This window comes from Balaenoptera musculus, chromosome 4 (assembly GCF_009873245.2).
Source record: "Balaenoptera musculus isolate JJ_BM4_2016_0621 chromosome 4, mBalMus1.pri.v3, whole genome shotgun sequence".
Taxonomy (NCBI): domain Eukaryota; kingdom Metazoa; phylum Chordata; class Mammalia; order Artiodactyla; family Balaenopteridae; genus Balaenoptera; species Balaenoptera musculus.
The window spans coordinates 140,476,089-140,605,235 of NC_045788.1; the positions used below are offsets into that span (position 1 = coordinate 140,476,089).

At 44.0% G+C, this 129,147-nt stretch overlaps 1 protein-coding gene across 2 annotated transcripts; it reads left to right on the plus strand.

Annotated features, from left to right (window-relative positions):
• The first annotated feature begins 18,062 nt into the window (after positions 1-18,062).
• BACE2 (beta-secretase 2) lies at positions 18,063-105,029 on the plus strand. 2 transcript variants are annotated; one of them, XM_036851565.1, is made up of 9 exons: positions 18,063-18,775; positions 53,652-53,740; positions 69,603-69,819; positions 73,065-73,193; positions 74,543-74,677; positions 76,680-76,781; positions 81,475-81,624; positions 85,544-85,712; positions 104,538-105,029. In XM_036851565.1, the coding sequence occupies exons 1-9, from the start codon at positions 18,476-18,478 to the stop codon at positions 104,789-104,791; spliced, it is 1,545 nt and encodes a 514-aa protein (XP_036707460.1). In that variant the 5' UTR covers positions 18,063-18,475; the 3' UTR covers positions 104,792-105,029. The 2 variants fall into 2 exon arrangements, with proteins under 2 accessions (XP_036707460.1, XP_036707461.1); XM_036851566.1 differs by lacking the exon at positions 81,475-81,624.
• Positions 105,030-129,147: the final 24,118 nt, after the last annotated feature.

Consider the following 129,147-nt stretch of genomic DNA (forward strand, 5'->3'; position numbering starts at 1 on the left):
CCTCTTTTCTTTGTTCTAGAGGACTCTGTGCTGGGCAGGCCCAGGAGAAACCTTCGCCCACGAGAGCAGATGCCCAGGCGCTTGTGGCTTATGAGCCATCAATAGGTGGTCTGTTTGCTGGTGTGTGTGTGTTGGTGTGTGTGTGTGTGTGTGTGTGTGTGTGTGTGTGTGTGTAGGGTGTGTGTGTGTGTGTGTAGAGAGAGGGTGTGTGTGTGCGTGTGTGCCGTATGCGGTGTGTGTGATGGCAGAGGGCAGGGGTCACTGTGGACTGGGGTGGTCGGGGAGCCTTCCAAGTGCGTTAGGACTTGTTGGCGCTCCCCAAACAGGAGGATGGGCAGAGCGCTGTTCGAACTGCTGTCAGGAAAGCCCACCCAGATCACTCTGGGCAACCAGATGCAGGGAGGTGAGTACTGGTTGGTGGGTAACTGACCCTGGATCCCAGATCTCCTCACCATAAGACACGATGATGTGAGAGTTAGGATGTGTGTAAAGCTCCTGTCAGGCAGCCAGAGCTCCAAAGAGTTGCAGAGAAGCCCTTAATGATATTGTTAACTGTGCCCTGCAATATTCTTATTTTAATATTGTAAAATATTCTTGCAGTAAAATATTGTATTCAGGCATTGGAATAATCTATCCTTCCTCTCCTCTAGAGACGTACAAGTAACAAAGCCCTGAGGCTTCCTTTAGGTTTGTATAGGGTTTTACGTTTTGCAAAATACCCTCAAATGAAAAATCATCTCATCCCAGTTACCTACCCACCACTTACTCTCCAGACTCCTGCCCTAACCGTTTTGCACCCTAGTTTCTTCTTCTGTGAAACAGGGTTGATTGTTTATAAACAACTTAATAAAAGTAAAGCGTCTATACCTGTGTACACAGTGAGTTCCCAATAAATGTTAACCAGCCTCCCAAGCTGGTCTCCTGGGCAGGTTCTCTGCTCTACTTCAGATGCTTGGTCCTGAGGTTCCAGGGTCAGTCGGCCTGGTTGATAGAAGATACCCATGAAAGTGAACCTCAGAAAGCGACAAGTTCAAAAGGAAGAAGGAAGGGAGGGAGGAAGAGAGAGAGACAAAGAGAGAAAGGGAGGGAGGAAGATAGAGAAAGAGAGAAAGAGAGAAAGGAAGGAAGGGAGGGGGGGAAGGGGGGGAGGGGGGGAGGGAGGAAGGAAGAGAGAAAAAGAAAGAGAGAAGGAAAGAAGGAAAGAGAGCGGACCAGCCAGACCACGTATGGGAAAGGTAACCAGACCACGCATGGCTCCAAGTACAATGTAACATGTTTCCATTTTCCTCTTTGATTTCCTCCCCAGCAGAATTTCCCAGCATATAGAGTTGGGGCCAAATCCAACATCTTACTGTGTTGTCTCTGGCTAGAAGTATAATTGAAAACCATTTACTATGTCCATATCCAGATCTACTCACATTAACATATTTCAGAGTTTATGAATCTGAACTCCAAAACAACACAGTGACTTTTTTTTTTTACTGAAGTATAATTGACTTACAATATTATATTAGTTTCACATGTACAACATAGTGATTCAAAGTCTTTAAAGATTATACTCCATTTAAAGTTGTTATCAAATATTGGCTATGTTCCCTGTGCTGTACAACATACACTTGTAGTTTATTTATTTTACACATAGTATTTTGTACCTCTTAATCCCCTACCCCTATCTTGCCCCTCCTCTCTTCCCTCTCTCCACTGGGAGCCACCAGTTTGTTCTCTATATCTGTGTCTGCCTCTGTTTTGTTATATTCATTTGTTTGTGTTTTTTTTTTTAGATTCCATATGTGGTAACATAAGGTATTTGTCTTTCTCTGTCTGACTTATTTTACTAAGTATAATACCCTCTAGGTCCATCCATGTTGTTGTAAATGGCAGAATTTCATTCATTTTTATGGCTGAGTTATATTCCATTGTATATATATATATTTATTCCAGGGATGCAAAGATGGTTCAATATCTGCAAATCAATCAATGTGATACACCACGTTAACAAAAGGAAGGATAAAAACCACATGATCATTTCAATGGACATGGAAAAAGCATTTGACAAAATTCAACATCCATTCATGATAAAAACTCTCATTAAAGCTGGTATAGAGGGAACATATCACAATGACTTTTTTAAAGGCATTTTAGCACAGAACTATATAACATGGGAAATAGGTGTAGTAAGAAATAAATGGAGTTAAAAGAATCATGCCTTAGAAAAGTGTTTAACATACATATATTCTGGGAATCAACTGGGTTTACATGACATGTGTAAGATAAGTTATATATATCCTAAATATTTAGTGACAGAAATGATGAAAAATTATCTCATCAATCTTTTGCCAAAAATTAGAAGCTTCAGTGCCCACTCACTTGAAAATGACTTAAACCCCCATGACATCATTTTTAATCAAAGTTTTATTTACTAGGATATTCTTGTTAATATCAGCAGAAACCAAACAAGAATTTTGATGTCCTCAGCTTGTTCTTCTAGCCTTTCCTTTAATATTTATTTTTATTGAAGTCTAGTTGATTTACAGTGTTGTGTTAGTTTCTGGTGTGCCGCAAAGTGATTGTTATACATAGTTTCCATTATAGTTTATTACAAGATATTGAATATAGTTCCCTGTGCCATACAGTAGGACTTTGTTATTTACTTCTAGCCTTTCCTTGATAGATGTTTCTTTTGGTCTGCACCCGGAGCGTCTCCCGCCCAGGAGAAGATGAAGAGTGGGTTACGACCACATGTCTTGGGCCCAAGGCACCGCCATTTTCATAGCTTAGTAGACAATTCAGTTCAACTAAGAATTAACACAGCCTCCCACTCACGAGAGCAATATCACTGGAGAGTGGTCAGCAGAGGTGACCCCAGCAGTGCCCCGAGTGCAGCCCACGGTGGCAGGAACCACATCAGCCAGGAGAATTTTTAAGGGCTACCCAGGCTGTAGGACATGCTGGGACTCTAGGAAGGAAGAGGGGCCCTGGGGGCAATTGTGGGACTCCTTCAATTCTTTCCTTCCCTCCTTTCTTCCTTCCCTCCTTCCTGCCTTCCCTCCTTCCTTCCTTCCTTCCTCCCTCCCTCCTCCCCTCCCTTCCTTCCTTCCTTCCTCCCGCAAATATGCACTGAGTACTTACAGCATGCGAACCTCTGTCCTAGGCATTTGAGATGTGTTAACAAACAAAATAGGCAAAGATTGCTGCCCATGTGGAGTTTATGAGCGGTGGGAGGGGGGTACGCAGGGAGATAGACAGTGAGCAGTAAAGAGCAAACAGAATGAGTGATTCATTTGTCTGGTTTGTTATAAAGTGGCAAGTGCTATGGGAAGAGAGAAAGAAGGAGGAAGGCAGGAAGGAAAGAAAGGAGGGAGGGAGGAAGGAAAGGAGGGAAGGAGGGAGGAAGGAAGGAAGGAAGGAACTGAAGGAGGGATGGAGGGGAGGGAGAGAGGAAGGGGAGGGGAGGGAGGGAAAAGATAGGAAGGCTGGAAGACAAAAAAGCAGAGGCAGGCAAGGGTCAGGGAGCACCTGGGCCAGTCTGGGGAGAAGGGGCTGGTTGTGACTGGGAATAGAGAGGTAGCCTCTGAGCAAGGGCTTGAAGGAAGTGAGGGCGTGCAGTGTGAAGCTGTCCAGAGGGAGAACACTCCAGAAGGAACAGGCAACAAAGAGCCCTAAGTGTGCAGCACATCTGAGCATTCCCTGGAATAGCAATGAGGCTGGATGCCCTGAGGTTTCCAGGAGGAGGGGCCTCCCCAGAGGGCCTCCCAAGTCAACTGCAAGACGTGAGCCCCTGGGAACCATTGCAGAGGTTTAAACAGAGGAGTGACACGATGTGACATATTTTAACAAGGTCACTGTGGCAGCTGGGCAGAGAACAGACTACGAGGACAGGTGTGACAGCCAGGAGACCAGCTGGGAGGCTAGGGCAGGTGGGAGATGATGGTGGCCCAGACCAGGGAGAAGTGGAGGAATGCGAAGTGGGTGGTCAGTTTCTCATAAATTTGGAAGGTGGAGTCAGATGATTCCTGATGCGTGCACGTGGGGTGTGAGGGAAAGAAAAATCAAGGGTGTCTCCTGAATTTGTGTTCTGAACAACTAGAAGAACGGGTGGGGTATTAACTGAGGTGGAGAACACAGCATGTAGACGGTTTGGGGGAGGGGTGGAGGGGAAGGGTAATACAGCAGAAGTTCGTTTTGATCATGTTGAACTTGGGATGTCTATTAAAAATCCCAGTGGACTGTCAAGGAGGCAGAGGCTCTAGGACCCTAGTGTTGGGAGTCGAGGAGAGGGCTGAGCTGGTATTGAAAACTGACGTGATATTTCAAGCCACGATCTGGGTGAGACCCCAAGGGCACAGGAGTGGACCAAGGACGGTACCCCGGGATCTCCAACACTAAAGGGTTGGGGAGGGAGGAACCAGAACCTGAGAAGGAGAGAACAGGGAGAATAGAGGAAAAGCAGGGGAGAGATGGCAGAGACATCAGTAGAAAAAAGAGTGAAGGTGGAAAGGTCAGCCCTGAATCCAACGCTTCTGAGGGCCCAGGTCAGATGGGACCTGAGAACTCACCAACTCCCTGCTGGGTCTCAGAGCCAAAGATCATTTTCATACCCTTGATTGTCCTTCCTGGGTTGTGCAAGATCGTCCCTAGGGTTCATGCTTGGTTTTCATCAAGGGACTCCATGAAGTTCAATGTCCAATGTGGTGAAAACAAGACTCAAGGATAGGAGCTTATTTATTTAGCCTTGAGCTTCGAGTACAAAATGCCCCAGCCCAAGGTTATCGCAAAGAGCTCGAAAAAGAAAACCGTTGCAGCCATCACATCCCCAAGCAGAAAGGCAAGTTCACCACCCTCATTCGTAAATAGAAAGCCACCAGCCTTCAAGACCTGATAAGGCAAGGGTGCCTCCATTTCACGGGGTGGAGGTGGGGAGAGCTTGGCGCCACGACACCCTGATAAACTGCAGATGCGTTAAGAGTAGTTTCTTTCAAAACCAAATAAAAGCTTCACTCAGATGGAACTAATCTACAGGTATTGATGAAAGAAAAGCCTAAGGAAATATATTGCCCTCAAATTCTTCCTGAAGCTATGCAGTGAATCTGTTACTCCAGCCCGGGGGCCAACATCCTCTCCACCTGCCATGTGGTGAGTTCCTTAACTTGTCGGGGTCTCCATTGCCTCACCTGTAAACTGGGGGTGATAATGTTCACTGCCCACTGTTGCTTAAGGATTCAATGAGATAAAGTGTGTAAAAGCCTGGCATATGGCGGCTGATGAATAGTAACTATTATAATGGTGATTGTCTGGCTTTAAACACTTCCCAAGAAGACAAGTTTTGCCAGAGGTCCTCATCCCCCAAGCCCCCAGGAAGCCCCGAAGTCCAGTACTGACAGCTGTGGATCCACCCTCCCTGACCTAAACCCCTGAGTGACTCTTATGGGAGGGTAACCCAGGTGAGAACACCTGGCCCCCAGGTGTGTGGGAGAGGTCACTCTTGACCTTTTCTCCTCTTCATGCAGGGAAGTAAGGCCCTTTGCAGGAGTTTGGCTGGCTGAAGGGAGCTCCTGAGTGCACTGTTGGCTTGTGATTCAAATCCTATTCTTGTGGTTGAAAAACGAATAGTTACCATCTCACTCTGTACACAGGTCCACATCCTGCTTTTTGCCCGGAGGCAGAAGTGTCTTGTGACTTTTTTTTTCAGGTGCTTTCTTGTTGGCTGTAGGCTTGGCCGCCAGCCACCTGAGGGGGAGAGGCCCCAACTTCCCAGAAAAAAGCAAACAAACTCCATCCTCCAGACCCAACCCAAGCCAGTCAGCCTGGCCAGGTCCACCTGCCTGGCTCACTCAGGGACAGGGCACTACACCCGCCTGCCCCAGGTCTTTAGAAAGGGATTTCCTCCACAGGACACCATGGGGCACAGGTTTGTCACCAGGGCAGGACTGTCAATATTCCAAACCCAGAGTATACGTTGAAAGGGTTTCTGGTAAGTTTTTATAATGGCATAAATGAAGTTCTACGTTTTTAAATTAAAAAAAAAAAGTTTAAACATGGTTGAACCTGTATTTTTCTATCACAGCAATAATAATAATCATTGTTATTCATTAAAATAAAAGCTAGTGACTATCAAGCAATTAAAATGTGCTAGCTCGGATGAAGTGATTGGCATTTGTTATGTACTAATTTCATCGTCTCCAGTGAAGTGGGTTTTCTCTCCCATTTTACAGATAAGGAAGGTAAGGCAGTGTGAAGATGGGACACAGTAGTGGATCCAGGATTCAGTCCTTGTTGTGGGACCCAGGGCATCTCCCCTCTCTCCTCAAGTAACCCTTCCCACACCCCCTCCCACCATCCCCACCCTAACCCAGGCTAGACCCCTTCCCGCTCATCCCCGCCCTACCCCTCCCCGCCTAAATGAAAGAGCTTGGCGAAATAATCAGGACACTGGGTTCTTGGTTTCTGAGCGGTTTTATTTTTTCACATCCTGCCTCCTCTGCTTCAAGAATCCTTCCTCAACAATTGCATTAAGCCTTTCAGTCCTATTCTCAACAGCTGTTCAGATTCAGCTCTGAGTTTTACTGTATCACTGGTCACTGTCTCTTATACGCTGCGCCTTCCTTTTCTTGAATTCCTCCTTCTAATTCATTTTTTCCGTTTGGTTGATGTATTTCACGAGTAAGATCTTTTTCAGAAATGGCACAGGAAGGCACACCGCACTCCCCGCTCCCTCCCAAAGGAAAGAGAATCCTGGTGTTACCAACAGGTCCCGCTGCTTACCGCTCAAACATCAATCCTCGAGAGAGGCAAAGGTAGGTAGAAAGGGAGGTTGCTTTTAATCAGAAAGACAGCAATCTGGGGGGACGGTAGACTCAGTGTCTCCCAAAAAGCACCCCTGAAGATTCTGCTTGGCCATGAAAGCTTTTAAAGGGAAACAAGGGGGGACTTCCCTGGTGGTCCAGTGGTTAAGACTTTGCCTTCCAATGCAGGGGGTGCGGGTTTGACCCCTGGTCAGGGAGCTAAGATCCCACATGCCTCGTGGCCAAAACACCAAAACATAAACCAGAAGCAGTATTGTAACAAATTCAATAAAGACTTTAAAGAATGGTCCACATCAGAAAAAAATCTTTAAAAAAAGCGGGGCCGGGTGGGGGGTGCTGCCCTGGTGGTGCAGTGGTTAAGAATCTGCCTGCCAGTGCAGGGGACACGGGTTCGAGCCCTGGTCCGGGAAGATCCCACATGCCGCGGAGCAACTAAGCCCGTGCGCCACAACTACTGAGCCCGCATGCCACGACTACTGAAGCCCACGTGCCTAGAGCCCGTGCTCCGCAACAAGACAAGCCACCGCAATGAGAAGCCAGCGCACCTCAATGAAGAGTAGACCCCGCTCACCGCAACTAGAGAAAAGCCTGCGCGCAGCAACGAAGACCCAACACAGCCAAAAATAAATAAATAAATAAATAAATTAATTAATTAATTAATTAAAAAGCGGGGGAAACAGAAGGAATCTCAGTTAATCATTGAGATGGGGGGTCAGAGCGATCGCCATCCCCCACTGTGCGCAGGCTTGTTGACTCCTTGTGGTCTTTCTTTAGATGCTATCTTGTTCCTACAGTTTGTTCGTGAGACTACTGAAGGGGCAGCTAGGGAAGAGATCTGGCCTTCTGTTAATTACTTATTCTTCGTTTCTACTTCTCTGATGTACAGAAAGAATCCAAAAGTTAGGCAAAGTATTGCGTGAGCAAAAGATCTGAAAAGTGCGCTCCAGTCTAAGATGAGTAGAGTATGGGGGTGCCTAGTTTAAGGTTAGTGACAAGACAGAGGGGCCTGGAGCAGAGAGCTCTTTCCTGCCAAAAGCTGCTCACACTGGGACCAGCCCCGTGCACCTCGGATTGGTTGTTCTACCGCCATTCAGTCTTCGGGAGACACTCCCCTGCCAGCCAGACACACAGTTTAAACAATTTCCTCTTTATCATTGAAATTCCTGAGTGTCCTTTTCAATAATTGCACCCAGTATTTGGTGAGGATTTTTGATCTGATGTCTTTAGCTCAAGGAATGTTTGTATCTTTGGTCTTTGCTTCTCCTCCATCATTTCAGTTCTACCTTCCTGAAACTTGTGACATGACAGTGAAAGCCCCCTAGATCCCCTTCCCCATAAATCTATCCTTTCGTGGTCCCCACCTCTTCATCTCTTTACTCTGGGGCTGCCAACCATTCCCTGACCTACATTGAGCCGCTCATTTACACCTCAGATTTCAGCTCTGCCCCTTTTGCCATGTACTGCCTCTCTGAGTTTTTCTTTTATTCTCAAAAATTATGTTTTTATCTCCAAGAATTCTTTTTTGAGCTCCACTTGCATTTTTTTTTTTTTAACAGTAAAAGCTCTTATTTCCGTCTTAGAATAGCTCCTGAAATTTCCCTCAGGAAGAAAGCCTGAGAATTCTGTGTTAAGTTCTCCACTGCCCCCTCCGATCAGTGGCTCCCCTTCAGTTGCTGGCTCTCCTCGTGTGTCTGGGAACTTCTCACTGTCTGCACGTATTGGGAAGTAAAAGCTAAGACTGATGAATCTTGGTAGTAGTGCAGGCTCTCTGTAGCCAGTTTAGTGGGAGTCCTTGGAAGAGGAGAGAATGGGATGGGGGCCGGGTGTCAGCTGATGTGCTTCCTCTTGGGGATGGAGCAGGGGCAGGATGGGCGCAGGTGCCCAGGCCTAAGAACCAGGGTGCAGGGGGTGGTGCCATTTTGAGCCGGGGATGGGGGATGGGCAGTGCCGAGGGGGTCCTTGAGTCTGCAGGACACAGCTGGACAGTCACCCTATATGTGACGCTCTGGTGGAATTTCTGAGATTTTTAATGAGTTCTCCCATAACTGCTCTGGGTTTGCCCACCCCATTTCCAGCGTCTCTGCTGGTGGGATTTTATTGGTGTCTCTGCAATGTCAAGACAAGGGCCCAGGAGCTCAGGGCAGGGGCCGGGCATGCTTGGGCATTCCACTGCTGCCTGGAGCCCTGCTCCCACCTTTGACAATGGCATCCTACAAGGAAATGCAGCACTGCCCTCCAGGTCCCCACTGTCTGCTAGGACCTTGCCAGACCAGGTGTCCCACATCACACAGCAGGCCACCCATGGGGGCAATCTGAGGTCAAGTGCCAGGGTTAGCTGCTTTTTGGAGACGAAGGGCCTTTCTGATTATTTGCCTCTTGGGGTCCTTTGCCTTCACTCCTCCAGCCCCACCCCAATGTCTCACATGGGCTGCTGCACCCTGGGCTTGCGGGGGAGGGCAGTAGGGAGGGCATTCTGTGCCCCGAGCTTGAGAGAGAGGGTGGTTTCTGGGGCCCATGTTGCTTTTTTCTCCCGTGCGAGATGAAGCTGATCTGATTTAAACTGGACCAGCCAGGGGCTCTGAAACTCCACTGGGCACGGGAATCTGCTGGGAGGGGGAGGGGTAGATGATGCGGTTTCCCAGCCGTTCCCCACACCCACTGCAGTCTGACTCACATTTTCTCCTGCCCTTTCTTCCTTATTCTTTCTCCTTCACTCCCTCCCTTCTTCATGCTTTTACTTTTTTCCTCCCACAAACTCATAAATCCACATAAAAGACAGCCCCATTCTCTAAATGGCCCCTGTCAAAACAGATGCTTTTGCAGGCGCTAGCTTGAATTTGTCTTCCTCCAGACTTCTACCAGGAAAGGGAAGCGATTAAGTCTTTCAGACGGTGACCGAAGTAAAAACAGCACATTAAAGAAGACATTCGTGCAGAGAATGAGTCGGTTTGTGGCCGGCAACCCACTTCTGATTTCACCACTCAAGGACTCTGCCTGCATTGGCACGAATATTAATTAATTACGATGATGTAAAAGTCACCGAACTTGAAGGACCTCTGAACTCCAGAGCTTCGCTGAATGCGGCGAAGATTCCACCCTCTCACCTGTGCCATCATAACCAAATGAGTCCCGGTCTCTTGAATGAGAAATGGAAACCGTTCCTAGTGCAATGGGAAAGAGCAGCGAAGTTGCAGAGGGGGAGAAAGGGCATCCCAACCACACCCTAGAGCCGACTGACAGTAAGGATGACAGTGAAGATGGGCACTCCCCCAAATCCCAGATATACACAGCCAAGGGGACCCAGTCTTAAAATCCAAGACAATATTTTCCGGAAAGGTACAGCATCTCTTGAGTGGCTACTATGTAGCAAAGACTTCCACAAGTGTTGTCAATTTCACCAAGTCTAATCATAGTAAGATGCACACCTCAGCGGAAAGAACCACTATTTCATGCACCACTGAGAAAAAAAAAAAATGTTACAGTTAAATCATTATACGATACTTTCTTAGCACTTAGGTATTTTGTTTAATGCCTAGAAAAGAGGTTTTTGGCCCAATTTAGGTATTGCTGTATAGACAAAAAATATAGGTGAAATAAGTTGGTAAGTTATTCTTAAAATTTTTCATACTCCAGCCAAATCTCCTGAATCCTTTTTGGACTCACAGTCATCAATATCTGCGTTTTTCCCTACAATATCAATCTCTGTGCCATTAAAGTATGAAGTGATACAGTTTCCTAAGAGTGGTGTGTTGGTTTCCTATTGCTGCTGTAACAAATGACCACAAACTTGGTGGCTTAAAACAGCATGAATTTTATTATCTTAAATTTCTAAAGGTCACAGAGTCTGACTTGGATCTCACTGGGCTAAAATCAAAGTGCCAACAGGGCTGCTTTCCTTTCTGGTGCCTCTGAAGGAGAATATTTCCTTGCCTTTACAACTTTCTCAAGTCACCTGAATTCCTTGGCTTGTGCCCCCCCCCCCCCACTCTTTGAAGCTAGCAACATTGCATCTTTCTGACAGTTCTTCTGTAATCATGGCTCCCTCTGACCACAGCTAGGAAATTGGGATAATCCAGGCTGTTCCCCCAAGCTCAAGGGCCTTAATTTAATCAGGTTTGCAAAGTCCCTTCTGTCATATAAGGTAACTTATTCACAGGTTCCAGGGACAAGGACATGGACATCTTTAGGGGACCATTATCCTGCCACCACAGGGGTTTCCTACTGTGGTCCCCAGGAACCCCCCAGCCCCTGACACCTTTTTGCAAGCACTTATGCTGGGCTTTCTGGACGTTAACAGCAGAAAGTTTTAGACAATCCCAAGACTCATACACCTTTCTCAAATGATCCTTAAGTGGTTTGGCAACTGAAATGCCAAGGACAGTGGTTTCCACTCATGGCACAGGAATCATAACCAAATGCGTGCCTTTTCAGGTGACTAGCATCTGCATCCTGGCTTTGGAGCAGTTACAATGTGAACAAAGAGAATCAAGGGAGCCTAATAAAGCAAGCAAAACCACACTGATACACAACTCCAAGGGGCGCCATTCATGCTGATTTGATGAAAACACGCCCCTGGAGGAGGGTGTTTCCTTAGAAACCAAGGCTCAGAGAGCAGAAGAAAGTTGTCTGAGGACGTTCCAGTGGTCTGTGGCAGAAGTTGATCCCAGGTCTCTGGGCTCAGAGTCTTTGTGCCTTCCTTTGGCTGTTACCTCTGCACTCATTCAAAGAGCAGGGCTGGTGGTGGACAAACATTTGGAATCCTCCACGAGTCTGGCAGCCTACTTTTCTAGGTAGAGCCTTGCCTAGGCGGAACTCAGCTGATGTAATATAATACTGATGGGCCTTATTTATCCAAGTGATGTGTTCCTGAAAGTGTACATGGCTTTCTGTAAAGCCATGACCTGTTTTAAATGCATGAGGGAAGGTTGGTATAAGGAAGTCGGAAGTGAGCCCTTACTTCCCTGTGTCCCAAGATCTGCCTGATGAGTCATTTTAAGAAGACAATGTATAAAATAATGACATTTGCAGCAACATGGATGGACCTAGAGATTATCATGCTAAGCGAAGTAAGTCAGAAAGAGAAAAACAAATACCGTATGATATCACTTATATGTGGAATCTAAAATATGACACAAATGAGCATATCTACAAAACAGAAACAGACTCACAGACATAGAGAACAGACTTGTGGTTGCCAAGGGGTGGGGAGGGGGAGGGAAGGATTGGGAGTTTGGGATCAGCAGATGCAAACTAGTATATATAGAATGGATAAACAACAAGGGCCTACTGTAGAGCACAGGGAACTATATTCAATATCCTGTGATAAACCATAATGGAAAAGAATATTTTTTAAAAATGTATATATATGTATAACTGAATCACTTTGCTGTATGGCAGAAATTAACACAACCTTGTAAATCAATTATACTTCAATAAAATTTAAAAAAATAAAGAAGGCAACATGGTTTAGGAAAAAGAACACAGGCTTGGGCAGTTTATGGACCGGATTCATATCAGGTTGGCTATTTACTGGCCGTGATCTCAGGCTGACCTTCGACTCTGCCTGGGTGCCCTCCTCCATGGCCTGAGCACAGGATGCCCACCTCGGAGAATAAGTCAGAGGATGTGAATTAGAGCTAAGAGCGTCCAGGATGTGGTGGGAGCTCAGTGCTCCTGTCCCTCAACGTCCCCTCATAAACAGGGACATCCGCCACCCCCGCCTCCCACTGTTTGAGGATCAAGGTGAGATGGGATTTGTGGCTCAGCTCTGAAAGTTGACGGGCACCAGCCGCGGGCAGACAGAAGCAATGATAACACAGATGTCTGTATACTGTGTCCTAACGTGAGCCCTATCATCCTTCTTCCCTATGTTGCGCAGGTTTAACTTCTCAACATGAAACGCTAAACCCTCCTTTTCAGCGCCCATTGCCATCTTCCTCATGGACTCCTGCCATGACCTCCAAATTGGTCTCCGTCTCCAGGCTCGCCACCCCCAACTCTCCTCCACCCAGAAGCTGGAGTGGTGTCTCCAAAAAAGAAGTATACTTACAGTCTGTCTGTGGTCTCTGATGGAAGGGGCTGTCTGGTCTTATTGGTCCATGTGGCTCTGGCTGTAATGTGGCATCTGACACAGAGGGGCACTCAACATATGTCTTTTAAAGGAGCCATGTGGATCCGTGGACGCTGTTGGTAGGCTCTCCCCAGCAGGTATTCCTCTGGAGGTCCTTCCCAGCTCGACCATCCTGTGATCTTCAGAAAATCCACATCAAAGGGGTGGCCCAAGCCCCGTGACGAACAGCACAGGATCTGAAATCAGAGCTCAGATTTTGAATCTGTACCTCGGTTGTCATCTGTAGAATGGGAATAATAATGATGCCTGTGGATAGGGTTAGTTATTAGGATTATCTATTTCACTGAGAACCCTGCCTGGTACTTTCCCCACCAACCCATATTATTTTGAAACAAACCTCATTTCATTCGTAAACACTGCAGCATATGCCCCCACTAGATGAGAACTCTCCATACACACACACATACACACACACACACACACACACACACACACGCCATTATTACATCTAAAATGTTAATAATTCCACAACATCATCCAACTAGTGTTCAAATGTCTCTGTCTCATAAGTAACTTTTTCAATATGTTCAAATCAGGATCCAAATAAAGTCCCTAAATTGCAGTTGATTGATAAGGGTCTTGGGACTCTTGTGATCTAGAACAGGGTTGGCAGACTTTGTCTATAAAGGGTTAGGCAGTAAATATTTTAGGTTTTAAGGGCCATACAGTCTCTGTTGCAACTACTTCAGCAAATAGGTGTGGCTGTGTTTCAACAAAGCCTTATTTACCAAAACAGGCAGCAGGCCAGATCTGGCTCCCAGGATATGGTTTGCCAACCTGTGGTCTGGAGGCTTAATCAGATTCAGGTTTGATGTTTTGACCAGAACATTTCACAGGCAGCATGGTGGCCTTCCATCAGGAGGCACGGAATGCTGTGTGGTGTTACCAGCTGTGTATGCTCAGTGCCTCGATCCATTAATTCTTTAGGGGCTGCAGAATGACAACAGTCTAATTCAATCATTCCTTCACTTATTAGCTGCAATATTTCTATAAAGAGAAATTTCCCTTCATCAGTTATTTGGTTCCACTGAGGCATGGTTTGTACAAGAAAGTCAAGATAATAAATGCTTGATTCTTCTCCTTTCTCTGCCAGTTTTTAAAAACAATGAATTGGGTTCCTTAGCATTCTTCAAAGATAAACAATGGACTTTTTAAAAGAACATTATGAACGAATAAGTTTCAACATAATTGAAGTGTTCTGAGCCATTGCAATTACTACTTTTAATGATGTTTAAATTGTTGCAGCTCTGCCCCAGCTCTTGATAGGACCTCAGGAATCTTTGATAACATCCTTACTTTCTGGTATGACAAAATGTCCCAGGGTCATGTTGTTGGGTTTCTGTTCCAAGCCTGGAGTCAGCCTTCTCCAAGGAGGCCTGGTGTAGAGGGAAATGATATTTAGAAACCCTAATTCAGGCACTGGGGATGCTCACTTTTTCTAGGTCTTTTCAGTCAACACAGCAAGGAATCGTTTTTTTTAAATATGAAAGACCTCAGGGATGCATACTGAAATTTCCAAATCAATTCAGGATTATGAGGGCACTGAGCCTCTTCAATCTGACATTTTATCTCATTTCTCCCAGGCTCAAATTCCAGATTCTCCTGGAAGCTTTGAAAACTAGCAATTCTGGAGCCCTGCCTCAAGGCGCAGGCAGAAAGAGTCAGGCTTGAAAATGCCAGGCGTGGATGAAGAGCCCAGTGTGCAATGCTGCCAAGGGGGTGGGTAGGGATAAGGATGGAGAATTATCCACAGGGACAGAGCCTGTCAATGTGTGGGCAGAGAGTTGTAGGTGAGGAGTGAGTGGGGGAGGGGAGGAAGTTGGGATGAGGGGTGCAGGCAGCATTTTCAGTGGGAGGGGCGTCAGAAGCAGTAGCCGCAGAAGGGCAGGATCAGGACAGGTTTAAAAAGCGAGAGAAGAGGAGCCTTTAACTTAAACTTTCATAAGTTGCTGAGAAGGAGCCTGGGGGCAGGTGGGAAATGAAGCTGCAGGAGAATGAAGAGATAAATCCACAAGCTTCCTCTGGGCTGCAGGTGGCCTGGGTCCCCCTCCTGCTAAGTCTCGGGGCGGGGGGCTGTCGCTAGGATAAAAGAAAAGTGCCCCTCGATCTAGTGTGCAAACTTAAGGACCAGCTCTTATTTTGCCTTTTCCTCCCAGTTGACACAGTGCCTGGTACAAAGGACTCTTTGTATGTTGAAAAGGACTTAAGATGCAAACATAGAAACCAAAGAAAGCTAGTGCAAAACAACAGTTCTCAAAGTGTGGTCTGACCCTTCAGGGGGTCCTTTAGCTCAAAACTCTTTTTATGATAATACAAAAATGTTATTTGCCTTGTTCACGCTCATTCTCTCCTGCCTGTTGGTAGAATTTTCTAGAGACTTCGTAATAGACTGAATGTACCGTAGAAGCGGATATGAGAATCCAGCTGCCTCCTATTAAGGCAGAGAGAAATTTGCAAAAGTGCAAAATAATGTCACTCCTAATTTTTCTCAGAAGTTAGTTGTCATTAAAATGTTATTGATGTTGCTGTGTGATGGGTTTGTTATTATGATTTTTACATGAATTACTACATATTGTTAAAATGTCTCAGTTGTTTCCTCATTTGCTGACTATTGATAGATATGATCCACATAAACAAAAGCTCTTTGGGGGTCCTCACTTTTTAAGAGTGTAAAGGGGGTCTGAGACCAAAAAGTCTGAGAACTGCTGGTATAAAAGGAACTCAGAGCTAGTCGTCAGAGCCAGGGAACATCAACATAAGCATCAATGACAAGCTTTCTGGCCAAGCGTGCCACGTATTCCTGGAAGGAATCCCTGGTGAGCTCCTTGGGCTGGAGGGTGAGACCCTTCCTCACCTCCTGCTGTCCAGGGACACGATGATGGTGTTTGCTCTTTGCAAGGAGGGAGGGCCCATCTCACTGTAGGGCTTTGGTTTTCCTGAATGGACCAAGGGAGTGTATGGCTGAAAATGGAGGTGCTCAGGCTGGAGGGAGGAAGGGGAGGAGGAGGAGAAGGGGGGAGAAGGAGGGGGAGGGGAGGAGGGGGGTAGGCTATGGGTGCGGTGAGGGAGCATGGGCCAGTCTGGAGAGGATGCGGGGCTGCTATCAAGGAGTGAGGGGGTCACCTCCTCCCTCCCCACTGCATTGGTCACCAACACCATGGAAAGTGGCTTCTTTCTTGGAGAAGCCCTTCAAGGGTGCTGTAAAAGAAACCCGAAGCCGGCCAACGGGAAGACTGCCACATATGATTTCAGTTAAAACACCTGGGAGGTTAAATGATTGTTTCCCAAATCCAGCCAGCACCATAGTTCTGAGTAGGGATCAAGAACTCTAAGACCATTCATAAAAACAGAGACCACAAAGGGTACGGCCATCAGATGCTGTCCCTTCTGCCTGCATCATTTTCGGACGCGGCAGCTCTGCCCTCCATTAATACTGCACAAGTTTCTCTGTGACTATACCTTACTGCACTTGTTTACTCACAAACCTAAACTAGCCCTCTTAAAATGAAAAGCTTATGAACACTCATACTAGATGGAGTCAGGAGTTTCCTGAAGGACAAACCTTAATTAGACTGGATTTTTAAAAACTTCTCTTGTGCCGTTTAATTACTAGAGCAAATGTCTCTAATGTTGCAACTTATATGTCATGTAGCCCATATGTCAATGTCCTTAATAAATTTCATGGGCTTTTTACAAGGTTACAATCTTCTGAGAGCTGTCGGATGTCTTTGGAAACCCCTCAAGACTGGACACTGAGGAGTATAAATAACCATTTTTTAAAAAAATTACACTTCTTCTACAACCTTGAATTCGAAATGTGAATATATGAATGTAATAGTTCTGGCATAACTATGCAGATTTATGGGGAATATCAGCTGAGGTTATATCACAGGACCCAACCAGGCCTTCCTCTGTGTGGCTGGGGATTTGTTAAAGTTGGGATATAGTTTGGGGAAATGTGATTTATAGTTAAAGCCATCTGAAAATCAATACAGCTGAAGATCTCTGACATAAGGGTCCCTTGCAGAGCTAGACCTGATTCTAAAATTGGGAAGACAGCAATAAAAATCAAATCTTGAGTAGAAGTAACTGGAAACTGCAAGGAGGAGGGGAGCTTTCCTCCAACCTCCCCGCTGTTTGAAGATGGGCTTGTTTTTTTTTTTTAAACAGCCAACGCAATTCAGCTGGAGGAGGTAGAGTTTTCTACTCCTTGTTTCCGTAGAAATCGATGGACTTTAGCTTATGGAATTGTCCCCCCTGCGTTTCGTATCTAAAATAAAATAATAACCCTCATGGCTCGCATTACTGAATGCATTTCTGGGTCTTGGTGTCTGTGGCTAAACAAGTATTAATTAGATAATCCGCGGAGAGCCCGGGGGAAGCGGGAAGGGGTGGGGGGAATGGAGGCAGAGCTGTAAATTCTATGGCCCTGATTTTGGATGATGACTGCAACTTGCTGGGTGGACTGAGGGAGTCCTGGGGCAGGTGAAGGAGCAGCTACTGGCAGCATCGCATCTGCATTACGATCGAGCAGGGGGCGGAGAAGCCCAGGCTCAATGCCAGCTGCGGATGCCACCTCCCCGGCTCAAACGGTGGGCGCAAAGGGAGAACCGAGGCTGGTGCAGCTACAGCAGCCAAGCCCCCTACCTCCCCCAGATTTCTAGAGAGAAGTCTCCAAGGCTCTCGCGTCCTCCCCGGGCTTCCCGCAACCCTTGCCTCTCCCAGCCTCCACTCAGACCTCTTCAAAATCACTCAGGGGCCCCCGAAGTGGGGACGGGGAATGGGCAGGAACGGGGGTGGAGGGGGTGGGCACAGGAGAGGCCCCGAGAAGCAGAAGGACTCCAGCGGGGGGTGGGGGCTGCAGGGCTGCAGGGACGTACTTGGCGAGGGGAGGCGCAGACTCTTTCACTCCTAGAGATGCTCGCGGCTTTTCTGCGTTTCCCTACGCTTCCCGCTGACCCCCACGTCACCCCTGGAAGTCCCCGCCACTAGGGGGCCAGGGAGCACCGGCGGGGCAGCCGGGCGCGCGCGGCCAGGGAGCCGGTTCAGGCCCTCGCTGCCCCTTTAAGGGTTCCCGAAACTTTCCCCCCTGGTATCCGATGAGTCTCGTCACATCCGTTGGCCGTGGCAGCCGGGGCGCGTTCCGAGGAAACTGGGGACTCGAGTTTCCCGGGGAAGAGGTGCGGCCCGAGACGAGCGAGGGTGAACAGGGGAGGCCTGGGTGGACCCGGGCGGACCCCGCGCCTCGCTTTGACCTTGGCCGGGGAGGGGGGAGGGGCCCGGCCCTTGCGGGGCAGCCGCTGCCCGCCAGAGGGGGCAGCGGCGACCAACTTGCTTAACTTGGCGCGGGCTGGAGCGGCTCCGGCGCCTCCTCCTCCTGCCGCACCTCCTCCCCGGTCCTCCTCCCGCCCGCCGCCGCCGTCGGCGGCCCCGCTGCGCGCCCAGCCCGACCCCGCAGCCCAGAGCGCCGCAGAGTCGCTGAGCCGCTGTCGCCGGACGGGACGGGCCCGGCCAGGCGCGCCCCCCGAGCCCCGCCGCGGGCATGGGCGCGCTGGCCCGGGCGCTGCTGCTGCCGCTGCTGGCCCAGTGGCTGCTGCGCGCGGCCCCGGCGCCGGCCCCCGCGCCCTTCACGCTGCCTCTCCGGGTGGCATCGGCCAGCAGCCGCGGGGCGGCGCCCACCCCTGGGCCCGGACCCCCCGCCGAGCCCCGCGCGGACGGCCTGGCGCTCGCCCTGGAGCCCGCCGGGGGTGCAGCCAACTTCTTGGCCATGGTGGATAACCTGCAGGGGGACTCTGGCCGCGGCTACTACCTGGAGATGCTGATCGGGACGCCCCCGCAGAAGGTAGGTCGGTGCGCGCTCGCCAGCCCGCTCGGACCGGGCGCCCTGCAGCCGGGGGCTCTTGGGGTCACCCAGCTGTGCCTCCACGCAGCTTAGCGTCGCCCCCAAAACAGCAGCTGTCCCCGGAGAGCAGATCTTGGGGACGCAGAGGGGCTCCGGGCCGGGAGCCGGGGCGCGCGCACTCGGGGCGCGGAGCGGTGTCAGTCCTGCCCCGGGCGCAGCCGGGGGTGTGTGCAAGCGCTTCGGAACTTGTTAAGCTCTCCCTCTCCGTGTGGCTGCGAGGCGAGAGACCTGTAACTTGCCTCTAATGGGATTGCCTTCTGGCGAGCGACGCGTCTTTTCAGCGAGGAGACCTGGCGGTGGGCCCAGGGAGCGATACTGCTGTTACCGGGGGAATCACTTAGCGTTAATACTCCCGCCCCTACCCCCGCGCTGTCTCGTCGCTAAGGAGGCTCGTGGACGGCCTCCACAGGCGTAGTACCCTTTCAAAGGGATTCTTGCTTTATCTCAGCTCAAAGCAACCCTGTCCAAGGAGGCTCGCTCGCCGGCCGCCCGCGGAGGGAGCAGCGTTTCCCCAGCTCCACTTTCCTCTCTCGGAGTTGGCTGGTCAGCTTCCTCCGGGCTGGCCCTGCTGCTCAGCCCCTCTGCGCCGATCAAAGAGTCTACACACGTGTGGCGAACGTGTTAAATGCAGTAAAAGGACTGGGAAAAAAAAAAAAAAGCGCGGAGCCAGGCTTCCGGGGACCAAGAGGTCTCCCAGTGACAAAATAAAAATAAAATCAGCGATCTTATCCTCATTTTCAATTATTAGCACTTTTTGTAGCAAGAAACAAATGTGCCCAGGCCCGGTCATCTTAAGAAAAACAAAATCCCAGGAGTTGGTTTGGCCTCCCTTCTCCTTACAAACTGCCTAATCTGTGAGTTGAAGTCAAGTTTCTCTTATCCGTTGAATACGGGGTCTGAAGATACTTTATTTTTAACATTGTCATTTGGGTTTTAATTCAGCCATGATTCCCCCATAAATAGCACATACTCATGACTTTGGTGTAATTCTAATTAAATTATTCAAGACTTTCTTAAGAGGAAAGACATGCCATGCTAATCTCTTTAAAAAAAGAAACTCTACTGACTAACTTCTATACTTGTTTAATTAGTTTAAAAAAGAAAAGCCTTCAAAAATGTATTTCGGCTCAAAACTTTGATTCTGGTTGCCTTTCATCTAAGCGCTGTCTTTGGCATCTCCTCGGGTGGATAGTGGCTGGAGAGCAGGGGGAGGGCCGGGCGGAGAGAGTCAGCTGAGGAAGCTTAACTTGACAAGAGGTTGGAGCTGGTAAAAGCCACCACGTGAGAACACGCGCTGGTGGTGAGAACCTGGTGCATTTCACTTTTCACAAGATTTCATGAGATAGTATGAACCTCTTTTTGTGGCCTAAGGATAATCTTTTGGAACAGGCCTTAAATCATTCACCACTTGGGAAATGTGTGCCTGGATGTTTTGAGTCGAAGGGAATTCTCTCAACTAAAGTAAAGTAAATTTGGGCAGTTTGGGTCCTGACGCCTGTCTTCCTCCAGAGAAGAGGGGAAGGGAAAAAAGCATCTAGAAGAACGAGAAAATATTTCTCTTGGGCTTGCAAAAAAACAAACAACTTTCCTAAATAATAGTTTGTCTTTATTAATTAATCCAATGACCTTTACTCTAAAATAATGAAGTTTAATGAATTAACAAGAATGTATTGAGTATCTTATGCTGATATCTTTACCTTGGCCAAGGAAATAGTTCATTCAAGGTTAGTTCTCAGTTACACATTCGCATGTTTCCAGGGAGGGCTGTTTTTAACAATCCAGATTTAATTTTTACAGTTGACGGGAAGTGAAATATTCTGTGCCTCCTTCTTGACCTGATTTAGTAATAAGCTGCTTTATAGCAGAATTCATGTGTGCGCTTTCCAAATGCCTACTGTAAACTCTCAGGTGTTAATGACGAGTGCATCAGGATTCATTTCTTGCCTACCTCCCCCTGAAACATCTCCGACCACCGGCCAGGTATTTGCAGCAGGCAAGAGGGGGCAGTCATAGGGTGACTTCTGAACTTGAAGGAAGTTTTTTCCTGCTCTGTTAATCGCCAAGAGTCATGCATATGTTCTCTGCTGATTCTCTGAAGCCTAAAATAAAACTTGCTTAGGTGGAGAGAAAAATGGAATTGTACATTCAAGCAGTAAATAATCAAGAATCTTTTGAAAATTAAATAATAGTCATAGCTAGTGTGGAGGGCGCCCCTTTTGGCTAGCACTGTGCCGTGTGCCTTGCATGTGCCATTGCAGGAAATCCTCACAACAGCTCCAAGTTCTTACCCTGATTTAGGGGATGGGACAACTGAAACTTGGAGAGGTTGAATGACTTTCCCAGGGCAACGGGACAAGAAAAAAGGAAAGCACCAGAAGTTGAACCCAGGCAGCTGGACTCCAAAACACAAGTTCTCAATGACCTGGCAGATACCTGGTCCCTTCCCTTCCTCCCTTCTGACTTCTTTTCTTTGGTTTTTGGCCTCCTATCACCCTTTTCAGCCAGAGATCCCTGAACCGTACACCCCAAGGTATTAGGAACTTAACACGTGACACAAACTGGACTCTCCCAGCCCCTGCCGTTCCCTCCATTGAGTCCCCTTCCTTCCAGGTAAAGCTGAAGGCTCAGCATCATGAATAATTGGATCAGAGTCCCACCATCCCTGCTCTCCCATGGGAAAGGCAACTGTTGGAAATGTGCTCATTCCCTGAATGCTTTAATCAAGAACGGGAGTCCCTCGTTCTGCCTGACACCCTTCAAGACATCACAGTCATGCGCCTGGAAGGCTGTGTGTGAGCTGCCTCACGTTGGCATGGAGATGAGTGCCGAGGCTCTGATACCATTATGTGACTTCTCTCTAACAGTGGAGAACCAGCAGCTGCTTGAACCATGTAATTTGGTCTTATTAATAATAATAATGGTGTTCTAAAGTGATTATAATTACAGCAATTTCCATTATTTTTTTTTAAAAAAGACTTCCACGCTAACACAATAAATCCAACTGAAGAAGAAGATGAAGGTCCGAGGCTATATACCTGGTAATGGCTTCAAAAAGTCTTTTGGGGTTTCTGTTGAAAGATTTTCTGTCATCTCCACTAATAGAGATAAAACAGACAGCAAAATGAGTCTCGGATTTAAACATTGGAACGTATGTAAAGAGCTAACGAATTATTTGGGGGGCTCACATTTTAATCATGGCACGTGGGCTTACTTGCTTCTTAGTACACAGTTATCTGGAAGATTTTGGATTGAAGATATGTATCTGTCATATACAATTTAAAAGTTTGTCTTTTTCAGAATAAGCCACCCAGTGTCCTCAAATTACATTAAGCTCACTGCAGGGGAGGCTGAAAAAGGGTCAGCAAGAAGACATTTGATGGAAAAAATTGAGATGGTAAACGACTAAAGACAATGAAGAAAGAATGGATCACTGGGATGGAAAGAGCCAGAAAGTCAAAGCTCGGTTCCCACTAGCTCCTTTCGGGGGAAAGGTGCCCTTCCTGAGCTTTGGAGCAATAATCCAACATCAAAGGCTTTATTATGGAGGACTGTGAAAGGCCAAGCCAAGGAATCCGCTCCAAACAACTTGGAGAGACAGAGTCTGAGAAATCGTTAACAACTGTGTATTAATAGCTATAACCTTGATTTCAGGCTTATCGGGTTCTGGACACCATGCTAAGCATTTTGCCTGGATCACTTCATTTTCTCTTCACAACAGCATGTACATGCTGAAGTACGTACGGTTATTTGACTTAGTTTTCAGATGGGGAAACAGAGGCTCAGAGAGGCCAAGTCGTTTGTCCCAAGTCACACTGTGAGCGGGCTTATCCGTCAGGTCTGCCCCAGTCCACAGTCTAAGCACTTCACCGCTCTGCATGCTGCTATTTGAGTCGCAGTGACTTTTTTTCTTAAAGAACCATCTTTATTTATCTGTGAATGACTTGGGGGTAGTGGGAAGCGTCCTGGACCCACTGCAGGGTCCCAGATCCTAGTGGCATTACATACTTGACGATGGGCAGGTGACAACCTCCCCATGCTTCCTTTTCCCCATTGGTTGAAGATCTTTTAAGTTCTTCTTAGTTTCCTGCAGCTGATGTAATGAATGACCACAAACTAGGTGACTTAAAACAATAGAAACATACTCTGTCACAGTTCTGGAGGCCAGGAGTCCAAAGCCAAGGTGTCTGTGGGGCTGCGCTCCCTCTGAAGGCTCTCGTATCAAGACAGGAACTGGGGTTTAGGACTTCAGCATCCCTTTTTTTTTGGCAGGGTTCGGGGGGACACAATTAACCCATAACAAGTTCATTCTAAGTTTATCATTCTGTGGATTTTTTTTCTTTCATTCTATCCCATCTTTTACTTGCCGATAATTTTAATTTGGAATTCAAGTGTAATTTTCATCAAAGGCAGCAGCACATGGTGGTTTTGGTGTTGTGTGACACAGAGTCTGTGACAAGATATTGTGCTGGGGACAGGGCCGGGGGTCGGGGAGGGGAGGGTTTGGGTTATTTTCTGTATTTCGGTAACAGTTTCCTCACTAGAGAATAATCACTTAAATTTTTAAAATGTCTTTTGTCCTGTTGCCTTCATTCTAGAATTGCTGTAATTATTGCATAACTTGGGAAAAGCCCACTTAGACAAGCTCAGATCACTGGTATTTAAATACCTATGACTCACAAATACTCATGTTGAAAGCTTGTTTCATGTTTTAAAGACTTTGTAAGGCATCTGTCACCCCTTTTCAATGGAATCTGTTTGATATGAAACACACGCCTTTTCCCCTCAAGAATCTCCAGCATTTTCTTGACTTCTGCCTGACTTCCTTTGTTGTCGGTAGGTGGCTTGACCTCCTCTGGGCTTCCTGTTTCCTCCTAGAATGATTGCTGACCCCGTTCTAACTAAAACCAAAAGGGAAAGGTCAAGGTGAGCCATTGCGAGAGGGATTTCTCCTCCAGGGTGGGCTGTGTCAGAGCTGAGGAGAGGAATTTAGAGGCGGCATTTTCCCTTCCTCGGGGTGTGGGATAGCACGCCCTGGGGTTTATTTTATATCCCAGACACTGAATGGAGCAGGTCAAGCCTCTGGCCCTGGATTCAGGGTCCACCTGGGCTGAGGACCGGGGTTGGTGGCTTCGGACTCTCGCCCCAGCCCCAAGCAGAGGGCAGCAGGGGTAGGCGTTGGGTCCCGTCTGATGGTGAGCAAGGCACTTCTCCCTCGAGCCTAAGAGCCTCCTTTTAGGACTAACAAAGGGCCTTCTCCTTACACTTGGCTCCCCTGCCATCTGTCACAGGTTCCTCCTTGCACTCACTCTGTTCTGCTTGCCCAGCCCAGGCTGAATGTTGACAGAGGACCTCATTGTTTGTTAGTGACAACGGATACCACCTGGAAAACAGAACCCACCCGTGAGGCAGGTAGACGGCCCACCTCGGCTTCTGTGCCTCGTGCATGGATACTGAGGGGTACGGTGTGAGTTAGGGTGTGTGTCCCATATTCTGGGCCAGTTTCCCGGGCTGTGGAGAATGTGTGTGTGATGCCTGGTTGGACCGGCTTTCATGGGGCTCCCCTTCATCCTCTCCTGGCCCAGATGGACTATTTGATTTTTTTTGCCTACCGTACTCAATAAAAAAGTCGCTTTTTTGCTCTTGGAATTCTCAAAGAGGTAAAGCGACTCTTGGAGAGCCGACACATCACCACAGGAAGGAAACAAAACTCGTAGGTTTGTTTCTGAGTTAATGCTTGCTACCCCGCACAGGTCTCAGGTTGGACGTTTCCTAGTTTTATTATACGGCGCATCATATATCACTACCTAGAAACACACAGTCTCAGCCCTGCCATTTTAGGAAGATGAAGAGGACTGCCTTCAGTGTAAAGGCGTGATGCCCTGGGACGGCTTCATCGTGCCCGCGAGCCGTAAAGGGCAGTGGAAAACCTCTCCCTACATTTCACACTAGACTGAGGACACACGGGGGGAGGATTTATACCCGGCCCTCCCAAGGACCCTGCGCACCTCCAGCCCTCCCCAGCCCCGTGCCGGATAAATGCACTTCTTGGCAGTGGGCTGAGAACTACTTCAGTTTGTCTGCCCTGCAAACCCCCTGCCAGAAACCCAAGAGAACTACCCACAAGGCAGCCCCCTCAGAAAGGGGCACCGTGGGGAAAAAGGGTGGAAAGCACTGAATCAAAAGGTTTTCCAGGTAGCCTAGGGAGGGCGGGATAATCAGGTCTGACCCCCTTTCAAGGCAGGATACACTGCCAGAAGGGAAGCTGCTGCTTTGTGAAGGGGGGCGTGGACTCCAAGCCCCAGAGGGGCATCCAGAGCCCTTTTCGCTACATCAAGCTGCCTCCTGGGGAAATTCATTAGCTTTCCCCAATCAGACAAGCCACCAAGGAGCAGGCAGGTCTGCGCGTTTGTCACAGCCTTTGGGAATTAGGCATTTCTGGTGCTGATCCCAGATGGGCTGCTTGCCAGATATTGATGTGGGCGAGCAAGTTCTTCAGCCTTTCGGGGCCTCAGTTTCCTCATCTGTAAACTGGGGATTTCACCGGGTAACCTGAGATGCTTCCTAGAAGCTCTGACACTCAGTGATTATAATCCATTTTGTTGGTGAGAGCTCCCGATAGCCCTAATTTTCAGCAGCTGCATGCAGGTGCGTCACCCGGGGGTCTATTAAGATGCAGAATCTGGTTCAGGCCCTGGGGAGCCGGGGGGGGGGGGGGGGGGGGGTTGGGTGAGGCTGGATGCTGCCGGCTCTGAGGGCAGAACTGGAGTCCTTGCTCCGCAAACCAGCTGGCTGCAGGGAGGACTGAGAACACCTTGTAGGGTTGGTTAAAAACACAGATTCCCAAGACCCAGGCCAGACTGACAGGGCGAGAGAGCCTGCACCGGGGCCTGAGAATCTGCATTTTATCACGTCTCTCAGCTCCCTCCCCCACGTAAGCAGCAAGCCTGGCCCCGTCCCTTGGACACTATTTGAGGCCACGAAGAGGCCAGAGTCTCCTCTGCTGGGTGGTTTCCTGAACGCAATCGGTAGGTTCTTTCATCTTCCTAAAGGCTGTTGTCTGATTAAGTGTTAACTCTGCCCGTTTAGGAAATCCCTACCTCGAGCAGATTGGGTTCCAGAAGCTTCCTTGCACTTGGCAGGTTGGAAAGGTGGAGTGCGCATTCTCCAGAGCAAGAGCTCTAGGGCCGTGCTGTTCAAAGTCTCTGTGCTGACTGTGTCCTTTTGAAATTTCCAGTCTGTCCCGATCAGTCGTTTGTAAATCAATGAAAATGAATTACTAGGAAAAGCAAAGTTTAAAAGACATACACGTACAAGAGCCATATTTTAAATTATGAGCTTCAGCGGACGTCCCGTTTTCTGTTTGCGCTGATCTCAAAGTTTCCAGGGCTTCCTCCCCCATCCTGTGGTTACCTTATTGCTGACACGTAACCATTTGTTTGTGGATGGGTGCCACCAGCGGGGCATTCATGGAGTGCAAGTTAGAAGTTGTTACAAATGGTTCCAGTTACATTTGTTTTGCCACCTCCTGTCTTTAGCGGGACAGTGGTCATTTTCACTAAAGCAAAAAGGAAATGTGAGTGTTGGGTTCTCGGCTTTCAGCCCTCTCAAGGGGGGGTGGGTATAGAGCTTTATCCTACGGGTAGCAAGTAAGTCTAACTCAGCGGTTCCCGATCCAGGGAAATTGTATCCTCCAGGGGACATTGGGCACTCTCTGGAGACATTTTTGGTGTCACAGTTTGGGTGGTACCACTGGCATCTGGTGGGTGGATGTCCAGGGACATCCTACAATGCACAGGACAGAGCCCCTCACCCAACAAAAGATTACCTGCTCCCAAATGTCAGCAGTACCAGGGATCTGAAATCCTGCCCAGAGCAGGGAGGGAGGCTGTCCGTCACAAGCATCTGTGTGGGCACCAGTGGGGAGTGGCAGCAGGCCCACACCTGTGGGTCTCCGGATCTTTGCAATCCTGTGTTGTTCCAGTGCCGTGGTTCTTCTTGCCAGATGCAGTAAGGCACTTCTAACTCGAGTGATTGGGGATGAAAGAGGTGAAAGAATTTTGAACTAGACTCAAAGGATGAGCATGCTTTACTCCTTCATTCTGTGTATTTATTAAGCACCTGCTGTATGCTAGGCCCTATCCTAAGCCCAGGGATGCAACAGTCAACTAGACGAAGATGGCCCTTGCTTTTCTAGAACCTGCGTGTTTGTTGGGAAGACAGATTGTAAAGAAAGTAAACAGAAGTTTTGATGGGTACCAAGAGACAGTACAGCCTGGTGATGGGCGTGGGTAAAGACCCCTTTAGAAAGGGGGACCCATGTTCCAGGATGAAGCCAGGCAGGCAAAGCCTATACCAGGAGGGCATACAGCACCAGCACAGTGGGCCACGGGGAGCCGCTGTGACATGCCCGGCTTTTGGAGCAGTTCCTTATTCATCTGCTTTAAAATTGTGCTTTGAGGTTCGATTTTATTAGAACCAAGGCCTTGCAAAGTGTGAAAACATTATGCTACATGCTTCTAGGTCACGTGTGTGCAGGGTGTGAGGAGTTGGGGGAGGGGAGTTAAGTATGGTTGTCAGGGGGAGTTTCTGAATAAGGAAGGAAAGTTAAACTCGGGGTGCCGGGGCAGGTGGGGTGCAGGAGACCACTTAGACTTGTGTCTTGGTTTGGGTTTCCCCAGAAACAGACTGAGACGAGGATGTGAGTTGGACAGTTCACTTGGAAGGGGATGGGGAAGTGTGGGTAAGGAAGAGGTTGCAGGCGTGGGCAGTGGGCTCAGTCCCCTGGGATCTCTGAGAGGGAATGTCACCTAGACTCATCTGTCCCAGCTGAAGGGCAGAGGAGCTGGACATTTACCATCCACTCCGGTTGGTCCTGGGTGAGGGCTAACGGGGGCAGGTTTGTGGTCCTGCAGCTGCTGGCAAGAGAAGCCTGCAGGCAGAGTCCCAGGAGACTTTAGGGTCAGGGGCACAGAATTATTGGCATCAGCACAATGTACTGCGGCCACGGCACCCCTCCTGCCTGGAGCCATGGCTGGCGCAGGCTGGGCTAATATTTGAGGAATAAAAGAATGATTACTCTCTGCCACTGAATGTATTTGAGAGCATCATTTTGGCCCACGAGTCACAAAGCAGAGTTTTAAAGCTCTGCTTTAAAATCCTAACTTCCTGGAGTGTTCTAGAATCTAACTCACGAAAGCCTCTGTGAGTCAGTCCGGAGCGAGCCTCTCATTGCTGCGTGTACTTTGAACTTTTTTCTGGAAAAGGAAGATGTGATGTGTAAGCACTGGGAGAAAATGGTTGGGGGGCAAAGAGAGATTTCGTTTGAGGTTAAAAACAACCACAAAACCTCCTTTGAAAATCGAATGCTCTGAACATAAGGATTTTCAAAACCTTTTGAGTGGCTGGCGCCTTGTGATGTGGAAGAGCAGGCATGCAAAGGTCACAAAACTGCCAAGTTCCTGATCCAGGGACACTGACATGTCATCTAATCCATAACCACATTCACCCAAGTGTGGCTCCCCTGTGTGCGTAAGAATTTACTACCTAATAGTTTGCTTATAGTCTCCATAACATCAATTCTTCAGTATACACAAATTTCAAAAATATATAAAATACTTTTTGTTGTCCTTTGATCAGTAAGTGTATGTACATTTTGGCTCATTCACCCTGTAGGACGTGGGTGACTTCCATTTCCCCACCTCCTTGGTTGCTTCACCCAGATAGGAGATGCTGCAGTGCCCATTCAGGCTGGGCTGGCGGTGGGGGTGGAGTCCTCACCTTCCTCTCCACGTCTGAGCAGGTCGTTCACTTGGAGCCTGTTCACCTCTGCGTCTTAGAACGCACGCCTTGTTGTCCTGGGTTTATGAACCGTGAGGCTGGCCGGAGAACTGAGAAATCCCAGTATTTGTGTTCAGGCTTCCGGCGGAGGCAGGGACCTGCTGAACCTCAAATCCGAGCCTCATGCCCCAGCCCGGCTTCACCAGAGCTCCGTGGGGGGGGCTTCTGGGGGTCAGTGGTGCCCTCTTCCCGTTTCCTGCCGGTCCTTCAGTCAGCACCACCTCCGATCCCCACCCAAGAGTGAGTGGAGACACAGGAGCCGGGCGGTCCCGGCTCCTCTGGCCAACAGCACCTTGATGTATATCCCTCAGAGACTTTTTTCTTTATTATTGAAGTATAGTTGATTTACAATACTGTATTAGTTTCAGGTGTACAGCATAGTGATTCGGTAGTTTTATAGATTACACTCCGTTAAAAGTTACTACAAGAGAATGGCTGTAATTCCCGGCGCTGTACAATATGTCCTGTTGCTTATCTATTTTATGCATAGTAGTTTGTATCTCTTAATCCCCTCGCCCGATCTTGCCCCTCCCCCTTTCCTCTCTCCAACTGTATATACGCTTACTGCATCTTCTTTATCCATTACTACTGATGGACAGTTGGATTGCTTCCACATCTTGGCTATTGTAAATAGGGCTGCTGTGAACATTGGGGTGCATGTGTTTTCTTATTCTTTGGCTATATACTCAGGAGTGGGATTGCTGGATCATATGGCAATTCTATTTTTAGTTTTCTGAGGAACCTCCATACTGTTCTCCATAGTGACTTCACCAATTTACATTTCCACCAACAGTGTAGGAACCTCAAAGCACAATTTTAAAGCAGATGAATAAGGAACTGCTCCAAAAGCCGGGCATGTCAGAGCAGCTCCTTTTCTCCTCATCCTCACCAGTGTTTGTTATTTGTAGACTTTTTGATAATGGCCATTCTAGCAGGTATGAGTTGATATCTCATTGTGGTTTTGATTTGTGTTTCTCTGATGATTAATGATGTTGAGCATCTTTTCATGTGCCTATTGGCCATCTATATCACTTCTTTGGAAAAATTTCTATTCAAGTCTTCTTCCAATTTTTTGATTGGGTTGTTTTTTTTGATATTGTGTTGTATGAGCTGTTTATGTATTTTGGATATTACCCCTTGTCAGTCATATCATTTGCAAACATTTTCTCCTATTCCAAGGGTTGTCTTTTCATTTTCTCAGTGGTTTCCTTTGCTGTGCAAAAGCTTTTAAGTTTAATTAGGCCCCATTTGTTTATTTTTTTGCCTTAGGAAACAGCCAAAAAAATATTGCTACGATTTATGTCAAAGAGTGTTTTGCCTATGTTCTCTTCTAGGAGTTTTATGGTTTTAGGTCTTACATTTAAGTCTTTAAACCATTTTGACTTTATTTTTGTATATGGTAGGAGAAAATGTTCTAATTTCATTGTTTTACATGTAGCTGTCCAGTTTTCCCAACACCACTTGTTAGAGGCTGTCTTTCCTCCATTGTATTTTCTTGCCTCCTTTGTTATAGATTAATTGACCATAGGTGTGTGGGTTTATTTCTGGCTCTCTATTCTGTTCCATTGATCTATGTGTCTGTTTTTGTGTCAGTACCATGCTGTTTTTATTCCTGTAGCTTTGTAGTATAGTCTGAAGTCTGGGAGGGTGATACCTCCAGCTTTGTTCTTCTTTCTCAAGATTGCTTTGGCAATTCAGGGTCTTTTCTGGTTCCATATGAACTTTAGGATTATTTGTCCTAGTTTTGTGAAAAATGCCATGGGTATTTTGAGAGATTGCATTAAATCTGTAGATTGCTTTGGGTAGTATGGCCATTTTAACAATATTAATTCTTCCACTCCAAGAGCACAAGATATCTTTATATTTCTTAGTATCATCTTCAGTATCCTTCATCAATATTTATAGTTTTCAGAGTATTAAGTCTGAAAGGTGAGGTTAAGTTTGTTCCTAAGTATTTTATTCTTTTTAATGTGATTTAAAAACTTTCTCTTTCTGATAGTTCATTATTAGTATATAAAAGAGCAACAGATAACCAAATATTAATCCTGTATCCTGCAACTTTGCTGAATTTATTTATTAGTTCTAATAGATTTTTGGTGGAGACTTTAGGGTTTTCTATGTAGAGTACCCTCAGTCTTGAAGCTAGTTTTACATTGTCATCTGCCTTCATGCTGTTGATAAGCCCAATGCCATTGTGATTTCTGATTTTTGTCTATGAACTGTATATGAACTATACATGAGATATTGTAAATGTGTTATTATTAGACCTGGTATTCTGAAACTTCATGATGATGTCTTTTTTTTTTTTTTTTATGCTGGTTGCTTGGTGAGTCTTTTCAGTCTAGAATTTCAAGACATTCAGTTCTGAGAAATTTTTTAGTAACTGTTCTCTCCTTTGGACCTCCTATTATCCAGATGCTGGGGCCATCCTGTGTGGTCTCTCCTATTTCCCATCTCTTTGTCTTTTGGTTCTACTTTCCATATTCATTTCTGCTATCTTAATTCTAATTTTCAAGAACACTTCTCTGAATGTTTCTCTTTTGATTGTGCCTTATTCTTGTTTCAAAGTTGCATACCTTCTATTACTCTGAGAAAATTATGACTGTTTTTTGAAGTTTTCTTTCAGCTTCCTGCCTTATCTTCTGAGTTCCTTTCCTCAGGGTGTTTGTCATGGTCTCTGTGTCTCACCTAGAGGCTTTTCTCAAATAGCTGGTGATTGTGGCTGTCTTTTTGTATTTAAAAGAGAAACATTACAAGGCTGATTGGAAGTTCAAGGCTGTATGTACACAGGGTATGGAGTATGTTCTCATTATGTGTGTCCATGTCTAGTTTTTGAAACATGGCAATGGTAATGATTCTGTTACCTGACCTGTGGCAGCTATTTTCAGTTGAGTGACCAAACTAAAACACCTTCCCCAGTCTCTTCTCTCCAGCCTGAATCTGTTCACTGGAGCATCCTTTGCGACTAAGGACGTAGCTGTGGACAATGGGATCTAAATGGGATCTCCTGAGGGATTTCAGGGAAAGTGTATGTTTTCCTGATAAAGGTGGCAGGTGTGGCTGGGATTATAATTTCTCCTCCCTCCTGTGTTTGATGCAAATGCAAGGCCTTCCACAGGGGCAACCAACTTCTGACCTTGAACAAGAGGTCAGGGGGAACAGCAGAGATCTGACACTGACTTTCCCTGAGATGTTTATCTAATACCAACTTTCTCAAGAGACTTCTTGATATGGAGAAAAATAAACCCCTACTTGTTTGGGCTACTCTAAATCTATAGTTTTCTGTTTACTTGCAGCCAAAAGCATTCCAAATGATGCATCATCATATCTTTGGGGGGAAATAATAGCTTAATAATAATTAAAAAATAGTTTAGGGCAATTAGTCCTTCTTTTCCTCTCCTTGAACTCTCCAAAGAAGAGAAGAACACGTCTAAAAATCTTGTCACTATTGTCTTTGTTGCTGTTATGGACAAGGCGCTTATTTCCAGTGATCAAGGTGTGTCCCTGTTACAGGAATCTAGGCTTTGGTCACCACAGAAGGAACCCCACAAGAGAGGACCACCAGAGGGAGTTTGTATGGGGTAGACCAGAGATCAGCCAACTAAGGCCTGTGGGCCACGTCTGCCGGTTTCCTTAATAAGGTTTTATTGGAACACAGCCATATGATTTGTTCACATGTCATGTGGGGCTGCTTTCGTGCTACAGTGGCGGAGTTGAGTGCATGAGACAGACACCATTTGCCAAAGTCTAAGATACTGACTATCTGGCTTTATACGAAAAAGTTGGCTGACCTCTGGGTTGGACTGTCAGGCACTAGAGACTAAGGAGGGAGTAGAAAGGGCCAACTGACTAGCAGTGGGTTTCTGCCCACCGCAGGAAGCTGCAGGTGGGAGCCATCCGTGGTGGGGATGGGGAGGAGGAGACAGTGGTTCTAAGGAGCCCCCTGCATGTAGACATCAGCCACATCCAGAATCTACCATCCGTGAAGTCAAATAACAACGTTCCTGCCCCTTACCTTTCCACTCCCCCTGTTTCAGTCCTGGAGAAATCTGGGGCATCATTGTGATCAAGGTGGGGAAATAGAAATAAATCCAACCACACCTCCCCTTCCCCTCTGTATCTCTGAGCCTCAGGCAGGCCCATTATATTGGATGCCAGAAAGAAGCTTCGACGTTAAAGAGGACGGGACTTATAATACCTAAAAATAAATTTATTGCCAAAAAGCTATTAGAAAAATATAGCTTTGGCCAAGATTTCATTAAAGCATGGGGAAGAGCAATTTGCAGAGCTTGTTTGAAGGCATTTGTATGACAAGAGAAATTTCTATTAAAATGTTATCCCATCCTACAAAGGCTATGGAGGGGAGTTTAGAAATGTCTGGGCAAATTCATATGCATTTATCCTTTGGCTCAGAAAGCCACTCCTAGGAAATTACACAAAAGTTACATTGGGCAAAAATAGGAAAAGTAATTCACAAGACTAGTCTTTGGAATGTTACTTGTAATACCAAACGATTGGAAACAACCCAAATGCTCATGGGAAGGGGACTGGGGGTGTGAACCACGGCACATCTGTCCCGTGGAATGGGAGGCAGCTGCAAAGAAACGAGGATGCTCTTCAAAAGCTTCAAGTGAGGACAGCAAGGTGGAGAAAAGGGAGGACAGTGTGCATCTAAGAAAGTGGATTCAGCGCGTGCAGGTGCCTCTCTCTCGAGATTGTCCAGGGCAGAAGTCGCCAACATTGCGCGGATTCTGCAGCCATGTGAGCCCAGCCTCTGTGCCCGCGCACGCTCCCCTTCTTACAGAGGCTGCCGTAGTTTTCAGGCTTCAGCACATCATTGGTCTGGTTTGTTTTTAAAGACAAGACCTCTGAAGATGAGTTACATGCCTTTATTTCCCAGAAAGCCACAGTTCCAGATTTGCTGACCTTTATTGCAATTGTAAGTGGCCGTCAGCAGCATGCTACTTCATAGGCATTGAAAAAAAATAACAAATATAATTAAAACATGTCCTTTAAGGTGATATTTTATTTTATTTTTTTAAATATTTTAAAAAATTTATCTTGTTTATTATTATTATTATTTTTTTTTTGGCTGTGTTAGGTCTTCGTTGCTGCAAGCGGGCTTTCTGTAGTTGAGGCGAGCAGAGGCTACTCTTCGTTGTGGTGTGCGGGCTTCTCACTGTGGTGGCTTCTCTTGTTGCAGAGCTCGGGCTCTAGGCGCACGGGCTTCAGTAGTTGTGGCACGCAGGCTCAGCACTTGTGGCTCATGGGCTCTAGAGCGCAGGCTCAGTAGTTGTGGTGCACAGACTTAGTTGCTCCGGGGCATGTGGGATCTTCCCGGACCAGGGCTCGAACCCATGTACCCTGCATTGGCAGGTGGATTCTTAACCACTGTGCCACCAGGGAAGTCTTTAAGGTGATATTTTAACCCTGAGCTGGAAACAGCTTTTCAACAGAAACTCCTGCTATGGAGAGTCTTTTGAAGATGATATCTTTAAATGTCTCCATCATGATTTGGTTTCTACAACCAAAAATGATATAAGTTTGCTACCTATGAAAATAGTTTTGAACCCTTGACCTGGAAACTGAATTTTCTACCTGGATAAAAATCTTCCAGAGAATTTCAGCTGTTCAAGAAAAATAACAACCTAGAGATAAGTTGTACCTTATGGTTGGTTTGCTGGAGCTACTTATTGACATTTGGGAAGATGAAAGGTTACCATCCACTGTCCCCATTTTACAGATGAGTAAGCAGAGGCGCAGACAGTCACAGTGTTGAGGCAACACACTGCATGAGGCCAGAGCCAGGATTTCAAAATGAGTGAGCTGGTCCCAGACCGTGTGCTCTGAACCACTTCGCCAAGCTGCCTCTTAGCACATAAGTTATGGATAGACACACGTATAGGGGTTGAATACTCAGATATATTTTCCTTGATGGAGCAGTTTAAACAAAAATTTCACTAGTCTATGAGAATTCAGGAGCCTTGTAAGGGAGGGTGGACCTGGTTTGATTCAAGAGAAACTGCCCATTGCTGAACTGAGCCAATGTGTCTGGTCCTCAGGCCAGTCCTTGGAAAAGCACAGATGCTCAGAAAATAGCCATTCATTTGTTCACTCTCCGGTCTGTCCCTGACACTTGGCCTTCTGGAGAATGGACCGGCTGCCTTCTTTAATAAGCTCCTCCGCCAGAGCAGTCCCAGAATAGAATTAGACAATTGAAAGCTTTATCTAAACCATAAATATCAACTCCCAGCGGTGGTTGCCAGGCGGTGCCTGTGTGTGCGTACTTACCCCTCTTTCCAACTAGCCTCTAGGAGTTACACGCCTTGAGTTTTAGCAGTGCCCACTTTTTTACGAGGCAGTCTCAGAAGTCAAGGTGGCATGTGCTCCGCTTTTTCCGCCTGTGTGTGTCGGGGGGAGGTGGGTTGGCTTCCAGTGGGAAGCAGAGGCAGAAGGAGGCCGGAGGAGGCTGGCGAGGGGCAAGGTGCTGGAGACGCCTCTGTGGGTGGCGGGGGCCCTGCCGAGTGCACAGCAGGAAGCATCTGATCTGGGTGCCCGGATGAAAGCGGCATCACCCAGGGACTCGAGGGGTAGGGAGTTTTCCTGGGACGGCCCTTCTGTCCTCCATCAGGGTGGCCAGCTGCCGTAACTGGACCGCTCAAGCTCCCTTCTCTTCTGGCTTGGGATCCTGACCTGCCCTTCAAGCCAGGATGGGAAGGTTCCCACGGCTGCTGTTGGGTCCGGTGCAGGCCCATGCTGACCCTCGCCCCTGCCCCCCACTCCACGAGGGCCCTGCGTCCAGCCTCCTCCCATGGAGCCTGGAGCAGTGTCCCCTCTCCTGCTGGGCTCTGGTGGCGAGGACATCAGCGCAGCTGGTGATGACAGTGAGAGTGACACTTGTTTATGAGTCTGTCCTAATCTGTTGAGCCTTTATATTCAGGCCTCAGTGTATTTGGTTTGTACAGTTTATTTGAATAGACTGAGCTGCACACACTTAGCCAAGTGTCCAATCCGTCTTCACCGCCATCTCCTCCTGCTCTGGATTTGGACATCAGTGTTCCCGTGCCCACAGGGTCTCGGATCGAAACTGCGTGGTCTGCAGGGTCTCAGGGCCTCATCCCCGCACTGTGCCGGCCTGGCCCCTGTTATGAGCTGAATTGTGCCCCCGAGATCCATGCGTTGAAGCCCTGACCCCCAGTAACCTCAGAATGTGACTGCATTTGGGGGTACAGGGCCTCTGAAGAGTAATACAATGAGGCTGTCAGGGTGGCCCTAATCCCGTCTGACTGGTGTCCTTTCAAAAAGGAGAGATGAGGATACACAGAGAGACCCTGGGGAGCCTGTGCACAGAGGGATGAGCGCATGAAGGGGCAGCAAGAGGGCTGACGTCTGCAAGCCAAGGAGAGAGGCTGCAGGAGAAACCAGCCCTGCTGACACCTTGATCTTGGACTTCCAGCCTCCAGGGCTGTGAGACGATGAATTTCCGTCGTTTCAGCGCCCAAGCCTGTCGTATTTTGTTCTGGCCGTCCCAGCAAACGAACACCTCCTGCTTATGTGCAGCTCCTCATGGGGGCGGAATGCACACGGCCGTTCCAGCTCTGGCCCCCGACCCCTCACTCAGATTCCACAGGTTTCCAGTGTCCCAGGCCCCCCACCCTTCCCGTCCCAACATCTCGGATCATTTTACGTTGGCAGGAATGAGGAGGGGAGGACCTTCCGGGCAAGAATCGTCCCTATGCTGTAAGATCCCATCTGGACCATAAAAAATACTTGTCCTATTAAGTCTTTTGTTCTTCAGTAAATGAACGTTAATATGACAGAAACACACTGAACACCCACTGTGTGCCGGGCACTGTTCAGCTCTCTTCTTGCACTGAAGGTAGACCTATGAGAAACACATTTCATAGAGTTAAGTTTATTTGTTTTTCACAAATCAAGACACATCCAGTTGGGGCAAAATCGTGACATTCGGGTGAATCAGAAAATTGTGGCTTCTTTTATAGCCAGTTTTCCAAAGGCTAAGACCATCTCGCTGCCTGTCTTCTGAGCACTTGAAACCAAAAGGATTGGGATGTTTTGTACAAAACCTGGCACTTAAGCGTCTGAAGCTTTCAGCTGTGACTCTTATGGTCTCATCTCCATCTGGGCAGTTCATTGATCTCCAAACCTGGCAGCCTCCTCTGGGGAGAGAAGATTTAAGACTGAGCAGCTCCAATCTCCCTTTTGTCCAGAAACCAAGAGGTGTGGCGGGCGCACTCGTTAGGCGCATGTTAACGTTCGGTGGTAAGACTGCGAGACTCTTCTTGTAAATCAGAGTTCAGGAAATGGCGTGGGGAGATTTCTTTCCAAGGTCTGCACTCACACTCATTTCTGCAGGAAATCTATTCTGTCAGTGAAGGAGATAAAGTTTGAGGTAATTTTGGCAGTTTCAGACAGTAATCTATATTTTCCAAACTTGCAAGCCCAGCCTTTTTTAGGATTGTTGTCAAGGATTAAAACTTGATTGTTTTAAAACTTCAGTTGGCTGCTAACAGAGGCCCTGATTGGACAGAGCAGGGTGTATTGGAGCTCTAAAAGAATCTTTATCAAGTTCACATCCCACCTTTGTCCGATGTCGGCTTTTCTGTAGTTTTTAATGTATTAGGGAACTGTGAAATCATGTAATACAAGTTTTCCTATGAATTATTTTCACAGGTCTTTGTGCTAAGTGGGCAGGTGTGACTGCAATTCAGTGTTTGTTGTGTGTATCACGGCGTGGGTAATGTTGAGTTGACATGTACGGAAATTGATCATTAGATGATTGATTAGTGGATTGTTGGAAGTTCGTATGGAGGCTGGATGTTAGCTTTCAACGGGACCCTGAGAAGCTACCATGGTGGGGAAGGGGCAGGGAGTCAGGTCATGTGACCAAGGCTTGGAGGATTCCAGGGAGGTTTACCTCCTGCCCACCCACCATCCCAGAGGAGGGGCGCCATGGGCTCTATGTAGGGCACACTCCGCCGCACTTCAGATATTCAACAAGCTGCTTCATGGAAGAGGGCATTGCTGCAGAGGGCAGGCTAGGTCTCCTGGGAAGCAGTGGGGACCGTGAACTATTTAGCTGACTGGAAACTCCCTGAGGACAGGCACCGAGTCCCTCTTGATACCCCTTCATCCCAGGATGGGGTATCATGCCTGGCACAGGGTAGGGCCTTAAAAAAATATTTGCTGAATTAAACTGAGCAAGGAAGAGCGTTCCAAAATGAATACCCTGAACCTGTGACAAGTTAGAGCATAAGGTAATGAGCTTCCCATCTCTGAGGCATCCGGCAGAAACCTGACCACCTGTCAGGGTGGTTCTAGACAGCAGTGCTACGTTACGGGGAGGCTGGACCACATCGGTGGTCCCCATACCCGGCTGATCATTAGTCATCTTGTTAAGTGCATGAACTCCAGGCTTCATTCTCTGGGTTGGAGATTCCGTATATTTTTTTAATTCCTGGAGTGATTCCAGTGGACAAAACGACGACCCCCTAAGGTTCATTTCAATTCTTCAATTTTTGTGTTTCGTAATAAAATCTAATCTAGTGGCTGAGTTTGGTTATTATTTTGTTAAGGCAGTTACTATAATTCACAAGTGACTAAACACGTTCAATAAATATTTGATGTGCACTGAATACTTGCCTGGCCCTCTTCTAGGCACAGAGGCTACAGCAGTGAGACATGGTAACAAGAAATCCTGCCGCTTTGAATCTTACAATTTAGTGAGGAAAGACAGACAGATCAAGTAAATGTACTGTATTTGGATGGTGGTAGAGGCTATGAAAAATATTAAAACATGGGCAAAGTCACGCTGAGAGTGTGACTAATTTGTATAGGATAGCTGGGGAAGGCACCTTTGACTTGGGAGCTGAGACCTAAAGAAAGAGGGAGTGAGGTACGTGGGGAAGGGTGTTCCCGGCAGGAGGAACAGCCAGTGCAAAGGCCCTTCTTGGGAAGAGCGTGTGCTTGTGTTAGGAGGAGCCCCAAGGAGTTTCCAGCAGCTTGTAGGAGAGGGGGTAAGAGAAAAGCGGGGGGTGGGATTGTTGTGGATGAGTGTGACATGCTTTACTAGGTAAATTAGGAGTTTAGTTTTGGAAAAGCCAAACTGAGATGCCTTTTGTAACATCCAAGGTGAGTGGTCCAGGAGCAGCTGAATCTGTGTCTGGAGTTCAAGCAAGAGGTCCCAGATGGAGACCTAAATTTGAGAGTCACTTGGGCAGAGGAGATGTGTACAGTCTTGAGATTGGATGCAATCCCCGTGGGGTGGGTCTAGACAGAGGAGGTGGGCTCCAAGGATGGGGACTGAGACACCCCAAAACCTAGAGGCTGGAGAGGGGAAGAGGGATCGGCCAGGGCCCTGAGAAGCCACAGGGATGGGAGGAGACTAGAAGATGGTGTGTCCGGAAGCCGAGGGAAGCAGAGTCGTGATCAGTGACAGATCCCACAACGGCCCCAGGGAGGGGGGTCTAAGGGTTGACTTAGGCACGTGAGGATCATCGTGGTTGATGTAGGGAAGACCTGTTCCCACCGGGTGGTGGGTCCCAGTGGGAACCGGAGGAGAAGATTCGCTGTCAACTCTTTTAGGGGCTTTATTGTAAAAGGAGTGCAGAGAGATGGGGCTGAGGTGGGAGGAAGATGTGGGGTGAAGAAAGTTGTGTGTCATCTTTCTTAAGATGGGAAATATCACAACCTGCTTGTAAGGTGGGTGTGGTCCTGGTAGAGGAGGGAAAAACTGACGATGTGGAGGAGGGATGGGGGAGTTGGGGGTGTATTGTCCTGAGTGGTCAATGGGGTGTGGGTCCACTGTCCATGGGAAAGGCTGGAATTAGGAAGAGGTGGATCTGTCTCTACTTCTTCAGCATCTGTCATATTTGATGGTGATACCCAAGGGCAGTCACATGTTTGTTGGAGATTTTGCCAAGGTTAATACGTTGCAGGTTTTTTTTTGCTAGGTCTTAGTTTCTCCCATCTCCAAGATGTTCTGGAAGGTTTCCGTGTGGCTGTTCTGTACCCTAATTAGGAAAACATCTGTATTTTGCTGGCATAGACGCAAAAGAGAGATGCATCCGTCATTTCTCTTCTGGGCTAGCATTCTTTCAGAATATCTGGACGCCATAAATAATGTGGAGATTTAATGTCTTTCCTGAGAGGAATTTACTTGGAAGGGCTTTAAAAAATCTTTCCAGCAGAGAATGATATCTTTGATCGCCATATGCCTATTAAAATATTTTTTTTTCCTCGTGGGTTTAATAAGAAGAAAAAAATACCAAAACCTTTTACGAACCACATAGAAATGTCTGTTTCTTAAATGGCTGGACTGAAATTAGCGAAGGGTAGCAAATCTGAAAACAATGGCACTTTTGTGTTATACATTCCAAGTTTGGGCCTATCAGATCAGCATGCAAAGAGGTTCTGTAAAATGGAGATGCCATTTTAGATTTTAAGAAGATGTCGTCCTAAAGGCTAGGTCACAGCATTTCACACAGAGGTGCACATGAGGAATCTTAGATTATCAATCATTACCATTAACGTACCCACGTACAGTCATGGCTGCTGCTAGAAGGTGTTTGTACCCTTGTGATACTTAGGACTTAACATCACAATTTCTGCTTTCAAAGCACTTAATGATAGTATTGTACGTGTATTTTCACTACACGTACATGGAGTTTATTTCAAATAAACTCCGAGAGGCTAACCTCGAAAAGCTATTTGGCCAGGTCAGATTCAGTGCAGTTATGATGCAGTCATTTGTATGCTCAAATGTGAAATAATATGATTGGCAGTCCATTTCCCTATTAGGATATTTACTTTCCTAATTCTTTTGTGTTTTACACAGTGTTAAAATCAATTATAGTACCTTGATAAATATCATCATAAGCAGGGGGAGTTTTTTTCTTTAAGAGTGTTGACTGGAGTGAGAAAGGGCTTAGAAATTAAACTTTTAATTCAGTGGAAAAACCTCAAATAAGTCAACTACAGTTATTTGTGCTTTATTCCTCACCAGTCCTATAGCCAATTCAACAGAGACTGAAACCCATTACAGAAGAGAAGGCTGGTCTTGGGTCTGAATGGTAGGTGATAAATTCCGTAAGGGGCCCATATCTTCTGTCTCCATGGCCCCGGCATGTGGTCACCACTCACTAAATATTCACTGAAAAAAAATGAATCTTCCGAAGAAAACTGAAACAGGATTCCGAAGAGATATTTGTACACCTACATTCATAACAGCATTATTTACAGTAGCCAAAGTTGGAAGCAACCCAAGTGTCCATTGATGGATAAATGGACCAAAAACAAAGTGGAATATACATACAACGGAATGTTATTCAACCTTAGAAGGGAAGGAAATTCTGACACCTGCTACAACATGAATGAAACTTGAGGACATTTTGCAAAGTGAAATAAGCCAGGACAAATATTGGATTCCAGTTACATGAGGTCCGTAGAGGAGTCAAATCTATAGAGACAGAAAGTTGAATGGTGGTTGCCAGGGGCTGAGGGAGTGGGGAATAGAGAATTAGTTGTTTAGTGGGTACAGAGTTTCTTTTTTTCTTTTGATTTTATTTATTTATTTTTGGCTGCACCGCATGGGATGCGGGATCTTAGTTTCCCCACCAGGGATCGAACCCAGGCCCCCTGCAGTGGAAGAGCGGAATCTTAACCACTGGACCATCAGGGAAGTCCCTAGTGGGTACAGAGTTTCTGTTTGAGATGATGCAAAATTCTGGAGATGGATGGTGGTGATGGTTGTACAATAATGTGAATGTCTTAACTCTGCTGAACTGTACACTTAAAAGTGGTTAAGATGCTAAATTTCATGTTTTGTGTATTTTACTACAATTTATAAAATGAATCTTGATACCTAGAATAATAGTGAGGAGTAACCATTTTATAGTAATAGTAACTTGAAAATCTTGCCTGTTGCAGCAGTGAGTATATATGCTTTATCTTTATTTTTTTTCACATTTACTGAAAGTTGTAACAATATTTGAATGTTGGGAGCCAGGATGAAGTTAATCCCATGTCTTTTTTTCTGCAAGTTCAAATCTGAAATGGCTTTCCATTCAAAGTTATCAACTCTTGAGCAAAAGGGAAAATTTATTGCAACTCCAGAAAGGTCTTGAGGGTTAAGACATTACGCCTTTGTTGAGAATCTGTTTAAACTCTTTTGAAAAATGTGCATGAAGAACCGATTTTTAGCTAAAGTGATGTCTCCTAAAGTCCCTGGAAATGTGTAGTGGGTTTTGGAGGGAGCGGCTGTAGTCATCTCTTTGGGGAAGAAAAGGTTGACTTGCCCTCTGTTAATAGCACTTTCCCTATTTAGCCCTTCCCCCCACAATCACCAAAATAAGGAGACAGACCTGCTTTTGTCCTTTTTAATAGTGCTTTCTGAGAAGTAGTTCGGCGCGAATTTTCCTTTCTGTGGGAAAAAGGATCATGTTTATTGGCATCAGTGAATGAGGTCCATCCAGCCTTGTGACTCTCATCCGTGTCTGTTTAAATATCAGCTTTCATTCTTCAATCGGTGGGATTGCATCCTGCCAGCAGGCAGACTGTGTAACCTCAGAGGCTGAGGGGAACTCTGCAGCCCAGGGAGGTCCCTGGGGCCCTGACATCCTCCATAGGAAGGGCGCCCCTTGTGTTCTTTCTCCGCCTCCCTAGCCCCCTCCCGAGTTTGCCTGCAAAGAGGGAGGGGCTGGCCAAGCAAGTGGAAGCATCCAGCCTACCTGTCTCTGAATTTCCCCTTGCAAACATGGAGGTACTTTCTGGCTTCCAGCTCTCACTTCCAGAAGCTTGGTGGACGCGAGGCTGCTTAGAGCAGACCCCCTTTAGTCCGTGATCCCTGGAGAGTGTGCTGCCATGTGTAGCCCTTGGCAGAAAACCAAGTACCTTCTTCAGGTGTGATGGCAGCTACTCTGTGAGCTCTGAGCCCAGAGGTGAAGTGGCTCCGGGTTCTGGCCCTGGCTCTGCTGGACCAAGGGCAGCCCTGGATGCGTGATCACACCCTTGGACTTGAGTGCAGATGTTGTCTCTAATTCTCAGCAGCCTGAACGGATGGCTGGAGCCTTGGGATATTAAGGGAAACAAACCCAGGGTCAACTCTCACATGTAAGGATGAGACCTGACGGTGGAGACCCCCAGGTGCAGCTTTGTTAGGGCAGTGGCCTTAGGGTATTGTTTTCTTTCTCAAGTGTACTCTAATGCTATTGCTACACCACTGTTAAAATTTGTCCTCAGAGCCCAGGAGTCGCTGCGATTGAGAGACCCTGGAACTCACTAAAACCCCGGGGAGGGCTTGGACCCTGAGAAAACCCAGGCCGGAGAGAGCAGAAACTAACTGGACTTACGTCTCTTGCGACAGGGTGCCTTCAGTGATGTTTGGGCGCCATTCATTCATTCAGCAAGCTTTATTGAGCACTTACTGTGTGCCAGGCGCTGTGCTCAGAGCTAGCAACACAAAGACACTGGGGTGAGCCAGGGAGGTGGAAAGGGAGAGAGGAACATGAACAGTTTTAGAAACATTCTGGAAGTAGAATAGATAGGACATACTGACTCCATGGTGGGGAAGAAAAGACAGGGTGAGTGAAAACTGCATTCCTGGCTTTGGGATTAGAGCGTTCCCGGATGGATCTGTGCCTAGTTCCGGCCAAGTGCAGGTGCTGCTGACACAGGGCACCCCCAAAGGTTTCAGTGCATGGTCACGTCCATCTCAGCATCACCTGCAGCAGGACCAGCCACGGTGCACGGGGAAAGGCTGCTAAACACACAGGGGTGCCAGTTCTGGAGCTTATGCACGTTACTTCTGGGCTGCGTCCACACTAGCTGCAGTGCGGAGACTTGGCGTGAAAGTCTGTTGGGGAGTTGGATGCGTGTGACGTTTGGCACAGTGATGTATTTGAGAAGTCAGCCCTGTAGCAAGAGGAAAACAAGTCACACTGCCCCTCTCCGAGGAATTGAAACACCCCAATGTGCCAGGCACTGTTCTGGGTGTATCACACATACATGAGGGGCATCTCATGTGCCCCTTAAGGTTCCACGGCCAATAGGAGTGTCAACTGCAAAAAAAAAAAAAAGCATAACATAAAAGTTGAGAGTTATGTTTTATTTGGCGGACAAAACTGAGGACTTAAGCCCAGGACACAGCATCTCAGGTCTCTCTGAGGACCTGCTCTGAAGAGGCAAGGGGGGGGCGCCCGGGATATACAGGAGGAGTTTTTGCAGCAAAGGCCAGGTAGTCAGAACATCAAAATATTATCGTTAATTAAAGAAAGCCAGACATCTCAACTTAACGGATTTAGTGCTTTTCTATGTATGGGAAGATGCAAGAGTCTGGGTTCACTGAAATCATTCCTTTGATGTGCACCTCAGCTACCTGGGGCCATATCCTGTGCTTTCTCATCCTGAGTTTCCTCAGGGCTCACCATCAAGGAGGCTGTAATGTGATGGCTTGATGGATATAACATCCTTTGTTTACTGATATGGCAGGTGGTATTTTTCATTCACAGGAGGCTAAGCCAGGGTTCAAATCCAGGTCTAACAGACGCTAAAGCTGATATTTTTCATGCCACTCTGCTTTAGAGGAAGTGCAGCGTGCATCCTGGGACCACAGGTAGAAAATGAACTTGAAACCAGCGTCCCATGAACGGACATAGTTGCAGCACATTTAAGGGCATCAGCTGTGGCGTGTGATGAAATCTCCTCCCCCCACCTTAGAAATCCAGCCTTTCCGCTCCTCCTAACAGGGATGGGTTGTTTGAAAAGTTAGAAAACTCAACCACAGAGCAGACCCTCCCTCCAGTAACTGTCCCATCACCCCGGTGACAGGTTTCAGCTGCAGAGGTAGTGGCAGCTCCCGTGTCCAGAAGGATTCTGATTTCGGGGTGACTTTTAGTTTCCTAGACCGCCGCACTTAACCTTCCTACAGCCTACCACCTCTGCAGCCGGCCTCAACCTGCCAAGCCCTAAGCATTCAGTGGAAAACTGCCACCACGTTCAGATCAGACAGCCAAGCTGGTGTCCCTCCCCCTCCCCAGCAGCCCTTCGGCAGTTGAGGTTTCCCAGCAACCAGGGAAGCCATCCGCAGATCTCTGGGCTGTGTTTTTCTAGCAAGAGCCCCATCTGCGAGAGGGAAGCACGTGCACGAACACACACACACACATACACACACACACACGCGCGCGCGCGCACGCACAGAGCCTGAATAGATTGTATAATCAAGCCCCTCGTAGCTAACTTCGGTAACATCTGTTTGTGTGAAGTGGAGCCCTTTGAAAATGATTTTTTTTTCCTTCTCTATAAAAACAACCTTAATTTTAGAAAGTGGAGAAATGGCGCATGGCAATTATTTTTGCTTCCTTCAACAAGGCGTGTTTAAGTAAATGAGATTCATTTCCAGAATTGAAGGCCCCAAGAGAACCTGATTAACGAGATCAGCACCTACAATCCCGTGTCACAACTGTGGGCACACAGCCCTGCGGAGCCAGGCCGCAAAGGACCCCGCTGCTGTGCGTTCTGCTTGCTGGCAGACTTCAGCAGATGGGTTGCTAATGTAATTAGGAATCGTTGTGTTAAATGAGCCATTATTGAAATTATCTGCTAATTTTCCTATCTATTAACCTGCTGAAAAAGAGGCATCGATATCTGAGGAATCTCAAGCTGCTAATCACTAACTAGACGCGGAACCAGTTCTTCTCCTTAATGCCACCTTTTTCCTTATTACGGCAATTAGCAAATGGCTTTCTGCGGGGTTATCGCCCAGTGCATCAACCGAGAATTGAGAACGGGCAGTGGGAGCCGTGCACAGTCTGGAGGTTTCCACGGGTGGTGAACCTGTGGGGAGGGAGCTCCTCCGACGGATGTCTCGTCTCTCTGGGGCACAGGAGGCAAGGCTTGTGTGAGTCAACCTTCCCTGTTACTCTCTACCCGGAGACACTGGTCGGGGCAGGGCAGCAAGGCAGGAGGGAGGAGAAGACTAATGCAGGGCAGCGCTACAGGGGATCCTGGAGGTGGCGCAGGGCGCACTCAGAGCCGTCCGCCCGGGGATCAGGACGTGGAAGTTTCATCCGTCAGCTGTGTATTTGGGGTTCAGGGCTGCGCCCAGCAGTGAGCGTTCATTCCTGGGCACTTCAGGCCTGACATGGATGCTGGAGGGCTTTTTTTTCTTTCTTTTTTTTTTTTTTTTTTTTTTGGCAGGTATGACTAGGGCTTTACTGGGAATCAGACAGGGCTGGGAAGGAACCACACTGCACCCTGGATGCTGGAAGAGCCCCAGCAGCTGGAGTGAGTGTGGTGCCAGGTGGAGGGCACCAACAAACTCCCCCCACCCCATCATCTTGTTCCTACCTCTGGTTAGCCTTGGATATTTAAGAGGAAGCGTGTGATCATATAGCAACTGGGAAGTTAAGTTAGCCACCCTAGCCAATTCTAGAAAAGCTAAATAAAGTCTGTGCACAAATGTATCAGGAGTTTGGCCCGGTGAATTCTCTCCAGCTTCTTGGCAGGCTTACCTTCTTTATCAGCTTTCCACTCCTAGGTGGAGTTCATGTGTATTTCCTCCCTATCTTAGGGACCAGGTGATTATCGAATTCCTATCAAAGGTAGTCATTATGGAGATTGTTCCAAAGACTAAGAAAAAGGGCTTTGCCCTCAAGCAACTTACAAGCTCACTGAGAGGAAACCTGTGCACCTTGGAGAAATGAGAGGCCAGTAAAAGGCCTCAGACAAGGGAGGGGGCCGAAAATCAGGGCACAGCTGTCGGAGGAGAGGAATGGATCAGGGCCGCCACTGAAAGGCCCTTTGGAGGATGTAGGACTGCCTGGGTCTCAAAGACAGCGCTGTGTGTGGTTTGTAATTAACCTCCGCTCGCTGGCAGAGAGCATGAGAGGTGGCTCATAATTGCATCAAAACAAAAGGAGGAAAATAAAACCCCATAAGATGTGCCATTTTAAAAACAAGTAAGCGGGGGCTTCCCTGGTGGCGCAGTGGTTGAGAATCTGCCTGCTAATGCAGGGGACATGGGTTCGAGCCCTGGTCCGGGAAGATCCCACGTGCCGCGGAGCAACTAAGCCCGTGCGCAGCAACTACTGAGCCTGTGCTCTACAGCCCGCGAGCCACAACTACTGAGCCCGCGTGCCACAACTACTGAAGCCCATGCACCTACAGCCTGTGCTCCACAACAAGAGAAGCCGCCGCAATGAGAAGCCCGTGCACTGCAACAAAGAGTAGCCCCCGCTCGCTGCAACTAGAGAGAGCCCACGCGCAGCAACAAAGAACCAACGCGGCCAAAAATAAAAATAAAAAATAAATAAATTTAAAACAAACAAACAAAAAAAACAAGCAAGCTTTGTCTAGGCAGAGCAGGGCATGGCGATATAGAGTCCTGACTGTCCCCTAAAGGAATCTTCCTAGAGAATCTGTTAGCTTCAAATTGCTCCAGAACCGGCCCTGGCCAGAGGTTCCTTGGAGTGTCATGGAGTTTGTGTCAATGGCCACCGATGACTGACCTGTCTCCCCTCCTCCTGCTGAAAGTTGCGTGTGTGATCGGCACTGACGTTTATTACTTGCTTCATATGACTGGATTTACGCCTCACAGGCGTCCTGTGAAAGAGGCCAGCCGCCCCCTTCCTGCGTGAGGGGGCAGAGGGACGGGACAGGAGGAGGACTTGGTCTGGGTCCCAGGCCTTGTGTGCTCTGTCACTGCCCAGCAACATGAAGAGCCACAGTGACGTGAGGACAGGACTGCCCTCCTGACACGGAGAAAAATCTGTCCACCATCAAAAGCTGTCCGGTTCGCACCCAGCAGTAACTTGTGCATAATGGCTGTCCTTGTTTCGTGATTATTTTATAAAATTTCGTTCTGCAAGTTTGAGTAGGGCTGCTAAAATTGGGGAATATTGTCAAAGAAGCATCCTTCAAAGAAGAAAGTCTTCATTTAGAGGGTAATGGGATTTTCACACCTTGTCCTTCTTGTCTTCTGGAAAAGGTCATCTAAGATCTTTTGCCCTCTCCACATTTTGTGTAGAATTGGTCGGTGCACCATGCAGGTTGCTTTTATAAGTCAATAAACACATTCCCTTTGTCTGGACTGTGCATTTTTCCTATTTATTTATTTATTTATTTATTTATTTTTAACATCTTTATTGGAGTATAATTGCTTTACATTGTTGTGCTAGTTTCTGCTGTATAACAAAGTGAATCAGCTGTACATATACATACATCCCCATATCTCCTCCCTCTTGCGTCTCCCTCCCACCCTCCCTATCCCACCCCTCTAGGTGGTCACAAAGCACCGAGCTGATCTCCCTGTGCTATGCGGCTGCTTCCCACTAGCTATCTATGTTACATGTGGTAATCTCCATTCAGTGGAAGTCTCTCAGTCCCCTACTCTTCCATTTATTCAACAGCTGTTCATTGAGCACCTAGGTCACCCTGGGCACTGTCCAAGGTGCTGGATGGAGAAAGGGTGCCGAACCGCGCGTGGGCCCCACTCGCATGGGGGTCCCTGTGCTTGGATATTCTCTGGAGAAGACAGGCTCCAGTGTGTACATGGTGCACAGTGGGGACCCCCTTCTTCCATAAAAGAGCCCTGAGGTTGGCAAAAAGATGGGAGCGGTGAAAAGCCAGTGACCATCAGAATACAGGACGTTTGCTCCCTGTGGAGACAGATTTTTGTCTGCGTTCCTGAATTCTGGAAGAAATGGCATGTGGGTTCTACAGGAGGCTGCTTAGTGTAGGGAAGGAAGTGGGGACTTCCAGCTCTCGGCGGCCTTTCTGCATTTCTTGTTGTAAAGCAGGGATGATGTTTCTTACACGCTTCTGAATCATTTTCAGTTGTGCTTCGAAAGTGCAAAGCATATCCCGATTTTGTATGGATTTTCAGTGTCCCTTTACGGGGCTGAACGACATGCTCTGTGGTTAGACTGTTGTGTGTACTTGGAGCTGAACCCAAGGAGACAGGAAATGATGTTGGAAATTCCCGGGATGAGGACGCAGCAGGGGATGTTCAGTGAGTGGAGCAGGGGTGAGGCATCCAGAAGAATTCTCCACCCTGAGCCTTTGCCTGTCAGTGGTTTCAGGGTGGATCCTGCAAAATTTATAGGGCAAGCCACTGTATTTTTTTTTCCTTTGCAGTTGAGACTAGGACTTGCAAGGGAAAATCATGGCCCTGGCGAGAAGTCAATGTGAGAAAAGTCCGTTTCCAGGTCATCGCACAGAAAAAAGGTGTTGGCAGCTCAGAAACGTTACTTGAAGCCCAACTCAGAGCATTTACTGCTCTCTAGAAATCCATTCCTTACCTGACTTTGTGGCTGCCTCATTTATCTGGGCCATCTCTCGCCTCAAATCTTATCCTTTAGGAACAGCCGAGGTGGTGACCAACTTGGTCGAGCCGTGACTCCAAATTGAATTTTCTTGAAAGCTGGCTTCTGCTGAAACGGCTGGGGAGTATGGCTGTGCCAAACGCCTGGCAGTTAGGAGTCTTCTGTGTAAAATAATGCCGTCTATGTTTGGGTGTAACTTTCTGTTTTGTGTCGCCTGCCTCTGCGAGGAGGGATAATGTGCAGCGTGGCAGAAGTGAGGACGGGAGTGTATAAGAGGACTTGGTTCTGATGTGCGATGCGGAGGCTGTAGGTGGGATTCCACACCCAGGAGAGCAGAGTGAAATGTCTGCAGAGAATGGGGCCATTATGCCCAGGACAGTGGTCCTGTGTCTGCTTTGCCTGGGGCTGGTTGTGCAGGAACATTGTGTGTGGATATGGAATGCCAACCTGGGAATCGGCTGTCAGGTGGCCTGGCCTTTCCACAGGCATCCTGCTGGGCTGTTGGGTGCGTGTTTGCCAGTGAGACCCAGGAAAGGCTTGTTAAAACGGCCTGCTTTCATGACTGCCGTGAGCCTGGAATTCTGGGCTTTTTGGGTTTTTCTCCTTTCTTCTTCATCTCTCTACTACTTTCACCAAAGCAACTTGAAAAGCTCATCTTGCCTTCAGGAACCTTTTAAATCCAGGACATGGAGACGGCACTGAGGACGCAAGGCCATGTGAGTTACATATATTATTAGGTCAGCTTGGACTACATCTGCTGTCAAGACAATGAGCTTCATTCCAATGATGGGTGAGGTTCCGGACCTTGCTGATTTCCCATTGTCCATATGTGATATTGTGATTTATATGAAGAAACACACATTTATACAAAGAAATATGTATTTGGTCTTTGTCCCAGTTCCTGGCTCAGGGCTCCTGAAACCCTTGGGACTTCCCCGGTGATAAGGGTGATAAAGGTGTCTTTTGTCTTTCATAACAAGTCCCTTTCAACCACACCTGCGTTAAGTCAGTGAGCTGGCTATTGGAAAGCCCTGAAGGATGGGGAACCAACCCTGAGAGTAGAGAGATGGAACTTTCAGCCTCATTTCCAGGGAGGGGAGAGGGATTGGAGGTTGAATCAGTCACCAATGGCTAATGATTTAATCAATCATCGCTACAGATGAGGCCTCCATAAAAATCCTAAGTAGCAGGATTAAAACAGAAAATGTGACAGAGGAAGTGATAGGATTAAGAAAAATGTGACATAGGCAGAACACTCTATGACATACATCACAGCAAGATTCTTTTTGACCCAGCTCCCAGAGAAATGGAAATAAGAACACAGATAAACAAATGGGACCTAATGAAACTTAAAAGCTTTTGCACAGCAAAGGAAACCATAAACAAGACCAAAAGACAACCATCAGAATGGGAGAAAATATTTGCAAATGAAGCAACTGACAAAGGATTAATCTCCAAGATTTACAAGCAGCTCATGCAGCTCAATAACAAAAAAACGAACAACCCAATCCAAAAATGGGCAGAAGACCTAAATAGACATTTCTCCAAAGAAGATATACAGATGGCCTACAGACACATGAAAGAATGCTCAACATCATTAATCATTAGAGAAATGCAAATCAAAACTACAATGAGATATCATCTCACACCGGTCAGAATGGCCATCATCAAAAAATCTAGAAACAATAAATGCTGGAGAGGGTGTGGAGGAAAGGGAACTCTCTTGCACTGTTGGTGGGAATGTAAATTGATACAGCCACTATGGAGAACAGTATGGAGGTTCCTTAAAAAACTACAAATAGAACTACCATACGATCCAGCAATCCCACTACTGGGCATATACCCTGAGAAACCCATAGGTCAAAAAGAGTCATGTACCAAAATGTTCATTGCAGCTCTATTTACAATAGCCAGGACATGGAAGCAACCTAAATGTCCATCGACAGATGAATGGATAAAGAAGATGTGGCACATATATACAATGGAATATTACTCAGCCATAAAAAGAAATGAAATGGAGGTATTTGTAATGAGGTGGATGGAGTTAGAGTCTGTCATACAGAGTGAAGTAAGTCAGAAAGAGAAAAACAAATACAGTATGCTAACACATATATACGGAATCTAAGGGGAAAAAAGCCATGAAGAACCTAGTGGCAAGACGGGAATAAAGACACAGACCTACTAGAGAATGGACTTGAGGATATGGGGAGGGGGTGGGGTGAGATGTGACAGGGTGAGAGAGTGTCATGGACATATATACACTACCAAATGTAAAATAGATAGCTAGTGGGAAGCAGCCGCATAGCACAGGGAGATCAGCTCGGTGCTTTGTGACCACCTAGAGGGGTGGGATGGGGAGGGTGGGAGGGAGGGAGATGCAAGAGGGAAGAGATATGGGAACATATTGTATATGTATAACTGATTAACTTTGTTATAAATCAGAAGCTAACACAGCATTGTAAGGCAATTATACTTCAATAAAGATGTTTAAAAAAAAAAAAAAAACTACAAATAGAACTACCATACGACCCAGCAATCCCAGTACTGGGCATATACCCTGAGAAAACCATAGGTCAAAAAGAGTCATGTACCAAAATGTTCATTGCAGCTCTATTTACAATAGCCAGGACATGGAAGCAACCTAAATGTCCATCGACAGATGAATGGATAAAGAAGATGTGGCACATATATACAATGGAATATTACTCAGCCATAAAAAGAAATGAAATGGAGGTATTTGTAATGAGGTGGATGGAGTTAGAGTCTGTCATACAGAGTGAAGTAAGTCAGAAAGAGAAAAACAAATACAGTATGCTAACACATATATACGGAATCTAAGGGGAAAAAAAAAAAAAAAAAGAAGGCCATGAAGAACCTAGTGGCAAGACGGGAATAAAGACACAGACCTACTAGAGAATGGACTTGAGGATATGGGGAGGGGGTGGGGTGAGATGTGACAGGGTAAGAGAGTGTCATGGACATATATACACTACCAAATGTAAAATAGATAACTAGTGGGAAGCAGCCGCATAGCACAGGGAGATCAGCTCGGTGCTTTGTGACCACCTAGAGGGGTGGGATGGGGAGGGTGGGAGGGAGGGAGATGCAAGAGGGAAGAGAAATGGGAACATCTTGTATATGTATAACTGATTCACTTTGTTATAAAGCAGAAGCTAACACACCATTGTAAGGCAATTATACTTCAATAAAGATGTTTAAAAAAAAAAAAGAAAACTGTGTACAATTGGATGCAAATGAGATAAACCCAACTCTTAAAAGAATTGAAGTTAAGGAGATTTTTTTAAAAACATGCAGAGATTCTGATATGAGCGCCCACTGAAAATTAGAGCATTTAGGAGCAGAAAGAAGGGAGAACTCTGCCTGGTATGACTATCTGGCCCAGCCCCATGGACCTGCAGACAGATCTCCACCTAATTTTCCTTGTTACCAGCTGTTCAGTGGTGCACGTGAGGATTCCTCGGCATCCCAATTCCCCTCCCGTAAAATCCAAGTTCATGCAGATTTAGTTGGTGCCCTTGGAATGTTTATGTGAAATTCAGGTGAAACCCAATCTAATCCAAGTTGTGGCTTGGGAGCTCGGGCTGTTGAACATCAAATATTTGAATGGAGAACAAGATCATCTAATTTTTTAATTGCATTCTGTCTGAAATCAATCCAAACATCTCTGTAGTGAGGCCCTGCAACTTTTCTAGTGACTGTGTTTGTAAAGGGAATTAAGAGAATTCATTTCCTAAAGCTACGAGGCATGAAGGGGCATGTATCGTCTCTCTATTCAGTGCGAGAAGCCCCAAAACATGTTGAGCAGAAGAAGGTAGACCTTCCTCTCGCTCCCCTGACAAAAACCCCACGTGATTCCATTCAGATAATGTCCAGGAACCGGTGAAATCAATCCCTGGTAATAGGATTCAGAAAGTGGTTGCCTCTGAGAAACAGGAGAGATTGACTGGAAAGGAGCATAAAGGGACCTTCGGGGAATAAGAGGAATTCCTGTATCTTGGTTTGGGAGAACACCATGCCAGAACTCACCAGTGGAAAATCCAAGATCTTCTGTTTTTATCTGTGTGTAAATGATAACTCATTAAAACTAAAAAAAAAAAAAAAAAAAAAAGTGGTACCTCTGACAGGTGTTCCCAGGTGCTGTGCAGCAGAGATGAGGGACACCTGCTGCCAGGAGGAGTCTGGGAAAGCGTCCTGGATGTGTGGAGGGAGAGGAGGGGGTGCATGAGGATTTCCAAGTGGGATTGGAAAGGCAGGAGGAGGGCCACCCCGGCCAAGTGACAAACCCGGCCAAGAGCCCAGGGTGAGAAAGGGCCCTGGCTTGGTTACCAAGTACCAGCAGCTGAAAAAGGAAATCCCACTTCTTCCACTGAATTTACCTTCTTTTAAGGTTTAGTGCCTATCTGAGGCTAAACTGATTCCACCTCGCCCATGCAAGCTTCACGACAGACTGTGTTCAGGGTTCAGTTTTCTAACAGCTTTTTAAAAATATTTCTAATCGATGTAAGTTTTTTCCAAGTAATGCATTGTTCTTGGTACTTAATTTTTAAAAGAAGTAGTCAAGAGTGTTGCCTTATTCAAGTAACCTGATGGTTTCTCTGTTTTTCCCTTAAAAATAAAAGCTGCAGATACTTGTTGACACTGGAAGCAGCAACTTCGCCGTGGCCGGGGCCCCGCATCCCTTCGTCGACTCATACTTTGACACGGAGAGGTGAGTGATGGGTCCGTGCCTGGCATGGCCGGGCTTGGGGGCACCACATGAACACTTCAGAACACACGGGGAGAAAGTCACCAAAACGCTGTTTCATTTTGAGGGGGATCTATTCATGTATATATTCGTGTATGTGTGTATATATTTGTGTGTATGTGCATACAGTGGTCTGTATATATGTATGTATTTGTGTATGTGGAGGTATCTGTCTGTACGTGCACATGGTGGTGTGTATATTTGTGTGTGGTGTGCACCTGTGGCACGTGTATATGCCTATGTACATGTATACATCCATTCCAGATGAATCCACAGGAGGATTCTCCTAATAGCCTTGGTGTGTTCTCATGAGCCCCACTTTATAGAAACTCAGTCAGACAGCAGTTTTGTAGTCAGACCCGAGTTGCAGGGAGCAGGTGACCCTTTGATGTTTGTTGGGCCCCTCTAGTCCTAACTTGGAGGTGCGCCTGAGCGGGGCAGGGGGCATTGGAGGTGAGCGTGAGACTTTCAGGCAGCAGCCTGGCGTTGCTTGGAAAGCCACCTTTGCATCGCCCTGAAGATCGGTGGCGTCGGTCAAGGTGCGGTTCACTGAAACAATTTCTGTGCCAGGAGGTGTTTATGACGAGAGGAATGCATGACTCACTTGGAAAGGATGTATTGTAAACACAAAGCACTCAGGCCTGAGGCAGGGCTGCAAGCTAGCAGCTGTGGGCAGGGGTGTGAGGAAGGGTGGAGCCCAGATGGAAGTCTCTGGAATAAGGCCAGTGTGCATGTCCAGGCCCTGGGACTCCTGTGTGTCACTGTTCGTCTCTGGAGGGGCCCGTGGGGTCAGAGTCACTATCCCCCGGGTATCTATTGCTGCCCTAATGCTGTGCACATTTTAATTTCACATCTATTTTTGTGACCCTAGAATTTAAACGAAACAGATAAGACAAGTCAGCTGACGTGTGGTTTGCTTTTTAGGGTCGTGAGCTGGCATATCACATTTCCCTGCTGCAAATCTTCTTCGTGTCTTTCCTTTCTCACTTTCCCTACCCACAGTCTTTGGTTCCGGGGAATAAACCCCGACTTCAGTTGGGGGGGAAAAAAAAAAAAAGGAAGGAAACATACGAGGGAAAGTAACAACTGGGAAGGTTCAGCAAATCCCGGCAGCATCAATAAGGCAGGAGACGTTATACAGAAGTGCTCACCTCTCTTCTGCCCCGTGCATCTTGGTCTCCATTTTGGTGGCACAAAGAGGTATGGTCTCCTGTGTGTCCAGCTGGAGGGAGTGGTAGTTGGTGCTACATGGGCCCCTGCGGCTACAGTGATATCTGGCTGGCCCCTCCTTCAAGGAATCTGTAGCTTAGTTTATGACTCAGCGTGTTGATAACCTTTAATCACTGAAATTCTGGATGAAACTCCTGGCTTGTGATTGCTTTGTGAAGACCAGTATGTGCCCTGAAGTTGTTACTGTGACCTCAGATGCCTGTAAATTGGGGCAAGGGGTGTGCAGCCAGGGGGAAGGAGGTTGACTTTTGATCGCTGTCTGACCTTTGCCCTTTCCCACTCAAACTGTGGTTCGTCCAAATCCTCTGCCCCAAACAGCCCGCTCCCCTCACCCACTTCATCATGGAACAGAAGTCAGTCCAAACCTCTCATTTTTATTCATGGAGCACAGGAGGTCCAGGAACCAAGAGATTGGCCCAGGTTCAGGCTTCTAGGACAAGAGGTCCCAAACTTGAGCCCTGGCACCCCCTCTATAGAGTGAGTGCTTTGTAATGCCCTGAACTGAAACGCAAAGGTAGTGTAACTTATCTTCATATGTAATTCCAAACGCACTGATGCAATATGCAGGGGTTTGGGGGTGCGGGGTAAAAGGAGGGAATTCACAGGAAGGTGATGAGTACCTCAATGTGTAAACACACTGGGTAGGATACACGTGAAGTTGGAGGATGCCTGAGGCTGTGAACATCACCCCAGACATGCGGCGCCCAGTGCAGACTGACAGATCGGATTAAAATAGACTCAGACACCCAAAGCAGCTTGGTTTGGTGATGAGAATTTCCCAGATTGGTGAAGAATCTTAGTAAAGTTTCCCCCTGAAAATATCACCTTCCTCAATTTACACAGTAGTTGCATTCCTAGAAAACGCAGTGTATGTTAAACTATGTCAAAGATGTTTATCCTGGTGGCAAGGCAATTCCAGCTCTATGTTTTTTCCACTCCAAGGCTCTTCCTAATCTATACATTCACGCAGTTTCCCCACGCCTACTGGGGGCTCTGCCTGCCGTAGAGACAGAACAGACATCCCTGGAGCTCAGTTACATCTTTAACAGTTTTCCTCCCCAGAGCAATTTTGTTTTCCATCACACATCTGTGGACACATGATACGATAAAGCAACAGTACAGCACAGTAAAGCCAAGTTCTGGGTCATGTGTATATCCACTTTATAGATTTAAATGTGTAAATCTAACACCCTGGGTGGGTATTTCCTTCCCAGGTGGTAAGTGGCACAGCCAGGGGTCAATAAAGGTCAGAGCGTGCTTTCAACCCGGCTACCCTTTTGCTATGCAGATGCAGTTATGGAAATGTACAAGGGTAAATAATAGTCAACATTACAAATATCGTGTACAGTGTCATTTAATAAGTGTACAATGTTTAATCGATGGTAGACAACTGGGTGTCTTTCTCATTTGCCTTCTGCTTTGTTCGTTGTTGTGTTGAACCATGGTTCTCTTTCAGCCTTCAGTGGGACACGTCCTTCTAAGCTTCCTGCTAGCCAGTTTTGGGTTCAGGTGGCAGATGGCTTTTGTCTTTCATACTTGAAGGTTGAGCTCCTCTGGCTCTTTTGCACCTGATTTAATGTGAAGCCTCCTGGGAACACGCATAGCTCCCACGATGGCTAGGCCTGCCCTCCTGCTAATCCCACAGAAGAATTCAGGGCTCCCTCCCAGCTTTCCGAGCACTCAAGGTTCTCATCTATTTCTCCTTTCTGAGCAAATAAAGAGAGACGTAGCAGAACCTGCCAGCATTCAGGAGAAGCCCCAGACTCCCCTGCATTGTCAGTTTCATCCCATTGGCACCTCCATCATTCAGGCTTCAACCTGCCTCCCTCATTTGCAAGTATGGTTGAAATTTACTTAGTACCTTTAAAACATGACCCATTTTGGACCTCTAGCCCTGGTACTGCCTTTCCTTTAAGGAGAGCTCTTCTTCAATAGGGCTATCAGGTTTCTTCTTAACTGAATCAAATGTAAAACACCGCATTTCTGAATTCTAGGCAAGTTCTGTTCCTAAACATCATCCCTACTAACACATGTGTTTCGTAGGCTAAATACTTGCTTAAATTTATAGTAACCTTTCTTTCTCTCCTTTCCTCTGTTTTTTTCTCCGCGCTTCTCATAGGCTTCTGTCAACACAGATTTATTATTATAAAGTCCTGAACTATAATTTACATAGTAAATTATGTACGATTAATTTGTCTGATGCTCTCAGATAACTTTAGAGTTGGCCTAAGGTGCACCTTCCACCACTGTATTTGATGGAAGCCGAGGGAACGTTCTACGTCCTTTCTCAATTTTTGACAAAGGTTTCTTTTCTGAGATGTAGCTCCCTGCCTTGTGATGTTTCTGTATTTGCTTGCCCCTCTGATCTCTCTTAGTTATAATAAGGTTTCTGGTTGGGTTTGTCAGCCTCTGATTCAAGTCCCCCAGTCTCTGGATATTCAGGTTTAATGCTTCCTGAAACATGTCCCAGTAATTGGAGATTTGACTTGGGGTACTTTGACAGGATCTCTTTGATTTATGGAATCAGACATCAGGTTACCATTCGTCATTTGTGTAGCTTTGTCCCACCAGAAGCCCTCTTTTCATGGTGGTGAATGTTCCAATGAATTACTATATAGCAAAAAGACTATCATGTATTTTTTTTAGATGTACTTCTCTTTTAGCCAGTAAAATAGCCTCCAGTCAGTTGGCTTCATGAGAGAGTCAATAGACTCATTCCCCCTGACCTTATACTAATCTATTCAGGAAATAGATGACCCGCCAGGATGGACGGAAGTCCCTGGGCTGTCAGTGGCCCCATTTACTCTGATCTGGTCACTTCCAGACCTTAGAAGAGCAAAAAGGGTATCTGGTCACCTGGTCCAGGCCAGCTATCCCCAAAGGTAGACCCAAAACTCTGAAATGTGCGGAAGAGCCCCGGGGAAGTCTCGGGCAGAGTTTTTCAGGAGACTCAGCATTCCCTGGGTGGAATGGCTTTTGGGAACCAGAGCCGACCCCAGGATTCAACTCTTTTGAATTCTGCCCTTTCACCTTTTCACTGTATGTTCTCTGGGTTTCTTTAAAATAATAAAATGTTCTGTGGTTCTTTTCTCCTCAGTTCAATTGATTTCACTTTTCAATCCTGCATTCCCTGAACACTCTTATCAGAGGCAGAATGTCTCCTGAATTTGGTTCAAAGTGATTTTATTGCTGTGAGTGGACTTTTTCCTGGCTACTCACATCCTTCATGGGTGGCTGTTTCTGTGCACCCAGAATTGATGCTGCAAAGAAGCAGTCAATCTGGGGTTCGCTCTCGATAGAGTTAATTAATATGCAGAACAGTTGAGAGCCAAAGCATTTTAGTGCCAAGAGGTGGGATGTTAGAACATAAAGATGGACGGATGCACTTTTCTAAAAAGTCTGCTCCTGGAAACTGTACATTAATAACCCTCAGAATTGCTTATGGTTCATATCTGGGGTTTCTGCTCTTTGAGGTTTAGTTCGAGGAGCCCAGTGAATATGAGCTAAGAATTAACTTTTTTCTCACATTATCTGGAACTGTGCTTTCTACAAGGGTAGCTACTAGTCACATGTGGCTATTTAAATTTTTTTTTTAACATCTTTATTGGAGTATAATTGCTTTACAATGGTGTGTTATTTCTGCTGTATAACAAAGTGAATCAGCTATACATATACATATATCAGCAAATCTCCTCCTTCTTGCGTCTCCCTCCCACCCTCCCTATCCCACCCCTCTAGGTGGTCACAAAGCACCGAGCTGATCTCCCTCTGCTATGCGGCTGCTTCCCACTAGCTATCTATCTTACATTTGGTATTGTATATATGTCCACGCCACTCTCTCACTTCGTCCCAGCTTACCCTTCCCCCTCCCCATGTCCTCAAGTCCATTCTCTACATCTGCATCTTTATTCCTGTCCTGCCCCTAGGTTCTTCAGAACCATTTTTTTTTAGATTCCATGTATATGTGTTAGCATATGGTATTTGTTTTTCTCTTTCTGACTTACTTCACTCTGTATGACAGACTCTAACTCCATCTACCTCACTACAAATAACTCCGTTTCATTTCTTTTTATGGCTGAGTAATATTCCATTGTATATATGTGCCACATCTTCTTTATCCGATGATGGACATTTAGGTTGCTTCCATGTCCTGGCTATTGTAAATAGTGCTGTAGTGAACATTGTAGTACATGACTCCTTTTGAATTATGGTTTTCTCAGGGTATATGCCCAGTAGTGGGATTGCTGGGTCATATGGTAGTTCTATTTTTAGTTTTTTAAGGAACCTCCATACTGTTCTCCATAGTGGCTGTATCAATTTACATTCCCACCAACAGTGCAAGAGGGTTCCCTTTTCTCCACACCCTCTCCAGCATTTATTGTTTGTAGATTTTTGATGATGGCCATTCTGATGGGTGTGAGGTGATACCTCATTGTAGTTTTGATTTGCATTTCTCTACTGATTAGTGATGTTGAGCATCCTTTCATATGTTTGTTGGCAATCTGTATATCTTCTTTGGAGAAATGTCTATTTAGGTCTTCTTCCCATTTTTGGATTCAGTTGTTTGTTTTTTTGATATTGAGCTGCATGAACTGCTTGTATATTTTGGAGATTAATCCTTTGTCAGTTGCTTTGTTTGCAAATATTTTCTGCCATTCTGAGGGTTGTCTTTTCGTGTTGTTTATGTTTTCCTTTGCTGTGCAAAAGCTTTGAAGTTTCATTAGGTCCCATTTGTTTATTTTTGTTTTTATTTCCATTTCTCTAGGAGGTGGGTCAAAAAGGATCTTGCTGTGACGTATGTCATAGAGTGTTCTGCCTGTGTTTTCCTCTAAGAGTTTTATAGTGTCTAGCCTTACATTTAGGTCTTTAATCCATTTTGAGTTTATATTTGTGTATGGTGTTAGGCAGTGTTCTAATTTCATTCTTTTACATGTAGCTGTCCAGTTTTCCCAGCACCACTTAGTGAAGAGGCTGTCTTTTCTCCATGGTATGTTCTTGCCTCCTTTGTCAAAAATAAGGTGACCATATGCGCATGGGTTTATCTCTGGGCTTTCTATCCTGTTCCATTGACCTATACTTCTGTTTTTGTGCCAGTACCATACTCTCGTGATTACTGTAGCTTTGTAGTATGGTCTGAAGTCAGAGAGCCTGATTCCTCCAGCTCCGTTTTTCTTTCTCAAGATTGCTTTGGCTATTCGGGGTCTTTTGTGTTTCCATACAAATTGTGAAATTTTTTGTTCTAGTTCTATGAAAACTGCCATTGGTAGTTTGATAGGGATTGCATTGAATCTGTAGATTGCTTTGGGTAGTATAGTCATTTTCACAATGTTGATGCTTCCAATCCAAGAACATGGTATATCTCTCCATCTGTTTGTATCATCTTTAATTTCTTTCATCAGTGTCTTATAATTTTCTGCATACAGGTCTTTTGTCTCCTTAGGTAGGTTTATTCCTAGGTATTTTATTCTTTTTGTTGCAGTGGTAAATGGGAGTGTTTCCTTAATTTCTCTTTCAGATTTTTCATCATTCGTGTATAGGAATGCAAGAGATTTCTGTGCATTAATTTTTGGTATCCTGCTACTTTACCAAATTCATTGATTAGCTCTAGTAGTTTTCTGGTAGCATCTTTAGGATTCTCTACGTATAGTATCATGTCATCTGCAAACAGTGACAGTTTTACTTCTTCTTTTCCGATTTGGATTCCTTTTATTTCTTTTTCTTCTCTGATTGCTGTGACTAAAACTTCCAAAACTGTGTTGAATAATAGTGGCGAGAGTGGGCAACCTTGTCTTGTTCCTGATCTTAGAGGAAATGGTTTCAGTTTTTCACCACTGAGAACGATGATGGCTGTGGGTTTGTCATATATGGCCTTTATTAGGTTGAGGCAAGTCCCCTCTGTGCCTACTGTCTGAAGAGTTTTTATCATAAATGGGTGTTGAATTTTGCTGAAAGCTTTTTATGCATCTATTGAGATTATCATATGGTTTTTATCCTTCAGTTTGTTAATATGGTGTGTCACATTGATTGATTTGCATATATTGAAGAATCCTTGCATTCCTGGGATAAACCCCACTTGATCATGGTGTATGGTCTATTTAATGTGCTGTTGGATTCTGTTTGCTAGCATTTTGTTGAGGATTTTTGCATATATGTTCATCAGAGATATTGGCCTGTAGTTTTCTTTTTTTGTGACATGTCTGGTTTTGGTATCAGGGTGGCCTCGTAGAATGAGTTTGGGAGTGTTCCTCCCTCTGGTATATTTTGGAAGAGTTTGAGAAGGATAGGTGTTAGCTCTTCTCTAAATATTTGATAGATTTTGCCTGTGAAGCCATCTGGTCCTGGGCTTTTGTTTGTTGGAAGATTTTTAATCACGGTCTGAATTTCAGTGCTTGTGATTGGTCTGTTTATATTTTCTATTTCTTCCTGGTTCAGTCTCAGAAGATTGTGCTTTTCTAAGAATTTGTCCATTTCTTCCAGGTTGTCCATTTTATTGCCATATAGTTGCTTGTAGTAATCTCTCATGATCCTTTATATTTCTGCAGTGTCAGTTGTTACTTCTCCTTTTTCATTTCTAATTCTGTTGATTTGAGTCCTCTCCCTTTTTTTGTTGATGAGTCTGGCTAATGGTTTATCAATTTTGTTTATCTTCTCAAAGAACCAGCTTTTGGTTTTACTGATATTTGCTATTGTTTTCTTCATTTATTTTTCATTTATTTCTGATCTGATCTTTATGATTTCTTTCCTTCTGCTAACCTTGAGGTTTTTTTGTTCTTCGTTCTCTAATTGCTTTAGGTGTAAGGTTAGGTTGTTGAGATGTTTCTTGTTTCTTGAGGTAGGATTGTATTGCTGTAAACTTCCCTCTTAGAACTGCTTTTGCTGCATCCCATAGGTTTTGGGTCATCGTGTTTTCATTGTCATTTATTTCTACATATGATTTGCTTTCCCCTTTGATTTCTTCAGTGATCTCTTGGTTATTTAGTAGCGTATTGTTTAGCCTCCATGTGTTTGTATTTTTTACAGTTATTTCCCTGTAATTGATATCTAGTCTCACAGCTTTGTTGTCAGAAAAGATACTTGATACGATTTCAAGTTTCTTAAATTTGCCAAGGCTTGATTTGTGACCCAAGATATGATCTATCCTGGAGAATGTTCCATAAGCACTTGAGAAGAAAGTGTTTTCTGTTGTTTTTGGATGGAATGTCCTATAAATATCAATTAAATCCATCTTGTTTAATGTGTCATTTAAAGCAGTGTTTCCTTATTTATTTTCATTTTGGTTGATCTGCCCATTGGTGAAAGTGGGGTGTTAAAGTCCCCTACTATGATTGTGTTACTGTTGATTTCCCCTTTTATGGCTGTTAGCATTTGCCTTATGTATTGAGGTGCTCCTATGTTGGGTGCATAAATATTTACAATTGTTATGTCTTCTTCTTGGATTGATCCCTTGATCATTATGTAGTGTCCCTCTTTGTCTCTTGTAATAGTCTTTGTTTTAAAGTCTATTTTGTCTGATATGAGAATTGCTACTCCAGCTTTCTTTTGATTTCCATTTGCATGGAATATCTTTTTCCATCCCCTCACTTTCAGCCAGTATGTGTCCCTAGGCCTGAAATGGGTCTCTTATAGACAGCATATATACAGGTCTTGTTTTTGTATCCATTCAGCCAGTCTATGTCTTTTGGTTGGAGTGTTTAATCCATTTACATTCAAGGTAATTATCGATATGTATGTTCCTATTACCATTTTCTTAATTATTTTGGGTTTGTTATTGTAGGTCTTTTCCTTCTCTTGTGTTTCCTGCCTAGAGAAGTTCCTTTAGCATTTGTTGTAAAGCTGGTTTGGTGGTGCTGAATTCTCTTAGCTTTTGCTTGTCTGTAAAGGTTTTCATTTCTCCATCGAATCTGAATGAAATCCTTGCTGGGTAGAGTAATCTTGGTTGTAGGTTTTCCCCTTTCATCACTTTAAATATGTCCTGTCACTCCCTTCTGGCTTGCAGAGTTTCTGCTGAAAGATCAGCTGTTATCCTTATGGGGATTCCTTTGTATGTTAGTTGTTGCCTTTCCCTTGCTGCTTTCAATATTTTTTCTTTGTATTTATTTTTTGATAGTTTGATTAATATGTGTCTTGGTGTGTTTCTCCTGTGTTTCTCCTTGGATTTATCCTGTATGGGATTCTCTGTGCTTCCTGGACTTGAGTGACTATTTCCTTTCCCATATTAGGGAAGTTTTCAACTATAATCTCTTCAAATATTTTCTCAGTCCCTTTCTTTTTCTCTAATTCTTCTGGGACCCCTATAATTTGAATGTTGGTGTGTTTAATGTTGTCCCAGAGGTCTCTGAGACTGTCCTCAATTCTTTTCATTCTTTTTTCTTTATTCTGCTCTGTGGTAGTTATTTCCACTATTTTATCTTCTAGGTCACTTATCCGTTCTTCTGCCTCAGTTATTCTGCTATTGATTCCTTCTAGAGAATTTTTAATTTCATTTATTGTGTTGTTCATCATTGTTTGTTTGCTCTTTAGTTCTTCTAGGTCCTTATTAAACGTTTCTTGTATTTTCTCCATTGTATTTCCAAGGTTTTGGATATCTTTACTATCATTACTCTGAATTCTTTTTCAGGTAGACTGCCTATTTCCTCTTCATTTGTTTGGTCTGGTGGGTTTTTACCTTGCTCCTTCATCTGCTGCGTATTTCTCTGTCTTCTCGTTTTGCTTAACTTACTGTGTTTTGGGTCTCCTTTACGCAGGCTGCAGGTTCGTAGTTCCCGTTGTTTTTGGTGTCTGCCCCCAGTGGATAAGCTCGGTTCAGTAGGTTGTGTAGGCTTCCTGGTGGAGGGGACTGATACCTGTGTTCTGGTGGATGAGGCTGGATCTTTTCTTTCTGGTGGGCAGGACTGTGTCTGGTGGTGTGTTTTGTGGTGTCTGTGAAATTATTATGATTTTAGGCAGCCTCTCTACTAATGGGGGGGGTTGTGTTCCTGTCTTGCTAGTTGTTTGCAATGGGGTGTAGAGCACTGGAGCTTGCTGGTCGTTGAGTGGAGTTGGGTCTTAGCATTGAGACGGGGATCTCTGGGAGAGCTCTCACCGATTGATATTACATGGGGCTGGGAGGTCTCTGGTGGCCTAATGTCCTGAACTCAGCTCTCCCACCTCAGAGGCTCAGGCCTGACACCCGGCTGGAGCACCAAGACCCTGTCAGCCACATGGCTCAGAAGAAAAGGGAGAAAAAAAAAAGAAAGAAAGAAAAAAATAAAATAAAATAAAGTTACTATAATAAAAAGTTTTAAAAATATATTATTAAAATAAAAAAATTAAAAATTAATTAAAAAAGAAAAGAAAAAAAAAGAAGAGAGCAACCAAACCAATAAAGGAATCCACCAATGATAACAAGCGCTAAAAAATAAACTAAGGTAAACATAAAAATCAGAAACTGGTCAGTCACAGACAGCAAACCCCAAGTCTACAGTTGCTCCTAAAGTCCACCTCCTCAATTTTGGGATGATTTTTTGTCTATTCAGGTATTCCACAGATGCAGGCACATCAAGTTGTTTGTGGAGTTTTAATCAGCTGCTTCTGAGGCTGCTGGGAGAGATTTCCCTTTCTCTTCTTTGTTCGCACAGCTCCCGGGGTTCAACTTTGGATATGGCCCTGCCTCTGCGTGTAGGTCGCCTGAGGGCGTCTGTTCTTCGCTCACACAGGACGGGGTTAAAGGAGCAGCTGCTTCGGGGGCTCTGGCTCACTCAGGCGGGGGGAGGGAGCGGTACGGAGGAGGCGGGGCGAGCCTGCGGCAGCAGAGGCGTCGTGACGTTGCAGCAGCGTGAGGTGCGCAGTGCATTCTCCCGGGGAAGTTGTCCCCGGATCACGGGACCCTGGCCGTGGCGGGCTGCACAGGCTCCCGGGAGGGGCGGTGTGGAGAGTGACCTGTGCTCGCACACGGGCTTCTTGGTGGCGGCAGCAGCAGCCTTAGCATCTCATGCCTATCTCTGGGGTCCGCGCTGATCGCCGCGGCTCGCGCCCGTCTCTGGAGCTCGTTTAGGCGGCACTCTGAATCCCCTCTCCTTGCACACCGCGAAACAAAGAGGTAAGAAAAAGTCTCTTGCCTCTTCGGCAGCTGCAGACCTTTTCCCGGACTCCCTCCCGGCTAGCCGTGGCGCACTAGCCCCTTCAGGCTGTGTTCACGCCGCCAGCCCCAGTCCTCTCCCTGCGATCCGACCGAAGCCCGAGCCTCAGCTCCCAGCCCTGCCCGCCCCGGCAGGGGAGCAGACAAGCCTCTCGGGCTGATGAGTGCTGCTCAGCGCCGATCCTCCGTGCGGGAATCTCTCCACTTTGCCCTCCGCACCCCTGTGGCTGCGCTCTCCTCCATGGCTCCGAAGCTCCCCCCTCCGCCACCTGCAGTCTCCGCCCGTGAAGGGGCTCCTAGTGTGTGGACACCTTTCTTCCTTCACGGCTCCCTCCCACTGGCGCAGGTCCCGTCCCTATTCTTTTGTCTGTTTTTTCTTTTTTCTTTTGCCCTACCCAGGTACGTGGGGAGTTTCTTGCTTTTTGGGAGGTCTGAGGTCTTCTGCCAGCGTTCAGTAGGTGTTCTGTAGGAGTTGTTCCACATGTAGATGTATTTCTGATGTATTTGTGGGGAGGAAGGCGATCTCCACATCTTACTCCTCCACCATCTTGAAGGTCCTCGTGGCTATTTAAATTTAAATTAATTAATGTTAAATAAAGAGTCGTTCTTTAGTCAAACTGTCCAGACGGTCCCGGACTTATGATCATTTGACTGATGATTTTTCAACTTGACAATGGTGCAAAAGCAATGCACATTCAGTAGAAACTGTACTTTGGATTCTGAATTTTGATCTTCTCCCAAGCTGGCAATATGCTGGACGATCCTCTCTTGTGATGCTGGGCAGCGGCAGCTATAGCTCCCTGTCAGCCACACAGTCATGAGGGTAAACAGCTGCACACTGATAACCACGCTGCACCCAGACAACCACTCTGTTTTTCGCTTTCAGTATAATATTCAATAACTTACAGGAGATATTCAATATTTTATTATAAAATAGGCTTTGTGTTGGATGATTTTGCCCAACTGTCGGCTAATATAAGTGTTCTGAGCACGGTTAAGGTAGGCTAGGCTAAGCTGGGATGTTCAGTAGGTTAGGTGTATTAAATGCATTTTCAACTTAATGATAATTTCAACTTACAAGGGTTTATCAGGATGTAACCCCATCATATGCTGAGGAAGATCTACAGTCACATTTCAGGTTGGCTACTGTATTGGAAGCATAGGTAGAGAATATTTCTGTCATTGCAGACGTTCTATTGGACAGCCCTGGTCCAGAACACAGAAGAGCTCCATCTTTTAGAAACCTAGAAGGTTCCTCCCCTCCCTGGACCATTTTAACCAAATCTTACCCAAGACTTGCCCCTTTTCCTGGAGGTTGTTGGACTTCAGAATGAGACAGTTTTGGATATTCAGAAAGAGTATCTCTATAGGAATATTTTCTAGAAAAAATATCTTACATTTTCTAATAGCAGTCCATAGATTGAATAAAGGTAGCAAGCGATTAGATAATTATAATAATAGCAGCTATTTTTGTTGTGTACCTGCTGTGTTCCAGGGTTTTGTTCTAAATGGTTTACAGTATTAACTCTCTTAATCCTTAGTATTAACCCCATGAGGTATGGTACTGTACTTGTCCCGACTTTTTAGTTGAGGAAACTGAGGTACAGAGAAGTTAATTAACTTGACTTAGGGTCACACATGGCTCCCAAGTGGTTGAAGTACTATTTGACTGCAGGCGGTGTAACTCCAACTGCCTCTCATCTCTCTGTAAATGGCACCGAAACATCCAGAATGTTCGCCCATGAGGGAAATAGCAAGCTGGTCAGTACACTACAGAGGACATGCTACTTAGATGGTCACCCTGGTCCATCTTATCAGTAACATTGGCAGATTCTAATGAGTTTTCTGTAGTCTGGACAGAGTAAAAATAAAAAAACTTCTCAAAAGAAAGTCATGGTACTATAGAATGTTTGGGGAGATAATAATCTTCTAGATCAGGAGTTGGCAAACTAGGGCTGACAGGCCACATCCAACCTGCTGCCTGTGTTTGTAAATAAAGTTTTATTGGAACACAGACACACACGTTTGTTTATCTGTCACATGTGGCTGCTTCTTCACTAGCAGAGTGGAGTAGTAACAGAAATCATGTGACCCACAAAACCTGAAAGATTTGTTTTCTGGCCCTTTACAGAAAAAATTTGCCAACCCTGTGCTAGATCACATTCTCTAAGCCTTTCAAAATAATTAGCCTCTTCCATTAGCAGTAGTGTTTTGCAGTCAAATGCTCTACCACTGATCTATACGCCCAGCAGTAGTGCAGTTTTAAACTTAAGGAATGACCGCAACTGTCAAAAGGGACTGACAATTTAGTATTTTAATTGCTTTTCATCCTAAATGTGTGCAACCCCTGCTGTGTGCCAGGCATCACTGAATTGATGCTGGCACTAAAACTTGGCACTAAAACACCAACCCTCAAGTGCCTGCATTTCAATGACCTGACTATGCGCTTTATATGTGTAATTTCTGATGGGTTCCTTAGAGCTCCATGTGCCCGGGGTCCATCCACACTTACTTTTTGGTCTGTGCCTGCCCTTGTCAGAAGATGTCTGTACATAAAATGTTCGCTTAATGCTGCTCTCTTTTTAAGATCATGGTGGAGTTAGCTAAAATAGAAAATGTTAAAATTAAATATTCTTCATATTTCATATCCCATTATGATGTTAGAATAAATTAAATTTCTCCAAAATGTGTCTGCCAGACATTTTAAAAATAACCTTTTTTCCCTGATTATAAAAAGTTATATATGCAGAAAATATGGAAGGATCTAACCACAAGAATGAGAGTTTCCCCCACAAAACCCCACCACCCAGAGGTAGCGCTACTAATATTGGAGTGTATTAAATTTTTTTGAAGAAGGTTCTGCCACATATACAAATGTTTCTTTTACCTTATTTTTTTTTACTATGTCATTGAAAATGTCTTACTCAACAGCATTTTTCAGAGCTACTTAATATTCCATCATATGGATGTACTATAATTTACTAAACTATTTCCTTTTTACTGGGCATTTAGGTTGTTTCCAACTGTTTGCTGTTACAAATAAAACATAATGACTGTCTTTGTTCATGAATCTCTGTTTGCATCATGGGTGTTTTCTTAGGATCAGATTCTGAGAAGTGCAATTACTGAATTAAAGACTGTTACCATTTTTAAAGCTTATGAGACGTACCGAAAAAAAGTCATATCATCCCTGACTTAACTTTCTCCCTGACTCCCAAAAAGACCATATAATCCATACCGCAAATTCATATAATCCTATAGCAAACACTTAGTAATATTAATGTTCAGAGATTTAATGTTAAAACAAAATGAAATGAAAACTGCAGACAAACAGGAACACTTTACAATGATGTGTTTGGTGATTTGGCACTTCTCTTAGGAATCTGCTCATTTTCCTAGGGGAAGCCTGGTTTGAATGCCTAGATATTTGCTCAGAGATGTCCCTTGGGTTCCTGCCTATAGTCAACAGAGTTTTCAAGCTCCATTAGGTATAAGAATGACCTCCCAGGATTGGACACCCCAGGGCCTTGACACCTACTGTTCTCTCTCCAGGATGCCCCTCCCCAGAGAGCCCCGTGGCTCATTGTCTTCAGGCAGGTCTCACACAAATGTCCTCTTTCAGAGACGCCTCAGTGACCACCCTGCCCTCACCCTGCTCTCTTCTCTGGGTGACTCATCACTCTATCATTGCCTGGAATTCTAGGGGTTCAGTTGTTTACTGTCTGTCTCTGAAATCCCGAGAGCAGGATTTCCATCTACCCCACCTGTTGTCTGGTCGTGTTCATGTTATTCTGTCTCAGTAACGCTTACCCTTAGGGGTTGTGGGGTTGTCACAGTGACTTGTGTCACAGTGACTTGTCATCAGCGTCCTCCTTCATGTTTTGATATGAGTAGAATCAGCTTGGGGCACAGGGACGACCTTGAGAAGGAACCTGTGACCCCAGGAGGTCGTGCGGGCCCTGAGGAGGGACAGCCCTGGTACTGGGGGTGTGTGGCTTGATCTTTATTCATCACGTTGGCTGTTTGTGTGAATCTGAACCCCAGGCCACAAGCTGGTGGCCCCTCTTTCTGGGCTGCCAGCCCCTCCCTTTGTCACAGAGTAGCAGTGCAGGGTCCCCACAGAGCCAGAGGGCCAGGCGGGGCTCACACCCAGTTGTGGCGTCCCAGGCCAATGCAGTTAAGTACAACACCTGGCTTAACGGGGCAGGACTTGGGCGGAGGGAAGAGTTAAATTCGGGGCTACACGTTGACCCCAGTACTCCCTTACGCGTGGCACAGAAGACGCCATTACCCAAATGTTAGCGATTATTTTTTATGGGAAATGTCACCTTGTGAGCATGAAGAGTCTTAATTATGAAGAATTGCTTACGCAGACCTTCTGGGTGTAGGGCCGCTGTCTTTGCAGCGATGACTGCCATGTGGTCAGAACAGGGACAGGGGGACGGGATACAGGACACGATGCCTCTTCTCTTTTTCCAGGTCCAGCACCTACCGCCCCAAGGGCTTTGACGTCACCGTGAAGTACACGCAAGGGAGCTGGACTGGCTTCGTTGGAGAGGACGTTGTCACCATCCCAAAAGGCTTCAACAGTTCTTTTCTGGTCAACATTGCCACCATCTTTGAGTCAGAGAATTTCTTTTTGCCTGGGATTAAATGGAATGGGATACTTGGACTGGCTTATGCTACCCTGGCCAAGGTAAGAATAATGGGTGGATCTAAGGAAATCGAGTGATGGGACAAGATTCTGAAGCCAGTCATTGGAGGGGCCAACAGATGGGTCCAGCTGTCCAAGACAGTCAGTGAGAATCACATGGTTGAAAGATCAGTGTTCGCACAATTAAGTTTATCTCTAAGCATTTTTAAAATTTAAGATGAACGGTGACATTCTTTGAACCTTCCTACAAGGTACACTCATAGCATCAAGTTTTTCATTTGCCTTTCGTTTATTTTACTTGTATAGTTGACAGGTGTTAACAGAAGCTGAATCACTTTGATTATGGTGTTTGTTTAGGGGTTTTTGTTTGGGCAGGATTAAGAGTAAACACATTTATTAAATTCATACATTCACATGAAGACGTGACACTGGAACCTCGGCAGGAAGAGGTGTCCCTCCAGGCAGAGAAAGCATCGTGCTGCCTTTCCCTCACTCTGGAGTTGGGAGCACAGGCAGCCTGCAAGCGCGCCCTGGGGATCGCCAGCCCCTGGAATTAACGATGCAGCGAGGAGAGATGGTGGGACCCTCGCTCCCATCAGCGTCAGAACCTTCACAAAACAGGGAAAGACAGGATTGAATGTTCTCCAGTTATCTGTCCTTGATCCCACCCAAAGGAAGTAGTGTTCATGAGCAGGAGGAGTGAGGTGGGCTGGGAAATGTCCACCCGGTAGGGATGCCAGGGGCAGGCGGATCTGACACCCGTGGGTCCCCTGGGCTCCGGGAGACCAGGGCAGGTTAGCATACACTTGAGGAGAGGTTGCCCCTCCTGCCCTGTAAACGGGCACCCTGGCTCGGCCTCTCCTTATTCAGAGTTAGGCTTCGAGCCAGAGCTAAGTGTGGAACAAAGAATCGTGGGTGCAGAAAGGCCTGTTTTCTCTCCATAAGGACATTTGTTCCAGCTCAAGTTTACTAGCAAGCGATTCAGGGCAGCGATGTGAGGGGGCGGAGATGGACCAGTAGGCAGGGGCCGTTTCCCAACACTGTGGCTTCTCAAGGACAAAAAATAGCCCGTGAAGCCCTAGGCTGAGACCATTGCAAGGTGTCTGAGACCTCCCCACAAGGCAGACTTTGTAGGCCCCTGTTATCCCCATTTTAGAGATGTGTGGACTGAGGGTCAGAGAGGTTTACCCCTTGCCTAGGGCTGTCAGAGCCCAGAGCCCCCTCTACGGAGCCCAGATGGCTTCTGGAGCTGTTTTTTTGCTGAGCACTGTAGGAAAAGCTTAATATGAGTTCCCAAACTCGTAGCAACTTACATTCCTAGATACTTTTCACTGACCATGTGACCTCAGGCAAAATGTTTCATCTTCTTGTGACTCTGAAAATAAAAGATGTATGATTGATTTGATGCTGGTTATTTAGAGGATGGTAGCATAAAGCTAAATTATCTGGAATTGATAATATGTAAAACTTCCTTGAGAATAGACTGCTTTGGGGTTCTTTTGGGTGTCCAGACTCCCCACATGACTTTTTATCTTTTCACCTATGAAATTCCAAGATTGCCGACAATTGTCTTCACTTCCTAGGTTTGGGGAGACAGTAACAGGATTTGTAGGACGTGGGGCACGACTAGAAACAGGACTGGCAGGGCGGTCTGGGTTGGTGGCCCAAAGGTGTTTCTGAAATAGGTTCCCCGAGCAGCCAGTGGGGTCATAGTGTGTGGTGGCCCCCGGCCGATGCCAGGTGCCTCTCATCAAGGATGTGGTCAGAACCACCTGCGGGGTCTCTCGCACTACAGTTGCCTGCACCCAGCAGCATCCCTGCTGAATCAGGTCCTCTTGGGCTGGTCCTGGGCAGCTGTGTGCTTTTAAACCTTAAAGGATCCCGAGTCCTACTGAAGAATGACCTGGCAGAATAATAATAGATCCCATCCCGTGTGCCAGGCACTATTCCAAGCACTCTGTGTGTACTGACCCATTTAAGCCCCAGAAGAGCTCTGGGATGCGACTATGATCCCCATTTTACAGATAAGGAGACAAAGGAACAAGTCACACAGTTAGCAGGTGGGTGGTGGAGCCAGGATTCGATTCCGGGCAGTGTTTATCTCACCGCCTCTCAAGAAGGTTGACACAGACTGGGTCATCACCAGACCCAGCCCGTTTCACAAGGGGGCTTCGTCTCATTCCTTGACCCAAACACAAAGTATTTAGACAAGGTTACATGTAGAGATTGTACTGAATTCTGCAAGAGAGTCCACAGCGGCTGGGAAAGAAGCAGATAGGAGGCCAAATACAAATGAACTAAAGAAATGGGAAGGTTTCTGTCTGTCTGATAACTCTCCTCTCACTCCCTCTAGAAGTAGAGTTTTAGTTCTTACAGATTATAAATAATCCTTCCTTATATTAACCGTAGATGCTCAGAATATGCCAAGAGCATCTATGCTGCCACAGTTGTTTTCATCAAGAACGAACCATTCGTAGTAACCAACTCTAATCTGTCCCAGTTGTCAAAGCCAAAATCGAAACATAGGTGTATGACCTTCCTTCCTGACCACCAGCACCTGTGACCCACCCCCAGCTAAGACCTGTTCACAGACCATCCCTCCTTTTCAGTCCTGGAGAAATACAGCTGGTCTCTGAAGGTGTGGTTACATGTAACAGAAGCACAGAGGACATTATTGACATACGGCAATGGGGAATAATGAGCTTTTAAACTGCAGGAGAATAGCATCGTTCCTTTCCCGGTTGCCAGAGTTCAGTAGACAGCCGGCAGAGCTAAGCCACCTCCCAGGGCCTGGGATCTGGGATGTGACCTGTCCTCATGGGTCAGGCACCTGTCATTTGCATGATGGATAACCACAGCTGAAAAAAAAACTTTTTCTGAAGCTGCAAAGGCAGCTCCTGGAGACGCTGTTTTCTCCTTACTCTGAAATGTCTAAGATTAGAATCCACCACCTACCTGGGTAACCCACTTCCACATCTTCTCACGCCTGCCTCACAAGGCAGTCAGGATGGTAAATGGGGCAGCCTCTTAACAGCTTCCGGAAATACTATCTTATTTTTCCAACAGAGCCGCCATCCCAAAAGGAAAAAATACCAAGTCTTAGGGAGTTCTGTTGGAGGTTTCTGAATCAGTGTACTTAATAATAAGCTTGTTTATTCCTTAGCCTTGAAAATATTGACTATAATGAAATGCCATGTTTTATACCATGCCTGGTGCCTGCATGGGGTCACTCCTTGTCTCCACTGCGAGTCCTGAAGCAGCTGTGCTCTTTCCCATCCCTCCTGCAGCCATCAAGTTCTCTGGAGACATTCTTTGATTCCCTCGTGGCACAAGCAAAGATCCCCAATGTTTTCTCCATGCAGATGTGTGGGGCTGGATTGCCAGTCGCTGGATCTGGTACCAACGGAGGTAGTCTTGTGGGTATCTTTTCATCTTAAAGGGGGAACATCAGAGATCAGTGGGGCTGCTCTTTTCTGCTTTATTAAGACCCTGATAGAAATATTAGACATGTAGGCATACATAGGTACTGTCAAATATTAATAATCCTTGTTTGAGAGCCCTTAAAAATGGATAAAACTAGGTATTATTTTTATCTTTCCTAATCATCCTGCCATCTCATAAGATGATTCTCATTGCTTCCCCAAATTCCTTTATTTTTTTTTATCCCCATACCTTTTTTTTTTTTTTTCAATTGGGGTATAGTTGTCTTACACTGTTGCGTTAGTCAAATTCCTTTAAAGCTTTTTTAAAAAATGTTCCTTTGAAAGGTAACTGTTTTTGTTGGGTGTGGTAGGGGCACATGAGGACCAGTGGGGTGGGGTGGCAGGTGGGCCTTACTCTGGGGAGGGGGGGGCAAAGGGGGAGGACTGTGATTGCATAAATTTGGTGGGGAGACGGGGACACCTGTACATCCTTTCTCTCGCTCTCAGCACACACACACACACACACACACACACACATGCATGCACATACACAGCTATACAGACATACACATACACACACTTATACACACACATGCACATACACAGCACACACATAGTGAGGCAGAATCGACACTGTGAACATGCCATAACCCAAGTGTCCCCTTGATGGGCCCTGCGCCCCGACGTCTAAGGTAGGAGGTGATGGGGAGAATGTACATGAAGGGCCCCCCCCCGGGGTGGGTGATGTTGACCCCTTTGCTCTCCAGCTGTGAGAAGTAGGCTCATCTACTTTGATTGCTAACAATACACCTGCTCTCAACACCTTTTTTTATCACCTTTTCAAGGGAGAGGGTAGCCTAGATTTGTGGGGTGATGCTATACAGATGTGCAAAATGAAGTTTTGGTTAGGGAAGCTCTTTTGTTCTGCTTTCCATGCAAATGTGCGGGGCAGGAAGTCATCCTCTGTCTTCTGAGGAACTAAATTTTTGCCAGTCTGTATGGTTTACAATTTTATTGCATTTCTTTGCCAGTAGCCAGGGTGGGGGCCGGAGGGGAGGATCTCAATATCATGGAATTGGTACTGTATGTACTAACTTTAGATAAGGGAAACCATCAAAGCATCCTGATTAGACTAGGGTATAAAAGTCTTTGATCTTTGGATACATGGCCCCAGAATGTTCCCTGTTTAATTTTTAGGTGTATGTATTTATTTATAACATCCCAATAAATTGAAAGTACTAATTCTAGTGAAGTTTTGCCTTATAAGAGCACGCTTCTCTGTGTAACTTGTTACATGCCTGTATATTTTTTTCTCTTATACCTGTAAATATTTTCCATCCCAGGTCCTGGGTGGAATTGAACCAACCTTGTACAAAGGAGACATCTGGTATACCCCTATTAAGGAGGAGTGGTATTATCAGATAGAAATTCTGAAATTGGAAATCGGAGGCCAGAGCCTTAATCTGGACTGCAGAGAGGTATTTCCACTCTGTGATCTCTTTGTGTTTACCTGTCTGTGTGTGCCTGGGTCACTTAAATATTACAGCTGGGACCTGAATATGAACTCTGAGGATACATTACATTGCAAGATAAATCAAAAGTTCATGACATTAAAAGGGCCTTTTTGTAGATGATTTTATACCAATGATCCCCCCCCAAAAAAATTGCTTCCCTTCAACTGCTTCTCTTAATAGAGAGGAATTAGCCTAAAATGGTGAGTGAAGAGAACTATCCAGAACTATCCATATTATCTTGGCCTGATGGTCCCTGATCTCTGTTCAGGACAACGAGAAGTAAGCAGGGTTTTATCAGTGTAAAAGGGGACTGAAAATAAGCAAAATGAAACCAGAAGTAAATCATCAGCTTTATCCTCCATTCACAGCTAATCCCCCTTCCCCCCCAGTATACAATTCTCACTTGAAGGAACATGTGCTCTAAAGATGTGCGTGGCTTTTGATGGTGCTCAAAGGAGACACATGTGCAGAGCTGGGAAACCACGTCTCTCGTTAACCTCGTTCACACCCTCTCACTGCAGTTTGGCCTGTTTGTGGCACATAATGACACGATTATGAGGATCTGAGGGAGACTTGGTCCTCTACAATATTTTCAGAGTGGTTTACAAAAACCACCAGCATTTCATCAGCATTCATTGTACTCTTACCTGTCATCACTGCCTTTCAGTTTAACCATCACATTGTACCATAAGTTCTCATATACACAGATGCCTCTGAAAAAACAGTCAAAGCTTGATAAAGGGATGGTCCATTGCATTGGAATGGTGTTTCAGTCCTAAGTCCACAAATCTGTTTATTGTCAAGAGGCGTTTACTTGCCATTGAAGAGTCCAATGATAGAATCATATGGGAGGGCCTAAAATAAAGCACAGACTCCGCACGTGTGTGTGTATGCGCGTGTGCGTGTGTATGTGTTTGTGTGTGAAAGTGTGTGTTGGAGAGTGTAAGCATTTATTTGGAGCTTTGATTCTCGTATTCCTGGTTCTTTTCTGCCCCCCCACAATCAGCCAAGCTTGCCACACAGAGCAAACAACAAAACCCAGAACATTCCACCCCCCAGCATTTCAGTATGCGAGCTTTTCTTACACATGCAAGTGCGAACAAACTAGATTATATTTAAATTAACTTTGTTTCTAAACTGAAATTCGTTTTACATTTGAAAAAATATGAATCAGTTGCTGTATTTCAATTTCTCAAAATTCTTCACTCCTCCCACCTGCTACCTAAACAAATCCTTATTTCCTTTTGACCTGCTTGGTGTATTTGGTCCTATGACTCATGGATTTGCCGTAGAAGCAAGAGGATTAAATTGCCCACGACTCACTCCATTCCTGGGCAGCCTTGATCATACAGTTATGTCCCTAGAGGTTGGGTGACTACTCTGGTCTTGGCCCACTGACCTCCATTCTTCCCACTCGGCCACATAAAGAATGACAGAGGCGGGGTCAGGGCTGGGACTGCCTCTGTGTGTGTGAGATTCTCTTACTGAATGTGGCTTTGGTTCCATTCTAAATGCAAATATGGGGTGTCTATTGAAAAACTGTCCTTCCCCGTCTTTCTCCACTAGCAGGGTAATACAGAGTTGATTTTTCATGATTTGTATAAATGACCTTTAATGTATCATTTTCAACCTCTAAAGACAAATGGGTCTTCCCTCTTTGGGGGATCCTTGACAGAATCTGGCCACTCCTGAGTAAGAGAAAAGCCCTGCATTAGGCTGTTGATTTTGGTCAATGTCACTGCCCTTTCCTGGCCTCGGTTTCTTTATCTATAATGAGAACATTGGGCAAGGAAGTTCTCGGTTCCCAAGTTCTGAGAAGATGAAATGAATTGTAGCCACCAAGGAGGTACCGTGACTGCTGAATGTGTGTATCACAGGTCCACGGTGACGGCGGGCTGGAGCCGTGCATTGATGTGGGTGCCCTGTCACTCATGTGCCTTCTCCCCACCCCCTCTCCCCGTTCTAGTATAATGCGGACAAGGCCATCGTGGACAGCGGCACCACGCTGCTGCGCCTGCCCCAGAAGGTGTTTGATGCCGTGATCGAGGCAGTGGCCCGCACGTCTCTGGTGAGTCTTCAGGATGGTGGATGAATCTCAGAGGTCACACCAGGTCATGACCGCATACTGGGGAATACCACCACGTAGTCTAACGGTCTCCGTCTGAGGACTTTGAGGTTGTTTTATTTTAATGATTACTTATTAAGTTCACAGTCTTATTCTTTGATATTAACCAGCAAATAATTCCTTCACTTTAACCTCAGAGGACTTGGATCTGAAGGTGCAATGCTTTTTAGTATTTCAAATAATATTGTAGTTAGCATAGCGCTTTTTTAATCTAAGGGGGAAAAGAACCACTTGGTAATATACTATATTAAAGTAAATAGTAAACCAGGAATATGTTTGTAGCCTTTAAAACAAACCAAAAATTGTACTCCTTTTTTGGCCTTCATCCAAGCTGTGCTGGGATTGTAATTCCCACTTCTGTAAAACAATGAGATTCACAGAAGACAAAGGGCAAATCCGCCAATGTAATAATTCTTTTATGGCCATGCTTTGAAATACAATTAGAATCATGGTCAAGGACAACATGCCTTTTGAGGGCTTGGTTAACAGTATTCCCAGTGTGACCCCAACTTTCCAGTTAGTTCAAGGCAACAGGATAGACCACAGGGCACTGAGTGGAAGGACCGCAGCCTTAAAGGGCAGATGGAGTTGAATTTCATGTAGCTTCTGCCACTTATTAGCTGAGTGCCTGGAGAGGACTCTTGTGCCCCCTGAGAGTCTCCGGGTTCTTGTCGTGGGGCTGTGAGTAGGGTCGGGCGTACAAGCCTGGCACAATGTGCTCGGTCAAGAAGAGCTTCTATTTCATGTCCAAACCACAGTGCTACTACTGTTTGTCTCGACACAAGATAAACGTCTCTCTCGACTTCGTGGGTGTCTTCATAAGCATCTGTTCACGCAGGGCCACCCTGGCAGAGTGACCAAAAATGAGCGTTTCCCGCACAAAGTCTTTATATTGGCGCTGACCCCAGTTGGGGCTGACAGGCCCGCAACTCCACTGGGCTGGCCAAATCCAAAGAATGATGGATAGGAGATGCACAGCAGTTGCTTTGTTACAGGTGACAGCAGAACAGGGGAAGGAAGAGCAGGGTTTTGCTTGTCCTGGACCCAAACTTGAAAAGTCTGGAAGCGCTGTAGGAAAAGCAGCAGGCAAATCAAAAGAATACAGAGGGGAAAGCCGGAAGAAACAACACCGAGGTCCTCTGTGAACTGAAAGGTCCAGGGAGCCGCGGACAAGAAAGGCAGAGCAATGTCCGCCTTTTTTGTCCACTGCGTGTCTAATATCTGCTGAATCAGAAAAACATGGCCGGTAACATTTTTAGTGCCTTAAATTTAGAAAACTGGCTGAAAACCAGACTGCGCTGGAAATGCAGAGCAATATGCTGCTTTTTTTCAGGGTAAAAATGCCCTCAGTGAAATTAATACGAGCACCTTCAAATGTACTATTCTGAGCTCTAAGTGTTTTACAACCGTCCCAAGGACATTCTGGCAGCGTGAGCGTGTGACTCCAACAAGCCCGTGACCAGCCTGGGTCTCTGCAGAGTCTGTGACTTCAGCGGGGACCAGCAGGACTGTGGCAGAGGGGCGCTCGCACTCCCGAGGGCAGCACAGCATGTGTTCAGCAGTGCCTGACTGTAATTAAAGCACGAGAAGGAACGAGAGTGCAAAATTTGTTTGCCGAGTCTAAAATTACCCTCTGGTTTCAGTGCCTCCATCAGGAGGGAGAGGCCTGGGAGGCTGTTTGTCTTGAACAGGGAAAGCTCAGCAAGGGTGGAAACTGTCTGTGTCTCATTGTGCGTGGACCAGAGACGTGCGTGTTCTTTCTCTCTGCTAGGTTCATCTCAGCCGGCTCTCTTGGCTTGGGTTTTCTCTCTTAGTTAAGGAGAGGACCGGCTTTGAAGAGTTAAACACCGTACAGATGCCGTGCTCTGTCTCTGGGCCTAGATTCTTCAGATGGGATTTTAGAAATGAATGGTTTGTAGGTCCGTAGTTCTTTTTTATTATTGAAGTATAGTTAATTTGCAATGTTGTGTTACTTTCAGGTGTACAGCAAAGTGATTCAGTTATACATATATATGTATTCTTTTTCAGATTCTTTTCCGTTATAGGTTATTGCAAGATATTGAATATAGTTCCCTGTGCTATATGTAGGTCTGTATTTTTAAATGAGCCTGGTGGGGAGTTCTATGTTTGGCGGGGACCTGGGCTTCCTTCCTGCCCAGCTGTGGCACCCTTGTTAGCTCAGGCCCAGTGCTTCTCCCTCTGTAAAACCCAGAAGTAGGATGACACCTGCTGTAAATTGACTTCTGACTTTCAACTCTATGATCTGAATGTCCAAACTCTCCCCCAGGACACAAGGCTTGGCCCCCAGGACACAAGGCTTGGCCCCCAGGGAGGCTTTCCAGACCTGCAGGCACCTCTTTGGAGGCAGACGGTCCCCCATCCAGTCCTGAGCTGTGCCTCTTAGGCAAGTTACTTGGCCCCTCTGAACCTCATTCTTCAGCTGGAAATTGGAGCTCTGTGCCCTCTGTGCAGCCCTAGTCACGCTTCACTTTTCCTGGAATCCAGCAAAATGACTGCCCCACCCCTTCTCAGCTCATCCAGCAAGGGGTTCTTCCCTGTGATACGTATTTCAAGCTGGCTTCATTCTTATAAAATGTACAAATCTATGAAGGCCAGCATTAGAGACTTTGCAAGTCGGCACTGACAGTTTCAGTGGAGAACCTATGATGGGTGAAGAGGCCGCAGGGAATTCCTCCTGGTTGTCTGCCCCGAGGGCGGCGACACATGCCTGCGAGGTCCTGAGCAGGCAGCTCTCACTCCGTATTCGTCCAGGGACACCCAGTTTTCTCACGTCCTATCCTCCTTGACCTCTGCAGCGCCCCTGCTCACCTCCCTTACCTGTCCTCTCAGCTTCCGTCACACCCTCCTCCCAGGACCTCTTCTCATCCCTGTGTTCCTCTTCATGGGGGTCTCCTTTGCTGGTCCCTTTGTCAGGGTGGGTCCTGCGCCCCTCTCTTCTCCCTGTACCCTCTCCTAAGCGATCCCATCCATGGCCACACCATCACTTCCCACCCATTGGTCACTGACTTTCAAATGCGTCTGTCCAGCCCAGGCTGACTCCCTGGAGGTTAGACTCAAAGAACCAGTGACCTACACAAATCCCGCTTGGATGCCTTAATCACACCCCATGTGCCACAGCTCTCAGATCCCTGGTAAATAATCTCTGATAAATGCACAATGGTGCCCCTGGGTCCTTCCCAGCCTCATCTCCTGCCCCTTCCTGTTCTCAGTGCCAGCCTCCATGGCCATCACGTTGTCTCGTGGGACAGGTTCCATGCTCTGCCTGCTCTCCCCACCACGTCTCCCTGACGCCCACCTACCCCTCAACTCAGCTCATGTGCTTTCTTCCTCAGGGACCTTGACAGGTACCCCTTCTTCCCAGTCAACACTCTTCCAGCTCTACCCCACATCCCCATCACATGCCCTCCTAAATCTTCCCCCGTCACATGCCCTCCTAGCTCCTCCCCCATCACATATCCTCCTAGCTCCTCCCCATCCCATGCCCTCCTAGCTCTGCCCCATCACATGCCCCCTAGCTCCGCCCCATCACATGCCCTCCTAGCTCCTCCCCCATCACATGCTCCTCTAGTTCTGACCTGAGCAGTGCAGTGTGCTGGGTGTGTTAAAAGAGACACATCCAACATAGTCCTTCCCTCAGGGAGCTGGCAGGAACAGGGCAGGCCTGCTCTGGAATCTTTACTGGACCTGCTGAGAAGGCACAGAAGTAATTTGTAATTAACTTGCAGATTCAGCAGTTAGTGGATAAGCATGGTCGGCATTGCCTTCTGGTCCCCGGATGAGAGGCACAGGTGAACAAACATTCTGCGTTCTCGGCCATTCATTTTTTTACCCACGAACATTCCCTGAGTCTTTCCTGTGGGCCAGGTGTTAAGGCTATGAGAAGGAGATGGGGGAGCAGACAGCACTCCTGTGTCCTTAGAAGAATCAGATTCTAGTGCAAGAAACGGAAGTTAACCAATCACACCAATAAATTTAAAATTAAAACTGCTACAAGGAGAAAGGCCAAGGAGGAGAGATACATGGTGGAGTACCAGCACTGTGGGGGGGCAGTCAAGGAGGGCTTCCTGGACAAGGTGGCATTGGAGCTGAGATCTGTGGGAGGAGAAAGATGTTCCAGAAGAGCAGAGAGCCCCCGCAGGGCTCTGCACCAGTAGGAAGCTTACTGGGCTCAGGGAATTTATAGGGAAGTTGATGCCCAAAAGGGCCTTGAGCACCACATTTAAGATCTGGTCTCTCTTCTAAAGGGTATTGCCTACTACAGTGTGACCTTGGGCGAGTTATTTCACTTCTCTGAGCGTTGGTTTCCTCATCCGTAAAGTGGAGGGGATGATGTTACTGCCCTGATGCGGGTGTTTGAGGATTAAAGTACTTAGTGCTGCGAAGTGCTCTTAGCAGTGCCTAATACCAGTAAGTCTTCCACATGCCTTGGTAATTTTAGTAATTGTGATTTTGTCATCACCATCACTCTTCCAGAGGACTGATGTCTTGCTTTGCATCCAAATTAAGCAGTGTTTATCACCATGGGCATCTGGCAAGGTAATGAGAGAGCTGAGAGCTGCTTCCTGTTGTTGTGCCAGACTCGTCATTGTTTGTCATGTGATCTTGTTTTGTCTAGATTCCAGAATTCTCTGATGGTTTCTGGACGGGGTCCCAGCTGGCATGCTGGACAAATTCTGAAACACCTTGGTCTTATTTCCCTAAAATCTCCATCTACCTGAGAGACGAGAACTCTAGCAGATCATTCCGCATAACTATCCTGCCTCAGGTATGAACTTGGACTGTGTTTTCTCTTTTTAACATGGAACGTGCAAAAGTAAAGCACTTCATGCATAATGAGTGCATTTCAATATCACACCTGTATTAGGTAGCAATTGCCACGATAATGCTGCGTAACAAACAACCACAAAATCCAGCGGCTTTAATCAGTGAGCTTATATTTCTGCTTGTGAGTCTGGGCAGGTCTGCTGGTCTTGGCTGGCTTGCTCACATGGTCTCTGGTCAGCTGGTGGTTGGCCAGGGATAGGTTGGCCTTGGCTTAGGGTGATCTCCGAAGGCCACACTAGTGTATCTGGTGGCTCGATTGGTGGAGAGATGGGGCCATTGTCTCTCACCACCCAGCAGCTGCCTCAGACAGTGGCAGCAGGATTCTGTGAGAGAGAAAAGAAACCTGCAGGTGCTCCTGAAGTCGAGGCCCTGGGACTGGCCACCACCTCTTGCACAATGTTTCCCAAACCAGGCCAGGGGCAGCCCAGATAACCGGGGTGGGGACGTAGACACCACCTCCCAATGGGAAAAGCTGCAAGGTCACATCACAACGGTGTGGCTACAAGGAAAGTTAAGAATTGAGGCCATTTTTGCAGAATCTACCACAACATCAATATATGTTTACTTCTGATTTATTTATGAATAGAGACTATAGCACTGGATGCTCAGAGATGGAAACATCAGTTTTTCCGTATTCAGTAAATCGTTGATTCCTCCTTCATCCTAAGCATCTTGTTACATAGACCAAGTTCCATCTTCCCCCGTCATGTGTCTCACCTCTTCCTCCCCCTCGCCATCCCCAGAGCCTTCACTTACATCCCCTCTCACTACCATCTCAGGACCCTCCAGCATGCCCTCCACACAACCCCACCCTCTCCTCCTTCTAAAACTATCGCCTGATTCATCTTGCTAAGCCACAGCTCTCCACCCCACTACTGCAGTCCTGGAGGCCTCATTCGCCAGTGTGGCTTTCCATGACCTCACGGGACCCATGCTGACTCCCCAGCGTATTTCCTGCCGCGCCCTTGACCCTCCACTCTTGGTGGCTCTCCTCCAGCACTGGGTGCCCGCTCCCGTCTCCTCGCCTTTGCTTCCGCCAACCCCCCTGCCTGAAATGCCCCCTCCTCCCCACTCCATCTGTGTACCCACATTCTTTCCATCCTTTAAGACCCAGTGCAAACAACCCCTCTTTGTTGAACCTCTGGTGAGCAGAATGGCCCATTTGTGAGCTTGCCCTTCAAACTCATAATGCATGTTTTCTAGTCTACTCATCTGGCCCGGAATCATATCTTCAGGGTAGAGTTTATGCCCATGGCTTTTTCATTTGACTTCTTTTTTCTCTAATCACACACACACTTATATTTCTTCCCCCATTAAATTCTTAATTCCTTGAAGATGAGAACCATGAGATTTAAAGATCATCCTTCCTTCCCTAGCACTGCCATGTGGTAGAGGGTGGTGCGTAATAATAACTGTTTGTTGAATGGACAGATCAATGTGTCTTTGTTGCAATTTGCTGAATTTGGGATAAAGGAGTGGGAATGGGGGACAGGGAAAGAGGAATAATTTCAGAAGAAAAAAGTAAATGATAATTTGGCTTTTCCCCATTCTCAGCTTTATATGGGGGGAAGTGCATTCCAGAAATGGAGAGCTGTAGGGGAAAGGATTGAAAGCTTTATGAGAAATACAGCCCAACAGAGGACACATATGCTGAGAGCCGGAAGCTTGAGTTATATTCTCAGCACTGCCCTTGACTCACACTATAACTTTGAACAAATCACTTAGCCCTTTCTGTGTCAGTCTCTTTAACTATAAAAGAGAAATAATAATACTTGCCAAAGACGTTTTCAGAAGAGTGCAATATCCTTGGATGAACAGCACTGCATAGAGTGATGTTAGAATGATATGTTTTCAGCATCTTTAAAATAATGTGCTCTTTGTGATTAAATTTTGGTCAGCCCAACAGCAAAATGTGGACATTATTTCATCAATGCGATTTGTAACTAAAGTTGAAATCCAGCTTGAGGACAAAGGTGAATGTGAACTGGAGAATAAATGGCATGTGGGTGAGTCGACAGTCAGGGACTCATAAGAAGTAGGAGGAAAGCAGGCATTCGGGGGAAATCTATAATTATGTCCAGGGCAGGCAGAGCTGAGGGTCCACTGGGGACCGTCAGCCACTTTCAGGGCTGAGCCCTGGGTGAGCGTGAAGATATAATGAGGGATGTTTGGCAGTATCGCATTTAATTTGCATAACTCTGGATAAGAATTCAGTTTTATTCTCACTTACAAGACTGTAGATATCTTTTGGTTAACTTTGACATGTCCACATTTTCACTTTTTAAAAATCTGCTTTCCCGTGTTTTCCTGATTTCTTATTCACCGTCCCAATCCCGTTTGCTTTCCATTGCCTTGTTGAGAAAGGATGGCAGTTATGAACCATTGCCCGATGAGAACTTCACAAGCAACACCCCTAGGAACAGCGCTGGGGGTCCCCTCCTAACACCCCAGCTCTGCCCAACTGAAGCCCTTCCTAACATTCAGGGCAATCATCAAGGCTCCTTGTCACCAAAGTTTTAGAATGAGGCCCCTACCCAGGACCGTTCAGGCATCAGCAGCAGTAGATGGGCAATTGATTGCTAGTGCAGAAGAGTCATGCCAAAAAACAGTGTGCCCATCCCCAAACTACTTTCCAGAAACACATGGGCTGAATCCTATTTGGCCTGTCTAAAAAAGAAGCCCCCAAGCCCAGCCCACAGGCAAATTCTGATTTTTTTTTCGTATAATCCTAAAAACATAAATAGTTTCAGTCTAAATACCACCAGTTTGTCTATTTATGCTGTTTTAGTTAGAAGGCAGGCATTTTATTCTGAGACCCAGCAATACTGGAGCTTTCCCAACATGTTACAAAATTTACAGTCTGGAATTTTTATTGGGAGTCAACTGGCACACACACAGAAAGGACAGAGGGAAAGATACAAACTCAGTTTGCATCATGTTTGTATCAGTGTTATCATTTACATTTTATTTGGTGATTTTGGGGGGTTTAATTATGGAATTAGTTCATTCAAAGGTAGGAGTGTGTGTTTGTGTGTTCTAGGACCTGCTTACAGAGCCCTAAATGGAAGTGTTTCCGTGGTAGCCGAGTGTATCTTCCACCTTTTCTTAGTTTACGTTGACCCTCAGGAGAAGCTGTCTATTTCATCACACTGCTCAAGCTCATTCATTTAATACACATTTGCTGAGGCCCTACTATGTGCCCGGCATATACTAGACGCCTAGGTGCCAAGACTAGAGTGAAGAATAGGATGATTCCTTGCCTTGAAGAAGGGTTTACAGACAGGCATCAATCAGTGCAGGGTTCTAACTGTTGGACTCACCACCTGGACATGGCAGCTGCTTGACGTCCAGCAGGTTATGACTCTGGGAACAATCCTGGCGTGTCCTTGCTCACGTTCATGCCTTGAGACCCCTTTCCCTCCGGTCTTCCCTGCACGCGGCAAGTGCACTGATGTTCATCTTCCTCACGTGTCAGTTTGATCATGCACGTTTTGATCATGCAGGGAGCATGTGCTGTCATTCATCTTTGTATTGCTGGTACTGAGGACAGCGTCTAGACCTTAGTAAGTGCTCAGTAAGTGTTGAGCACGTAGATGATGGATGGATGGACGGACAGATAGACATCTCCTGGAGGGGCGCACCTGTGTACAGTCAGAGGTGGTGTGCATGTTCCTATCACTTCGGCAGTGTTTATCACCAGGCACATGGTCCCAGCCTCTGTACGGCAGGGCTGGTAACATCCCCTCAGTTCTCCGTAGCTCCCAGGGCGCCTTGGAGAGTCTGAGCACACGGCAGCCTCAACAGTTTTGTGACATTGCCTGATTCGTGTTTTTTCTTGTTTGCTCTTTCCTCTTCAACAGCTTTACATTCAGCCCATGATGGGGGCTGGCTTGAATTATGAATGTTACCGATTCGGCATTTCACCTTCCACAAACGCGCTGGTGATTGGTGCTACCGTGATGGAGGGCTTCTATGTGGTCTTTGACAGAGCTCGGAAGAGGGTGGGCTTCGCGGCCAGCCCCTGTGCAGGTAAGCGATGCTTGAATTGGACAGGGGGCCCTCACAAGAGCACCTGATGTCAGATAACTGACTTGGAAGCAGTTCTTGATGATGAATCAGTTGCCATTGAATTATTTCACTCATGCCTATCTCAGACATCAAAGTCTTATCCTCAAAGTGTACTGGGGGATTGCGGAGAGGAATAAGTGAGAATAACGCATGTCAGACTTTTAGTCCAGTGCTTGACACATGGCAAATGTGCAATAAATGTTAGTCCTTGCAGTTATCTCTCGTATTAAACTTAAGATGGCATCTCATACCAGGAATAAAAATACTCTGTGGGGCCTTGGGGATGAATTACAGTTTTTGGACAGTAAAAGCAAAATGAATAAAAAAGAAAATGCATAGATCAGCTGTGTGTATTTTCTTCCTCAAAGATATCCTCGTTATGAAATCAGAGGTAAGTGCCTGTCATTGCTATTTCTAGAAATCCTAAAATCGTGAGTGCATTTTTCTCATAGTATTTTTTTGAAGAGATGCTATGAGGGTGACACAGCAGCATTATTCGGTGAAGTCTAGCTTGAGGATTGCGTGGATCTTCAGAGAAAGCAGGAGAGCACAATAAAGTTGATAGGATGGTTAAACCCCTTCCACTTGGAAACGTCACAGTCAGCAGCTTGCTTGAAATGAAGTGTTCCCACAGCACATGGTTTAGAGGGAGGTACTTCTGACTGATAGCCCAAGCTAGCGAGGAGAAGGCAAATCACAGAAGCGGCAGGAGGTGGAGTCGCTGGAGGGATGGAGAAAGCGCGTGCACCAGGGCGGAGGCCGAGAGAGGTGCCGCGCTCAGGGTAGGGTTTCAGAGGACTGAAAATGTCCCAGTACATTGGATTTGGGGTCAGGAACAGAAGGGAATCCCCAAGTTGTACTGGTAACATGCTAAGGGGGAGAACAAGAAATGTGAGGTAGAAAAAGAACTGACAACAAAAAGATAAAACAGAAGAAAATCAAGGGTTGTAGTGAAATACAAGACTGCCATGTAGTGAAGGAAAGGGAATATGAATTTGAGGAAGAAAAAATTCTTAGACATTAGATGTAGTTGTATGACAGGCAGGGATGCTGGCTGACCATGCTGGTAGCCTGTACTGGGACCAGACCTTCACTCTGATCTAAAACCAGCTGAGGGGTTTGGAGGCAAGCAGGGGAGGTGAGGGTACACAGGCAAAATGCCAAATGATCACAGCTGATTTATTCAGGAGGTGAAGTTTCAGTTCTTATTTCTTACTACCTAAATCGTGGTCTTAAAATAGAGGCCCAGTAAATAAAGCAGGTAAGTGATGCTTCATATTCTTGTTTCAAAAAAAAAAAAAAAAAAGTGTAGAGCTAGAATGTCTAATTCTGAAGAATTCATGAAAAACTTGAAAATTTTAATAAATTTCTAAATTTAAATGTATTATTAAATATGTTATCAATGATAGTCTGATATGTCTGTCCTGGATGCTAAAATAGATCCAACTTAATAATTTTGGTAAATATTACTTAGCGCCAATGAAAAGGTTAGATATAAGCTACATTTGGTATCCTTCAGTCTTGGTGTAATCTTTTGGACACTTTCTATAATAAGAAATATATTTATTATAGTGCTTCCACTGTATTCTATATGGGATATGCCATCTACCTAGATAGCTAAATATATAGAAGCAAGTGTAAGCATATATTATTTGGTATTAGAGAATAAACTCTGCTTAAAATTACAACAGCTGAATAAAAATTTCACAAATAAAAAAAAAAAACAACAACAAAAAAACACGCTGTCTATTCCCACGAAGTAAAATAACAATTTGGAGAACAGAAAAAGAGAAATATTCAATGGAAAAATTAAGTATTAGGCCAATTCATATTCTATATAAATAAAATCATCTAACCCCAGGTACATATTTGATATCTTGCAATATATCTCCTTAAATATCAGTGCAGATTTCTTTGTATTAGTGAACAGGCTTGGAATCCTTGAGACTTGACATTTTTTTTTATCTTAGTCATGAGTAAATGTTTACCTTTCAGCTGTGTATTAACTCTTTCAACCTGTTAGATTATCACTGAAAGAGAGCTTTCTCTGTAGCATTACCTGGGACTGTACAACCTGGAACACCACTGTATCTCCCAACTGTGACTCTTTCCCTTCTTCTAACCCAGAGGACCTAAGAACTACAGCAATTTCCCCACAATTTCTGTTCTCTTGTTAAATACCATTAAAGTAGAGGCTACAATGGCAACAGCTATTATATCGTCCACTTTACTTAATACCTCAGAGAGCATGATCACCGTATGTTTCCCGAGTGAATTACTGTTGGAAATAGTTTAATATTAAGTGTCTCTAAGCAGACCGTCTCTTGCACTTCATCATGAATTCTTTGTTAGGTGCTCTTATACAACTTCTTTGGGGCTATTTTTTTTTAAATGTACTTAAGGTCTTGGTACTTAAACATTAGATTTTACCAGCAGTGGGAATATACTCTGATATGTCTCCTCTTTAGTGCAAATTGTTTAGCCATTAAAGTAATTACTTCCCTCAGGGCAGCAATTAGGAGCTAGACAGTGGTCTAAATAAAGCACCATAGTAAGTGGAAGAGATACCCTGCCTTTCTTTTTCTTTTTAAAAGTGTTTATTTTTAAGTTATAGCATGTTTTAAATAACAAAATGTTTTCAATTGCAAGAAATCATGTATTATGTACACATTTGGGAACACCCAGATCGAACAAATGCTAACATTTTGTTATGTTTTCTTCAAAAATTTTTCATAGAAGTAAAAATAAGTATAGCCCCATGCCAATTCCTTCCCCAGAATTACTCTTTATCCTGAAATTTGTGTATATTCTTCTCCTAATTACCGCACACTTATAATTTCACTTCGTGGTTATAACTACCTTGGATTAGTTATCCATTGCTGTATAACAATTACCCGCAATTTAGCAGCATTCCATGGCCTTGTGCAGGTGCCTAGGGTCAGGAATTGAGAGGGGGCGTAGCTGGTGGTTCTGGCCCATGGTCTCTTGTGAGGCTGCAGCCACCTGAAGGCTGGAGGGTCCACTTCCAAGTTCACCCACGTGGTTGTTGGCAGGAGTCCTCTTTCCTCACCATCTGGACCTCATCACTGGCCTGCCTGAATGTCCTCAAGGTAGGACACTGATCACCCCAGAGCAAGTGATCCCAGAGAGAGGGAGAGGGAGGGAGAGAGAGAGAGAGGGAGAGAGAGGGAGGGAGGGGGAGGGAGGGAGGGAGGGAGGGAGAGGGAGAGAGAGAGAGAGAGCGAGCACGCAACAGAGTCCCCAAGACAGAAGCCACAGCCCTTTTATAACCTAATCTCAGAAGTGCCGTGCTATCACTTCTGCCTGCTCTTCTGATCGCACAGAGCAACCCTGGTTCTGTACTACTTGGGAGGGGACTACACGGAGTAGATATCAGGCAGCAGGGATCACTGGGGGTCATCTTAGAACCTGCCTACTGTATACTTATAAATGAGTTACCTATACCAAAACATAGGTTGGTTTGTTTTGGTGTTTTGGTATTTTTTAATTTATATGAATGCCTTAGTGCTGTGCATATTCCTTGTCAACTTGCCCTGATTGCTCAACTTTACATTTGGTAGAATTTCCATGTTGAAATGAGTACTAGGTCATTCATTTTGACTGCTGTGTAGTATTCCATTGTGAGAATATACCCAGATTATTTACCCACTCTGGCCTTGAGTAACATTTGGGTCATTTCTGATATTTCAACTGCGTTGAACATCTTTGTGCACGTGAATGAGATCTTCTGGAAATGGAATTTCTAGGTGATTTGCTATGCCAGCCTTCAGTGTTACTGGCTGCTGACTAATTTGTCTTCCAAGTAGCTGGAACACCAAAGTTATACAAGAATTTTCATTCCCTCAGAGTATTATCATATTTGTTTTGTTTTGTTTTCTTTTTTGCCAATATGTGTGTGAAATAGTGCTACATTTTAATTAATTGCTCCTGAGATGACATAACTTTTGATATGTTTATGGGATGGTTAAGCTTTTTCTCTGATAGTGAATTTTTCTATTAACAGCTTGTGCACATTTTTCTAATTATTTTTTATTGACATACATAAGTTCTTTATATATCTTAGATACTAATTTTCTGGGTTATATGCATGGCACATATTTTCTCCTAATCTCTCTGGCTTTTCTTGGTTTTTGTGTCTTTTATTTACATTTTTAATTTAATGAAGTAAAATTTACTAATCCCTTTTTATAGCCTCTATTCTGTACTTTATTTGAGAAATTCTTCCTTTCTCTAAAAAAATAGAGATTATTTTTCTTCTAAAGGTACTTTATACTTTTGTTTCATTTTCTTCTAAAATGTGAAGTGGGAATCTAATTTTTATGAGGCCACTGAATTTTCTCAGCATCATTTATTGAATATATGTTTTCCCACTTACTTTTTCAATATTTTCTTTTAAAAAAATTTAATATACAAAAAAGACTAAAAATAATACAATAACGTCCTGCATACTGACCATCTAGACTTAATTTTAACATTTTGCCATGTATCAGTATGTGTATATGTATATATATATTTTTTGCTGAACCATTTGCAAATAAGTTGCAGATATCATGACATTTCACCCCTAAATATTTCATTGTTCATCTCTTAAAAATAAGTACATTCTCCTACCTAACCATAATATCAATATGACACCTAAAAAGGTAACAATATTTACCTAATATAATATCTAAGCCATATTCAAATTTCCCCAGTTGTCCCCAAAATGTTTTCCTTACCTTTTATTTTTTTTTGAAGGCCAGTTGTATTATAGAATGTATCATACTCAGATTCATCTGAGTATTTCCTGATGGTATCATTTAACATTTTTGTTTAATATCATATTCATATTTCCTGGAAACTTAGGACTAGAGGCTTGATTAGATTCAGGTTAAATATTTTTTGCAAGGTACCTACTGAATTTTAATAATTTCTTTGTCATGTATATATATCTGGGTCTATTTCTGAGCATTCTATTCTGTCCCAACAGGGATAGTTGTGTATCTCTGTGCTATAACATATGGTTTTAATTTCTGTAGTTTATAATAAGATTCAATATCTGGTAGGTGTTTGACTCTTCTCCTTATTCTTCTTTAAAATTGTCCTGGCTACTTTTATCCTGTTATTCAGCTTGTCAAGATCCCTGAAGAATCATATTGAGATTTTGATCAGAACTACATTGAATTTATAGATTAACTTGAGAAGACATCAAATTTCTACTGTATGAGTCTTTCCCCCATGAATGTGCTAAATCTCATTTGTTTAGGTCATCTTTGATGTCCTACAGCAAGGTCCTGTGGTTTTCTCTAAAAAGGTCTTACATGTATACTTATTACTAGATACCTCTTAGCGCTTACTGTTATTTTAGATGAGATTATTTTAAATTGTATTTTCTAATGGATTATTTGGTATACAGGCTTTCCATTTTATTGTGTAGTAATCTTCTACACAAGGCGTCCAGCCACCTTGCTGAATTCTCTGTTTTTTAAAGTTGTTAGAATCACTTGGATTCTCTTTGGAAAGGTAGATGATCTGCAAATAATACGCTTTTTAGCATTTCTAATCTTTTATCTTTTAGTTATTTTTCTTTTTCTGATGCTTTTAGAGACACTATTGAACAGAAAATGGTGATGGACATTTCTCCTTACTTTAATGGGGGTGATTAAAATACTTCACCATTGAGCATAATGGATGGGTTGGGTTTGTGGAAGTCCCTTCCAATCCTCAATTAAGGGATTCCTAGTTGCTGACATTGTTTAGTATGAATTTAAAAAAGCTGCTCAACAGTTTCTACTAATGTTAAACATACTCCTACTCAGTGACCCAGCAAATTTCACTCTTAGCTATATGCAAAGGAGAAATGAATGTGTATGTCCACTGAAAGACTTGACCAGAAACAGCTTTATCCATAAAACTAACCAAAGTGCTGCATTCATGATAATTACATAAAACTGTCATTTTCATCAAACTAAAAACAGTCCAAAGTCCTTCAAAGGAGAATGGATGAATAAATGGTCATCTTTCCATTCACTGGGACACCACACAGCAATTTTCTTTCTGCTGCAGAATGTACTTTAGGATTTCTCTTATAAAAGTCTGTGAAAGGTAATTTTTATTTTGCCACACCTCTTGAATCATAATTTAGCTGTGTGTGGAATTTAGGTCAACCGTTTTCCCTTAGTGTTCTGGAGATGCTGTTTCATTACTCTCCTGCTTCATAATTGCTGGTGAAAAGAGGCCAGTGAGTTTCAGTTGTTATACCTTTAAGGGTAATCTATTCCTTCTCTCTGGGTGCTGTTGAGACTTCTTTTATTTTAAATTTTTAGTGTTCTGAACTTTCACCATGATATATCTAGATATAGATTATTTTTTCATCTTGCTCAAGACTCATTGTGCACTCTGATTCTGATAACTCATGTTCTTTGTCATCAACCCTAGAAAATTCTCAGCTGTATCTCCACACCCATTCTTCTACTCTCGTCTAATCTCCTATGAAATAAATTTTGGGAGTTCTCGTTATTTCCTCCATAACCCTTGACCTTTCATTCATATTTTCTTTGCTGCGTTTTGTGTAGGTTCCTCAGGTACATCTTATATTGGTCTAGTTCTCTCTTCAGCTGTGTTCAATCTATTTAACCTATTCTGTGAGTTTTAAATTATATTGACCGTATTTTTCATTTTCAGAAATTCTATTTTGTACTTTCTCAAATGTACTAGTTTACTTTTCTGTAGTGTCCTGTAATAATTTTGTTGTGGCTCGTATTTCCTTTATCTCCTTTATCATTTTTTATTTAATTTTAAAAAACGGCTGGGTAATATTCAAAAGGTACAGTGATTTATACAGCACCCCACTCTCTCAGATTCAATCACATGAGTACATAAAATCTTCCCTCGTTATTACTTTTTTGAGCCTCATGATCTCCTATTGTATTCGTGTTTCCTAATTTGTTTAATTAATCCTTATTGATAGGCATTTATGTTGTTTCTAATCTTTTGTTGTTACAACAGTGCTGCAATGGATACCGTTTATATATGTCTATTCACAGATAAGAAAGTATACTTCCAGGTTGGATAACTAGAAGTAGAATTACTGGGTTGAAGGGTGTATCATTTGTAATCTTGGTGAATATTGTCACATTGCTTTCCATAGAGGTTATACTCGCTAATACCTGACTATACTAGTTCTCTAGCGATGTATGTGATGGCCTGTTTCTCCAGTCCGACTCACCAACATAGTGACACACTTTGGGGAATTCTGCCAATCTGATAGGTGAAAAAAGATTATCTCAGGGCAGTTTTAATTGTTTTGCTTTATATAGGTGAGGTTGAGTTTCTTTTCATATATCTAAGGGTGTTTGTTTTTCCTTTTCTATGATCTATCCACTCCTATCATTTTTACATTTTTTTCTGTTGGATTTTTAGTTTTTGGTGTCAATTTGTAAGAGCTCTTTATGTCTTCATTTGTCTGGAGGAAGAAAAGCTAAAATTCATATCTCAATCGGAAATTATTTTTAAACTTTGCTTCTGATGAATTTTAGTGTAAAAAATGTTTACTTTTATGCATGTAAATATATCAGTCTTTTGCTTTAAGTTTCTTGGGTTTAATGTCCCTTTTAAAATTACCTTTCTCACTAAAATTATTTTGTGAGTTATTTAAGTATATACTTTTATGTTTGATTTCCCTTGGCATAGAATGTACAGATTAAATTTTTTCTCCCCAAGATGACTACCAGATTGTTTCTATAACATTTATCAAATGATCTATCTTTTCTTGACTAATTTGAAATCCCACTATTATTGCACACCAAATTCGAGTAAATATTTGGGAGATATATATTTATTTCTGGGTTCCATATTTTGTTCCATTGATATGTTGTATAGTATTAGTTTCCTTTTATTGTTCTTTTTTCAAAACTGCCCTGCTATTCTTAATTTTCTTTTCCTTTATGAACTTTTGAATCAGCTTGTTAGTTAAAGAAATAATCTTGTTGGTATTTTAGTGAGTTTTTAATCCCTTTAAACACAGCTGTTGTATAATGCAAGCAGATTGTTGTATTTTCTATCATTGATAGAGAACTAGTCTCCTTGTTTTTGTGTCTGCTGACTGTTCTCTCCTGGTGGACTTTTTTTCTCACTTGGTTTGTAATTTTTTGTTGTGAGCTTATCTTTAGTGAGAGTGTTTTTTTGTTTTTTTGTTTTTTCCCAATCTGAGAGAGTTGAGTGCACTTTGGGTTGTAAAAAATGTTCCTATAAAGCAATTTGCACTTTTCTGTTGAGTGTTTTTCAAACCATGAGAAGTATGGTGTTTCTACACCAAGTTGTGTAAATTTAGATGCTGGCCATGATTGAGGTATTGGTTTTGAGGTTCTGTTTCTCATGGGACAGTCTTTCTTGCCCTCAGCTTCCACCCTCCTCAAACCTCAGACAGAGTCAGGCTTCCTTGTTGGTAGAGTTTTCCTGGCTCCCTGTACTGATGGGCCAGACTTTTGCTGGCATGTCATCTCTAGCACCCCTGTCCTTGGTGCTGGGGTCAAGTCTTCTGTCCACCTCCAACTCGTTGGGAATTGGAACCCAGCCCTGGGGCCTATTTCTGAGCTCAGCTACAAATTTAAAATTAAGGGTTGTTTTTGTCCTCTTTTGTGTGTGTTACAGCAGGAGAAAGTTCTACCTTTGCACCAACCAGAACCTGAAAATCTTTGGGAGCTGCCCTTCTCCCCTAGTGTCTTTATTTTGGTTTTCATAATAATCTGTGTTTGTCAGACAACACTTAGCTTACGGGATTAGGCTTCTCTATAAGGGTTGGGGTGGGAAAGAAGGCAGTGAGTGGGAGCTCTTTGATTTGAATCTCCTGGGGAGCTTTTTAAACTATGCATGGTCTACATCCTCACCTCTTTTTTCAGCCAAGGTATACAAGAATGGTGGTGGGTGGGTGCGTGATGGGTATTTTGGAAAAAGATCCCCAGATGCTTCTCTTCTTCTGCCCCTGCTTCTCCTCAACTCACCCTCCACTCCTACGGACAGTCACTATTCTAGTCTTAGATCAGAGCCAGATAAACAAGGTGGCAGTCGTGGCGTGTCATGGAGATGGCCAGCCTGGGTCTGCAGCACATAGTCGCACGTACCTGGAACAGGTACCGGGGGCTGGAGCACATTCACCTGCCTCTGTTGCCTGGACCAAATGTCCTATAGCTAGGAAAATAGTAGCGTGTTAAAATTGACAACTTTCTCTTAATGTATCCAAAGCTTCTGAAACACCACCCATCTCTTTTTATAGATTGAGACATCTAGCACCCAAGAACTGTATAGATTTCAGCTTAGACAATTTGAGACACATCATGGATTGTGGCAGTCGTTTAACTGTGAATTTTCTTTGCGGCAGGTTGAAACTGGATATTCTGGTTCATGTTTAAAAATAGGAAAGTTAGCTGTTAAGAACAGAGTCTCAGAGATATGCCTCTGCCATCTACTTAGAGTACAACCAAAAGATGCCAAAGCCAAGGGCCCCCAAAGACATAGATTAGGCAGCCCTGCTTCCTCATTTTGCAGAAAAGAACACTGAGGCTTTGGGATGGTAAGTGGCTTCACATGGTTGCAGAGCAAAACGGTACTGAATCCATTGCACCGGTCCTATAATGCCAGGACACTCTTCCAAGTAAACCACGTCCACTCAGAAAGCATCTCAGTACCAGCTAATCCATGGGAGGGGATGGGTCACTTCATTTTGTATGCTGTGGTGGGAAAGACCCGACCACTATAACTTTTATAGTTGGTAAAGGAGCTGTCTTCCTCAGGCACTCATTATCAGCTGGGTCCTGACCTTCTAGGAGACAAGACAGAAAATGCATAATTAAAATTTTAACCCAAGCCCTTGATGAAAGAATTTAAAGTAACAGTGTATTAACAGCTGACATTTAGTAAACCCTGACCTTAGTCCAGGCACCCTGCTAAGTGCTTAACTCCTATTGACTTGGTTATCTACACAACAAGACTCTGCTATCATTGGCTTCACTTTACAGATGGGGAAACTGCGGGGCAAAGAAGTTCAGTAACTTGACCAAAATGACACAGCTCAGAAGCGGCAACTGGGACTTGCCCCCCAGGGACCATGCTCTTAGCCACGGCACACTATGGCCTCTCATAAATAGATCCAACGTGAAAAGTGAAAATCTGTTCTGTGACCACAGAATTAGTAGTATGTGTAATAAATGCACAGGCTTTTCAGTGAATGGCATTTCTAGAAAATACTCTTCAGAAGTAATTTAAAATCAACTTTCCTTTAACATTGGGTGGCTGGTTAGCAAGTGTGAGAAGGCTGTTGTTTCCAGATAATACATTATATCTGACAACCTTAAATTGGGGCTAGTTCTCAAAAACTTTTTAAAAAATACATAACTTTTCTGATTATAAAAATAATACATGTACATTAAAGAAAATTTGATGATGTTGGGTTGTTTTTTGGGGGTTTTTTTACTATTTTTATTGTATTTGTATATATGTACAGATGGTCCTAGATTTATGGTGGTTTGACTTGAGATTTTTTGACTTTGTGATGGTGTGAAAGCCATATGCATTCAGTAGAAAGCTTACTTTCAGGTGTGGATTTTGATCTTCGGCTGAGCTAGCAATATGCTGTCGATGCTGTTGGGATGCTGGGCGGCGGCAGCCCCAGATGCCTCAGATGCCAGTCCGCCCCGCAATCTCCAGGGTAAACAACCGATGACACGCTTAGAACCATTCTGTACCCAGACAGCCATTCTGTTTTTCACTTTCAATACAGTAGTCAGTAAATTACAGGAGATATTCAACACCTTATTATAAAATAGGCTTTGTATCAGATGATTTTGCCCACCTGTAGGCTAATGTTAAGTGTTCTAATGTAAGTGTTCTGAGCACTGTTAAGGTAGGCTAGGCTCAGCTACGATGTTCAGTAGGTCAGGTGTATTAAATGCATTTTGACTTAATGATATTTTCAACTCATCATGGGTTTACTGGGCTGTAACCCCATCATAAATCTAGGCAGATGTGTGTGTGTCTCATATATGGAAACATGTATAAACTTGGGCGTTCCACTTGAAGAACAATACTAAAATACTAAAATCCCTAGGTACCTAGCAGAGCTGGCGTTGGTTTTGTTTTTCTTTTTTAACCTAAATGCAATCATTTCACATGTGTTATTCTTTGACATACTTTTTTGACTGCCTTGTTCTTTTGATTTTTTGAAAGCGTCATTGAGATATAATTGGTATGAAATGAGCCATTTGTGTTATAGGGTACAATTTGGTAAGTTTTACATTAGGTGTGCAACCTGAAAACCATCCCCACACACAAGATGATAAACATTTTCATCATGCCCCGAAGTTTCCTTGTACTTTTCTGTCCTTCCTGCCCCCCAGCCCTTGCTGCCTCCGACCCCAACCCCAGGTAGCCACTGATCTGCCTTCTGTCACTATAGATTACTTTTCACTTTTTAGAATATCATATAAATGGAATCATAGCATGCATTCCTTTTTGTCTGACTTCTTTCACTCAGCATAATTATTTTGAGATTGATTTCTTTTTTTCATGTATCAGTAGTTCATTCATGTTTATGCTGAGCAATGCTGAATTGCATAGATATATCATAATTGGTTTACCCCTGTCACCTGTTGAACTTTTGGGTTGTTTCCGGGTTTTTTTGGCTATTATAAATAAAGCTGCTCTGAAAATTAGTGTAGAAGCCCTTGGACATAATTTTCATTTCTCCTGAGTAAATACCTAGGAGTGGAATGGCTGACTCATAGGAGAGGGATAGGTTTCACTTCCTAAGAAATTGCCAAACTGTTTTTCAGAGATGGCTGTGTCATTTTCCATTTCCACCAGCTGTGTATGAGAGTTTCAGTGCCTCTACATCCTCACCAACATTTGATATGGTCCATCTTTTTCATTTTAATAGGTAGTTAGTTGTATCTTATTGTGGTTTAAATTTGCATTTCCCTAATGACTCATGGTCTTGAACATCTTTTCATGTGCTTATGTGCCATTTACACATTTTCTCTGGTGAAGTGTCTTTTCACATTTTCTTGCCCATTTTTGTATTGAGTTGTTTTCTTATTTTTGAGTTTTCAGAGTTCTTTATATTCAGAATACAAATCCTTTATCAAAAATGTGACTCGCAAATATTTTCTCCCAGTCTTTTCAGTCTCTTAATATTGTCTTTCAAAGAGGACAGGTTCTTAATTTTGATGAAATAAAATTTATCAGTATTTTTCTTTTATACATTGTGCTTTTTGGTGTTAGAGCTAAGAAATTTTTTGCCTACCTCAGTGACACAAAGATTTCCTCCTGTGTTTTTTCTAGACATTTTATAGTTTTAGAAATGTGTTATTTAGTTTCCAAATATTTAGGGATTTTCCAGCTATCTTTTAGTTGTTGATGTATAGTTCCACTGTTGCCAGAGAACATAGTATGAATTGAATCTTTTAAAATTTATTGAAACTTGTAGTGTGGCCCAGAATACGGTCTATCTTGGTAAATGTCCTATGTGCTCTTGAAAACAAAGTATATACTGCTGTGTGGGTGGAGTATTCTGTAATTGTCAAATTGATTGATAGAATCGTTCAGGTTATCTGTATCCTTACTTATTTTCTGTCTCCTTGCTCTATTATTGAGAAAAGGATGTTGAAATCTCTGAGTATATTTGTGAAGTTGTCTATTCCTCCTTTTGCACTTTTACCATTCTTCTTTTACATATTTTGAAATTCTGTTGCTAGAGGCAGAAATTATGTCATATTTATGAATTGAACATTTTATCATTATGAAATTACCATGTTTATCTGATAATCCTCTGCTCTGGATCTACTCTGTCTGATATTAATATAGCCACTCTGGGTTTCTTTTTATCAGCATTAGCATGATACATCTTTTTCCATCCTATGACTTTTAACATAATTGAGTATTTACATTTAAAGTAGGCTTCTTGTAAGCAGCCTATAGTTTGGTCTTGCTTTTTATCTAGTTTGACAATCTCAGTTTTTCAACTGGGGTGTTTAGACCAGACTTCAGCAAACAGCAACCAGCAGGCTATATCTGGCACGTAGCCTGCTTTTCTATGGCCCATGAACTAAGAATGGTTTTTACATTCTTAAAAGGTTGTTTAAAAAAATCGAAAGGAATATGTGATAGAAATCATGTATGACCCAAAAAACCTAACATGTTAACATGGTCCTTTATGGAAAAAGTCCACAAACCCCTCGTGTAGACTATTTATATTTAATGTGATGATTGATATGGTTTGGTTTAAGTCTGCAGTCTTGCTATGTGTTTTCTCTATCTTATCTGTTCTTCCTTTCCCTTTTTTCTCTTTCTGCCTTTTTTTTTTTTTTTTTTGGCTGCATTGGGTCTTTGTTGCTGCATACAAGCTTTCTCTAGTTGCGGTAAGTGGGGGCTACTCTTCATTGCGGTGTGCAGGCTTCTCATTGCAGTGGCTTCTCTTGTTGCAGAGCATGGGCTCTAGGCACACGGGCTTCAGTAGTTGTGGCACGTGGGCTCAGTAGTTGTGGCTCACAGGCTCTAGAGCACAGGCTCAGTAGTTGTGGCACACGGGCTTAGTTGCTCCGCAGCACGTGATATCTTCTTGTAGCAGGGCTTGAACCCATGTCCCCTGCATTGGCAGGTGGATTCTTAACCACTGCGCCGCCAGGGAAGCCCCTCTGCCTTCTTTTGAATTGAGCATTTTTTTCCCCTTGTTTATTAGCTATGACTCTTTGCTACGTTATTTTAGTGGCTCTAGGGTTTGTAGTATCCACATTTACCTTATCACATCTACCACTTCCTGAGTAAAAGAACCTACACAGTGTACTTCCCTTTCTCCCCTCTGTCATTTGTGCAGTTATTGTCATACATATTACTTAGATGTGTGTTACAAACCACCCAATATATTGTTATTATTTTTGCTTTAATCAGTCAGTTATCTTTTTAAATATTTAAAGTTAGAAATGAAGATTTTACAATTGCCTACATAGTTACAATTTATAGTGTTCTTTTCTGTGTGTAGGTCCAGTGTTTCCACCTGATATCATTTTTCTTCTGCTGGAAGGGTTTCCTTTAGTTTATTTTATAGTGCAGCTCTATGGTGATGATTTCTTTCTTTTTTTCAGCTTTATTGAGATATAATTGACAAATAAAAGTTATACATATTTAAGGTATACAACTTGATGTTTTGATATATGTGTACATTGTGAAATGATTACCACACCCAAGCTAATTAACATGTTCATTGCCTCACATAGTAGTTTCTTTCTTTCTTCCTTTTTTTTTTTTTTTTTTGGTAGTGGTAAGAACACTTAAGATACACCCTCTTAGCAAATTTCAAGTATACAGTATTGTTACCTATAATCACCATGCTGTACATTAGATCCCAGACTTATTCATCTTGCATAACTGCAACTTTGTGTGCCTTAACACCTCCCCATATGCCCACCCCCCCAGCCCCTAGCAATGACCATTCTACTCTCTGAAACTATGAGTTTGACTTTTTTAGATTTCACATGTAAGTGGATCATGCAGTATTTGTCATTTTGTGTCTGGCTAATTCCATTTAGCATAATGTCCTCCAGGCTCATCCATGTTACACAAATGGCAAGATCTCCTTATTTTTTAAGACTGAATAATCCTTCATTATGCATATGTGTGTGTGTGTTTGTGCACGCGCATGTGTGTGTCTGCCTATGATAAATTCTTTCAGCTCGTGTATGTCTGAAAACATCTTTTTTATCTTCACTTTTGAAAAATATTTTTGCTTTGTGTAGAATTCTAGGCTGGCAGGGTTTCTCCCCCTGGTATTCTAAAGATGTTGCCCCACTATCTTGTAGCTTGTATTACTTCTGACATGAAATCTTCTGTAATCCTTTTCTTTGTTCCTTTGTACATAATATTTCTTTTTCTCTCTGCTTTAAAGATTTTTCTCTTTATCACTGGTTTTCAGCAATTCACTGGTGTATTCATGTTTCTTATACTTGGGGTTCTTTGAGCCTCCTGGATCTGCGGGTTTATACTTTCTATCAAATTTGGAAAATTTTTGGTTACTATTTCTTCAAATATTTTTTCTGTCTCCCATCCTCTCCTCTCATTTAGGTGGTCCCATGGTTTACTGATTTTCTATTTTTTTCAGTATTTTGCTCCTTCTTTGTTTCATTTCGATAGTTCCTATTGGTATGTTTTCAAGTTCACTTGTCTTTTTTCTGCAGTGTATTATCTGCTATTAACACCATTCAGTGTATTTTTCATCTCACGTAATGCAGTTTTTAATCTCTAGAAGCTTGATGTAGGTCTTTTTTTTTTATATATATAGTTTGTGTGTCTCTGTTTAACATGGCTAATACTTCCTCTAGTTTCCTGAGTGGAATAGAGTTATAATAACTGTCTTAATACCCTGTCTAATAATTCTATCACCTGTGTCATTTCTTGCTAAGTTTTAGTTGATTAGTTTTCCCCTGCTACGTATTGTGTTTTCCTCTTTCCTTGCATCTTGGTAATTTTGTATTGGATGCCAGACATTGTGAATGTTACCTTGTTGGGCACTGAATATGTTTGTATTCTCTAAAATACTCTTGAGATTTGTTCTGGGTCACAGTTAAGTTCCTTAGAAAGAGCTTGATCCTTTTTTGTCTTGCCTTTAAGCTTTATCAGAGGGATCAGAGCAGTGTTTAGTCTATGATTAATCTTTCCTATTACAGAGGAAAGACCCTTAGTGCTCTAAGTACCCTGTGAATTGAGTGAGTTTTTCTGGGTTTTTGTTTGTTTTTGTTTGTTTTTTTCACTGTGGGAAACAAGAGTGAACAGGAAATAATTGGCAATAGGCATTATTCTCAGCCCTGTGTGAACTCCAAGCACTGTTTCTTTTAATCCTTCCAAGTGGTTCTTTCACTGGCCTTCATTCATTTTAAGGTCAGCACTCAGCTGGAGGCTCAGGGGAGGTCCTCTGGAGATGTGCGGCATTTCTCTGTGTAGCTGTCTCCTCTGCACTTCTCTCCCTGCAAACTCTAACAGCCTTTGCTTCTCTGGATTTCTGCCTCTGTCTCCCCAACTTGGGGAGACCACCATACTCCGCCAGTGTCACCCTTCTCTGTGCCACAACCCAGGAACTCTCTCAAGGCAGTAAGAAGGGCACCTGTGTGGCTCACACCATCTGTTTCCCATCTCTCAGGATTTACTGTCTCTCCTTGTTCAAGTTTTAGTATCTTCAGAGTCTTTTTTTCATGTATTTTTTTGTGTGTCTATTTTAGTTGTTTCAGGTGGGAGGGTAAATCTGGTTCCTCTTCCATCTTGTCTAGAAGCAGAAGTGGTTTCAAGTGATTTTTCATTTCTTTGTGCTTTGCTCTATTAAGATATTGTCTTTGCACTAAGCATGTTTCACTCTCATAATTGCATTTGTTAAAGCTTCTCTATTTACAAAGTAAATAAATCTTTGAAAAGACAAATGACCTACTGTGGAAAGACATTTGCAGCCAAAAAAAAGTTTTTTACCATATAAACCACTCTTACAAATCCATGAGAAAAAGATAGAAATTATAATAGAAATAGAAATGGCCAGTGAGTGTATTTTTCAAATAGTCCCCCAACTAGTAATCAGAGAATTGTAAACATTATGATCTTGGATTGAGGACCATCATTCTTCCTTATAGATGCTTCCTTATAGATGCTGGTGTGAGAGTGGGAAGTGGCACCCCCATCCTATGCTGGTGGGCATGTGTGCACAGTGGCTCAACCTTTCTTGTGGGCATGTTGTCAGCATATATCCAGATGCCTAAAAGTGAGCATACCTTGACCCATATTTTACTTTATTTATTCATTCTGAAACATAATAAGAATATGGGCAAAGATTTAGGTACAATATGTTTCATATGTCAGTGTTTATAATGGTGGAAATATTGAAAACCACTTAAATAGTCACAAATAGGGATTGATAAGCAAATTCGATACATCTATAGTTTGGTTTTTTGTGTAGTCATAAAAATAGCATTGTGGAAAATGAAGTGATATCAAAGATTTTTATCACGTAATGTGAACATACAGTGTATGAAACAGCATGTGTTACATGATCCCATCTTTGTTTAAAAAATTGATGCCTATGATTATACTCTAAACTATGAATATTGACGTTTCTGGGTGGTGAATTTATGAGTTTTTATTTCCTTGTTTACTTATATTTTCAAATTTTCTACTGTACGTATGTATCGCCTTTGTAATAAGAAGAGTGGAGTTATTTTTTGTTATTTAAAATGTTTGTTAAATGCTATAGGCCAGGTATTGGCAAACTTTTTCCACGAAGAGCCAGATAGTAAATATTTTAGGTTTTTGAGCCAGATGGTCTCTGTCACAACTGTCCCACTCTGCTGTTTTAGCACAAAAATAACCATAGACAATACATAAATGAATGAAAGTGGCTGTGTTCCAACAAAACTTGATTTTCAAAAGGACCTGGCAGGCTGCCGGTAGCTGAAGATGCTACAGGCACTTGGGTGTCTAGATTAACTGAAGGCCAGCATCCCTCTGTTCGTAGGTATTGCAGGCTCTGTCCCTTGCTTTTCTCTCCCAGCACACTTAGAAAAAGCCATGGATCCACATTTACAGAATCCACATTTGTAACAAGAAAATGTAACCTCTTTGCAAACTATTTGAGTTTGTCTTTTCCCACATTTTAAACCATACTTTTAACTATTATTCCATTGTTATTTTGACTTTTTCTTTCCTTAGTAAAAAAAAGATCTTACTTGGCAGGTCTTAGGATCTTGAGGCTTTACTTACAGGAAAATTAATGCTTAGCAGTGTTATTTTCTGGCACCTAAATATTCATTTCTGCAGTTAAATACAAATAAATGGGTCATGAGGCCTTTTTCTTTTTCCAGGTAAAACTTGAGATGCCAAGCAAATTCTATACTTCTGAAAGGAGCAGATCAGGCTAGTGTAGACAAATGAAATACTGGCAATCCCCAACCTGCTTCAGGAAATCACTTCAACTTCCTTCTCCAGGAAGAACATTTTTCAAGAGTCAGTTTGCAAAAGTCACGGGATGAATTGTAGCCGTGTTTTCTCTTGGTTACCAGTTATGTCCTGAATCTGCTGTTGCACTCACTAACCACTCTTGATTCTGGGTCCTGTGTACACTGGAGATGTGACATAGGACAGGAGTGCAATGGGGAAGGGTCTCCTGGGCCAGGCTTACCCAGCTGGTCTTGGAACCCATTAGGAATGTGGGTCAGGCTGATGTGAACATGTTACCTACTGGGGAATCCACCACGGAGCATGCACTCAGGTTGACTCCACAGGGGAAATCCCTGTGATTCTGGTGGGTGCGGCTGAGTTTTCTGTTCTAGATGCTACTTCTCTTCCTATTTCCTGGCCCTACTCTTCCTTGCTCATCTCCACTGAGGAAGCAGGACCACACAGCTCCTAACAGGCTCTGACTGACACACTCTCACCTGCATAGCACTCCAGCCTTGCCAGCCTCCACGAATCACCTGACGCTTCCGCATGGGCCCTTCTGCACATTACTCCCCACCATGTGGGTCCAACACCTGCAGACCTTGAAACATGCTGTCATTCCAGTGCAAAGGGGACCGGATCCTCTGAAGGGATACGGCCACTGAGACCTCCCTCGGTGCGTGCTCAGATGCCTGGGCCCTTGGAACCTGAGTGCCGATGTGACTTGACTTGGGCTGATAAAGCACAGGGTTATCTCTTTTGTCATGCGATAGAGATGGACTGCTCATTTCATAGCTGTGGATTTTCCCCCTTCTGTCTCCTCAGAAATCGCAGGTGCTCCAGTGTCTGAAATTTCTGGGCCTTTCTCAACAGAGGACATAGCCAGCAACTGCGTCCCTGCCCTGCCTTTGAATGAGCCCATTTTGTGGATCGTGTCCTATACTCTCATGAGCGTGTGTGGAATCATCCTTCTTATCTTAATTATCCTGCTGCTACTTCCGTTCCGGTGCCGGCATCTACCCCCAGATCCCGAGGTCGTCAATGATGAGTCCTCTCTCGTCCGGCATCGCTGGAAATGAAGAGAAAAGCCTAAACTCTAGCAACCTTGAACTCAAGGATTATGACAATTCAAGGGGCAGCAGGCAGGGGTTATAAGGCAAGGTTTCTTCCTGTGTCCATTAGTCTTAAGTCTCTGTTCTGCTCCCAGATGCCTTCCAGATTCACTGTATTTTGATTCTTGATTTTAAAGCTTCCTCCTACTCTCCTACTTCCAAGGAAAATGATAATAAAAGACACCTCATTCATAATCAAAACAGAGTGAATTGGGCTTCAGGCTTTATTAGCTGGTTATGCCAAACTATCTAGGTGTGCCACCCCCCCACCCCCTCCAAAAAAAAAAGAAAAGAAAAGAAAACCAAGAGCCTTGCTTGTTTGGCTTGTTCTCTCCTCCCTCCTATCTCTGGAGAAATAAGTGCATATAGTTTATAATTCTTCTTAGCTAATGGGAAGCTTTTTGTATTAATCACATTTAAGGGTATTTTGTACCAGGCTCAGCCTGCGTCAACGTGGTACAAGAAGGCTCACGGTATGACAGCAGAAGAAGTCTGGGGCCTGATGGTATGACCATCCTGCCCCCTTCTGAGTTGGAAAAAGAGCAGCAGGCCCCTTTTCTGGGTCTCTCTGTGCTCTGAACGGGAGCTGGACTCTACTAGAGAGAGATGCTCACTTAAGTCTTCACCAGCCTCTTCTGAAGATGGAAGGCCTTCGAGTGGGAAGGAAACCTACTCTTTGTACTCAATACTTCCATAGTATTTTGGGTATAAAAGTAAAAACTACCTCTGTTGAGACTTTTTCCCAGGGTCCTGTGCCTGATGGGGGTGCAGGCAGCCTGGTTCCAGCTGCTGCCCTCACCTAAAGAATCCTCTTTCCAGCAGGCGAGACGTAATAGGTGCTGAACCACACGTCAACCTGGAGACGTTCTGTCACCAAGCTGGTTACCATCACATAAGCTTACTCTTACTTAAAATGAACAAACACTGTATTAAGAAGAAAAACAAGTTCTCTTTCACTAGCTTAGTTGTTTCTTTTTCCAATTCTCCTCTGAAGGTAGGTTGCTGATTATTCTTTTGGGAAATAGAGAAATGGCTAAATACCCATACTCCTGACCAGCTCTCCGAGGAAGGAAGGCACAAGACATGCAAAAGATGCTAGGGAATGTCTACTTTTTCCTGTGCTTTGGAACCACGTGCTTCTCTTTGCAGGACTCCCGAGGCTCGAGCACACCCATCTGAAACAGCTTAACCAAGTCCGTCAACGGTTGACCTACATGCGTCTTCCCTTTGGCGTGTTCAGTCTTTGGTGATGAGTTGGGTGTGCAGTGGTATCCTTATTTGGGGATATCCACACTTGCTGTCATTTATTTGAGGGCTTTGGCAAAAGAAAAGCAGATGACTTTAACGTGATGTCATTAGAAAAAGGGTTTAAAGCCAATATCCCTTCTGTCACTGTGTGCCAAGTTCAGGGTTCCCTTTGCATTGCTATTGGGATGGGTTGGATATATACTACAACCCCACTGGAAGGGCTAACTGAAGTATCTCCTCTGGCTGGAGTGTTATGTGTGTTCAAAATAGGCTTCCTATGGATGTTTCAGCCACCTGCCCTGCACACTGTCTCCCCAGGTCACCTCCATATTGAGAAATAGGTGACCATGCCAAAGAGATGTGGAGCCACTTATACATGTCTTGGTGTCCTCACAGACTCTCCAGAAGCCACAAGAATCTGTGGGATTCTTGTGAAGAAGGTTTGAGTTGTGTCTTAGAACATGGACCTTCTGTGTTCTTCAAGATTCATTCAGGCATGGCCGTGGTGGGAACGATGCCCTCTTGAAATGGGATGATAGGAGGTTCTGTTATCAGAATCTCATTATCATTTCCACTCTCAGCTAGTTGAGAGGTAATAGTTTCAAAATACATTTCAGAGATAGAAATCTCTGAAATTCCAATTCTCTTTTTGCCCTCTTGGCTTTTTCATGGGTTCCTATTCTGTGGGCCACTTTACCTAGACGTGAAGGCAACAACCCTAGACAGTGCCTTCCCCTTGGTGTGAAAAATCCAAACCCCTGAAATAAAAGGAGGGAATTGCAAGTATGACCCTGTTAGTTTTGCTACTTATTTCTTCACTCAGGCGTCTTCTGTTTCATTTTCCCGTGTTCTGTTTCCAAGCTGGGTACCATTTCTCTAGCTGCAGACTCGCAGGCACTGTTCCCAGAACACTTGATAACAGCAAGTTAGATTTCAAGCTTGGGTATTTGAATGAAGTTTGCTATAATGCTCTGTATTTCCTATCAAATTTCTCTACCTTTTCATCTGAGATGTCATTGGATGTGACATTTTAATGGAAATGCTTAAATTACAAAAGCATAACTTAGCAACAAGAATGAAATAGACAATTGAAAGTAGGACATTCTCCTGGCATACCTTGCTGCTGAAAATTGGACTTTGAGTCAAAACCCTGTTAGTGACACTCAACTCCTCCAGTTATGTAAATTGATACTTAGCTTGGCAGACCTTCAAGGAGGCTTGCTTTGAACAGGAAAGGGGGTAGCAATCCTTTGGGGGTGTCATTTTTACCTCACAGCACACTGTGGAAGGTTATGGAAGATGGTCCTCTCCTGAAAGACGAAAATTAGCATTAGGTTTTTGTCGAAATCTCGTCAACTCTCTGATGGGAAATGGATGCTTCTATATGAACAATGTTGGTTTTTTTGTGTGTGTAATAGGCTGATGCTTTATATTCTTGATAAGTTATTCAGAAGCCTGAAATGAAATCCTGTCTTCAGAAACTGAAACTGTTTATGAAAAATAGTAATGGATGGGGATTGATTCTATTTTTTTCCTCTGGAATTTAAAAGAACCACAAGTGATTGGTGTCTGATCACTAGGCATTTACCATGGTGGGCAATTTTGTATTTCTCATGAACGAAAAAACAAGTACCTGGCATTAAAGAAACAGATTCCTTGTGTGTGACAACGGGGAAGGTCTCCCTGAACGCAGTCCACTCCCAAACTTCTGTAAGGATTTTTTTTTTTTTTACCTGATTCTGTGTAACGCAGATGTTTAGGTCAGAGATAAATTGGGGTTCAATTACAGTTCAAAACTATAAAGTAACTCACAGTAATGCAGCATTAACAACTTCACAGAGCTTTGGGTAGTAGATTTTGCAAAGCAGTTTTGATTTGGGGATTCTGTCATCTCCTTTAAGAGGAGAGGAAGGATTATTTCTTTATTTAATAGGTTCTCCTCTCAAATGGAAATTTGTTAAATCCCTCTTACCAAGTCCCCACCGGTGGAGTTGCCAGGCATGGTTCAGTTCCAAGTTCTGCCCTAGTGCCACTTGATGTCATTGGAAATAAATCACTGCCCGACAGCCTGTTCCATAAACAACAATAATTGAGTTTCATAGACTTTATCCTTATTAGTAGAAACCAAATAATTGAGTGGAATCCCAGTGCATTTTTCTCTTGCAGAAACTTATTAGAATTTATTACAGAACTGTTCAGAGGGAAAACTTGCCACTGAGTTTGTTTTTTTTTTTTCTTTTTTAGGAAAAACAACTAAACACCATAAAATGTAAAATTATGGGTTTTGCCAAGAGGGATACTAGATTTCTAGTGCAAAGAAAGCTCCACACAACAGAAGTTACTGTGTACATTTCTAGTGGGTTTTAAGAATTTCAGATTTGAACTTATGGCAGTTTACCAATTAAATAGCAAGATGGAAAGATACATTTTGAGAGTGGGGAGGGAAGAATAAAAATATAATCGAAAGTATGCTAACAAAATAAGCAGAATTAGCTCTTTTGGAAAAGTAGCTTCAATTCCAGGAATCCTCCGATTTCTTTTACCCTTAAAGCTGCTGAAGCAGTTGGAGATGTGATTTATTTCACACAGCCGCAAACCCCAAACTTCAAGAACATTCAAGCTGGAGTCGTGTGTCAGATGTCAGCACGGAAACAGTGAGAAAAGGTGGTCCCTTACACTTACACCGATCCAGGTGAAGATTGGGGCATCCAAGGAGCACAGAGTAGGTGATGGTTGGGACTGGGAAAATTCTAGAACCTGGGAAGGGTGGTGGGGTAAGAAGTCGTATCCCTTGGTCAGCAGATGACTGCAAAGGTCTGGACAAACTGAGAACAACACAGGATGTCGCAGGAAACTCATTTCCCTGAGTTTTTGGCACGGCCTACATTTTTTAGGACTTTCCCAAAGGAACCCCTCAGGATGCGTAATTTGTCAAAGAGAAACTTGCTTTGCAGCCATCACCTGTGTTCTAACAAAACTAGAGACACCTGAACTCCCAAGCAGGCCCCTGTCCTTAGGCTGTAGGTTCAAGGTTGTGCACTGAGAAGTTCATAGGGCAGGGTCAAGGGTCTGGAGCCAAAGGGAGGTTGGCAGAGTTTGGGATCTGAGCATCTGGGGGGGCCTCCTGGCTGCAGCCACCCTGGTAGTTGCACTAAAAGCCAGAAAACTCAGACATGGCCATGTCCCCCCAGCCCTGCTGGCCAGCCCACTGACTCAGAAAGAGCCCTGCAGCTTCTTGACCATACTCCTTCTGTGGTGACACCTGCTGTTAGGGACACTTCCAGAAAGAAGGGCTTGAGGGCAGCAGAAGGCTCCCTTGGGGCACTGCTGTCCCCGCTGACAGCCTGGGCACCAGCATCCTCGAGTACACGCCAGTCCTCATCAGAATCCGTGCAGCTCCGGGCTCCCTGGGAGCCTTGGTGAGAATGCCTTCCCTGGGGTGGGGGGGCGGGTGGAAACAGCCTGATGCCCCAGGTCGGCAGCCTTGTGAGATGTGGTCGTGAGAGCAAAGCCGGGCCTCCTGGTGATGCAGTGTGTCTGCAAAACCTCTAGTTAGTAGGATCAAGTAGGAGTGTCACAAGGACAAGATGTGACCAGTCAGTACAGTGTTTTCCCCCCTGTCTCTCAGCTTTCTCTGGGTTTCTTATAATCAGATATTGCATACAGACGTCAGTGTTTCTAAACTACATGGTACCGTGTGACCTCACAGCACACGTGCTCTTAAAGGGCACCCAGTACCTAAAGGCTGGCCAGAGGCACATGAAGGTTCCGGATAAACTCAGATGCAGCCCACAGCAAGAGTGACTCCACAGCACATGATCTGTGGTGCTCAAGGGTGGCCTCCATGTGCCCCATAAAGCCTTCGGGTACTTGTTGGGACACCACTGGCAGAGCGGTGATTCTGGATGTGTCCAGCTAGTATCTCAGGATACAGGAGAGGGTGTGATGGTAAAATATCTGTCTCACCTCTAGATATCGGCTGGTCAGGACTTGCCAGTACCCTGGGAGCAGCAATGAGAAGTGGGCAGTTCTCTTTGCAGGTGGAGAGTTATTTGTAGAGGATCACCTGGGTAAAGTTTAAATTGCACGTAACACACAGGTGTACCCCACACATATCAGTCTGAATAGAATATTTTTTGCCAATGTAGATTTATAAATTATATAATTATAAATTATAGATTTATAAAATAGATTTTGAATACAAGCACAGCTGTCATACTAATGATATCACTAAAAGGAGATTTGAGGTCTTAAAAATCTTTGAAACCTAGCCTAATTTGACACTGATGTTTTTCCATACAATTTCCTTCCTTTTGGTTGGAATAACTGTATTTTTATTCATGATGCACGCATGGATCAGAATCGCGTGAGAAGGCAAGTGTCTCCAAGAGGGCTTATTTTTTCTTCTTTTTTAAACGCTCCATGTGAGGGTAGTTGAAAGTTTCCTAATATAACTAAGGTTTCAGCTTGCTTCATTTCACCTATTGAAATAAAATTTCACCTGCGCCTCACGCCCTGGTAGTCAACGCTTCTGAGTGAAAGCTAAGAAAACCTTCAAAAATCATCTCTGTGAGATAAAAAGTAAGCAAAGCTAATTAAGGATTTATTCACGTATAATGAAAATCACCAAAAATAAACTTCCGTAACCCCAGTTTCTTTTACAGTTTTGTGTTCTTTGCTGCTAGTATTAACAACTTGAAATTGTTTTTTCTCATTTCCTAATTGTGGATGTAATGTTATACATTCTTATCAGTGAAGCTGGAAATTCTGTTTAGGCTTGGAAGTAGCATAATGAGAGGGAAAAGAATGAATGAGATTTACCATGTGCTAATATAAGATGAATTTTTGTAAATCTAGAATGATGTATTTCCTACTATATCTGTTAATTCGCACCGTTAAAATGTAAAATCATAAAATGTAAAATCCCTATGTTCAGTCACTTAAAGCAGCCACTCATTTTTTTCTCAAAAAGGGTGACTTTTCTGCACCAGCAGCGTTTCTCTTTTGGCTGAAGAGCTGCAAGCCTTGTATTCTAAAAGAAAGTCCTGAAAGCAGTGCTTTAGAAAATGTATTTATGTGTGTATCTCACATTTACATCCCTTAATACACAATGCTTAAGTGTAACCCGTATTTCTGAAAATGCTTCAGGTTATTTTATATTTCCCTTTTGAAATTTTCCTCTATTTTTAGTATATCGTGTTGATTTAAATCCAAGTCGTGATAGGACCAGGAGCTGGACTACAGAGGTATTCATGCTGTCTGAGAAGATGCTATCTTAGCTACTGACCAGTATCCAAATTGTTATGCACCTCAAAAGTGGAATTTTCTACAATAATCTTATTTTTCTACCTGTCTGTTTCAATTTGAGATATGTACCATTGAAAAGGAAATAAAAGAGTTTGGTTTGTTTGAATAAATAATACTTCCAACTTGTTGGGTTTGGGATTTTTTTTAATACTTGGGTCAAGTCACACTTCTGAAATTGCTGTCGGTGACGTGTCACGCTCTGCCTACCTCCCCTACTTTAATGTGGGTTCCTGGAAAGTATCCAAGAGAAAACCGAATGAAGGCAGGGGCCAAGTCCAACCGTTAAGGTATACAGTAGGCTGGAAATGGGAGAAGAGAACCGTCCCGGGGAGGAGTGGAGAGAAACCGCCTATAGAAAAGCCCCCCAATAAGCACATCTAAACAGTCTTGAGAATTTAACAGGGCTGTCAAACGGGGACTGAAAACGGCCGGATTGGGAATGCTCCGGACCCACTCCCACAATCACCCAGCAAGGAGATGGCATTCTCCAAATTCTACAGATGAGAAACCAGCTCCAAGTCACATGCCCAGGAAAACACAAGCAAAGGGTTTGCCCTGGGAGTGGACCCAGCTTTGTCCACCTCCAAAGGCAAAGCTTCCTCTGCACTACACTCTCGCGCCCAGGTGCCGTGCTAAATCACACCCTCCAGAAGCCTAAGGATCCAGCCGATGGGTCAGTCTCTAGAGAGGGGTGTGCGCCAACTCAGGCGAAGCAGAAATACTTTATGGAGACGGACATCATCCCTGAGCCGTGAACAACGCTTGAAAAGTACACTTCTTTCAGTGACTAGACACTTTTTGGTTGACAATACCCAGACAAGGAAAAAAAAAAAAAAAGAGGGTCAGACCATTAGGAGGGGAAGCAATAGTTACTGGAGAAACAGAATAGGAGGTATAATTTCTAATAATAAAGGAGATTATTTGATTTCAGTTTTCACTTTTTTCTATGCTAGATTCCCAGGTTTATCAGTTTTGCGATGCATCAGCTGTGGGTGGCATTGCAGATGTGATTTTTCATGCTTGCCACTAGGTGGTGCCGTTGTGAAACTTTGCGGAATGACGTTTGTGCCTTTATTTTTTTCATCCTGTGTGGCTTCACAGACGACTTTTATCCACTGTGTCTGTAATTAAACTACATCCAGCAACTATCAAAAGTATCCACTCCTCCATTTTTCTCCAAAATAGACTCTGCCAAATATACTGGCCAGATGTGCAGTAAATCTTGGAGGCAGTCCCCAAATACACATCTCCTGCCGTGGCGGGACTACTTGGCTGTGTCACAGAGAAGTAAACCGAGTTAGGGAGATGCGGAAAAGTCCCCACGTGTGGTGGCAGAGTCCAGACTGGAAAAACCAGCTTGTCTGATTACCAGACCTATGATCTCAACCATTAAGCTACTTACTGTCTTGGTAAGGTTAAAAATTGGAAATTGAAAGGAAAGTTATCTTTAAAAATTAAAAAGATGTATGCTAAGAAAAAATGCTACCAAGGAAAATATTGGGGAAAATATTTGTCACAAATACAAGGAGAGAAGCTAACATTTATTGAACAGCAAATTCTGGCATCTTAGATGCATTATGACATTTCATCCTCAGAACTCCCCATCAGGTACACACTGTTACTACAAAATATTGTAGGCAGGGGGCCCAGAGATCACAGATTCAGAGAAATCAAAGGGTACAGAGAAAGGAAGGTCTCAACCCAGTGTGTCATCGTGTTAAATAAATAAACCTGAAAAGGTCCTTCACATGTAAAAATTGCATACAAACAATCTAAATATTCTGATGCTTTGAAATCTGGGTGCTTGCTGACCCTGGAGAGACGGGACTCCCAGGGTTGGCCAACTCCCAGAGAGAGCAAGCAACGCACCTGCAAGCAAACAACTCACCTGGGTGTGTGTCTTTCAAATACAGAGCAACCAATCCAGAGCCTGCATCCCTAAGGTCTCCTTTACCCTTTATGGACTGTCACACTCTGGGCCCCATCCACTGCCCTAATCACCCCAGGGTCAGGTACCAGACGATTAAGGACAGCCCCCATGCCCCAGAGCCTGCTGAAATTATTCAGTCTGGGCAGTCCTAAACCTATTTACCCTGCCTTGCCCACTGCTTCCTGTGGAAACTACAATAAATGCTCGTGCTCTCTCCCTCCTCCCCCTTCTGCATGCTCCCTTGGCCCTGGTGCTTCCCCGAGTGGCCCACACGGGACGCTGTGCCTCCTGTCTCTAGGGATCTGTGAGTAAAACAAACTTCTTCCTTCATGACAGTCATGTCTGCTGCTGTGTGTCTTACCTCATTAAAGCAAACCCAAGGTACCCTTAAGCACCAAAGAAAAAGAACATGAGAGCCCAGGAGAAAAACATGCAGAAGCTATGAACAAGAGCTGACAAATATGGTCAAGAAACCTGCAAGTGTCCAGTCTTAAGGATAAATGGTTAAGTAGCTAAAAATCAAATGAACAAAGTTTTCAATGACAAATAGCTGCCTAAGTGGTGAGCAATCTCCTCTTTTGCTGATGAGAAGTGTAAATTGGAAAAATCATTTGAGAGAGCCCTAAAACATCCACGTCATGGCTGAATCAGTACTTCTTTTAGAAATCTATTCTAAAGAAACAGAAATGTGGGCAGACAAGGAAATAGTGTAGAGCGAGAAAAGCAATTTGCTGAATACTATGCCAATACGGCATCCATTTTTGAAGAGAAATATATTAATGTGAATGTGAGGGTATAAACTATGAGTCTAGGGTGTATATGAAATTCACACTAACCTGTTACCCCAAGAAGTGGGGATCATGGATGGAAAGGGATGGCTTAGGGGTTTTTTAATTAACTTTTATTTTAATTCAAGTAACACATTTACATCATTATTAAAAATTCAGATAATCTCAAGAGAGGCTTATCACAAAAAAACAGTGGTCACCTGCCTCACCCCTACCCACCTTTAGATGCTGCTTGCAGAGGTAGCCTTCAGTCTTGTTTGCCCTGGTACTTAACTTCCATGTTTCTAAACGACGTATTCATGCTGTGTTTGCTACATGATCAGCCAACAGACTTGATTCTGTTGATTGAGTAAGTGCCAACCTGAGCATTTTCTAAATTCCTACATTCACTAGGGCCATTTATGCCCCTTTCAGATTCTATGTGAGTATCTGCTTCCACACCTGTGCCCAGTGTTTTAGTTACTGTTGATGTGGTTTTAATACATAGGAGGAATAATATAATTAATTAACATTAAAATAGGATTAATATGTTATATCCTGCAGTTAGTCATCTCACATAATATTATCATATATTTAGTCTCCTAGATGTCCTTTAAAAATATTGGGTAATGTTTCTAAAGTCATCCTGTGGGGATCTGTTTTGGAATCATGCTAAATTTATGGATGAATTTAGGGAGAATCTACATTGTGCAAAACAGAGCCTTCGAATTCAATAGAGTGGTGTAGTTCTATCTTTATCTGTCATCTATCACATCCCTCAGTAAAGTTTATTTCATGTAGATCCATGCCTATTTCTTGATAATTTAATTCCCAAGGGTTTTGAATTTTCTGTTGTCATTACGTGTGGGGTATTTTTTTTCTATAACTTTTTAAAATTGGTTATTGCTCATATATCTGAAAGTACCTATTTTTCTATGTCCTGTAATTGAACATAGAAAACTAGGTTAATGTTAGTAAACTATTGTTTCTAACAAGTTTTTTTCCCTGCTTTTATTTTCTGGGAGTTTCCAAGAAGAAAATGATGTCATCTGCAAATGATGGTAATCTTATCTCCTTTGTAATATGTGCACCTTTTATTTTCTGTTCCTTTCTTGTTTTTTTAATGCCTATCATGGCATATAGCACACTGTTTAAGCCAGTTTTTCTAACTTGATTTTTAATAGGTTATACATTTGCAAAGTTCAAAAATCAAAAAACACGTGGTGAAAAATCTCCTTCCCACTACTGACCCCTCATCTATCTAGTTTCAACCCCTTCCCCCCAACCTCTGCCAAGGTGATCTGTTATGAGTTTGTCATGTAGACTTTCAATTTACCTTTAGGCACTGATTGGCATATATTCTTATTTCCCTCTTTTTTCCATAAAAAGGTAGCAAACTCTATATGCTGGGCTGCTTTCTTTCAAAAGGAAGAAAAAATTCATGTAGTTTACCTTGGAGATCGCTCCATACATTGTTCCAGATGCATCATTCTCTGTTTAACCAGTGCCATGTTGACAACATCTGGGTTTCCCATCTTTGCTCCTACAAACGTTGCTGCAATGAATAACCTTATACAAACATCATTACATGTGCAGGTCCATCTGTAGTATTCATTTCCAGGAAGGGAACTGTGAATCAGAAGACACCTACATTTGTCATCCTTAAAAGCACTGTCCAATTGCCTTTCTAGGGATTGGTCCAGTTGACACTCCTACAAGTAATCGATGACTGAACCTTCTTCCCTGTTTTCTCATCAGGAAGTTGAGTATTAAGCTTTCGAACGTTTGCCAAGCTAATAGGTGGAAAATGATATTTTAGTGAAGTTCTAATTTGCATATCTTTTATTATGAGCAACTTTAGACGTCTTCATATACATAAGAGCCCATTGGAGTTCTTTTTTTATGAACTCTTCGAATCTCTTGCCCACTTTTCTGTTGGGCTGTTGGTCAATTTCTAGGGAATTCTATATATTGGTATACATGTTACAGGGTTCATATATGAAGGTCTCTTTGTACTAGCTCTCTGACCTCGGTAAATTACTTAACCTTTCCTGCTTGAATTTCCCAGTTGTGAAATGAGGTTAGTAATAATTCTCAGGGTTGGTGTACAGTTTAACTGAGCTGATCTTTTTAAGTGCTTAGTTCAATGCCTATCACATAAGAAGAACCGTATGTGATGATTAATTATTTTAAGGGGTATGATTATCAGTTGCAGTTTTTGTTTCCAGTTTGTCCTGTCCTCTGGCTTTGCTTATGTTGGTTTTGGGGTTTTCTTGTTTTTGTTTTTGCCTTTGAGAAAGGTGTATACACACACATATTCAAATTTACTAAACATTTTTTACTGAGTCTTCTGGATTTGAGTCTGTTAGAAAAGCCTACCGAACTCCAACTTTATAAAGAAACTTATAAACATGTTTTCTTCTAGTGTGTTTATGGCTTGTTTTTTTAAACATTTAATCTTTAATCCATTTGGAATATATGCTCGTGCAAGATGTGGGGTATGGTTTTTCTGTCGGATGGTTTACCCAGTTATGTCAACACTATCTATTAAATAGTTCATCATTTCCACTGGTTTAAAATGGCATCACATACTTAATTGTTGTGTGTATTTGGGTCTGTTTCTGAACTTTCTTCTTCCATTTATATTTCTTCTCCATTGGTCTGTCCCATCACTTGCTGGAACTCTGCTGTTTCAGGTGTTAAAACTTTAAACCTTTAACAGTTTTAATAGTCATCATGGCTACTTCATTCACATTACCCTTCTTTTTCAAAGTTATTTTTTCATATCAACACTGGAATCAGCTTATATAGATGCCCCACCCCAAAATACACATTAGGATTTGGTGGGGATCACACATAATTTATCTTAGGGAGAGTTGACATCTTTCTGATCTTGAGATAGCCTATCCAAGAAGAGGAAATGTGTTTCTATTTGTTAATTACATCTTTTTTGTTCCTTCAGAACATTTTTAAGCTTCCTTGACATAGGTCTTGCCAATTTCTTATTAAATTTATATCTAGGCATTTAATCTTTTTTGTTATTGCAAAAGAGATCTTTTCTCCCATTAAATCTTCTAACTGGTTGATTTTTTGTGAATATGAAACCTGATGGTTTCTGTGTATTAATTTTGTATCGTGCTAGCTTCATGAATTCGTTTGTCTGAGCTTTTCAGGTGAGTATTTGGGGTTTTGCAAGTATACAATTAGTGATAGTATCATATCACTCTTTCCAATTTTACACCTCTATTTCCTTTCTCTTGTCTGACTACATTGTCCAGTGCCTTTAGTAGAGAGCTAAATAGTAAAGCACATCCTTATTTTGTTCCCAATTTTAAAAACTGACACTAATGGCTGAGAAAGATACAGTTTATTATGTTGAGGAAGTATCTATCTCTGATGGTTAATTTTATGTGTCAGTGTTTCTATGAAGCTATTTTCAGGTGATATTAACATTTAAATCAGTGAATGCTGAGTAAAGCACATTACCCTCTGTAATGTGATTGGGCCCCATCCAATCAGTTGAAGGTCTTAAGAGAAAAAGACTGAGGTCCCTGGAGAAAGAGGGAACTCTGCCTCCAGACTGCCTTCGGACTTGAGCTGCAACATCAACTTTTCCCTGGGTCTCCAGCCTGCTGGCCTGCCCTGTAGATTTTGGACTTGCCAGCCTCTACAATCATGGGAGCCAATTCCTTAAATTAAATCTGTGTCCTGTTGGTTCTCTGAAGAACCCTGACTCACATACCATCTCTTCCTATTTTCTTGAGAATTTTATCATAAATCTTACAATTTTGTTAGGTGCCTTTTCATCATCTGTGGAGGATATCATGTCTTACCTCCTTAGATTTAACAACATTGTGAGTTATATTATGAGATTTCCTTATACTAAACCATTTGTGCTTCTGGAATCATCTTTATTTGATCATGATGTATTATTGCTTTAACGTGCTTTTATATTCTGTTTGATCATATTTTACTTAGCATTTTCTAGCCATATTCACAAGTGTAGTGGGTCTGTAGTTTTCTTTTTCTGCAGTTTGTCAGGTGTTATTATCAATGCCGCATTCACTTCTTAAAAAGAAATTTGATGTTTACCCTTTTTCCTGTGCTCAGGAAGAGCTTTTGTACAGAAATGGAGTATCTGCTCTTTAAGAGTTTGGTAGAATTCTCTTAAGAAGTTCCCTGGGCATAGTGTTCTTTGAGGAGCTAGCACCTTGACAACTTTCTCTGTCTTCTATGGAAATACTCTGTTTAGATTGTCTCTCTCTACTAAAATGTTTTGATAAATTATATTTCATATAAAATTATCCACTATAATCCAAGTTTCCAAATTTTATTTAAAGCACCACAGTCTTATGATTCTTTTCCCCATTTCTCCTGTTTTTGTGGTCATTTTCCCCTTATCTCCTATTTTGTGTATTTGTGTTCTTTTGTAATATGTATCAGGTAGCTCATGCCCTATCCATTTTATTGTTTATTCTAAGGATTTATTTTTAAATAAGTTTTCATTGATTAGTTCTACTGTTTACTGCTCTTATTTATTTCCACTTTTAGTTTTATTAATCTCTCCCTCTTAGTTTTTGATTGATAATTTGTTTTCATTCTCTTTCCTTGATATAAGCAGTTATGGCAATAAATATTCCTCTGAGTGCTGACTTAATTATATTTCAGACATTCTGACATATAGTGTTATTATCATTATTTTCTAAAAGCTCTATAATTTTTCAGTTTATTTCTTCTTTCACCAAAGGGAGTCAGAGAGATTTTTTTTTGAAATTTTCCAGTGGAATTGGCTTTTTGCTTTCTAATAGTTTCCTCTTTGGTTGCTCTGTGATCAGTCAGTTTTACCTGTAACACGTCCAGCCTTTGGAACTGACTGAGATTTTCTTTGTGGCTTAATACAGGCCAGTTTCCATGTTCTATGGGTGCCCGAAAAGACGATGCTTTTTTTCCCTCCTGGCAAACAATTTGAACTACATCCATCAATTCTACTTTACTAGGCTATGTGGGTTTTCACATCTTTCCTTTTTAAGAGAAGGTGTTACGGGCTGAATTGTGGTCCCCTCCCCACCAAAATTCATATGTTGAAATCCCAGCCCCCAGCACCTCAGAATGTACCCGTATTTGGACATAAGGCCTTTACGGAAGTGATTATAACAAGATGAGGCCCCTGGAAGGGCCCTGACCCAAAATGGCTGGCATCCTTACAAGAAGAGGAAGAGACCCCAGGGGCACCTGTGTGCAGATGGACAACCATGTAAAGAGGCAGCAAGAGGGTGGCCGTCTGTAAGACAAGGAGAGCAGCCTCAGGAGAACCCAACTCTGCTGCCACCTTGATCTTGGACTTCTGGCCTCCAAAACTGTGAGAAAATAAATTTCTGTTGTTTAAGCCCCCCAGCCTGTGATATTTAGTTCTGGCGGCCCCAGCAAACTAATACAGGAGGACTTGAAGTCTCCTCTTTTATCTGTTTCCATAGAGCTCATCTAATCTGTTCTAGAAACGTTGCTACTGTCTTACTTTGTCCATAGGTATGATATTATATATTCATTAGGAATTGTCCCTTTAACAAATAAGGCAAAGTGCTCCCTTTTATATCATTGAATGCCTTTTGGCTTAAATTCCTCCTTGACTGGTATTAAGACGCCAGACCTTATGTTATTATTTGCATAAGCCTCCTGGGAGGTGCCCAACCCTTATTTCCAACCTTTCCGAATCACCCACAAAGTGGAGTTTTTCTGTCTATCCGTTCAAGAAATCTTTAAAATAGATAAGCTAAGTCCATTTACGTTCATTCTCATGACAGTCATCTTGTATCTGTCTTACTATTATGTTTCATGTTCAATTCGTATCATTTTTCTTTTCCTCTATGCGTTTTTTTTTTTTTGGTTTTTTTTGTTTTGTTTGAGGGGTTTGTGTGTGTGTGTGTGTGTGTGTGTGTGTGTGTGTGTTTGTAGTTCTTTTATCCAGGAAAGCGTGTGCTTTTAGTATGGTGGTTACTTTTATACTTATAGCTTATATGATGGCAGAGAGAGAGTCCCTTAGTCTTACTTTTTTTTTTTTATTGGCGTATAGTTGTTTTACAATGTTGTGTTGGTTTCTGCTGTACGGCAAAGTGAATCAGCTGTATGTATACATACATCCCCTCCTTTTTGGATTTCCTTCCCATATAGGTCACCACAGAGCACTGAGTAGAGTTCCCTGTGCTATACAGAAGGTTCTCATTAGTTATCTATTTTATACATAGTAGTGTATATATGTCAGTCCCAATCTCCCGATTCATCCCACCCCCCTCCCCCCACTTGGTGTCCATACATTTGTTCTCCACGTCTGTGTCTCCATTTCTGCTTTGCAAATAGGTTCATCTGTACCATTTTTCTAGATTCCACATATATGTGTTAATACATGATATTTGTTTTTCTCTTTCTGACTTACTTCACCCTGTGTGACAGTCTCTAGATCCATCCATGTCTCTGCAAATGGCACAATTTCGTTCCTTCTTATGGCTGAGTAATTTTCCATTGTATATATGTACCACATCTTCTTTATCCATTTCTCTATTGATGGACATTTAGCTCCCCTCCGTGGGCAACGATCAGATGAGCATTTCTTTCCTGCTCCCCAACCCCTGCCATCACCTGATTTTGCCAGTCTTAATATTCATCTTCGTACTGTGATGTATGTGTACACTACTTTTGATCGACTTGCAGCTTTATTTGATGTCTTTTGGCTCTCAGCCATCGTAGATGAGAATCAATGAGTTTATTCCACCTCTTGCCTTCCTTCCTGCTCACTTCTCAGTTTTGTTAGTTTTATTGTTTCTGCCTTGTCCAGGTCACATAAAAGCTACATTCTGTTCTGTCTCCCTAACCCTAACCCACACTCTGGGTGTTATCATTACAAAATACTGGGCTAAGTGTCACCACTTGCCTCTTGATTGGCTAAAGTTTTCTTCTGTTTCCTCAGAAAGGACTTAGAGAAACAGTATTTCCTGAGTCCTTGCTGGTGAAAATTATTTGGCCAGGTATAAAAGCCTCATCTAGCCCTTCCTTGTCTTGAGCAGCCTGTGGCCTGGCATCACTGCCTTCTGGCTTTGAACAATGTTCGGGAGGAACTGAGGCCAGCTTTACATCCCCTCCCTACCACCTCCTCTTTTAAGTGATTTAATTTTTTTTACCAGCTGCCCAGAAGATTCTTTTTTTATCTTTAAAGCCCTGTAACTCAAGGATATGACTCACGCTGACCATTTGGGGTCAAACTTCCTGGCCCGAGGAAAGTTAACTCTTTCCTCTGATCCGTGGCTTTAGCCCCTCACTCTTTTTATGTGGACTTAAATTTTACATGTTAGATCAGCTTTGCTTGCATTCTCTAGCTATCATTATTATAGGATTTTAAAATATTCCTTTATTTCCATACATTTTTACTTGTTTCATTTCTTTTTTTAATTTTCATTGTTTTATATTTTTAATTAAGTTTTATTGGAGTATAGTTGATTTACAATGTTGTGTTAGTTTCAGGTGTACAGCAAAGTGAATCAGTTATACATATACATATATCCACTCTTTTTTAGATTCTTCTCTCATATAGGTCATTAGAGTGTTGAGTAGAGTTCCTTGTGCTATACACTAGGTCCTTATTAGTTATCTATTTTATATATAGTAGTGTGTATATGTCAATCCCAATCTCCCAGTTTATCCCTCCCCCCACTTCCCCTTGGTAACCATTAGTTCGTTTTCTAAGTCTCTGAGTCTGTTTCTGTTCTGTAAATAAGTTCATTTGTATCATTTTTTTTAGAGCCCACATATAAGTGATATCATATGATATTTGCCTTTGTCTGACTCACTTCACTTAGTATGATAATCTCCAGGTCCATTCATGTTGCTGCAAATGGCATTATTTCATTCTTTTTAATGGCTGAGTAATATTCCATTGTATATATGTACCACTTCTTCTTTATCCATTCATCTGTCGATGGACATTTAGGTTGCTTCCATGTATTGGCTACTGTAAACAGTGCTGCAATGAACATTGGGGTGCATGTATCCTTTTGAACCATGTTTTTCTCCAGATATATGCCCAGGAGTGAGATTGCTGGATCATATGGTAGCTCTCTTTTTAGGTTTTTAAGGAACCTCCATACTGTTCTCCATAGTGGCTGCACCAATTTACATTCCCACCAACAGTGTAGGAGGGTTCCCTTTTCTCCACACCCTCTCCAGCATTTATTGTTTGTAGATTTTTTGATGATGGCCATTCTGACTGGTGTGAGGTGATATCTCATTGTAGTTTTGATTTGCATTTCTCTAATAATTAGTGATGGTGAGCCTCTTTTCATGTGATTTTTGGCCATCTGTATGTCTTCTTTGGAGAAATATCTACTTAGATCTTCTACCCATTTTTTGATTGGGTTGTTTTTTGTTTTTGATATTGAGCTACATGATCTGTTTGTATATTTTGGAGATTAATCCCTTGTTGGTTGCTTCGTTTGCAAATATTTTCTCCCATTCTGTGGGTTGTCTTTTCCTTTTGTTTATGGTTCCATTCACTGTGCAAAGGCTTTTGAGCTTAATTATGTCCCACTTGTTTATTTTTGTTTTTATTTTCATTACTCTAGGAGGTGGATCAAAAAAGATCTTGCTGTGATTTATATCAGAGAGTGTTCTGCCTATGTTTTCCTTTAAGAGGTTTATAGTATCCACTCTTACATTGAGGTCTTTAATCCAATTTGAGTTTACTTTTTTGTATGGTGTTAGAGAATGTTCTAATTTTATTCTTTTACATGTAGCTGTCCAGTTTTCCCAGCACCACTTATTGAAGAGACTGTCTTTTCTCCATTATATTCTTGCCTCCTTTGTCATACATTAGTGTGACCATAGGTGCATGAGTTTATCTCTGGACTTTCTATTCTGTTCCATTCATCTGTATCTCTGTTTTTGTGCCAGAAACATACTGTTTTGATTACTGTAGCTTTGTAGTACAGTCTGAAGTCAGGGAGCCTGATTCCTCCAGCTTTGTTTGTCTTTCTCAAGGTTGCTTTGGCCATTCAGGGTCTTTTGTGTTTCCATACAAACTGTAAATTTTTTGGTTCGAATTCTGTGAAAACGCTATTGGTAATTTGATAGGGATTGCATCGAATCTATAGATTACTTTGTGTAGTATAGCCATTGTGACAATATTGATTCTTCCAATGCAGGAACGTGGTATATCTCTCCATCTGTTTGTGTCATCTTTGATTTCTTTCATCAGTATCTTATAGTTTTCTGAGTTCAGGTCTTTTGCCTCCTTAGGTAAGTTTATTCTGAGGTATATTTTTCTTTTTGATGCAATGGTAAATGAGATCGTTTCCTTAATTTCTCTTTCTGGTCTTCCATTTATAGTATATAGGAATGCAAGAGATTTCTGTGCATTAATTTTGTATCCTGCAACTTTACCAAACTCATTGATGAGCTCTAGTAGTTTTCTGGTAACATCTTTAGGATTTTCTATGTATAGTATCATGTCATCTGCAAACAGTGACAGTTTTACTTCTTCTTTTCCAGTTTGGATTCCTTTTATTTCTTTTTCTTCTCTGAATGCCATGGCTAGGACTTCCAAAATTATATTGAATAAAAGTGGTGAGAGTGGAAATCCTTGTCTTGTTCCTGATCTTAAAGAAAATGCTTTTAGTTTTTCACCACTGAGAATGATGTTTGCTGTGGGTTTGTCATATATGGCCTTTATTATGTTGAGGTATATTCCCTCTATGCCCACTTTCTGGAGAGTTTTTATCATAAGTGGGTGCTGAATTTTTCAGCATCTATTGAAATGATCATATGGTTTTTATTCTTCAGTTTGTTAATGTGATGTATCACATTGATTGATTTATGTATATTGAGGAATCCTTGCATCCGTGGTATAAATCCCACTTGATCATGGTGTATGATCATTTTAATATGTTGTTGGATTCGGTTTGCTAGTATTTTATTGAGGATTTTTGTCTCTATGTTCCTCTATGATATTGGCCTGTAATTTTCTTTTTTTGTGATATCTTTGTCTGGCTTTGGTATCAAGGTAATGGTGGCCTTGTAGAATGAGCTTGGGAGTGTTCCTTCATCTGCAATTTTTTGGAATTGTTTGAGAAGGATGGGTGTTAACTCTTCTCTAAATGTTTGATAGAATTCGCCTGCTAGGCCTTCTGGTCCTGAACTTTTGCTTGTTGGAAGTTTTTTAATCACAGTTTCAATTTCAGTACTTGTGATTGGTCTTTATTTGAGATTTTTCTTGTTTCCTGAGGTAAGATTGTATTGCTATAAACTTCCCTCTTAGAACAGCTTTTGCTGCATCCCATAGGTTTTTGGATTGCGGTGTTTTCATTGTCATTTGTCTCTAGGTATTTTTTTTATTTCCTCTTTGATTTCTTCAGTGATCAATTGGTTGTTTAGTAACATATTGTTTAGCCTCCATGTGTTTGTGTTTTTTACAGTATTTTTTTCCTGTAATTGATTTCTAATCTCATAGCATTGTGGTCGGAAAAGATGCTTGATATGATTTCAATTTTCTTAATATACCGAAGCTTGATTTGTGGCCCAAGAAGTGATCTATTCCTGGAGAATGTTCCATGTGCACTTGAGAAGAAATTGTATTCTGCTGCTTTTGGATGGAATGTCCTATAAATATCAATAAGTCTATCTGGTCTAATGTGTCATTTATGGCTTGTGTTTCCTTATTAATTTTCTGTCTTGATGATCTGCCCATTGGTGTAAGTGGGGTGTTAAAGTCCCCCACTATTATTGTTGATTTCCCCTTTTATGTCTGTTAGCATTTGCCTTATTGAGGTGCTCCTATGTTTGGTGCATACATATTTACAATTGTTCTATCTCCTTCTTGGATTGATCCCTTGATCATTGTGTAGTGTCCTTCCTTGTCTCCTGTAACAGTATTTTAAAGTCTATTTTGTTCGATATGTGTATTGCTACTCCAGCTTTCTTTTGATTTCCATTTTCATGGAATATTTTTTACCATCCCCTCACTTTCAGTCTGTATGTGTCCCTAGATCTGAAGTTGGTCTCTTGCAGACAGCATATATATGGGTCTTGTTTTTGTATCCATTCAGCCAGTCTATGTCTTTTGGTTGCAGCATTTAATACATTTACATTCAAGGTAATTATCAATATGTATGTTCCTATTGCCATTTTCTTAATTGTTTTGGGTTTGTTTTTGTAAGTCTTTTTTCTGCCGTGCCTCTTTTGTTCTCTTCTCTTGTGGTTTGATGACCATCTTTAGTGTTGTGTTTGGGTTGCTTTTTCTTTCACGTGTGTGTATCTATTGCAGTTTTTGGGTTTGCTGTTCCCATGAAGTTTTGATATAGCAGTCTATATATGTACAAGGTTGCTTTAAGTTGCTGGTCTCTTTGCTGCCTAGAGAAGTTCCAGCATTTGTTGTAAAGCTGGTTTGGTGTTGCTGAATTCTCTTAGCTTTTGCTTGTCTGTAAAGCTTTTGATTTCTCTGTAGAATTTGCATGACAGCCTTGCTGGGTAAAGTATTCTTTGTTGTAGTTTTTCCCTTTCATCACTTGAAATATATTGTGCCATTCCCTTCTGGCGTGCAGAGTTTCTGCTGAAAAATCAGCTGACAACCTTATGGGGATTCTCTTGTATGTTATCTGTTGCTTTTCTCTTGTTGCTTTTAATATTTTTTCTTTGTCTTTAATTTTTGTCAGTTTGATTAATATGTGTCTCATCATGTTCCTCCTTGGGTTCATCCTATATGGGACTCTCTGAGCTTCCTGGACTTGAGTGAGTGTTTCCTTTCTCATGTTAGGGAAGTTTTGGGCTATAATATTTTCAAATATTTTCTCAGGCCCTTTCTCTTTCTCTTCTCCTGCTGGGACCCCTATAATGAGAATGTTGGTGCATTTAATGTTGTCCCAGAGGTCTCTGAGACTTTCCTCATTTCTTTTCATCCTTTTATCTTTATTCTGTTTTCTGGCATTGATTTCCACCACTCTGTCTTCCAGCTCACTTATTCGTTCTTCTGCCTCAGTTATTCTGCTATTGATTCCTTCTAGGGTAGTTTTCATTTCGGTTGTTGTATTATTCATCTCTGTGTTCTTTAAATCTTCCCGCTCTTTGTTAAACATTTCTTGTGTCTTCCTGGTCTGTGTGTCCATTCTTTTTATGAGATCTTGGATCATCTTTACTATCATTACTCTGAAATCTTTTTCAGGTAGATCGCCTATCTCCTCTTCGTTCAGTTGTTCTGGGTTTTTATCTTATTCCTTCGTTTGCAACATATTTCTCTGTCGTCTCATTTTGTCTAACTTTCTATGCTTGTGGTCTCCTTTCCACAGGCTGCAGGATTGTAGATCCTCTTGCTTCTGGTGTCTGCCGCCTCGTTGGTGAGGTTGGTCCAGGGGCTTGTGCAGGCTTCCTGGTGGGAGGGATTGGTGCCTGCCCTCTGGTGGATGGAGCTGGGTCTTGTCCCTCTGATGGTCAGGGCCGTGTCAAGGGGTGTGTTTTGAGGTGGCTGTGAACTCAGTACAACTTTATGCAGCTTGTCTTCTGATGGGTGGGGCTGTGTTGTTTGGCCTGTGGCTTTCCAGCAGTGGATCCTGCAGGTTGTTGGGTGTGGCCGGGTCTTGGTGCTGAAGTGTGGACCTTCGGGAGAGCTCACTCCAATCAGTATTCCCTGGGGCTTCCACTATCAGTGTCCTTGCCCCAACAGTGAGCTATAGTCAACCTTTGCCTCCCCAGGAGACCCTCCCTAGGTAGGTGTAGCCCAGGTTCCTATGGAGGTACTGCTTTGTGCTGGGTCCCAGTGCACATGAGACCTTGTGTGCACCCTGCAAGAGTGGAGTTTCTTTTTCCCCCAGCCCTGAGGATCTCCTTCCCTCAAACCCTGCTGACCTTCAAGCTAAATGCTCTGGGGGTTCTTCCACCCAATGCCAGACCCTCAGACTGTCTTGGAGGGCTATTTTTCTGTGGGAGTGTCCCTTTGTAGCCTGCATGGATCTAATATTTTTTGGTGTGAGGGTTGTTTTTAGTATAGATGTCTGCCACCTCTTTCCTCCATGTATGCTGGCCATTATCCCCTCTGATAGGAGGTGTGACTGATGTTGTGGTGACCAGAGCCTGCACTGGATATTGAACAGGGCCTCTCCTTTGCTCTGTGGTTGTCCCTGCCTGTCAGGGGCAGGGTCTGCTCCCTAGTTATTGGAGTAGAGGTCCTCAGATCTATTTCTTAGCTGGGTTTCTGATCTGTGGTGCAAGGTAGTTGGGATTGGAGCACTCCCACTGGGAGAGAAGCCACTGTTCACCTGTGGGTGTGGTCTGTTGTGTCACCTTTCACCCATTGTGCGACCTCTCATATTACACTGTTGTTGGCACTGCTCTCAGCCCCACCTTAACCATGGGCATGCCAGCAATTGGCCCTGGTGTCTCGCAGACGTTGCTTTCACCAGGCCACCAGCATAGCTCCACTGAAGTCAGGTCCCAGGATTGCAGTAATTATGGATCTGGACCCGCTGTGGGCACGATGGGAGCATCTCAGACTCTGGCCTGGCCCAACTCTCATATGTATGTGCCCACAAAGTCTACAGCTGCTAAAGCTAGACCCATCTTGGCTATGGGAGCACTCATTGTCCATTCAGATGTTCTGTAAGTGCTGGGTTTACAAAGCTGGTCACAGGGGTGTCAATCTGTGGTTTGCCCAGCTGCAAGGAGAGATTTCAGCTTTTCCTCCTTAGTTGCACAGCCCCTGGGGCTCAGCTGTGGTTTCAGCCCCACCTCTGAATGTGGGCCACCCACAGGGGTCTGTTCCCGAGGCTGCCACGGAGCACACAATTCCTCCCCGGCAAGGAGGGGACATGGAGGTGATGGTGGCTGGGTTGTGAGAGTGCCCGCTGTGGTGGGGACAGGCTTCAGAGGAGGAGGTGGCAGCAACTGGGGTCACAGGAGCCCGGGTGGGGATGGGTTGTGCCGGGGAGCCTGCAGCCACGGGCACAAGAGAGCAGGCCCCGGCAGGACCCCTTCCTAGTGCCTGGGGAGGCAGCAGCTGGTGTGTGGGGAGAGGCTGCAGTGGCGGCCCCACCCCTTGCGCATCACTCAACAAAGGCACTTCACTTCTATGGCAGTCTGGGTTTCCTACACAAGCATTCCAGGTTGCAGAGCTCCGCACTCCCATCCCCTCAGGCTGTCTTCTTGCAGCCAACAGCAGTCCCCTCCCTGGGTCTGCTCTCCAAACCCCACGTTCCAGCACCCAGACCCTGTGCACACCAGCGGACACCCATCTCAGGCTGGGGCTCACAGGGCTGTGGCACGGACCATCTGTGTAGATCTCACTCTGCCCTGCCTGCCACAGACCAGTTGCTGCACTCTCCTCCGACTGCTGCCGAAGCTCCCATTCTGTCCCAACTGATCGCCCCGCTGGAGAGGGTCTTCCCCAGATGCGGGAACCTCTCCTCTCCTTCAGCTCCCTCCCACTAGGGGCGAAGGTCCTGTCCCACTTCCTCTCCTCTTCCTTTTCCCTTCTTCTTTCCTTTGTCCTGCCTGGTTATGCAGGGATCTTTTAGGTGTCCGAGGTTCTCTGCTGGTGTTCAGGCAGTGCTTTGTGAGAACTGTTCCATTTGTGGATGTATTCTTGATGCATTTGTGGGGAGATGAACTGCACATCCTCCGAGCCCTCCAACATCTTGACTCCTTTCTCACTTGCCTCATTTCCGTCTACTGTGTTCCTACTAGGTTTTCATAAGCATTTATTTTCTCTGGGGCTTCTCTGAGTGACTTCACCTTTTTCTTCCAGGTCTTTTCTTGAGTTTGGTCAGCTTGAATTTTATCTCCTCCAGTGATTTTGCTATTTCCCCTAATCTTTGCACATCTTCATATGGGCCTCCTTCATGGAAGGAATTGCTTCAATGAGTTGTTTTTGGTTTTTTTAAAAAAAAATTTGTGATGAAACACATGCTTCTGTTCTCTACCTGCTTTCTGAAGACCTTTTTCTGGTGAGTGTTCTTCATTAGATGGTAAGTTTTGTTCCTCTTTTTCACGCTTTTAAAAAAAAAAAAAAACACCTGCTCATAATTATGCTTGAGTTGCTTTTT

Excerpts from the sequence above, each read along its gene's own strand:
- BACE2 (XM_036851565.1), top strand. The coding sequence starts at position 18,476 with ATGGGCGCGCTGGCCCGGGCGCTGCTGCTGCCGCTGCTGGCCCAGTGG. Across the intron at positions 53,741-69,602 it reads TCATACTTTGACACGGAGAG|GTCCAGCACCTACCGCCCCA; the intron begins GTGAGTGATGGG and ends CTCTTTTTCCAG. Across the intron at positions 69,820-73,064 it reads CTTATGCTACCCTGGCCAAG|CCATCAAGTTCTCTGGAGAC; the intron begins GTAAGAATAATG and ends TCCCTCCTGCAG.